This window comes from Oreochromis niloticus, linkage group LG23 (genome assembly GCF_001858045.2).
Source record: "Oreochromis niloticus isolate F11D_XX linkage group LG23, O_niloticus_UMD_NMBU, whole genome shotgun sequence".
Lineage (NCBI taxonomy): Eukaryota > Metazoa > Chordata > Actinopteri > Cichliformes > Cichlidae > Oreochromis > Oreochromis niloticus.
Window position 1 is genome coordinate 31,121,034 of NC_031986.2, and position 125,553 is coordinate 31,246,586.

Consider the following 125,553-nt stretch of genomic DNA (forward strand, 5'->3'; position numbering starts at 1 on the left):
GTTACCCCAAAATGCTCATGAACTTAAAATAGAGGTGCAAATGACTTTAAACTTTGCTGTGATCTGAAACATCATCATCAGTGTGATACTTTATAGACTTCTGCACAATACGGTACTCACTCTTAGATTATTACTAGTTAGAGTTTAACAGTGAATGAAAATATACTTGAATATTAGCTGTGTTGAAACAGACTTAACGGTTAGTGTTAAATGTTTTCAGGTCAGTGTAATTATCTAACAAGCAAAGGGTTCAAAGTTCTGTCCGTCTCCACCTGACCTCATAATGCATTTAGTTAAAATATCAATGCACTACTCGCATACTTAAAAAAAAATACGACCATTATTTTACACCAGTTCAAAAAAATATGTCACTCACTTAATAGCGAGTGCGAGTAAACTAACACTTAGCAAAAGTGATTCCAGGTCTGTGATATGTAATTTAAGGAGAGTTGCATTTTGTTTCTTCCTTGGCTTAAAGGCAATTTGAACGTCTCATTAACGCCCACCTGAGCGTGTAACCTAAATATCAATGCGCGGATGGCGGCACTAACTCACACACTTTCAAAAACATTTTAGTTTAGTTTAGTTTCGTTTTATTTCAATTTGTTTGTTTTGTTTTTTCTTTTTGTTTTTATTTCTATTTTTTAAAAAGCTGTCAAAAAATAAAGTAATAAAAAGAAAAAGAGTCAGCGCTTACTGTTGATAAACTAAAAGTTAATTAAAAGTTAGTCTTTCCAGTTCAAGGATCCAACTTAAGCGAGCAAACTGTTAAAGTTTTCTACAGTTCAACGCAATCTGAAAGTCTCTGATGCAATTACTCAACAAGTCATATGTAAAACGGGTGGCAAGTTCAGTGAGCGGAGAGTAAATTGAGCCCGGCTGTGAAGATATAATTGCTGCTGCTGACTTGCAGGATAGATGCTGACCTACAGAGGCTTGCTGCCAAACTCCGCCCGTTAACGCAACCGGACATCTCTCATAGAGTTATACTGGTACCCGGGCTAGTATATCTCCCTGGCATCTCCGGGATCTGACCTGCTCGCGTGGAGACTGCAGGGTAAGCTGCTCTATAAAATGATTTAATGTGTGAAATTACAAAATAATGAGTTGTTTTTATTTTTATAGTAATATAACGCTGCGGGAACACATAGTGAAGTTCTGGTGTCATATGACGAGCATGCTGCCAGAGCATGTGTGGGATATTTACAAGATACTGGTGCATGCAGCAACAGCAGACTTGCTGCAGAAAGTCTGTGTGGCATCAATTATGTGTAAAAATAAATAAATAATTCAAAACACATTTCTGACAAAATCATGTCATTCTGCAGATGTCTAATGGGACAGACGTTGACAAAAAAAGTAAAAGGAAAAGGAAGGGAAGTGTCACTCATTTTCCCCTGGATGGACACATCTTGAGTAACACTCACAGTGTGGATATAGAGTCTTCATTTGGCAGTAATGGTGTGAGGATGGAGCCGTTCCCAGAGAGTAATGAGACTGGAATCCTTTATCTGAACCCTCAAACACCAAACTGCTCTCTTGTGGAGAGGTTTGCAGGGCTCTCACCAGGAGAAGAAACACCAATCCAGGATGAGCAAGAACACAAAGGGGCATCGCTACGATGCACTACATATACTAAGACCAATGAAATATGTAAACCAAATGATGTGCTCCTGGATGCTGTGACACAGAATGAAAGGATGTTCTTGGAACAATCCAAGAGCCAAAGTGATGTCTCAGACCAACAGAGGACATCTAAGCTAGAGTTAAGTGGCGAGGAATCTTCTCCAAGCGAAGGTGAGAATAAGACCATACATCTGAATGTAAATAGTCCTTCAGTTATGAAATTGCTTAAAAAGTGTAAAGACGACAAAATCCCTCGACTTTTGGTAGCAATGAAAAAACGCAATGGAGTCGACACTGACTCAGAGGAACGTCCATTCAAATGCACGCACTGCCAATGGGCTTTTAAGAAGCTGTGTAACCTGCAGAGTCACTTACAAACACACACAGGCCTCAAGCCGCATGTATGTGATATATGTGGCAAGGCTTACTCTCATCAAGGCACGCTGCAGCAACACAAGCGTCTGCACACGGGTGAAAGACCATATCACTGCCCCTTCTGTGTCAAAACCTATATCTGGTCCTCAGATTACCGTAAGCATATCCGTACACACACTGGTGAAAAGCCGTACATCTGTGACACCTGCGGCAAGGATTTCATCCGCTCTTCAGACCTGCGGAAGCATGAGCGGAACATGCACACCAATGACAAGCCCTTCCCATGCACGCACTGCGGCAAGACCTTCAATAAACCCCTTGCTCTGAAGCGCCACGAGCGTAAGCACCTGGGAGAAAGACCCTTCTCCTGCCCCGACTGTGGGAAGAGGTTTGCCCTGGCCAGCCGCATGGCAGAGCACCAGAAAATCCACAGAGGGGTGCGTCCTTTTGTCTGCTCTGTGTGCTCCAAGTGTTTCACAAAGTCCTCCAACCTGACCGAGCATGAAGCCATTCACAGCGGAGTGCGGCCCCATAAGTGCACAGAATGTGGCGTGGCATTTGCCATGGCTTCCCGTCTTGTTCGTCACCAGTTCATACATAGTAAAGAGAAACCCCACAACTGCGTGGGCTGCAGCAAGAATTTTAGCCACCCAGCAAAACTGAAGCTTCATCAGGAGCAAAACTGTGCTGGGAGGATTTTTGTCTGCACAGAATGTGACAAATCTTTCCAGTGTTCCACAAAACTTGCTCAGCATTTGCAGAAACATGGGGACAAAAGTGTCGCAGCCTGTTAAAGACAAGAACTGTACATATCCATTACTGTGCTACAGCTGTTTCATTTCAGTTATTAAGGTCAAGAAACATTGGACAAAAGGTTATAGGGCACCACTTTACATATGCTAATGTGCAATATTTATTTAGAGTGCCATGAGCTGTAAAATGTTCACTCTGTTTCCCCAGGGTGCTGGGTTCCCACGAGAATGTCTTGGGATAAAAATTACCGCCAGCACAGCACTGAAACTGGAGCTGACAGTTTAATGGTGTGATATGAAACTCATTAAAAGAGCACTGAACCCTTTTTTAAAACTGTGAATACACTGTAAATGTAATTAATGTTACCCACAATATAGCAGTTTTGCATTTAGGAGAGTCAGGCATTTTATCATACGACTTCTTCAATCATGCACTACAGCCCTGAACTTTACAACACATTTCCCAAAGGAAGTGCCTGTGGAAATGCAGATGACCAGTCAGACTGGACATTAAATGTCTTTAGCCTGCCTCATACAAAGTCAGCGTAGTGTTCACCTGTGCTCACTTGACAGTAGTTTAGGTAATAGTTGACAAGTTTCTGTCTTTCCTTTTTGTTCTTTATATGGAAAAAAGGCACATCCGTTCCTCCTCCTTTCTTGTCCTGAATTTACAGACACACATAAATGCACCACCACTCTGTAGCAACAGTGGCAGAAGCCAAACAAAGGATACGGCTCTTGAGTAGATAAGATTTTGCATCACTGATACTAAAAACATTACCGTGACAACATTAATAGACCAGTGCATTTTTAATCATTCAGGGAAGCTGGATTGCCAGTCAGTTACTGCTTACTCTTTTTACTGATTTGGACTTTTTGGATGTGAATTTCATGTACTAGTACTTTGTATTCATAGTGCGCTTTATTTATTCAACTACAGCATTTGTCATGCTTACTTTTGTAGTTTAATTTCTATTTTACCAATAGAAATACATATAGTGAGAAAAATTGAGTTTGCTCGGATACAAAGTGTGATATTTTCTAAACACAGTAACAGCATTTGTGATATTGTACTAGATGTTAGATTCCTATATGTTAGGTTTAAATGTATTTTAATCATGCATGCTGCCGTTTTCTGAGTTTTAGTTCTTTCTAATCATATTGCTACATGTACTAGAAGCGTAGCATGTTTGGAGTTTATCAGTGAATAAAAGTGAACTAGCATTTTACTGTGAATCCGAGTTTCAATAAAGATTTTGTATAAGGTGTCTGCCTGTTGAGGAGTTTTTTTATTTGTTTATTTTCCAACTATCAAAATATGTAACTTTGTTCAAAATATACTAGGTTCTAGTATAGTCTCATCTGGATGCCGTTTTAAGCAGTCTTTCATAAATCCACTCAGATAATTTGTATAGTGACACTTTATTGGCAGGAGGTATGCCGTAGTTCACATGCTGCTTATCTGCATGTGTGTGTTTGTTTGTGCGTGTGTTGAATTCAAGGCCAGCGTGTGCCACTCATTCTTGGCTACTGCAGACTAATCGTAAAAGGAGACGGCACCTGCCGTGTTGTCACTTGCTCTACATTAATTGAGAGGCTCTGTCAGGAATTACAGCTATTTCTTGGCAAGATGTAATTATTCAATATGTCACTATTAACATGACTGCAGATACAGCTTTTAATACTTTTCTCTGTGGCAAGAATCTGCTGAAAAGCTAGAGAGTAAACACATTTCATGTGGTCGTATAGAGGTACAAAAAAACTGACATATACATTGAAACTTAAAGTCAAATGACTTAACATCTCAGTTACATCCAAACATGTTTACAAGGTGACACAGAAATAAAAACGGTCAATCTAAAATCAATTACAAGAGTATATATTACTGTTTTTTTATATACATTTTAAAGAGCAGTGTGTAAACCTTCAACCTTTTATATGCTAAGCTCCATTTCATTACAAATAAGCCATCAGCACATAAACAGTTTGGTCCTGGAAGCGTCTGCTCTCTGGTGGGTGTAGAGGCTGTAAGAGGGTACTGGGTATGATGCCCAGTGTGGTGCCCATAATGTGATATAATAGCTAGCTCTGCAAAGCTGGGCTACAAAATATGCTTAAAAACCTTCTGTGACCACAGCATTTATTAATGTGCGTCTTATTTCTGTTTTAAATCAGTTGTTAGAGCATAGATAATGTAAAACACGATGCAACTGCAGTGGTATATGTGTGTATATCTTTAAGTATTTCCCATGCTTATATTTAGCTGGATATTTAATTGCAGCATATAGCACAGATGATCGTGGCATAGTGATCACAGTTACACCAACATTTTTTGCCACAGTAGAACTTCAGCCGCAGTGTTGCTGGCGTGATTCCTCTGAGTTAAGCTATCCCTTTCCCAAGATATGTACTGCGTCTGCTGGTGATTTCCCCTAAGTCAGCTTTTAGACCATACACCTCAGCTGTTTTTGTCACTGCAATATGAGTTGATATCCAAGTCGATGCAGAGTATTCCTGTAACTAACAAGGAACATGATGGTTTGCAAGCTGTAGGATTTTAAAGGGCATTACTAAAAAAGAACTAGTGAGCAGTATTCGTCTTACAGTACACGACATATGGTGTGACATTGTGATATCCTCACTTTTGGTGCAAGACGCATGATCCTGCAAACAGAACATGTTTAGTTAACGTGAATCTGTAAAGAATCATAAAGAATCGACATGCTTATCTTTAAGTAACTTAATTTACCTGTGACAGAGGTGAGTCTCACGGTTTCTAACCCAGCTGCTGGCCTATAGTGAAGACATGGGTATTTAAAGAAAATGCTCACATTTGTAGAGTTTAATGGAGGTAAAATGTCCTTAGTAACAGCCAAACCTCTGCAATGTTTTAAGTTTCTGCACTAAAAAAAATCCAAGCGGTGTACATCGTGACTGTAAAATATGAAACTGGACACGCTAGCTAAGACACTCACTGACCTCAGAACATACCATAAGAATGTGGAAGCTGACAACATGTTTATGTTGAAATCTATTATTAAAATAGTGATAAGTGACTAACACTGACACAGAGCCAATATTATGTAACTGATCACGTGACCCACCTGCTTTCCTTGAGAATGGATTAATCCCAGCAGTGGAAGACTGTGGTGGAAACATGCCAGGAGGGACACTGGCAGGCGGGGGAGGAGGACAGACGTCAGCAGATGGTGAAAATTCCTGTAACATACACAGCGATTAGTATCATTAAATGAAAACTGAGATCACATCTGAGCTCACAGTAAGCTTGATACTTACTGTGTGAGCTGGGCCTCCCTGCTCTGCAGCCTCCTTTTGGACCACTTTAGGTTTTGACTTGAACCAGCCACTGAACCATCCTTTCTTTGTGTTTTGCTTTTAACACAGAACAAAGTGTGATGCATGTAAACTAATTCTAATGTCACTGAAAGCTATGTGATATATGATAGGCAGCCCACCCACCTGTTTAGGAGGCTCAGTTGTGTCCTCAGAAGCTTTTAATCCCTGAGGGACAATCTGCTCGACTTGTCCCGGCTGACTGAAGTTCGTCTCAATCATCTGACCGTGCATCTTCAAAGGCAAATAAAGGCAAATATTTTAACTTATAAGCAACACTAATCAATGCACAGCACAATGCATTTGAATTTAATCTTTAAAATTATGCTTATGTGATAAAAAAAAAATCAAAGCAAAAAGTTGCCAGCAGAATATTAAAATGCATTTCTCACCATCCCTGCTCCAGAGGATGCTTTGGCCCCTGTAAAAGCAATAAAAACAAAATGTCACACTGACTCACCGCGGGCCATAGTAAATACCCGAACAGAGAAGGGAATGATTGCTGTCTAACATTAGAGTCTCACCCTCTGCTATTGCTGGCAGATTATTTGGAGGACAATGTTGTGAGGCACTTCTGACTTCAGCACTATCTGTGTTATGATAACTGAAATTCTGGCTTGGAGCCACTGTGGGCACTGAGGGAGTATAGGCCACTGTTACCGGTGTAGCCGGGCAGTTGGCCTGTGGCCTAGACAAAGAGGCAGAGAGAGATCAGTGACATAATAGACTCTGTCAGGACTCAGTTTCACATATCAAGTAAGAGTGTTGTCTGTGTGAAGGAAAAAGTAAATGAGGCACACCAGTCCTGAGCTGCTCCCATGCCCCATGACGTCACTGCCACTTCCTCAGTGTCTCCTCCATCTTCATGTAATATGCTTTCTTGGTCCTCAGGGCCTCTATAATAAAGGAGTTCAGGCTCAGGACTCTGAATGTCATGGCTGAAATCATCTAACTCTGATTCTGCATAGGGGAAAAAAGGCATTTTATTAAGGTATACTTCTGCACTACAGTGTGAAAAAAGCTACACAATGCAGAGTTACCTGAGGGCATTTCATGTGACATAACAGTATTCTCAGGAGCTGGCTGGTACGCTTCAGTAGAGTCAAAAGTTCCAGTCTAATAAAGATAACACCATATTAGTTACAGAGTTTAAGTTCCATTACTGCTATGTTAGCAGTGTGAGTTTGTACCGTGTACACTCCACAGATGCTAATATTTCCCAGGTACAAAGTTTACCATGTAATGAAATTAATTTGACAGTCATTTTCTTATAAAGCCAAAATTACAATAGTTAAAAAGAAGTGAAATATTGGTGGTGCTAGATGAAAGGAGCTAGAGCTGTCTTTGCAAAATTCAGAAGCAACCATTCAATATGTTCATCTTATGTCTGAGTCAAACTTGTCATCATAGGCTACAGTACCTAGGATCCCTGCATGTCTGTACCAGATTTCATGGTAATCCATCCAGTAGCTGCTGAGATATTTTAGTTCGCTCTACAGTAGAGGAGCAGCCACCAGATGGGATAACATTACCAACTCTACTGACAGTAACATGACTAAAAAAAGCTTTGCTACACAACTGTTTACAGGCATAACCAATATTCAGTACATTTTTTAATGATTAATAATAATTATTTTTTAGTAGCATAATCACCCCTGAATGTTTACATAAATATGGAAACTGAAGCAATTTAAGGGACCATTTTTATTCCTTTAAAATCTATTAAAGTAGTTTTTTTCTTATTAATGGGTAAGTAAAGGGATTTGAAACATAGAGAAAGATATAATAAAAATATTTAGCAGTCTATCATAAATGGCTGTGAGGCAGGCAGGATATGAACCCAATACGCTGGATTCAGGAGATGGAACATGAACTCAAAAAACAGCTCTAATGGTGAAGTCTTCAATGCAGGGCTGTAACCAGGAATCAAAACCCTACGAATCTAGGGTAAAAATCAGAACAATGGAGCACATAACCAAGAGTAAAGCAGGAACTGCAGGAACCACCGAAAGCATGGAGCAGAGGCGCACATAACACTGAGAAAGGACACAACAAAGGGCAAGAGGAGACCTGAGTTATAAATACACACAAGGTAATTAGCTAGATGGGAAACACCAGGAAACACAGCTGGAACTAATCAGGGAAATTAGACTCAGGGAAGTAAAACTGAACACTAAACATGTAGGGCAAAGGTTAACAAAATGAACCAGGAAATAACTAAGGGAGGCAGGAATATACAGAGACCCAAACCAAACCTAAACATGAAAAAACTATATGTGGAATCAAAACTTTGAAATAAAATATAAAGAAACCAAGAAACACTTTAATTTAAAAAAATAATAATGGTGTCCTAGACCCAGGGACCATGACACAACCATCAGAACAATGATGATTTGCAAGCCTAATTCATGAAACAACTTCCTACTACTTATTTATATATCACAAGAACCCAACAGTAACTTATGTGTGTAAATAATACCACTGATATCTGAAAAAATATGCATCACTTACTGTTTTGATTAAGTACCTCGTATCACTCCTGTTCAAGGTGTGATGAAGGAAAAATGTGCACAATAAAATCACAAGTCACTTGTGAGAAGTTGTGATTGCTGACAGTGCTGAATTGATGCTAAGCTAAATGAGAAACCCTCATATATCATACATTTCCTCCGCAATTTAATTCTTCCTTGTACAGCAGTGAGAAGGGAGACATTTCCTCTCACACACAGGTAAACATAGTATGATGTGAAAAGATTGAAGAACCTGATCACCTGTAAACTGTGGTGCCTAGCACGTAGGTGCTTCAGCCAATCAGGTTCTTGTCCGTCTCCATGGAGCCCTGCTTCACTGAACTGACCCTCTGAGTATCTCAGTCTGTCTGACAGCTGCACAAAAAACATACATACAGTATATCCATTGTGTCGTAATTTAACAGATCACTGATAGTTAGTCAGATGTGTAAGACAGCCTGTAGGTTTACCTTGATGACCTCCCCAGTCAGCACAAAGAAAGGCTCCTGATGCCTGAGGATCGCCTGTCCGACCACCTCACAGTAATGAAAGGCCTGAGATGAAAGCCCACAGTCCAACAGACGATTGGCGTACAGGAACTTATACACCTGACCAAAATACAACAATAACCACAGTCATGCATTTATTGCAGATTTAATGCTAATGATTCCAAATATTTAAGTCTTTGCTAAGGGTTGTTTGATCTAATGCAGTGAGTCTAAAATAGTGTCCAGAGATAAAAAAAGATGGGCATAGTTTTGCTGGCAATCTTTATCCTTCAAGATCAGGTCCTCTATCAGAGGCCTAGTAGTTGAGGGTCCCAAGCAGTATCTTTGCTGTTCCTAGCACTGCGCTATTCTGGACAGAGATCTTGGAAGTCTTGCTGGAGCCACTCAACTAGCTTGGGGGTCACTGCACCAAGTGCTCCAATTACCACTGTTAACCTTCACCTTCCAGATCTTCTCAAGGACCATACATTGCAACAAAAAGTTATTCTGATTCTGAATGAACTGTTTGTTGTATTATTTTCCTGTACTGAATCCAAACTAGAAATCTTTTGTTAAACTGTGTAAAAGTGTCTAATATATTGATATAAATGTATTCTATGTGCTAGTGGAGCTGTGTTATCATGGAAAAATGTTAGATGTTAGATGACACAGAGAATATTCGGTGCCTTTAAACTTGATATTTCCATTTGGTACACCTTTAACACAAAAAAGATTAAGTGGCACTCACCTGAAAGGAGGGTATTGAAAAGTTTTTGTTCCCTAGAGTCTGGCAATATTCATATAGTTCAGTGCACTGGATGGCAGTGTTTGTGGCAAAGCACTCAAACAATTTCCTAGAGGAAATAAAAACAGACAAATTCAAAGCAAAAAGCTGATAGAAATTAAGATCAAAATAAGACATGCACGTGTTTCAGTAGAAAATTAAGCTCGTGCTGTCAGCATAACCAGATGAAAAGCACTTGGACTGATGAATGGCAGCAAAATGGAATCACAGCTCACCTGTGGCTGCTGCCTAGAAGTACCAGTCTCTCAGCCTTCTGTGTAAACACCCCGAAGGGAACACTGGCTGTCAAGTAGCACACATGGGCAGCATGTATGAGGCCTCTGGAGGCTGCACAGGGAAAAGCAACACAACACATCAGTTTGTATGTGTGTGCATGACAACCTGTCAGTCAGTCGGTGTATCAGTACCGAGTGTATCTCCCATGGTGACGATGGCCTTCTGTTGGATGGCTGGATCTCCTGTCTCATTGGAGAGCATAACAGCCAGATGGGGCCTCCAGTCTCCCCATTTTTCATTTCCACAGCACTGAGCACAGAAAATCACTATTAAACCTTAGTAATAAGATACAGGCTATAGCATAAGCTTGTCTTCATATAAGAGTTTTGTTAGGTTCTGGATATTTTACCGTGGCTGCAGCAGGAATTCTCCCAGAGAGCAGCTGGAAGAGAGTCTGGAGGGGATCACTGGGCGTTAGCTGGCCTGTAAACCTGCCAACAGAGCAGCCTGTGTTACTGCACGTCTTAAGCAAGGCTTTACAAAAACAGGAACTATCCCATTTAAAGTGCATCTGTTCTGCTAGTATGCACACAAGTGAAACACCACACTGATAGCTCAAATTCTGCCCCTCTTGTCAATCACAATCTGCCTATCTGCCAGCCTTCTCCCCAGACATTCCTCTACTGACAACCTGCTGCTGGGATGCTGAGACATACCACTTAGTCTGTAAAAACTAGATTGGGTTACATGATAAATAGCTCACGGGAGTTTAATGAGAATATCTGTATTATAGTGATTTCTGTTTATTATTGTTAATGAAAACTAAATAAAAAAGAGAACTAGAAATAAATTATGTTAATTACGAGGCTTTGGTATACCGATTTTTATTGAGAGTGCATGACGGTAAGCCAACTATTATTCTGTAATACGTTTGGTGAACTTTTCAAATGTTTCCACTGACAAACAGCACCTATATTGTCATTAATTAGTTAGTAAGTAAAAATGACAGTGAAACTAAAAAAAAAAAAAAACATTTTGAAAACAATTAAAACCAACCAGCGCGGTTACACACACAAAAAAAGCATTTATGGCAAACTGAGTTTGTACAATTATAATGATCTTCAAAGTTAATATCAGGCATGAATATCTTTATTTTTCAAAACAACCTAAACTCTCTTAGGCAGCTTTGTCATAATTTCTTCAGGTAGTCTTCAGGAATACTTCTCCAGGCTTTTTGAAGGACATTCAAAGCTCTTCTTTGGAAGGTTGATGGCTTCTGCTTCATGACAGAACCTCCACTGTGTTTTCAGAATGGCGGTAGATACTCACTACAAGACTTGTTGCCACTGATTGTCAGTCCATGTTTTGATTAATTTAGCATAGTGGAATTGCTCATCCAGTGAGATCAATTCTAGGGAAGCTTCAGTAGATAGATCAAATGAAGTAATAGATGTAATTCTCAGGTACACTTTCAGCTCTTTGCTGGATTTTTTCCCCTAAAGATAAAGGATATTGCTTTCAGATGCCGTTTCATCTGCTGTAGATAGAGTTTAGGGTTGCTACACCTTATTTTATCCCCCATTTGTCAAGTTTCCCATTTTCATTTTTTAGGATATGTGCCAGGCTTTTGATTAAATGCTCTATAGGAATCACCTTGTTGGGACAAAAATATATTATATGCCTGTGAAACTGTGTTTTCTTCAGTGTTCTTTATAGATTCAGCGACATAAATGGGAATAATTTATACCTTTGCGACAGGCTGCTGGTGACAAAGTGATTAAAGAAATCATTTAAGATTGTTTTTTTGCTAAGTTTTCTGCTATGTGTAGACACAAGACTGGTTCATCTCTTGAGTTCGGTGCCTTGTTATGTTTGAATGAGTCATAGGTCAGTGTTAAGTGTGTTAGCGGACAAAAAGAAACAATCTCAAAAATGGACAGATACCACGACTGGACTGGATATAAAATGAGTGAAAAGCAGTCAATGTCCAACGAAGAAACTTTGCCTGGAGAACTGTTGCTCAAGACCACTCCAAATCTAGTTTCCTATTCTGGAAGCAGAATATGTAACCTCTAACTTTTAAAAAGTAACCTTCACATCACTACTCCTAATCTTAGCTGTCCTTGCGCACAGTGAGTGTGGGTACTCACTGGGATTGCTTTCAGCAAAAACAATCAGATCTCATTTTAAAATATTTCTATCTAGCATATCAGATCACTAAGCTACTGTTGGACAAATGAAAAACCTCTTGGGAGTGCTAGAGGAAGTTACTGGAACATCAAAGTTTCTATGAATCATCCTCTGAGGACTTGAAATTCAAAATTTTGTGGAAATATATCAAATAATTTAAGTCTGGACCAAAATGGACCGACAGGAACTTTGCTCACACTTCCTAGTAACGCTAACGCAAGTGTGAAGGAAGTCATAAGTATCTAAGTTTAGCAATTCTTGACAAATTACCACTCGTACATAGAGCTGTGTGCTGATTTCTCTCAGCTGTCACGTCTCAGAGGCCATGAGTTTTCTCACCTGTTCAGTACAGTCATATAGGACCTGTTGTCCATTTTGCTGGCCAGAAAAAGTGCATGTCCCCACAGGCCACTGGTCATAGCCGACTCCAGGGCCTCCTGAAAACCACATATGAAAGATAGAGACTGAGCTACAGTACACAGTACAGACTGATTAATATTTGATTATTTTATCCTGATTAAATGTGACTGACTAAATTCTTGCATATATATACGCATGAATTTAACTTGATTAGTTTCATTTTATGCTAATTTATTTATTTACTCCAGAGCATCCTAGAGGAAACATTGTAAATTTGCATTCATTATACAATATCATATTACCTGTTGCACTAAAGAGGACTCTATAATGTTTCACACAAAATCAAACATTAGAGAAAAGTGCAAAGGATTAAAACTAAAATCATGTCTCAGGATCACATTAATTTATGTTGGCTCTGTGCAGTGGGCCTGACGTCTTTTGAAACCACTAGAGTTAAATGCTAGACTTGTCAGCAGTAGTTAAAAAGATGATTAAAGGTGAATGTGGAGACCTTCTTTCTTCCAGCCAGCAGTAGTTGAGTGTAGGTCTGCAGGCCTTTCTCAGAGTTCTCTGAACTAAAGCTGCTCCAGTTTCCTGTGAGCAGGTCGTCTCCTTTGCAAGGTGGTGCTCCAGCAGTTGTATCCTCATTGAAGTCAATAAGCGTGGGGGCATCTGATGGGCAGCTTCCATCTGAATGCGAGTCCTGCATCAGCAGCTCTGCGATATCTGACCCGACTATTTGCTGAAATACCAAAATACAGTGACAACTGTATCAAAAATAATCACGATAATTGCCCTGATGTCTCTCTGATGGCAATGTGATCCCTCTACATACTGTGTAATGCCAACACATAATCCACTTACTCCATTCTGTCTGCAGAGCAATATCAGAATATTCCACAAAAGGGCAGCAGAGCTTTTATCTTGCAGTTTGCTGTCTCTCATGCAGGCGCCTGCCATCTGGTGGGCAAACTCTATAGCATCCACTTTGTGCAAATCCTCCCTTCAGTAAAATATACATAACATTCAAACATGGAAGTCTCACAAGTCTAATAATAATCCTAGATCTGGCATACAGCTGAATGCAGTTTGTTATCGTCAGAATTACAAAACCAAAGACAATTACCTGGTTAAAGGCCCTGGGAAGCTTCTCATTTCCTGCTGCTCCTGTGTCTCACTTAGAATAACCTATGTACATTTAAAGACAAAAATAATGTCTTGAAACCTTACTGGAAACATTACTGCTAATGTTTTATTGTAAGGGCCAATTTCCTCTTCTGTAGCTGTAATTTATAAAGATATTTCTAAAACAAAAATTAAAACAAAAATGCCCATTTGTGCAAGATTTACTACTTAGTACAGAAACTTGGATAGTATTAACTACTGTAGTTACTAAGGTACCTAGAGGTTATATTTAAGATTATAAGGTGTCAGTCTGCTGAACCAGAACCCCAATACAGGAAGTCTGGATCAGCCCTCTGTGTAAAAAACACAGAAAAATAGTCCAGCCTCTGACCCTGAGTATAACCCAGCAGGCTAAATTTCAGGGGGAAACGTTTAACTGTTTATAGACTCATATCCACTGTTTTACTATAACTTTTAGTAAAAAAAAAAAAAAAAAAAAAAATTAAAACACTAGAGATACATTCAAAGAGAAAAATCCTCCATCAAGACTTCTTCTCCCATGTGCAGTTTCAAAACATGGATTCATACTGAAACTGACAGCAGACAAAACAGAACTAAAACCACGGTGGAAAAAATGTGCCACATCAAGTAGAAATATAAAAAATATATTTGTAGCTGCTGAGTAGTGGAAAACATTATTACAGTGTATTTCTTTTTTATTGACTTAAAACTAAAAAAAATTGTGCAGCAAAGACTTCATTAAATCAATATTCACCAATTAATAACCCTAACTACTCTGTGACATAAATGCTTTCAAACTCACAGAGTTTTTAGGTTTCCAAGAAACCATTATACATACTGATGTGTGTTACATGTTTCAGGGGAATACAAAGCAACAACAGAAAAAAATAATGTATTCTGTATGTATTTATTGATTTTATTTGTTATGGACCCGTGTGTTTCTTTAATAAAGTGAAACTAAACTAAACAAATGAAAATGCATGAAATAATAATATTAATGGCTTAATTATCCCTGACATGAGCAAAATAATTACTATTGTTCTGTCCTAGTTTGAGGTGTTAGCCTTATATAAGTATTTGAAGACAGATGGCTCTGAAGTGGCTCATATATATTCCCAAAAGAAATACCTCTAAACTTTACAATGACAGGATTCTTACAAGGTGAAAGTCGAGGGGATTTTGTGAAATCCTTTCCAACAGACCCAAATCCATCCTGTTAGTCTGACTATAGTATACCTTTAGGACCCTTAAGGTCCATGAGAGTGCTATAATTTTCATAAGGTAAAAGATTAGTAGTATCCTCCATGAAAATCTGTTGCTTTTTTTAAACAACTTGACTGTGAACCTACCTCCAGACTGTGGATTTCCAGGTGGCTGACATTCTCCTGTGCTGACAAGCCTGTAGTGACCCGAATCAGTTGACCCGCAGGCCCAAAACTGACAACAGCATGAGGGATTGAGTACTTCAGAGGAGCTGGCATCTGATGCACATGTGCTCGGTCTGAGGAAATACAAAGCTTTAAAAAAAAAAAGCAGAGACGATGTGGACGTGAGAGGAACTGCGTGCTCACCTCCATCAGGTTGAGGGGCAGCGTCGCTGTGTTCGGCTCCATTCATGTACTGACTCAGCTCATAGCTGCTGGAAGATAACCCTGAGTTTTTGGAGCTTTCTAATGTCCCAAGGTAAAAAGAGGAAATCTCTTCATTGTCTCTGGAGGGATTGTCCTCAGAGTCATTGAGGTAATGCTGAGAGCTGTCTCTCACCTGGTTGTACCTGAAAGAAATGCATTTTCATGTACATTGCTTCCTTCTTTACTGCAAGAACACATAGCAGTTAAGTCTATGCTGTATTCGTGTAACTTTCTTGCTCACAGAATTTGCAGTGATTATTAGACAGACTGTAATGCAGGAAGTATGTTTGTTTTTTAATAAATATTTAGGCATTAATCGTTTATACTTGCCTGTTTGTTGAATTCTTGTGTACACATTCTCCTCTAGCTTATTTCTACACCCACAATATTGATCAAGAGTGACCATCTATCACCACAACATATTATACTGAAACCTGTAATATCCAACCCCAACATTATAGGTTTTCTTTTGCTTTTTATTATTTTGGGTTTTTTTTGTTTTTATTAAACCCTTCATACAAACTATGTAGTGCTAGAGAACCGTTTAACCTGTCAACATTTCTGGATGTACCTCTCTCTTTTGTGCAGGTATCATTTTCACAGTAACATCAGATAGCAAAGGCATTGGCTTTGATAGAAGTAGAGTGCACTGACCCACCTGTACTCCTCAGTGTTCACGCTTCCTAGTTGTTCTTGGTTGTGTGCCCTGTCATGGTACCGATCTGCTCTCCGTGGTTCTTGAGGACCCCACTGGCCACCATCTTAAAAAACAGCGTTACACATCATCCCATTTCTCTTATACAGAGCGTAGAAGATGACTTTAAAAAAAAAAGCTTGGCTGTTTTGTATCACTACACCTTGTCGTCCATGCTGCCCTCTGTAGTAGTCATAATAACCATAGCTGTCTCTGTAGTCCCAGTGGCTGTAAGGTGGATAGTCATAACCATGCCTGAAAATAAAGGAAAATCTTAATGAAGTTATTACATTTGTGTAATTCCATCATCTGTGATGCACTGCATATCCCAGCATGCACTGTTAGCAAGGACAGAAACCTACACTCAGCTCAGTGTTGGAACCAGGCCTCTTTTACCAACTGTTGTGCAACCTTTATCCCACATTGCATTCATAAAACACACTAATAATACCCAAATAATAACTCCAGTTTCGTAGCCAGTTGGGGTCACTTGCAACTGTACAAACCTGGACAGAGGTCTTTGGTGCTCAGGTCCATACCCATACTGATACTGCTGACTGGTGTATGGATAAAAGTCAGGTCTAGGCAGAGGGAAATGAGCATTGTAATGGGCATCAGGATGGCCCCAGTGCCTGTCCCTCTCTCTGAGGTCCGGAGGTGGATAGAGCTGGTCCCTTTCCTGCTGAGAGTAGCTGGTGTATCCCTCTCTGTCTTTTGTTCTGTGGGAATGACGGCCTGAGTCCAGCCAGTAGTGACCTCTGTGATCCATGATGACCCTTTAACACCTGCGGTAAAAAAAAAAATGGGAAATGTCTGCAATCATTAATTCGCAGTGTAAAGTAAAATCAGCAGAAAGAAAGTTGCAAACGTTTGTTATACTTACAGCTCACACATCCCAGCCGCAGTCAAAGTACATCCACAAATGCCACATCACTCCATGGGAAACTCACAACATGAGCTGATAACAAGAGGATAAAGTTCACAAAATACTGTGACTCATAAAAAATGTTGTCTCGGTGCTCTGGAGGTGAAATCGGAGTAAATCCAAGTGCGAGGAATATATACACACACATATATATGCATAGGATAATTACATATTAAACGGATTAAAAATCACACATAAGTGCACATTCCTTGAGCTCCGTTGTGTTTGCATTGTGTATCTCAGTGATCTGAAGGTAAACAGTGGAGCACGCCCTGAAGAGTTTGACAGCTGCAGTTCCAGGGCGCTGTAAAAGAGGAAATCACGTCCATCCTCGGGATAATCGCAACAAAAACTATACTGACCTTCTGGTCTACGTCAGCACAACATGACAAACCGTGCCTTCGACTGTAGGTTGCATGTGCAGAAAAAAGCGCAACTTTGAAATGTTAGATCTTGCCACGTTGCCGGTAGGCAGGATGCAGATGACGGTCAGCTGGTCTCCGATCAGATTTAGTTTTCGAGACAGCGAAAGCGTCACAGCCCAACGTTTTTTCAGAGTTTTAAAAAAGTACGCCTTACTTACCAGCAAAGGCGCTATATCCCACATTTCCTTTCACTCGAGTCATATATTTACATCTTCTATCACATGGTGCTGCAGATGTGTAGGCTGCACATCCATGACGTGAATCTTGCGCTCTATCACATCCGATCTGTTTGATTGAGATCTGGTGACTGTGGTGGTCATTTAAGTGCGGTGAACTTACTGTCATGTTCAAGAAAACATTGTAAGATTTTTGGACATTTTAATATTGAAGCCAGAAACTACTTTGCACCGTAAAACGAAATCACTAAATGTTAATGTTTTGAATCTGTATTTGTAAAATCACATAAATGCATTTGGGGTCTATTTGTTAAAATGAATATTTACTGGGGATTTTTTTTTTTTTTTTTGGCAAATTTTCATAGAAGCTATGACATGTTACTTTCTTACACTGTGTGGAAGTGAAATAAAATGTTGCTGTAATTCCGAAAATGCCTCGTGATTACTGACGAATTGGTTTTAGTATATTTCCAGAAACTAGTTCTGATTATTCTCATATTAGTCATTGTTCAGTTATGGCCACGGGATGTCGCTTTCTTCTAAGAACAGGTTCAATGTGAATCATGTGACCAGTCATCCACAACTGGGTAGGCTTTATGCAAATGAGTTCTGCGTACACAGGATTTTTACTACTGGAACCCGGACGCTCAGAGCACAGCGAGAGTCTCACTAGACAACAGAGGACGCACAGATTCCGCTCTGGATATTATACCAAGACCCGGTTGGATGTGCAATATGACTTTTGAAGATACCAGTGGAGATAATTCAACAGAAAGGTTAGCTTTGCGTTGAACTCTGCATTTTCCTTTAATTTAATTCTGTTTTTAATACGAATTTAGAAACTTTTTGTTAGAATTATTGGTTTGCAGATATAATTGCACACTGCCCGTTGTGACCGACATTCAGCCCTATTATATTGAGCCCTCTCGCGGTTCTTGCATTTGTATCACACATGCAACGTTACATGAGCTGGCATTCATATATCACGTGAACGGCGGTAGCTGGAAAATTGGGTCATCAAAGCTTAAACTAACAGCCTCACTGATCATGCGTGTTCTGATAAACTTTTGTTTCTTTAGAATGGACTCGGTGGCTACAGCGTTAGAGGAGGTCCTGAGCTCTGCGTTGCCTCAGGGTTGCATCACTGTCGGAGTTTATGAAGCAGCGAAGTCACTTAATGTGTAAGTTAATAGTAAGCTCGCTACTGCCGCACTAGAAAAACTAGCTGGGATGAGCATGAAGTAGTAATGTTTGCTTTACTTTTTCCTCATTGCTTTTAGGGATCCAGACAATGTGGTGTTGTGTCTACTGGCCACAGATGATGAGGAGGATGTGGCTCTGCAGATTCACTTTACCTTGATACAGGCTTTCTGCTGCGAGAATGACATCAACATCCTGCGTGTGAGCAACATGAGGCGTCTGGCAGAGATACTCGGCGGAGTGAAGCCTGGAGGAGAGCCAATGGACTTACACTGTGTTCTAGTTACTGTAAGTACTATTACTCACGTCCGTTTAGTTTAAACCTTGGGAATATTGCTCATTTCCCTTTGAGCAATCAAATGTACCTGGGGTTTATTGCTTCTCGTTTCTGCTGTCAGCACTTAGAGGGAGTTGGCATCAGTTATGCAATCTGAATTATTATTTGCACGTTTCGTAAATGAACAGATGGTAACCGCTTTGCCCTTTCCTGTGCAGAATCCTCAGTCATCCCCGTGGAAGGACCCTGCACTGAGCAAGTTGAACAGATTCTGCAGAGACTGCCGGTGTTTGGATCAGTGGGTGCCTGTTATCAACCTTCCTGACCGATGAAGCTGCTTGGAATATTAATGTATTGTGTGCATTGGGGAAAAAGTAACTGCCTAAGGCCTGTGTTAATGTCTGTGTTGGACTTGATTGGAAAGCGCCCCAGAGAGAGAGAGGTGGAGAGAGAGCGACTGGAGAGTTAGGGGAAGGAAGGGGAAAAAAAGAGCGTTCCAACAAATTTACCAGGTCAGGGTGAACTTGTGGGCCAAGGAAGAGTGACTCAGCTGTCTGGGTTCCCGGATTTTCTAACGTATGACTGCGCCTTTCTCTGCCGAGAAAGAATCCTTTTCGAGGAAACGGAATCATGTGAGCATGGAGCACACGTGGTGCCGAGCACAGGCGCATGGACTGGGGAAAAGCCGACAGAGTGTCTCAGCTGACAAGACTCCAGGAACTGGACCACACCAGAGTGGATCAGTCATCTGTCAGCTTGAGAAACTTCTCATGAAAATTTGACCAAATTGACTCAGCATTTCTTCAAGAGAACATTTAATTAATCTTATTTAAAAACTTGTCACTTTGATAACTCTGATAACTCAAAAGGGAAAGTTTTCACAGTTGATTATCATTATTATTATCATTATTATTATCATTATTATTATTATTATTATTATTATTATGGACAATACAATGTTTGTCCGGTAACTTGTTGTTATGTTATTAATTTAATGAGTTATATTTATTGTGCATAGTTGAAAAGATTGTGCCTTGAAAAGCTGAATAAAATAACATTTAAAAAACAGTTCTCGGATGGGTTTTGCTTTGCCTTGTCAGTAACTACTCCATCAGTGTACTTTTAGAAAATCATGCATGAATTTCCCGACATTCGGAGTTGGAGTTTGTTGTGGCATGTCACAAGGGAGGTGACACGTTTAATTATTTACTTGGCATATGCTTTCGCTTTTAAGGAGCCTGTGTCTTTTGCATTTCAGCATAGAGCCAACCTGTTTAGGAGGGTGTACAAGAAAGACTGAAGTGGAGTAGCTAGCATGTTTTTGGTAATCCACATGGTCTGAGAAGGAACTAGAGTTGTGCACCTCATCTGGGCTTTGTCTCCCAGCTTGAGAAAAAAAAAATCTAGCCTGTGGCAGAAAACTGGGCAATTACAAGTCTTTTCAGACCAGATCAGCTGGCTTTGAAATATGCTGCAGGCATGAGGTTTCTTGAAATAGTTTACTCCTGCATGGGAACCCTAGTAAATATTGACCTTTTGCACATCTTTGAGATCTTATTACACAAAGGGGTGGAGAATTCCCATTGTAGTTGAATCTAAGTGGGATTGGGCTCATTGTGACAGCTCCTTCTTCACACCCCTCTGCATTTACGCAATCACTGCTAAATTTACTGCTGAGAGAATTAAAAATAGCAGTGAGGCATGAAAAAAAAAAAACTGTTGAAGACCCCTTTCAGGCTGTAAAACGAGAAAACCAGAACTTATTGGTGCTTGCACAGAGTGAGAAAGGACAAAGGTTTCCACACAGAGGGTCACGAGACAAAGGATGCATGAGTCAGGGCTATTCAGGTCTATTGCTAGAGCTGTACAGTACTTTAGCTTTATGCCTAAAAATAGCCACATGAATAGAGGCATACCCTCTGACCACCGACAATAATAGTTCTTGTAATTAACATGCAGTGTACGCACAGAGACTGACCCGATGAAGAGATGTCAGTTTGCAGGCAGGGATATCACAAAGACAACATTCCTCTCAAGTGGAGGGATAACAGATGGGGAGGGAAAACTGGGTCAAAAAGGGACTGGAAGACTGAGGAGGAATGTGGGGTATGACAGAAGCTGCATGGTTTGTGGTTGTGTTAAACTGACTGCAATAAACAAGAAAAGTTTGCAAATCTGATAAACTGTATAGAGGTCTGTACATGTAGATAACGTCAACCATAGAATTTTTAGATCTGAAGGGGTTTTTTAGGTTGTGAAACAATATCAGAAATAGTAGAGTCTGATCTGTATGACATGACACCTCCTGAAAATCGGTTTGATCGCTGAAAGGCCTTCCTGACACTGAGGGAGGAGCTTCTAAAAGTAGGTGAGATACTGGAGATAGTGGATTATTGGCTTATCCCAGGGCTTCTTCATTACCAGGTAACACTATCACTGCAAATGATGCTGCTACAAAAGCCAGCCATGTAAGTCATCTGACTCGAGTGGAGATTACATGAATGTGGGCCAACAAATATGGCCTGACCTGATTTTGGATGTAACATCACACCTGAGAAGACTGAGACAGGAGATAAAAGGGTGCTCACCGAAGTAGGGATTATTGCATAACATGGTACTCATGGCTTACGGGCATGTAAACAACTTTGCTGAGAAATTGGAACAAATTAGAACAATCAAAAATGTTTGTGCCTGTGACCCGATTCACTCACCCACTTGTCTAAACACTGTGACTTGTGATTCAGACAAAGGAGTAATATTCATGCTGTTACAATAAGACATTTTCTATATAATTACAGTGGTGGGCGTGCATATAAAACAAGGTCAAACTCTCAATTAATGAGGTCAGCAACCCCTCATAGCCAAAAGCTCAAGCTCCAAATTGCTTTAAATGCTCGATATCAGGACATTTTTCTACTCTCAGCTCTACATAATGTCAGTGAGAGTGGATATCCCTACTATGAATTTTTTAATGTCAGGAACACAGCTACAGCTACAACCACAGCTGTTCAAACCCTTCTGTTTACAAGGGGCAGCCAATCAGAAGATAGCTTGCTTAAAGGTAGGACAGTTTGTTTTAGATGTTGGATTCACTTAAGATCTGCACCAAGGCTCAGTCTAAGAAAAATAAGGATCATCATGAACTTTAAATGATGAAAACCTACTATTGTAAGGTCCAATATCAAACATATGGAGCCGAAAAATGAACACAGTAGACCCTCCATTTGATTATATAAATGATGATTTATGCAATGAAAATGTCTAAAACAGGCTTATGTAAATTTAGTTGAATAATTTAACTTGTTTTCCATATTTATTTGCATTGAATATATGTAACAACAGGCAAAGGTTTGAATATGACAGTAAGCTGTTATTGACACCACGTGTGAGAAACCACAGACTTTTATCAATAAAAACATAAATCCATACAGACTAATCAAAATCAACCAGATGTATCGTTAACACAACAACACGTAACACTTTTTAATCCCAAACACTGAATTCATGAAACAAAATAGAAAGTCAAATGTTAAGGTTTGACTGAAACCTGAAAAGAACATTTACAAGTCAGCACATACTCTGGTACATGGGCACAGTGTTACAAGCCTTTAGTAAGATATACCCCATATATCTCTTAATTCACCTAAAGAATCTTATAATTCACAGTTTTAGACAACAGCACTTATGTGACTTAAAGGTAGTCAAGAGGTTAAAGTAGGATTAACTTCATTATTAAGGCCCTGTCTGGTAAAATTACAAAAGTAGTTGCTCATGTTTTTGCAAGAGTATAGCTCACAAATGACATAAAGTTACAGCTATGTCAACATGATATAATCAAAGGAAGTTTGAGCTGTAAACATGAAATGTTTCAAACTCATAACAGTCATTTGGTGTTCATCGGTTTCACAGTGCCTGAAGTGTACAAACAAGAAGCCTCAGGTCTGCAGACAGAAGCAGCGAAACTAGATCTGATGAGATGGTACTGATTACTGTAAATATTTTTCTTCTACAGTAATGGCTTCATGGCAAGGTTAAGGTTTACTTCATCTAAGAGTGTCATCCTCCAAGTACTTCCATGGTAAGACTTACAGATATCATGTTCGTGTTCTTTTATCGCTTTCCGCTGAATACAACCAAAGTTGCAAAAACAGCTAGATTACAGCAAAATTAAGCATCGATTCATCCTGAAATATTGGCACTGCTCTGTACAAGTGCACCACATCATTTTTTTAAATATCTAAAAAATCAAAATCTGAATAACATTTGAACAAAACTCTTTGCATCTCTGGAAAGGTTATAAAGGGTTAGATATAAGAGACACATATGATCAAGTAATCCCTATGATCTAAGAGCTCAGCCTTCAGACTGCTTTAAGCCCAGCTTCAGGCAGTCCCCCTTGCCCCTGTCTGGTAGTCCCCCCAAGATGGGGGCAGTCAATTTGCTGAGTCAATTTGGACTATGGTGCAGAAGCCCCCCCTACTTGTGAGAGGCAGCCAATCAGATTAAACGTGGCATAAGAGGAGGGGAATAAGAAGTATAATAGCATGCACAAAAACTAAGGAATATTTTAAATTGTAAAATCATATAAAACTACTGTAGTAGAGTCTAAGGATAAAATGCGGAGCTGGAAATGATCATAATGGGTCTCCTTTGATGATTTTAGACCATTTCTTCTGAGTCAAAATACGTGACAATAAAAAGTACATCAGTGGTTATGGACCTCCCTTTCTGTTTATCCTGGAAAAGCAGGTCCATTAGAGTTTGGACAGTTAACTCATCTGACAGGATATCATTATCTTGTTAATTGTCTCTTTCTGAACAGAATACAAACCGTTTCCTGATGAAAGCCTGATGAAAGCAAGAAGTGAAAACCCAAAGCCTAAATCTGATTGGACCAATGACTTGAAGGGGGCTTGTTTATACGTGCTGTCATAATTACAGTCATCAACTCTCCCAACTCTCAGCTCCTTTCAGGCTGAGGTCTGTGGCCTTCCAGATCCTGTCAGATTACAGTGCAGACAAACAAAAGCCACCACTTTTAATCATCTTTGTTAGAGCCGCAGCTTTGATCAGAGGCAACAGCCTTCTGCCCGTTCTTTGGTGTCACAGCTATTTGACTAAAAGACAGAGAGGACTACATTCCTTATCAAACTCAAGCAGGCATGTGAAAAAGTTAAGGAGTATACTGGCCTTAAGGCAAGTTGTGAGCAGAGCTTTTACACATAGGATTCAGCATCAAAAGCAAGAGTTCAGGTGTTTCCCTACAAAACTGTGCAAGGCTTCTTGTCCTTGAAAGGGTTTTCTGAAGCAGGGATACCCATTAGCAGCGGGTCATTCTTGGCGTGCTCTCCACAGTAGCGCATCAGCTCCGATGAAGCCTTGGACACCTGCAAAGCAATCAGTAAATACACCAATCTCCTAAAAAAAAAAAAGTGGAACAGTCATAGTGGTGTGAATATGACTATAGACATACCTTTATCCTCTCGATGCTGGCTTCTATCCTCAGCTGCTGCACCGTCCGTCTGGCCTGAACTATGCTACTGGAGCTCTGCATTTTTGATGACATTGCAGTTTTTAGACAGCTGTGCTTAAACCTGTGTAAGACAAAATATGATCCTTACTGAATGCACGTTAATTAGTGTAGAGATGCATCTGGTATTTAGATAAAGGAAACCAAATAAACCACAGTCTAATTAATTTGTTGATATGCTGACTGGCAACAAGATGTTCCTGCAGGAGATTAAAGAAGTGACACAAAGGCCAAGCTGCTGCTAAAAATACACATGAGGCTATAACAGCAACAAAACAGAATCTAAGTTGATGAACATAGACTTGATGCTATTAGTATATAGAGACTAATGAGCTTAGCATCAAGTCAAATTGCAGTTATTTGGCTTAAAAGCTGTTTTCTATACCTCCCATAACCCAGCTGCACATTACCTTTCTGCTAAGGTTACTGCATTTAAATGCAATATTAAGTTACAAGATTAAATGTTACAAATTATTTTTTTAAATGATACTAATAAGAGGGAAGATGTGAAATAGAGTGGAGCTTTAAAAGTTGAAACTGAGCAAGAAGGAATCTGGCTTGGACTAAAACAAAAGAACATAAAAAAGTGTCTTCTGCAAAAAAATGAATGTTGATGTACTAAGTGGGAAGTGCAATTTTATTTCATGACCCAACGACAAATCATTTTGGGATCCCATACCTGACATCAATTGGCTTGATTTTCCACCACCAGTCATAAGATTCTCACAGTAAAGTAAAAATCCAATCAAATGACAGCTCTCGTGTTGACACTACACGAGGTGGTTCTAGACGAAACATCAAGGACCAATGGGTGACATTCATGGTGGCTTCAACCGTCTTTGAGATACAGTCAATATCACTGTGTATGTCTGCATAAAAATGTTGCAACAATCTATGTAATACTTGAAATTTTTCAGTTATTGGCAGGTCACCCACTCACTAACAAATCAGGCTATAAGAAAAAATACAAAGCTGCATGTTTGCAGCATGTTTATGCATTAGAGGTTTTATGCGAAATGTCCTTAGATATAGGAAATCAAGTTACTAAAATGTGGAAGCTGAAACAAACACTATAACTGTGCAACTTCTCAGAAGCAGCAGTTGACCTAATCTTGAATTCATTCAATATGCGTAAAAGCTGTGACCCAACCCAACAGATTCCTGTTTCACAATTCCCACTTCCAGGATACATTGGTTTGCTTTTACCGACTCATTACGTCATTGCTCGTAGGGGAGGCGACACGCTGGCCATTTTTTACATTTAACTTTAGCCAACTGTCAGGCAGAATTCAAAGGGGAAGCAGTCTTTGAACAAAACCTCAAGTTTCCTTTCTGTTTTCTACACTAAAAGCAATTTCCTTTAAAAAACAGAAACAGTCTCTAATGCGAGAGTAACACAATGTCTTGTACTCAAATTTAGGGTAAAACAGTAAATGCACTGTTGAGCAATTTTATTGAGAACTTCAACTGTGCATAACAATTGTTCAGCTGATAATTTGCAGCTTTTGTTCCTGGAACACATTAAGAAAACACAGCAGAGAGCAGCTCTGTGGGACTGACAAAAATAACCTTTGGCATGTGGTGCAGTAAATGTTTGCTCTGTGCTCTGGTGCAGGATATTACGGAGGAGGGGAACACGCTGAAACGGAAGGGAGATGAAACATGGGCAACTGCAGAACTGACTACAGAAAAAAGACAAGACCATACATCTCTCTAATCCCCCCCCACCCACCCACCCACTCCTTTCCGCTTCCTCCACAGGAAGCAGTATCGCCCGTTACCCTCCAAAGTATAAATGATTAAATATGGGGTGGAGGTGCTAAAAATAGAAGCTACAGACATGGGATAATAACCTAGGATAGAGAAAGTGTAGCTGTTATTGCTGGAGTGCAAGGCTTTTGCAAGGCAGCTGTCAAGGTAGCTTTCCTGAAAACTGCATGCTGACATTAAAACCAAAAGCACGATTGCACATATTTACTGTCAGGCTCGTGTACAACATTCTGGACCTGTGTACTCATTGTACAAAGGAAGTTACCACTTCATGTCATGCATCTCTCGTCAACACAGCTGTGCTGGCCAGGCATGAGCGGACTCTGAAAAGGGTTAGAGCTGCGTCACAGCAGGGTTAGTAACTACCCACTAACGTCTGCACAGACACTGTGTGACGCTGGCCGTTACTATCAAGCCCTGAGACCAGAAACATAAAAGCACTGGGTAACATTGACTGTTTACACTGATCTAAACATTAGATTTTTGAGATGGAAGTCTAGAGACCTTTCATATTGCAACACAAGTCACAGACTAAAAAACATCTAAGGTATTTAGGGCTTCCATACCTATGCTGGTATGGCTGTGTAAGTTCACTTGCAGCTTGCATGTTTATTGTTAGTATAGCAAAGGGCACTATGCACTAAAAAACTGGTTTAAATCAGAAACATGCAAATCATTCATAAATAATTTAAACTATTTTCACCTGAAAATACCAAAGGTGCCTAGTGATTTACATAGGACTGTGACCCCCTGTTGCATATTATTCCCCATACAAACTGCAATAATAAGTACACATTAGAGTCCAAAAAACTCTTTCCCAACTAAGCAGCTTATCCTTCTAAATATTGCAATCCTGCTTAGCACATTTTATGCCTAAATGAAAAGGAATGCTGCACAAACATGCTACAGCTAGCATGAGTAGGCTGTTTGGAATTTCAAATATTATAGCAGATATACTGATCCAAAAGAAAACTTCTATAGGTGTACTACTTTGCTCATGTAAAACTGGGTCAAGAATCAATAAGGGAATTAAAAAATTTAATAGATAAACAAATTCAGTAATGGAATTGCTATCAATTAGACACATATTTAAGAAGATACACTTAAGATTGCGCTAGTTGTATGACAGCTTTGAAAGTGAAGCAGATTGGTGGCTTTCAGGTTGACTCATCAGAAGCTTGTTTAAGTAAAGCAACTTTTAGCTATTGTTCCCTCACTGGCTATGCCTTAAACCATTAGGCAAGAAAGCAAGTAAACCTGGCTATGCCTGACGTTTCCAACAGACCAGGTGTGTCTACCCTGGAGCTGAGTACCTGAACTTAATCGAAACCCCGACCAAAAACAAGCCACACTCCATTCTTCAGAGAGATGCTCCACCCTGCATTTTTCTGGAGAATGATACATACTGCAGCAGGACAATGAGCCCAAACACACCTCAAAGCTTTGAGGGCCTAGTTGAACACCAAAGTAGACCAAGGAGTGTGGACTGCTACCTGACCTCAACATCAAAGAGCATTTATGGGGGTACTTCAAAGACAAGTATTCCTGGCATCTCAAGAAGTTCAGTGGAACACTGTCAGATCATGCCAGTCTGTGTCTCTTCCAACTCAAGTCCATGCTGTTATTAAATCACAAAGAGTCTGAAATAAAAACATTCTGAAATAAATGTACATTTTTTTTCTAGAGATTCAGCTTCTCACTTAAACTGTTAGGCAAGAAAGCAAGCAGAACTTATTTATACAGTACATTTCATTCGAGGTGGATTCACAATGTGCTGCACAAAGCATGAGCTACCACAGAGGCTGCAGGCACAAACCTATACAGATAATATGAAACTAAGTCAACAGACTGACGTGAGCAAGTGAATAAATAAAATAACTGAGAATATACCCATAAGATCCACAACACTTCACCACTTTTGTCCAAGAGATACTGATGTCCCAGAATAAGCAGGACATAAAAAAAATGAAAGTATTAGGGGTTTAGTTATAAAACAAGCAAAAGCCAATACAGTGACCTCAGTACAGGTGCTAAGTGGTCATATTTCCGGTACAGGAGCTGAATTTAGGATGTTTACCTGATAATCCTTTGAGCGGCACATCCAGACAACTAAAAGTAAAAGCATGGACAATTCTTTCTGCACATTAAACAGATAAAAAAGTTTAAAACCTTTGTGGTATTTCCAGATTTATCAAATTGCTTGATTTATTTTGGCTCTGCTGTTGATTTGTGCAAAGATCTGTAACCTATAACACTTTCTATAGAAGGCTGTAAAAAGTTCATAAGAAAAACAAAGTGAAATAATTTGCAATAAAAAATAAGTTTCATATTTAAAAAAAAAAACTCAGGAGAACAGCTAAAAAGTAGCTGCTGGGAGGTGCTCGTCCACCAGTCACAGAGACGTGGAGACCGCAGAGACCAGATGTGGCATACTGTCTTCAGCAGCCAGACTGAAAGAGGTGAATGGGTTTACAGATCCTTCCAGCAGGATTGGTTCATCACACACAGACTCTGCTGTGCAACTTCGTTCAAAGGAACTGTCTGATACAGGGAGGTCCCTCTCCTGAAATGAGCTGGATTCCAAGTAATCCCTTATTACAAGTCAAGGCAGTGGCTAGTGTTACAGTAACCCTGCTGCTTCTGAGGGATCAAAACAAACTAATTACTTCTAAATTTAATGCATGTCAGTAATGTGACTTTTTAAATAAAATGAGTATTTTTATATTGCTTGAAGAAAAAAAAACTTTTCCCGTAATATGTATGTACTGTAGTGAGGCAAACCGGACTGGTTTATAGCATACATACTCAAATACAAGAAACGTTTAACCTGGATTTGCCCCAAAGTCAAAAAACATAAACAAGCTCATTTGCCCCAAATGAGCTTGTTTATGTTTTATACTTCATGAAAAACATGAAGTATTCCTGAGTTAAAACCACCACTGCACTATATGCAAATAGTTCCTACTGCATGGAACACTTTTCATATTTTCCCAAAGCACCATCAGACAAAGTACACTAGAATTTTTATTTTTGAAATAAGACCTCAATTAAACAAATGCGTGGGTAAAAAAAAAAAAAAAAAATTTTAAAAAGTGCACTCATTCCAGTAAAACAAACATAAACAAGTAGTGAACTTTTATCACTGCGGGTGTGTGATTCCAAGTGTGCTTACAGAGTCTTTAAGATCCTGCTAGCCAAAAGAATGTCTGAAATGTCTTCAGCTGTGTTGCGCCTGTCTGCATCTAGCGTGTGTGCTTATGTGTGGCAAATGTAAACATGTGGCACACTGAAAGGATTGATGAAAACATATTTGAAGTCTTACAGCGGAGGGCTTACTTTGATGTGGCTTCAGGGCTTTTGCACAGGTGGGCCCTCACAGTGCCAGCACAGAGGTCCTGCAGAGTTTATGACAGCAGCTTTTGCCCTTTGGTGTGTAACAGTGCACACAGATCTGCTGCCTGACCAAATACTCTAATGACCTACTGACATATCATATGCCCATATGTGTACTGAAATACTCCTTAGCTGTTATTATCATTTCTTTGGTCCACACTGGCTCCTCCCTAACCCCAACAAGCTCAAAGAGGGAGTGATTGCTACAAAAATTTGCAAAACTCATTATGGAAAGCTCAAACTATTCCAATTCAAGAGTTCAAGAATTGGTTGTTGGTGCTGCAAATCCTTCCTTTTTTAAAATTATGTTCTGTATTTAACCTTTCTGAGACTAAATTTTTTTTCAAGAGTTAGATGGTCAAGAGGGTGGCAAAAACATAGGCACACGCAAACATACAACTGAACAAATGAATTTTCGGTGCAACATTCAAAAGCATGGGTGCCGTTTTCTTGATGATTTACAAATGACTTAAATTCCCCCACTGCAGGCTTCTCATGCTCTCTTTTTTTGGCATGTTCCAGTTCCAAAGCCTCACTTGGCATCTCCCTGCCTCACCTACAGTGGCTCCGAGACCCACAGTTTGAGAAGTGAACTTGTTATTTAACTGACATTTTGGTCTGTTTTCTGGTTTTTGACGTGCAAACCTTAGGCTAATTAGAGATTTATTGCGCAATTATATCGATACACCTCGTTCTCATTCCCCAGGCACCATTTAGTGGTATTTTATTAAATTTGTGACTCATTTAGGTACAAAGTGTCCTGCCCTGTGGCACTGGGTAATGGCAGGTTGGGTTACTGAAGTGGCTTTCATTTCCAAACAGAGTTACTGTGATGTGAGAAATTTTAAGCTTTAAAAAAAACATGAGTTATGAGAGTAAACACAAAAGTAAAAGTAAAAGTAAAAAGCTAGTGAAAACAAAACGTAACAGAAAACCAAACTGCAAGAGTTCCCAAGATGATGCACTTCCACCTGCATGTGTGCCCAACCTGCAGTGTCTCCATGCCCCAGAGTTTGAGAAGCACTGCAATAGAATATTGAAGCCTGTTATTTAGCTGGCTTATGTCCCACTTGCTGGTCTTTGATTTGCATGTTTCAGGCTAATTACAGCTCTAGATTTTTATGCATCAATTCAGCTCATTCTCATCCCCAGGCTTTTAGTTCTGTTTTACTAAATAAGCTGATATGGCTCATTTAGGAACAAGGTGTCCTTTGGCTTCTGGACCCTTACGCGCTGGGTGATGACATTAGTGATATGGGGGTGTAACGGAATACTCCTACGAGCAAGGTTACTATTGTGAGGGGACAGATTTTAACTTGAAAAACAGTATTTTCCTAACCCTAATCGGCAGGAAAAGGACCTTGAAAAATAAAACAAATCAGCAAGTGGAGAAAACAAACAAAGTGCAATTTAACCAGCAGGACACGCACCAGGGTATTCATCCTGATAACAGGGTTTGGGTTAGAACTGATGCATAGCCTGTCAACAGTGTGGCAGTGTCATGAAAAAGCACTCCCCCCTTCCTGATTTCTTTTTTTTTTTACATTCATCACACTTACAGATAATCAAACAAATAACAACAATAGACAAAGATAACCGGAATAAAAACAAAATGCAGTTTTTGCATGATGATTCAATTCATTGTTAAATAATAAGTTAACTCTAATTAACCATATTGTTTGGAAAGCTGAGCTCAATTTCAATTGAGACACCGAGGTGTAATTACTTCAAATACTGTTGAATCAAGAAATCCCTTAATCTGAACCTGTCTGATAACATGAAGTAAGCTAAAAGATCTATAAAAGCAACACATCATACCACGATCTAAAGAACAAATGAGAAACAAAGTTATTTATATCTATTAGTGTGGAAAGACTAATAGCCACACTGCAAGCCATTATCCACAAATGGCAAAAACTTGGATCACTGGTGAACCATCCCAGGAGTGGCCAGCCTACCAAAATTACTCCAGGAGCAAGAAAGAACCCAGAACTACAGACATGCAGCACTCACTTGTCTCTGTTAAGGTCAGTGTTCAGAATATTTAAAAAAAAGAGTGGGCAAAAACGGAATCTACCGGAGAGGTCCAAGGTGAAAACCACTGTTGACTAAAAACAACACAAGAAAAACATTTTGATGAATAGATTCTGTGGACTGACGAGACAAAGGTTGAACTTTCTGGAAGGTCTGCGTCCTGTTATATCTGGCATAAAACTAACACTAACACAGAAACAGCTCATGTCCTGAAGCTCAAGTACAAATGATTCTGAAATATTCCAGCAAGTCACCTCTAAATGAATTAATTTAAAAAAAGAAAATTTAAAAGTCAAAGTCTGGACTTAAATCACATTGAGATGCTTTGGCGTGACCTTTTTTAATGCTCAAAAACCCTTCAAAGTGGCTAAATTGGAAAAAAATATATGTCAGCAAAGAAGAGTGGGTCACAGCAATGTGAAAGACTCATTGCCAGCTATCACAAACACGAAGCAAAGGGTGGCACTACCAGTTATTAAGTTTAGGGGGTAATTACTTCTTCACAGAGGACTGGGTTTGGATATTTTTTGGCTTTTAATAAATCAAATCTTCATTTCAAAACTTCATTTTGTATTTACTCGGATTGAGTATGTCAAACATTACAAATTCTTTGATGATCTGAAGGATTTAGTACACATATGATCAGTAAGTCATTATTTGGTCAGGCAGATCTCTGTGCAATGTTACAAGCCAAAGGGGAGCAACTACAGCTTTGGATGGACTATGTAATTTCAATACTCTGCTGCAATATATCACTATTTACAATACTTAATTGCTTCAATAAAAAACAAACGCTTCATTAACTCCTATCTATTGCATACAGAGGTGTTATTCATTGTCTTGCCCAACTAAAGGCAGGCTACAAACCATGTCCTGTATGATTAGTTATTAGCTGCAATTACAAAAGTGTTGCTCCGTGGGACACAGAGCACCTCTGTCATCTGTCCCTTACACTGCAACAATCCCGGCAGGCTCCACAGTCTGCTCCTGGGCCAGGATCTGTGGCAGCCTCTACAATAAGCTCTGAGGCTTAGGCTCATTTGAGAGGCACAGTGACAATGCAGACAGGCTATCAGTATTGTGCCACACTCACAACAGCTATTTTTGCATTGTTCACAACAGAGGCAACTGGGACAGGAGTTCTGAGCTTTTACAAGTTTAACTGCGCCCTCATGAGCACTAATCTCAGACAGCCTGATGTTATCAGGGAACCAGACTGCCCAGTCAGGCGTGCAGAGGAAAGAGACAGAGGCCTCCCAATGAGAGACAAACACACAGTGTCTCTTCTGAGTGTTGGAGGAGGCAAACTGTATGACTAATGCTATAACATTTCAATGTGTGCATGATCATCATCGATTACAAGCTTTGATGGTGACAGACTTTAAAGGCGTCGGCGGTGCTGTCCAAAAAGCTTTGAACACCTAACTGTGTGAAGTCAGCAGACATGAAAAGAATCACAGAAGGTGTCGGTGTTTGCGCTGCAGATTAAAAAGGAGATCGGGGTTCCGAGCCGCTGAGTCACAGGCTGCAAGTTTCTCTCTGAGCTTCTCACTTCAGTTTACATCCATTTCCTGAACTACTGGCATGCAGCACATTTTTTTTTTTTTTTTTTTTTTAACCAAGGGTGAGGTCAGATTTAGGACAACAAATTTTCACTTCAGTTTCCGTCTGCCTGTCCTTTCTTCCCACCTGGGCCCCATGTGCGGAAAAACAGGTTTCTTTTGAGAGCGTTTACATTTTCGGTCACACAGCCTGCAGACAGGCGCAGCCGTTTAAAAGTTCAAAGCTTTGACTAATGTGCTTCTGATTCCCTGAGAAATAAGTTCATCTTGGTCTTTTTCATACACACCCTGTGGAGAGGTACAGTGAATGACATCTATGGATTAGAATGCTCTTTGAAGTTCTGGCAACTTGTCTTTTATGTACTTGGAATTTAGTGAAAGACAAGCAGCTAAAAAGCCCTGAACCAGGTGCTGCTCTCTTTTACTACAATTTATCATGCTGTATTCAGTTTCCTCCTCCCTCTGCTTTGATTATTTTCCAAAGAAATTAGATTTGGCTTTGGGAGATATTGCTTTTATTTGACAAAGACAGAAGAGCAACAGACGGACAAAAGAGGAACTACCCCAACATGTCTGAAGCTAAATCTGGACGGCCAGATGCAAGACAACATGCCAGCCAGCAGCTGTTTCTATTAATATGGAAATTAATGTGGGTGGGGGTTATCATGCAAACCTGTTGCAAAACTCACTTTGAACATGTGTAATAAAAAGAGCTTTGAAACAACACTTATTTAAAAACTTGTTGATTTTTCAGTCCACCCACTTTGACTGCAATCCATCAACAGTTGTTTGATGGCTAACTTCAAAATGTTGTCCATCTAAACCAGGGGTGTCAAACTCATTTTACATTGCGGGCCAAATACAGCCCACTTTGATCTTAAGCGGCCGGACAAGTGAAACTCCCCTTTCTGAAGTCACATATTTAACTGTTTTCTACATGTTAAAGAAAAAGCTGCTGTGGCAAAGAAAGAAATCTGTCAGAAAGTTGAAATTTCTTTAGTACTGAATAGGAGAAATTAGGCTCTCTTGTCAGATGTCCTTTTTTGGAGGAAAAAAAAAAAAGGAGGCCAACAACACTGTACACAATGATAAACTGGTGCATAATGAGCAAGCAAATAAGGCAGAAAATCGAGATTTTTGATGGGAAACTGGTCTCTGTGTGAGGGAAGACAGCCAAAGTAAGTGGGAATTCATTACAATGTTTTTCAAACGTGAAGTGTAAAGTAGCCGTCTCCTTTTGCTGCTGGTTCAGTGAATTTTGGTTGGAGAGTGACAAAATCTGTAGTTTCGGAATCTGGGAGATGTTGGCTTTCCGCACCCAATGGGCATGTCCTATAAGTGGGATCCGCGCTTTGTCTTTACCTGTTCGTTAATCGTTTGACGTTTTAGCTTTTTGGTGGTTGTTGAAATGGTTTTATGAGCTTTTAACTGAGATTCTGATGTTTCTGTTGTCTATATTTAAACAACAGATCTGGCGGTACATCACGAGATGTTGCCCCCGATTGTTTGAACCGATGTTGCAAATGCATTGTGGGAAATGTAGTTTATAGCCAACATACGCTTTTAAGCAGCATACAGTAAATTTATTTGAAGACAATAATGCACAAGCTCTCGCGGGCCTTGAGCTTGACATATGTGATCTAAATGATCATTTGAATCTCGTTACTAGCATCTGAAACAATGAACTTTCCTGAAATAGCACACACGAGTTTCCACTTCAAAATTAGTGACAAACTCCGAGTCATCAGAAAGACATGTTATAGAGTGTGCACTCACATTTTTTCCCACCTATTTGGTCATTTTGAAGTTAGAAGGCAACTATCTACTGATCCCAAGTAGTGCAAAGAAATGTATTCAGTATCTTTGTTTGACAGTAGTGAAAAGTTTAACGCCCAACCCTCCCTGACACCACGTTATTAGCGCCCTCCAGACAAGCCAGACATCCAGATTGAAGGGGACGGGGCGTCTGCAGGGATATTTCTGTGTTTATCCAGACTTTATTATCGTCACTTAGATTTTGGAAATGGCTAATAAGTCTGCTGTCAACACCAAATCCTCCAGACAAGAATCTGTCTTGGCTCCAGGAAAGAGCCCTCAAGGCATGGCTGAGTGTAAGAGTTAATGAACCCTTAGTTAGTTCTGTCTGCTCACTGACAGTCATGCTCCCCGTCTTTGACTTATCTTGCTGCAAACAGCCACTCAGAGACAACTGAGCCACACAAAGGATGTGAATAACCAGAAAGCTAAAGACCCGTTTTACTTGTAAAAAGTTCTAACTGTGATGGTTACTACACAAAGTGGCTGAGTGTGTATGCATCTGTAAATGTGAGTATTCAGGATGTTATTTCCTGGTGAGTGTGAGACATGAAAGCAGTGGGATTTTTATGCCACTGATATCACTGCACAAATGCACCAAGCTGTCTCCACCCGATCATGGGAGAAAAACTCCCACCACCACCAACAAAACAAAAAACCCCACTCTCAGCAATAGGCTGCATTTGCTGAAATCCCCAAAGGAAAGAAAAGTGAGCAGGATGGAGGAAAAAAATAACAGCCTACTCTCCCCCACCAATACTTCCTGGAGCCTGGGGCAGTCCTGGATCTGCATGGGTCTCCCCGACAACTGAGCTTTGTCTAGACAGAAACCAATGCACCGCTCACCAGATAGGAATTCAGTAAACCCACAACCCCTCAGTCTCGCACCACCTTTAGCTCTCACATGGCACCCAACGTACAAGTCACAGCTCTCATTGTTTAAATAATCCAGCATTTACACTTCTAACCAACAGCACCACCCTGTTATTCATGAACACAAATGGATGCATTTAGCTCCAAAGGGTTCTTTCTGCAAGAAGACCAACCCGTTTTACTCCCTACTTTGTGGGAAAATAAACAGGGAGAAAAAAATTCCTCTCATTCCACATTAAACTGCAGCATCACATCACAAGACGCTTCGCATTTAGCTTCAAAAACAGCAATACTGAACGCAGACAGGGGTGTGAATGAACAGTTGAATAACGTGTCAAACCAAGTAATCTACAACTTGTTATTTTTTTACATGCTCTGTTGCTCAAGGATAAACGTCAGCGGGTCGTCCTCCCTTGTATCACCATTACACATTCAGCTGACACTTCCATGCCATTCCTCCAAGGTTACCAACACACAGTGCTCTCACCTTTTCCCCACTTCCCCACACTCAACGTGCCTAACCATCACACATACACTTATCAGCTTACATGCATGCTAAGGTTGTTCTTTCTTCACTGGTTCTGTCAAAGTGGAAGGCTAACTCGCTATACCTTTACTACTGGGTGGCGGGTTTAAACATTTTATATAAATTCTATTGTTAAATAAACTTTTGAGTACATTTACTAACAGGTAGTACTTCACAGTTCATTCAAACAGTCAAAAAAAATGCAAAATAAGAAACCACATTTTGTGGCAACTCATTAGCGTAGATTTTATCAATGCTCAGTGCACACGTTCTACAAAGAAAGCATACGATTAAAAGGGTAAGAACGTGTAGGAAATTATGGAGCATCCTGAGTCTAATTCTGAGTCTAATGATGGTAAAATCTAATCTAGAAAAGTTAACGGAACACCCAACATATATTTTTTAGAAATTTGTATTTATATTGTCGAGTACCTCCAGGGTACAAAAGACAAATCAGCTACATGCCAGTATCTCATGGCTTCACTGCAGTCCATTACTTTTATAGATGATTTTTGTGTCCATGTTTTCAGATATTACTCTCCCCTCTTTTCCACTGCAATGCAAAGCAGGTCAGTGGAAAGTAGCTTCAATTACCCAGGATTAAAAAGGGAAAGTTTATCTGAAGCTACTACTCTTTTTTTTTTTTAATGTTATTTCTTTAATGATTTGTTGCTTTTAAATATAATTTTAGTCACTTTCACTTTAAAAAAAATGAAAAGATGATTATTCTGTAACTTACATCAGCAAACATTCATTCATTTGATCGGCTACTGTGCTCGCAATTGCTACCAAGGTCAAAATGACTTTGAAGTTTGGTGAACCACCCCTTCCTCCTGAGGTTTGGCAGGACATTTCAATGAGACCCAGTTTATCTTCGTGTAAGAACCCCATCCTGCAATTTAAAATGCAGGGATGATAACTGATCTACAACTAAAATCAGTCAAGGACTTTAAATGTGCTTGATTTCAGCACATAGACTTTGCAGACTATGTTTTGGTGTTATCAGTGGTGTAGCACTAAAGTCTGAGCCCTATACATGTGCAGGCGCAGTGCCACCCCGCTTCTTTTGATGCCTCCACTATCACACCTCCTACATAAAACTAAATCAAGCTAAATCTATGTGTCTGAAGTATTTATGCAGATTGTCAGTAAATGTTAAACGGCATTTAAATACATTCTTTCAGCATACTTCAAGTACTGTGTGAATTTTTTAAACAAGAACTGTACATGAACATAGCCACTGCGGCATCATCTATTGGTTAGTTTGTTCTAGACTTCGCATCATGAAGTGTTTTCAAAGTGGGCATCATGAACCGGATCAGGTGGATCTCAATGAGAAACCGTCGGTAACTATATGCTCTTAAGGTAGCAATTTCTCAGCCGACTCAAAGAATGCGATTGCACAAGATGCAACGCAGAATGTTTCATAAGCATCCGAGAAGCAGCACTTCCCTTCCCGAAACATATGTCGTGTCTGTGACGGAATCAGACTCAAGCAAGACAGATCTGAGTCAGAAACATGAACTGCATATTGAATCTGTAGTTCACGTATCTGACTCCGTGCAGGGTATATGCTCTACTTTAAAAATGGCCCATGGAACAAAACCTGATGCACTCACAGGTCACATTTAAGTGATGGGAGCAATGTAAACGCAGAGTGATTAAATGTTTTAATTTAACTATGCAAGTGTGGGTTATTTAATGAGCCATTTTTTAAAAAATTATAATTTTTATTAACAAATTTAAGCGCTAATTAGACAGTTACATGAGGAAATTGTATAAGACTGCACATGTTTATTGCATTACATTGTTTGACTACATCGCATGACTTACTGAGCAAGCTGAGCTTTGAAAGCTGGACCTGAAGACCTGCTAAATTTAACACAATGCCGCCATGTTTATTAGAAAAATACTGTAACTGTATCTCCATACCAATATCAAACAAAAACAGGTCTAGCAGCTTATATCTTTTATGGGTGTTTTTGAAATCTAAACCAAATACTTGAAGTTTGAAAAACTCTTCTCTTTATTACGCTAAGCTGATGTTTTTGTTTTTCGGTTTTGGTTTTTCATTAACTGGAAAAAATGTGTTATCAATAATCACAGTGATTCTAACATGCATTGGATGCATGCTAGGTTTTGAGGCAACCAAAAAATTAATTCTGGTATGGCATACCATGTTGCATGGCAGATTATCACCTGCAAATATAATACTGTCTGCAAAAAAAAAAAAATGAGAGTCTGGTTTTTAGTCAAATGAGAGCTTCCTGTGGTTTTTGTAGAGAAGTTGATATAATCACATGATGTAATCAAACATGCCCACTAGTGAGAGAAGATGGTGGTGTTAAGTGATAGTGGCTGAGAGGGAGACTACTTCTGCTGCCACCTGACTGCTTATCGTGACGAACAAAAGACAGAGAGGCATAAAAAGAGGCTAGGGATGAGAAAGAAAAACACAGCCTTCTGACCTCACACTAACAAGAATTACTCTCCCACCTCCCTCTTCTTCTCCCTCTGGTGAACTCTAGAGCACCCCAGAGCTGAGTGAGCACTAAACTGCACACAATGAACAGCCGTGGGAGAGGCAGAAGACAAGGCTGCAGACGTAAGAGCAGCTAGGGTGGACGCCGTGCAAAAGTGTCCTAATAGGGACACTACACAAGTGCTTGCAGCTTATGTCTCGTGACACCTGATTGTAAACCTGCAGTCCTAACCCATTACTAATCTGCCCTTTGGACTAACACAGTGTTTGCATACACTGAGTTGAGAGCAATGAAACGGGTATTATTAACTGAGAAAGAATTCGAAACATCCACCTCGCCCATCTCCACACAAGGAGGCAAAGTACATTTGGGAAAGTTTCAGGATGACAAAACCCTATACAGCACATCACTGTGGATTTAGCTTTCAAGGAAATGCAAGTTTAACTGGTCTGAATGCAACTGCAATCTCAGTGGACATTTTGAGTGAACCAAAATAATAATAATAAGAAGAAGAATAACAAAATTACTATTTGAAAGTACATTAGTTTATTTAGTTAAGCATTTGTCTTTAACTTGTCCATTTATAACGTGTTACCTTAAACTTTCACACTTTCAACCATAAATATTTTAAATTTATTTTACAGGTGCAATTATGAAGCGCAGTTAAGGGATTACACTTGTTCACCAGATTTCCTGAAAAAGAAATTAAAAATAATGATCATATATTTATACCTTTTTAAGTTTGTATGCGAGTTACTCTGTCAGCTCTGTTTTTGTTTTCTATCAACTTACAAAAGTTGTTTTGTTATAGACACCAGATGTTTACCAGCTACATTTATAACATACTTACAGCTAAAATGAAAATAAAAGCATGTCTTGACTAGTTAGGGCACATATCTTTGACTGGGCAAAGGACAGAGAGGCCTTCAGACTTCACATTAACTGGCGCAATTAAACATGGCGTCATTGTGCAGTAATCTCATAATAACCATTAAGAATATCGTCATTCCAGTTCTGTAAGATATAAGAAGAATTCTGCAACTCCTCCTGCCTTCATCTCCAAAAAAAGAAACAATTAAGTCTGTAGTACGTCTTTCCAAAGAGAAGGCACTGAAGGGAGGGATTATAAGACTTTTTCAGATTTCCATGCACTGGAGCTTTAACAAGGTTTTACAATGTAGTGTAGGTTTTGTGTTGTAGTCATGCATACCATGTTTGGCTCACGTCAGAAGCATGCTGAGCAATAGATCAGAACGCCTTTGACAGTCAGTGATACTGCTCATTTCCAGTCATGACAGTTAAAATACCAAATAAACAGGATTTACTGCCTCCACCAACCAGTCAAGCTGCAGTTCACATTTTCCCCTCTAGTTCCTAAACAATGCACAACGGATAGAAAATCATTTTTGCAGAATATTATAAAGTGAGGTTGACCTTTTGCATTTAAAAATTAATTACTTTATCATTTCATTCTTTCTTTTTTCCACTCTTTATACATTTAGTAAGATTAAAGCAACTTTTGAACAGCAAATTTGAATAATTTCATTACTGACTTGCATTTCACTCTCAGCATCTTCAGCAACCTTAAAACTTCAACGTCAGTTTGTCTGCCACATGTTCTGACCTGCTGTGTCACTGTCGAGAAGTGAATCACAGCTGCTTCTCTGCTGAGAAGGACAGCTGATCGATTTTAACAGTGAAAGCTAAACAAAGCGCTTTTGAATATATAATCTCTTGGCAGTTACGCATTTACATCAGTAAGAGCATTTATGCTGTCATTAGGTTACAAAGACCTAGACAGGTCTGCGATTTCAAAAGTGCAGAAATCTGTAGTTTTGTGCAATAGCGACCTGCTTATTATCCAAAATAAGCAATTTAACTTCCCAACGGATTACCTCAGTCTGTCTACATGACCTACATGATATGATAGTCAAACCCAGTCCAGTGCAGAGAGTTCAGATGGTGACTGAGCCGTTTTCAGTCATGCATTTTGGAGCATTATAATGCTGTATTCATTCAAAGCACCGACCAGGATCTCACAGGGAAAGTATGTGCGCACCAGTTGGAGCGGTTTGTTTTGAGAACAGTGCAACTGCAATGGAACGTGGCTGCAGCGCTGAGCTGCATACCACCCTGTTTCATCTCTAATGAATGTCAATCAAAGGCACATTTTTACAGCAGCACAGACCACCAAGTGTATACTTGTAAGGCAATGCAATTAAAAGCAACTTATTTCTGGACTGGAAAATATTTCACTGTGCCACTGTCTGGTAGAGGAAAATGTTTTAGGAAAAAAAATCAAAGCAGGAAAGAGCAGCTTGTACAAAAGAATCCCAGGCATGTAACCAGTGGCTGGGCAAAGTTTCTGGGCAGGATGACATCCTGACGGCTGCTTGGCCTCCCTCTCTTAACTGCCAAACCCTTATGTTTGTTAACTGGACGCCAACACTCCCTGAACGGCTTCCGCAGCAAAGATCAGGGTGGCTGGAATTCTCGTCTGGCAGACATGTGGCACAGGAGCGTCTCAAAGTGGACGCCACAGCACACGAACAGATAAAGCAGCCTGTGTGCACTGTTTATTGTCAGGGCCCTGAAACCATGATTAGAGGGTTGGTTTTTTTTAAACAGGGCACATTTGTTGCTATGCAGAAGCACTTTCTAATACCTTCTATACAATAGCATGTACAATGACAGATACGTATGAAAACAAGCAGCTGCTGCTTTGTCTCTACAAGGGAAGTCACCCATGCTTTGTGTGAACTATAGCTGGAGTGGACAGGTACTGTAGTTGCATGCTCAAAAAACAAAAAAAACAACAACAAAAAAACAGGAACACAGGTTTGCAGGATAAAATATACCTTTAGTTGCATTTATATGTGTACCAAGGATAGAAATGGAGCTAAGCAATGCATGGAGCCTGTGTAGACAGCTGCATGCACTGATTAATGAAGATCATTACTACATCATCAGATATGCAGTACAGGGACAACTGAACGCTTCCTGTGTGGACACAGCTTAACTGCCTACTGCCGTGTTAGTGCCTCCATGAGGATGTACACAGTCCACAACTGGGGTAATTACAAAAATCTTGCTAACCTTCCCACATAATGTTAATGTTGTAATGTTGAAACGGATCATGTTTACCGTGTTAACCATTATTTACAATTATTTTTCTATAAAGAAATGGCAGTGGATCATCTTTCAGTTCATCTTTAGAAAACAACTATCTGTTGTTGCAGACTGGAGAATGTATTCTGTTCTAGAACCATGCATGCACACAGACAGAGAAGTTGGCAGTTGTATGAAAATTCTATTGATGGAAACTGGATATGCAGTGACCTAGTTGTTGACTAAGCTAATATGTCATCGGGAGCAACAACAGGGCGGCATTGTAATTACACATCTGAAACTGTAGCAATAATTCATTTGTGGCTTTATGTCTACATAATGATGGGTAGACTGGACATTCTGTTTTATTCCCACAAAGCATGCCATGGGAAAGGTTCCTGTGCTAACAATAAACTACATAGTAGATTTATAGTATTAGTCTAATGCATATGGTTCCCACTGAAAAGGGTTTTACAGGTAAACAAGGAGCAAGTAGAATCAGTGGCTGAAGTAGCCCCAGCTGCACACTTCTGAGACTTTATGTTCTCTGACTTGCAAACTTGATGAATCTATTTGTCCTACTTCAAAGCCAACATGTGTCTACATTATAGCTCTGCAGATAGGAGAGCTAATCTCAAGTGGCATCTGCAAGCCTTCAGGGCAATCAAAGGCCAACCAGTGAACGCCAGTCCATGTTAGAGGTACATAAATAACACTGGAACTTAAATCTCTGTTAGAATATGATTTATTTTTACAGGAAATACTGTGTACACTGCAGTTTCTGGGAACACGAGACCAGTGCAAAGGACAGTCCAGATGAAAAAGAAATGCTATCGAATGCATTCACTTCAAATACATTTTCCAAGAAACAACCTGAAGCATGGAATGTGCGACATGAGAGGGAAAAAAAACTTCGCAAAGCAAAGTGCAAAATAAGTGCTACCCGGCATGAGAACTGGTGAGCAAACTACTTCCTGCAGAGGGGCCGGCCACTCCTGCCTCAGCCCATTGCAAACCGGCATGAGTAGGAGTGTGTGTACATGTTTGCGTGTACAGTAAGTGATCGTGGGGTGAGAGGCAGATTCGAAGGGAGGGGTGGGGGCTGTTGTTCAGGAAGTAGACACAGTGCAACAGAGGAGAAGGAAGGAAGATGCCCATATATGAGCAGGCGCTTACGAAACAGGATGGAGGACATGACTGAAGAGGCCTGGGATCTCCCGTGGGTGCAGAAATAATTAAGTAAATGTGAAAAACCTCCTACACATATAAAAACACACACACTGTCAATCAAAAAACACCAAGCCCCAATTTTCATGCATCCTGACGCTTGCACAGTGAACTGCTGTGTTCAGTTAAGATCTCACATTAAACCTGCTCTATAAGAAAAAAAAGGTGTTAGAAATTGAAGCAGTTAATGAGGAACCAAGATAGTCCCACCAAATGCAGACATTGCCCCACAAGGTTTCTGTTAGCACAGTGGACAGACTATAGACAGAGGCCCTGCAGCCAATTAATAACACCCCTGCACACAGGAAAAAAAGAGCCTTTGTTCAACACCTGCATGTAGACTGGGTCACCTTTTTTCACTTGCTATGTTTGATTTAAATTCAGGTGAATGCACTCTGATATATTTTTAAAAGTACTTACTTTGGACCTAAAACTGATTTAAAAGCTTTTATTTCCTGAGGGGCTGCCCCCAAAAATTGCATGGCAATTTACATTACACACACCAAAGGTTTGTGTTGTGCCCCTACACAAACATGTAAAAAACCTACACATGTTACTAACACATGCAAAGTTCTTAACAGGGTCACTCTGCACAACACATGAGCATTCACACACAAGAGTCCCAACACAGCTGCAAAAAATGAGCAGATGTGCATGCTTATGGAGGTCCTAGTGTGGGACACTGCAGATCCTCAGTGTTTCAATGGCATAAGCGAAAAGGAACAAACAAAGAGGTTTCTACATCAGTTATTAATTTAACTGGCCTTCATTATGCTGCAGTGATGAAAGGGTTATCTCACGCCTAGCATAAGGACAAACCTATAGACTGTATAATACTGCCACCATGTGGGGGAAATTCATAGAAAAGATTCATACAACTATCTGTAAGAAGGTATCCACAGAGAAACTAATCTGAAACAAGCTTTTTTTCTTTCATTTCCTAGATTGATATTGTGTTAGCAGCAGATCTCTTAATTAAAACAGATACAAGGAACAAAGAACAAAGTGTTTCCTTATAAGTCCATGTGTATTGATTGGCGAACCTGGGACTTTTATTATGTGTAATATACTTTTAACTGAGTTATTAGCCAAGATATTTTTTTATTATATTTAGGTGCATATTTTCCTGACCAAGAAAATAAACATTAGCTCAAGTATCCAATGCACCTAAATCATAGGTAATTATTTAGAGAAATTCACAAAAATATCAGTTAACATCAATGCTATCAAAACAGCTTCTATTTCTAGTTAGAGAAGATTCTTTGGATCTAAATCCCGATTTTGTTTTAAGTACTGATATTATTTGGAGCCAAAACGTGTACAGACTTTTCTTCCTTTCTTTTTTCTGGCCTGAATCTAGAAAAGTTTCCCATTTTTCCCTCTAATATTAAATGAAGAACCACTCAGAAAATAGACCATTTAAGGCTCTCACAGTAAATTCATATTAAAGGGGTTATCCAGTATAAAGTTGGATGCTTGAAAACAGGGGCAGGGGTGAGTAAGATCCAATTTCATACAGTTAAGTGAAACGAATTACAAATGTTATGTTTCACTGTGTTTGAAGCATACATTACCAGTAATGCAATCAGTAGCATGTATTTGCATCTTACAAATTCCACACCTGTGATGCCTTTTTGTAAATGTAGGACCCAAGTCATAATCCTAAAGAGCAATCCACTATGATTTAAGAATATAAGAAGAAACAGTGTAGACTCTTTCTAAACACAAGAGGGCAGCACCTCACAGATGGTCCTTAAGTCTGAAGATTTGAAATACTTAAACAGGCTGTGCGTAATTAATAATGAATAGGCTGGCGAAACAATGTTTGCAACCTGAGCCACCTTGCAATTACAGAAAAGGCTGGTGGCAATAGTTGTTTTAAAGATGGGAGGCAGCCTGGAAACAAGGACACAGACCTGTATGCGAAATGTTCTCAGAGAGCATGTATTTGGTGTTTCTGTCTGAGTGGGCAGCATAAATCTGGAAAGAAAAAGCAAGGAAAATATTATTTTTCACAAATTAGCCAATTGTGGATTCATGTTTACCATTTCTTCCAGATGAGGCCAAACAAAGAGCTGTGAGCTCCCACAGTGTAATTAATGAATGCTAGCCCTCTGACACTAGTTTCCACATCATTTAGGACAAAATGTGAAGCAGTGGTGGGTGGGGTATACCCAACCCACTGCTCTACTTGCATTCATTACCACATTCCAGTGAGACCAGTTAGATGGCCAGTCCTTTAGTCAGAGAACTTTCTGTGTCTGGGCAGTTTGTCCCAACAACAGAGAGGAGGCAGGACAGATATCCTCAAATATTTTTAATACTTTCCACTGTTTATTATTTTCTTTCCACAGTAGTAATTCATCATACACTCGTTCTTCAAGCCTGAGCAATACTCAGGAAGAGTTGGTATATAAGCATTAATATATAAATAATATTCTTAACTGAAACAAATGCAACAATTAAATACAACATAAAAAGTTTTTGCACAGCATCTATCTGAAGTGACACTTCTCTCTGGTAGCACACGCATGCCGAGATTGGTGTAATGCTTTTTCACTGTGTTTATGAGTGATTTAATTCATTCACATCTTTCTTTTAATTTACTTCACATGTAGAGTTTTTGGGGACAAACCTTCATACTGAAGGTACCATTTATTCAAAAGCACAAATTCTCTTAACTTGGATTCACTTTAAATGTGTAACTGTTAGTTACACATGTTCAATATCAAATCAAAGCACACACACACAGTCCTGGAGTTGGTTTATGTAATTGTGTCAGTTGAGCTGTACATCATGTAGAACTGCACAACGAAGCACGTGTCTATAAATAACCCACTGCAGCAATATGACAAGTCCCAAAATGTCACTGAGATCAGACACAGGGTGACACTAACAAGTGACCTGGCTACTGTCACACAGGGTCTGTGTGTCGCTCTGCGGGTCAGGGGGGAGACGCGGCAGATGAGATGTTAATCCTTCCACAAGGATGGGAAAAACAACAATGAGGCTGCAATTTGTGCTCCCGCTAAAGGAGTTTACAAAAGATGTTCCGTGGAAATCATTTTGAAAATTAAAGGAATCTTTGATGAGAGTGCAGAAGTAATAACATTTCAACACGCAATGTTCTAAGATGCTAAAATTGGGATAAACAAGAAAAGCGACAAGTAAGGCGAAGTAAAAGCGTGAGTTGGTTTGGATAAAACAGCAACCTCCTGGGCCAATACAACAAAGAAAAAAGCCAAGACTGAGGTTTCAACAATCCCGAAAACAGATGACGTCATGGTGGCTACATCCATCTTCTACATACCATCTATGGTTTGTAGACAGATAAATGAACTGAAGTGGCACAGCAGTTATAGTCAAATATTCAGACTTTTATTTGACTACACTATCATCGTGTTCGATCAAACCACCTAAATGTTGTGCATGCATTTCAGTCTGAAATGTTCCATTATAGGGCACTCATTTCAAAATTGCTTTCCAAGTACACAAATAGTAAAAGAATACACAATCCCAAGTGACGTCTTTGTTCATTTATTTATCCGAATATTGACATAAATCCTATATGAAGTATTTTTATAAAGGTTTAAACTGGGAAAAAAAGGGAATCCTTACACTTACAGAACCTTTATGAATTGCTGCTTGATGAATACCTGCATCAATTAACTTGTAGCTGACTAGTTCCCTGCATTAAAATATCTGTTAAATGTACATGCTTCTAACTGTCTCCATGACATCTGGAGGAAACAGCTGCTGTGTGAACAACGGTCTGATTTTGATTAACTGATTAAGAACTACACTGGTTTTATTGTAGAAGGTCAGAATATTACAATATTAATAACAAAAGCCCTTCTCTAATCTAATAACTTTAAATAGAACAGTACACTGCCTGGTGGCCATCACACAGTTTTCAGAAATGCTGCATCTTGCTTGAAGACAGAGAGAGAGTCAACACTGTGATTACAGGGTGCATGTAACTAACTATCGGTTTAAAAATGGAAAGTATTTGTGAGGTAAAGTCATCAAAGCTCATTGTGAAAGCCTTTCATCACTTGCTGATAAGCAGTTAATGCGTCGTGCACTAAGCAGCCCTCCTACGTGCGACATATTCTCCTCGGTGAGGGTATAATACCTTCATCACTGCGACACGCTCCAGTAAGGAGGCTGAGAGAGCTCGGACATACGTCAAAGCAGGAGGACATTTTTCACATATTGCTGTGGACTAACAGCTCGAGGGTGCCGGCGGCGACTGCTGTGTTGACTGGAACTTCTCTCTAAAGGTCTTTGTGACCAGAGCTGTGACGCACAGACGAGTTCCCCAGAGGCTGAGCGTGGAATTTGAGTCAAGGGATAGAAGGGGGGTAGGGGGGACCTTCTCACGAGATTAAACCACGCTAAGGTCTGCACCAGTAAGTGTGGGGTAACCAGGCAACATGGCCATACCCACGTCAGCACCACAAATGCACTCAGGTGGAGTCACACTGGACTGCCAGAAGCCATGACAAGATAATTCTCCCAAAAGATGAAAATCATTTTTCATGGACACACAGAGTTACGCTGCATGCTCTCCCCAAACATGCTCACAGGTTCAATAATAATAACAGCCATACGTAGCTCTTATAAAATATGTAGCATCTGTTTATGCAGTGTAAAAGACAGCTGTTTTGAGCAGACAGTTTAACTGAGATGTGACTGAGATGTACTCAAATGTTGGGCCAGGCCTTGTTTACTTATTCTTTGATGAAACTTATTTAAATCAAAATTTTGCCAGTTTTACACTCAATTTTTATATTACATTTTGGCATGCTGCACTTTCCTGTAGGGCTGAACCGAACATTTGCTCAACAAAAAAGATTCAGCTGAATGCCTCCCTAAATGCAAAATTTTCAAATGCATCCCTTTATTCATTTAAAAAGTCTGACAGACTAACACTAAAACACTGCTGAATACTGCAGATGGATTTCCAGGTACTAAAAATCTTGATCAATATGTATTTAAAATCATCATCATTACCTGTCTCATTAGCTACAAAAACAAACAAAAAATCTATTAACTGACAGTTAATAGATTACTAGCTCAGTTAGTAAACTGAGACTAGTTTTGCCAATTTTCTGTAGTAATTGGGGATGGGAATCCAGAAGTGGTTCCAAATTATTCAATACATGGGAATTATGTGCCTCAAACTTCCTTTTATCATTGCTGGCATGTTTGTTTTCCTGACAGTTGGATGTTGCAAAATGTCAGAAGCTTTTGCACAACTCAGTCATATGCAATTCTTTGTCTTCTACTCTGTTTCTGCAGTCTTCAGAAAAAAGACTAAAGGACTAGTGCAGGTCTTCATTATCCACAAAACAGATATTGTGTGGAGTAAACGGATCAGAAATCAGAAAGGGATTAATACAAAATAAATGTAAGTACTAAAAATACTCTTAAACACTTATTAACATTTAAAAAGCTCAAATTTATAGTTATTTTTTTAAATGTATCTCCTACCTCATTGGAAAATCAAAAATCAGTCTATCATCTACATTACTAAAAGTCCAGTCCAAGAGTTTGTGCAATGCATAGGCTTTAAGAATGCGACTTCACAGATGATACACATCTTAAATTCAGATTTTAGCTGAGCACATTCACCTGAGAAATACACCGCTTGGAACGTCAGATATTATAATCAAGTGTTGCTACTCTTATAAGACCAGCAACTCCTCCCGAAACACATGTCTGAGTTAAAGAGAAGTTTAAACATTTAAGGCAGACTACGTTAATCCACCCCGCTCTGACCCTGATAGCCTACAGTATGATAACTTTCCACAACACGCTGTAGTGTTTTCACACTGTTGTAATACTGGCGCTGTTAAATTCAAAGAAAGCCCTGCTGCAGGTAGGCTTTCCAAGAAGTGTAATATTCCATCATACTTGTAAATCTCTCAAATATTCGCTGACCTTCACAGAGATTTATCCAGCATGTTTTCTCAGAAATATCGCCATGACATCACGTCTCCTCTTGAAAAAAAAAAAAGAAGAATCCTAACCGCTGATTGAAACACCTGTTTACCAACCATGTATTTGCACAATAAATTTTGCCAACCATTTAAAGCTGCAAAGTGTTCTTTCCCATACTCTTACCTCGTGTTTACACTGGTTGTTGCCGTTCAGGTTAATGGACTGGAAGTCACAGTCTACCATCTGGCGTTTATTAAAAGCAGCAGCAGTGTGGACACAGCAGAATGAAGAAAGATTATTTATGTAATCTCTGTACTGATACTCACCTGGCCTCTCGGATCCAAAAACGGGTTTGTTCCTTTGTTTTGTTTATGTTGTGGTTGTTTTGTTTGTTTGTTTTGGGGGGGTGGTTTCAAAGTCGAGCCATGAAATAATCCCACACGAAGCTCCCGCAACTCGATAAAAATGTCGACTGAAAAGTTTCAGCTCGGATTAAACAAACATTCAGCCGCGTGGAGGTGAAAGCGCAGTGACGGGAGACGCGCTCAGTCATCTGCTGTTGGCTGCTGCTGGGCAGGACTACACGCCGTTTCCTAATGTTTTGACAAGGCAACAGCGCCCCCTGTCGGCGGCTTATACAGATGGTAATTCATAAGATCCTTATTGTGATATACCTGCACCTGGGATATTCAAAATGTAGAAATACATTATCCTGTATTTGCTATAAATATATGTTCAGTATGAAGTGCGGTTTTGTTTGTTTTTTGTAATGTTGATAAATAATAAATGGCTTTAAAAATATATATAAATAATTTTCATTAGTCAGAAGTAGGGTTTTTTTCCCTTTAATTTTGTCTCCCGATTGTCAATACCCAGAGAAAAAATTTCAAAAGCCAAAAATTACACATTCTAGTATAGCTAGAGGCTAGTGGTTAGGTTATTTCTCAGACCTCACAGGAGTAATTTGAAATAATATTAAGGATATAAGGATATCTGCATCATGCTGCATCGGTAAACTATAAAATTATCAGTAATATACATATATATATATACCCAAGACATACCTGAAGCACTGGTAAACAAATCAACTAATTTTACTTAGTTATCTAGCTCGGTGGTGTCAAATTTAATTCATGGACTTCACAGAGCTTCATCTACTGACTTGACCAGTAAAACAACTGCATAATAATCTAAAAATAAATAAACCAAATAAACATTTTTAAAACTCAAAATTCTTCCCATTTCTTCTAGTATAGGTTTTAGCACATTCTGAAAACATTTACATTCCATAAACCATCTTGCAGATGAACAGTCTGAGATGATGAAGAAAATTACATGCCATTCCAACAAAAGGCCTCAGGTTTATTTTTTTTTTCCACATTACTGTAAAGAAATGCTGCTATCGTAGATAAAGAGAGCTGTTAGCTGGACTCCTCGGGTTTTAACCACAACAAGGAAGTAAATGTCTAAAGTTACAGATACAGTATTAGTAGTCTTTTCCCCCAGAAGGGCTCCATAAATAAAAACAAACAGGACAGTGGATGTACTGTAACACAAGCAGGAAATTTTCTGTGATATAATCAAATATTTGCTGGAAAAAAACACCTAATTTTTATTTTTTTGGTTTATCTCTTATCAACTTATTTTGTTGTGCTATGGCAGGCCATGGGTAATATTTTAGATGTCTATAAAATGAACACTTCAGACTAATTTTCAGACTTTTCATCTGGTGGCTACGTGGGTCTGTTCTGGCACTTTGGCCACATGTTTGAGACCCCTGGTCTAGATGTATGATTTAATTCATTTGTTTGTTACCACCTTACGCTGCACCTCAGTCATGAAAGCTCGTTCTTGCATAAAGTAATAAACTCTAGAAACATTCAGTAGCAAAGTAAATTAAAATAAGCAATTTGAGCACTGTTTTATTAATAGAAAGTATATATATAACACTTTCACACATAATGCTTTTTTCACTATTTACATTAAAAAAATTTTTTATTAAAGCTGTATTTTGTATCTTGATATTTATGTGTTTTAGACTGAATGTGCACAAAACCTGAAAAATTGTGAAGAAATGTTTAACTGTCCATGCACTTCATTGAGCCATATACTGTATATATATAAAGTATTCAACCAAGTATTTAACAAAGGATTTAGATTTATTTTGGCATTTTGCAAAGATACAAAGATTGAAAAGATTGGCCACTTTTTCTTTTCATTACAAGTTTAAGGAAGCAAATCTACATTATAGGAGGTTGTAACAACATAGTCACATAGGGGGAGTCACAAGTTAACAAATTTCCTGTCATACCACGTAGAAGATGTCTGTTAGATAACAATAACAACTTCAATTTATAGCATGCTTTAATTATTTTTCCCATGGTCACAAAGTTTAAAATAAGCAGCTTTTGGAGGCTTCTAAGGTCTGACCTTCCAGTGAATCTAACTTTGAATATTCAATCTTTCCTCGCTTCTACTTATACTGTAGCTTCCTGTAGCTTTTGTTTTCCCCAGTCTGTTCATTTTCATTGTTAAAGGGTACAGTATTGTACAATGGCTCACTTGTACATTCAACAGTGTAGAAGACTCTGGCAAGTAACATCAAATTAAAAGATAACACACCACAAATGTCCCGAAACTAAACCGAGCCCAGCAGCTATTCCTCAGCCACCTTCCCGGTGATCCTGTAGACCTCTGTTGGCCCCTGCTCTCCACAGGTCAGCTGTGTCTCTTGGCTCTCGGACTTGTCTGTCATATCTGCAACATAATCTCAGACAAACACCTCCAGCATATTTACAAAGCAAATATCTCTTGCTATCGGTTTGCTAAACTGGATTCTGACTAAACAACAGAACTGTTACGCACCTGTGTGTTGAGTGTCTCCTGACTTCTTCCTGTTGTGCTTGTGTGAGGGGGCATAGAGGAAGATAATGGTAAAAACGTACAGGTTCCACATGCCGTAGATTCCTGTAAGAAAAGCACTGTGGACTTGCAGAGTGTAGTCCCCCCAGTGCCAATGACCTTCGCTGACCTATTTGAAAAAATAAGAATATTTGAAATAATTTTTAAGAAACCCAAACATGTCCAAATAACAAATCATAAACATATTTTAAAGAAGAACAAACTGCAATTAAAACTGCCGCTCCTTAGAAGGTTAAAACTTACTTGATTTAAGATGAAGAAGATGATGGTGAGAGCAGCACATGTGAGTGTTGCCAGCATTAAAAATTTAAACCTGAAAATAATACCCTGGGGGGGGAAAGCACACCTACAGTCAGTAAAGCAAGTAGAATTTCTGCAAAATCTGGAGTATGAAAAGCTTTTTCTTTTTGTCAAATTCACTACTTTTTCTTTTGTGATTTTGATATAAAATCAAACCTTATAGCGCAGTCTCCGAGCCTCTGGCATTGTAGGAAGCTGTTGCATTTTCCCACCAATGGTTCTGAACACACAGTACACCATGCGACACAGGGAGAAGAAATAAAGGCAAACAGAAATCCCTGCCACACTAATGAAGGTAATATGTGGTTTCAGATAAGAAAAAAAAGCTTGGATGTTAATGGTAACCTGACTGCTAAATTACTTTTTATAATAAAGAATAGATATTTGAAGGATACTGCAACCTTACTCCTGGATTCTGACGCCCACACACTGTAGAATGGATTGTTCAAATGAACTCCCCTTCGGTAAGAGAGAAAACAACTTAATTTTTTTTTAAATCCACACTAATAACACAAAAAATGAAAAACATTTACCGGTACCTTTCACTCAGGTCAAATATGAGAAGAACAGAAGATCCAAACACCACAAGCCCAACTTGCCACCAATAAGCTGAGAGGCGATTCCTCTGACGTTGGTCCTGGTGATTTAATAAGAAAGAATAAGTAACAACTGGCAGGAAAGTGCAGAGAAATGCGCAACAGCAAACAAGAAAGACCTGCTAACCATGAGGTGTTCACCACAGAAGATGATCCAGAAACAGAAAAGTATAGAGTATAAGGCGCCCTGCTGGGCATCTTCAAACAGCAGCATCCATGTCCACTCAAAGCCCGTGGACAGCCACTCCACCGGCATGTCCAGGAAGGCCATTGAGAGGCCCAGAGCAAAAATCACCCTGAGCAGGACAAATACATCAGTGAAAGAAACACTTACATCCACTCTAACAGACAAATAACTCCTTCTGCTCTATTGCAAATGGAGCAATGACCTAGCTCGAGGCAATCATGCACTTTAGATCAAGCACTTTTCATTTCCTCTGCTTGGAAATGCTACACAGAAGTATGTTGGACTTCTGAAAAACAAGCTCTTAAAAGTATGCCAGAAGGTTTACTCGCAGTTTTAAGTTCTCATTGAGTATAAAAGAGCCAAGAGCTCCTTACAAGTAGCTGTATTGTATAACTTCACTCTACCTTTTAAATAAGATGATTTTGTTTCAGTCTGCAATAAAATTCAATGAAATCAATCCGCAGAGGCAGCAATCGCAACCTAAAGTGCTCAAAATTAAATATTCTTATTCTTATTCTTATTAGTGGTAGTAATAGCAGTAGTAGTAATAATATTATTAGTATTATTACATTGTTTTGTATCATTTGAGAAATGATTAAAATTCAACTCAGTATTATGACATAAAATTCATAAATATACTTAAATGTTAAAATGTCACTCTTAATCTCTCTTTCCACATGTATGCTAGCCAAAACATACTTTTCCAAAAGGACCGGAGGTCTCGCCAAGAGCCTAATCCTGTACCAGTACCAAACTGTAGCCACTGATATCCAGGGACTGAACACAGTCTTCATGCTGATCCACACTTTGGTGAAGCCTCCATTCTGGTGGATACCCTGAGAAAGAGGAGGGTCATCAGATGTTAGAGTGCAAAATTTTTAGCCTTTGGAGATTAATTCAAACACAACATGCCGTATAACAGAAGTTAACGTGTAAATACTCACCACTACATGGATGTCCTTTATTTCCCCGATGCCAACATTCATTGTGTCATTCACTGGCAAACGCAGGTTCATTAAAAAATATTTGTGGGCTACGCTTCCCAGCTCCATGAATGGTATGGGGTCACAGTGATAAAAGCGCCCTTCGTTTTCATACGTCTGAAACAACACTGAGTTTTTCCTCACTAAGCAAAGAAAAATGTAACAATTTTTCATTTCTGTGTATAACATGGAGTCATGCAGGTTTACCTTGGATACTGCAAATGTGCACCTGAGTGGCCTTTGCTCCACCGAGTGAAATTTTGTGGTCCACTCAGACGTCATGTCGTCCCTGTATGCCAGACGGGCATCGATAGTGATGACCACATCATCTTCTACACAGGCAGGAAAATTGCTCATTTTATTAGAAACCCACTGCAACTAGGAAACTACACTATTTACATTTCTGACAAAGACAAGACACGTCTTACCAATCTGATTTATCATTTTGAATGCAATGTCAAACTGCAGAACAGCCAGCATGTATTGAAACCACGGACTCATTTCAGTGTTGGGTAGGGGTACATGCACAGCAAAAACAATGTCGTTAGCATCGAGCGTTTTTGCCAAAGGGTCGTCAAAACTGTGGACCTGCTGGCATCGATTTGAGCCCCATGGCATGAGCCAAGCACGTGTCCTGTGGAAATTGATGCATTTGGTGGCCAAGTAGCGGATTGCAGTGGTAGGACTGGGAGCTATCGTAAAAGAAATCAGAGATATATTATGAAAAAAGACAGACTAAAGCTTAATCATTAAGAGCATTGGGAAAATTTGTTTTTCAGAGCGCTTCCAACACAAAAATATCGTGAATTAGACTTAATTTTCCTAAAATTGAATTCATTGAGGGCTATCCTGCATTTACAATCAAGCTGAGTAGCTCAAAAGCACACAAACAATAAAAAATATACAGTATGTGCAAAGAAACTCCATGCGAAAACTATAAATATAATTAAATAAGGAAACTCTAAATACAAGATGCAAAACTGTTCACCCAGGTGTAGAAACAAGCTAAACTGCTTGCAATCAAGAATTTAAATTTAATAAATGTTTAATTTTTAGAATACATTGTAAATTTATTATAAACAATTCATGCAGATCTTCCAGTCTCAGTAAAAATTTGAATATAGAGCCCACGACCTATGCTGTAACATCTAGCATGTAGTTCTTCTGATTTCGGGGTGTAATTACCAGTACTTAAAATTACTTATTGGTTCCTAAAGATAATTAAAATATAAGTAAATGAAAGTGAAAAAAGTGAGACAAATTATACTGTAATCATTTTTAGACAGAAACATGCCTGTACACCACAACACCAAACCCAGCTTGAATTTTTTTTTCTATAAAAGAATGGTACTTTAGTTCAATTTCTAAAAATTAAAAGACACTTTGAACAAACAATAAAAATAAGAAACTTGGTACAAATTTGAAAACAGTGAGGAAATCATTGAGAACATTAAAGGAATGTTGCCAGCTTTCATTGGCTGGCTGAGTAGAATCTGCAGTGCTGTAACATATAAGCCCATCTAAATGCACATAACAAAGATTAAATAAGATAAATTACCCCAAATAATTATTAGAAAACATTATTTGCAAATAAATTTAAAAATGTTTAAAAAAAAATCATCTACTTACATATCAATGCTCCAACCAAGATGGAAAATATTTGGAATAATAAAATGAAGAAAACAAATAAAACCAACTTTTTAGTGCTCATCTTCTCTATGATCGCTCCTGCCATTTGTGAGATATTTTGGGGTAAAAAAAATATATATAAAAAGAAAGTGTTGTCCAGACAAGCCAAGTGCTCCACTGAAGCTCATCTACCTGCTCACACACATCTGATTCTCATATGGGATGCGCCAGACATGAGGCTCAAACAGAGCATGTGCAAAAGGGACAGGTGGAGGAATCATTAGGCATTAAAAAGATCAGAGAACACTGGTCTATAAAACATGATTCCTTTATTGCTTAAAGAATACAACTTTGTAGTATAGGCAAGTGAATGTGTATCACAACTAGGTTACTTATCTTTACACTGAGGATTGACCACAGTCACAATGCAAATGTTTGATACTGCACCCAAGGAAAGGGGAAATAACAAATCTGGCCTCGATATCAAAGCGTCTTACAAAGTTATAGGTTAATAATATTTAACATTATTCACACTGATCTGGAGTCAGCAATGAGAATCACAGTAGCACCTACACCTTAAAAAGAAAACAAAACACGAACTCTGGGCTGTTAGTCTATCTTTGGTTCTATCAGACAAAAATATTCAGTTTTTCAAAGGTGCAGCTAAGAACCAATACTGTGTGTAGTTCAAGGTAGAAAGGAAACAACATAACGTTTCTGAATAAGCTAAAACAAAAATGTATTTTTCATTATTTAATAGTACAATTTCAATATTCACGGCCCCTCAATCCTTCCACTGTCGAACAAATAACTCCACAGAGGGGTAAAGAAAACCCTTTTTGACAAAATGGCAAAGACCAAGAGAAGAGGAATTAGATGCTCTGGAGTCGTCAGGAGCGATTCGCCTACACCACTGATTGTTATCTAGCACTATGGTTGACATAAACAAGCTAGTTGGTGCAGTACCTGAAAGAGCAAACACCTGCTGCACCATCACCAAACTTCAGTGAAATGTGCCTTCAGTGCATCCACAGTACATCCAGAAATCTACAAATTACTCACAACATAACATCAAGACTTAATTAAACGGAAGTAACTTAAAAAAGGGGGGGGGGGGGGGCAGGGGGATAATCAAAATTTTATTAACAGCTTTTCAAACCAAACAAATTTCAGGTTCTGGTATCATCATGTTGACATTCCCCTCCAACTCCATCTCCACTGTCAATACCAAATGTGCATTTTCCTTGTGTCACTGATGTGCACCAGCGGTCAAACACATCTCAAGTCTCTGTCAACAACAGCACTGGGAGGTTTGCCCGCCAACACTGTCCCAGGAAGGGATTCGGACAAGCTGAACAGTATCCTGGGATCATATGTCATCCTCTTCGTCTTCATCCTGAGAGGAACCGGCCTGTTGGGCAGCAGTGGCAGATGCTGCCGCCATCTGTGCCTGCTGGGCGGCCTGCTGCATCTGCAACCATTCCTGCTGAGCGAGTTCTGCCTGCTGCTGTCGCGCCTTCACAAACACAAGAGAGACACGAGACAGGCGAAGGTGAATGAGGATTATATCAGGCAATTAGAGAAGCTCATGGTGGTTGATATCTGATGTTTAATTAGAACTTGAATATTTTAAGACATTTTCGTGGTATGTCATTATAAGCACTGAACATTGGAAAAAAAAATTAAAATAAAGTGTCTGCAACATATTACTATCGCTGAATTATACTTGCTTATACTTGTTTCTAGAAAGGGATTGAGTTAATAATTAGCAAAGTACTGCTGAAAGTTAACTAAATGGATCTGTCATGCATTAGTGAACAGTATAGTGCAAATAATGTGCCTCAAGTGGTTATGTGTAACAGCCACTCAGCACACAGATGATTTAAATCGGACATGGCTTTGTTGTATTTCTCTCTAAAGGCTTACTCATTTCCTAAGGAACTTAGCACAAAACAAAAGACCAATCGCAAAAGACCTACTTCATCAAAACTCAGATCCCTACATAATGTGAAGTTCTGGTCCAATAATTTTGTTTATTATAACATTTCTGAGCAATCATATTTGTGCTGGTTTGTTTAATTATTTTTAGAACACAGTTTGGCAGCAATAAATTCACATTTTCAATTCCACTGTTTTCGTGGGCTCTGAAAGCAGCACAAAATGATTTCCTCTAGTCATAACTTCAAAAACAGCTATGCTCAGTTCAGTGGCTGTTGGAAGCACCTGGACATTTTCTAACAGTTGCTTTTTATCATTTTATTATGTCTTTGCTGTTTTTTAAACTTAATTATTAAAAGGCCCCTCAGGGTTAGACTAAATGACCTGGTATGGAAGTTAGTTCCCTGAGCTACTGTTTCTTGTGACGCCTCTCTCAAAATCATACCTTTGCAAACAATTCCTGTTGTTGCCTAAGGAGCTCTTCTTCAGGGATGCCCAGGTTCTCCAGTCTCGAACTGGCCTTCCTCCTCTTCAGGGCAACAGTTTTACACTCCTGCAGCACGTCTTTCACCTCCGTGATGTACGATGCGAAACCGAGGCTCTCGAGCGCTGCGGTGCGAAAGCAAGAGGCGAAAGTGTTTTAATTACTCTCTGTGGTTTAAGGCTCATTACATGGTGCTGCACACATACACACACCTTTCAGGGTACAGGGAAAACAAAGCTGGACTCACCGTTGATGACATGCTCTGGGGAAATGGTTTTCTTGTCCGACTTGTTGCATATTTCATTGGCTTCTGAGGATATGAGGTGGATGAACTCTGTGCAGCAGTTAACTACAAGCTCCCTGGCATCGTTGGCCACCCGTACGTTGGGGAGAGTTTCTTTAATCATTTTGTTGATAGCTGCTCTCGGGATGGTGAGGTCATCGTCATTTCCAGAGGAAGAAGCCATCGTGGCAGACGACGGGACAGAAACCAGAAAAAAAAAGAAACAGCAACTCCGATTCTCGACGGAAGGAAACTGTTAGGAGGCCTTCTCGTGTCGGCAGAATTAAAATATAACGGTCAGGTCAAGACAACGTCAACACAGAGTTAAATGTCATGTAGGAGAGTGACGCTTCCTCCAAGTTAGCCGGCTAGCTTAGCTATTAGCTAATAGTTGAAACAATTTCCGCAGAGTAGAGCCTTTGTAAGGAATGTGGTAGAAAAGAAACCGTTAGAAAACGCTAAAGCACATACACCAAAAAAGAAGACAAAAGGTTAATACTGTGTGAAAAGTGCTTAGCTAGCTAGCAGCCAGGCTAGCTAGTAGCTGTGGTCCCTGTCGCCAGAAAGCCGCAACGCAAAAAACAAGTGAAAGCGGAGAGCATGGCTACCGCTAAGCTAACAATGAAGTGCCTCCCGCATGGCTAAACAGTTAGCTGCATAGACACAGAAACAGGACACACGTGCCACAACACTGCCTGTTGTTCTATCCTGCATCGAGAGATGATTCGGACATTTCAGATAAGCAGAAACATGGTATCGATTCTTTTATACGTTTGAAATGTGGGCAACATTAGCTTGATTCAGTCCGGATGCAACGTCAAACAAAGAGCCGGATACCATTCTTCTTCTTTGGTGTTTAAAGCCTGTCTGAATCCCCTCGAGTCGCATTGCTGTGGCCTTGTGGTAGTTGTCGTCCATTACTGCCCTTAAAACATATGCTTGGGGAATTAATACACATGCTGGAAAAACAAAACAAAACAAATAAACTGAATATGTACTTTCTTACATTATCTATATATTTTGATGGTAGCTACAGTAATATTTCGTATACAGTCAGAGGACCACATCCCATATGCACCTCGCCTCCAAAATATAAAAGATGAGGCCAATCCATAGATGATTGTGTGAGTTTTATATCCAGGTATGTTTTTACTACATTATCTTTAAAATATGAAGCTGTTGCCAATCAGGTGCTTTCCAGATGGTATTGTGTGGAAGATCAAAATCCGACTCTAATTCTATCAATTTTGAAGAAATCCTGTACACCACTGGCTGAAAGGCAAACTCAAATCATGACAGAGTCTTCACTATAGTTTACAGATTACTCTAGACACTCATGGTTGTACCTATCTCCTGAATTTCACTTTTTTTGTTTGTTTTTCATATTCACCACTCCATAAGACCTGTTTCCACTGATCTTCAGTCCAGTTCAGCCATTTCTCCCTGTTTCCATAGTTCCAGTGAAACCTTTTCTAATGAAGCTTCTGTTCATGGATCAACTGATAGTCTTTGCTGGATTTTTTTGGACGGTATTACTTAAGGACATGACTTCCAGAGACTTTTCATCTGCTGTACACAGTTTTTCAGACCTTCCACTTCTTCTTTTGTCCTCCACTTGTCCAGTTTTATCACCAAAAAAAACTGCACACAGTGCCGCAATATGCCAGGTTTTCGCCCAATAGTTCACTGGGAATCACATTGTTGGTGCAACAACACTATTTTATGTCTGTCAAATTGTGTTATCTTTGGTATTTTCTGTAGATTCAGCTAAAGAAATGGAAACAAATTATGTGCTTTGGCGACAGGCTGCTAGTAACAAAGTGCCTAAAGACACAGTTTAGAATGGGTTCTTTGCTAAGCTGTCTGTTATGTGTTTACACAACACTGGTTCGTGTAGTGAACCAGTATCTTTGTACAGTACTGTATGTTACCCTCCTATGGTAAACATAATTATCAAGAGCATCTCTTTTAACCCTGTGATCTCCTCCCCGGAAGGGTACGTCTGATAACATGTCTACTAATGCTTTTTTATGTATATTTTCTCAGCACAAGCACAGATCTTGCTGAAACAAATTCGAGCCACAGTAATTTATGGCCCTGTTTCTGCAATTTTATTTTTAGACTTATCAATATTCAGCAGCATCCAGACTGGTTTCACAGGTGTTTGAATTTCCTAATAATTGTTTACTGCCATCTAGTGTCCACCAAGAGAATACCAGCTTTTATTTTGTTATTTTCTTTTTATATTCTAACATGCTTAATTTTCTGACCAAATCCTGTCAATATCATACAAAAAATAAATACATAAAAGTTTTCTCACATTAAAGTCCACGTGGTGCGAGACTCAGAATTCAACGGCTATATTCCAGATTAAGCCATGAGTAATTATGTTATGTAATCCAGCAGCTTAAGATAAGATAAGATAACCTTTATTAGTCACACACGTGGGAAATTTGTTAAGATTATGTAAGATATACATAATCTTCTGACACTGTAACAGAACCCATTAACAAAACAATGCTTTTAAAAAGACAAAAAAAGTTCATAAATTAGTCGTTATAACTCCGAACTACCTGATTTACTTTGATTTAATCTTGCTGTTCGTATAACTTTGCTTGCTTCCCATATGACACAAGGCTCAAGGGCTTGTCAACTTAAGACAGTTATGCTACTTGAATGCACCAGGGTGTGGTTTAAACCTGCAGGAGCTTACTGCCACGTATGAAAAGAGACTGCATTGTCATGGCATTTCATAGCTTTATTTATTTCAGGGAGGTAACACTGCTAGACAATAACAGCCAAATATGCCCATGTCACAAAAATAACAAAGATATGACATGATTCAGTTGCTCTTCTCTAACTTAAAACTCTTTCGGCTTCTCCAGTGCAAAAGCTTGATGAAGTTCAGGCTGGCAGTGAAGACCTTGTCGTGTTCAAACACCATTTTGTAAAACGTTTCAATCGGGAGGTCACCATTTGGGTCAGCGTACTTGAGTGTGGTCATAGGGGTATAGAGAGTGTTTGTCTGGTGCCGGAAAGGGGGATTGTCCATGATGATGATCTTGAGGGTGTGCTACGAAGAAAGATCATTCATAATATAGTTTATTGCTCTTGTAGTGCATTAAAGGTTAAAGGTGAAGTATTTGCTGAACGATACCTCTGCCACGTCCTCAGGAGTCTGTCCGAGGGTTTCAAAGATCTGTTTGTAGTTCTTTAAGTAGACATTTGTGAACATGTCAGCAGTCACTTTGTCTGCTTTGCTGAGATCAATCTTTAGGCCCTCGTCATAAACCTTACGCTCAAACTCGGTTATCACTGGACCTGGCTCTATCAGGCTGATGCTGAGGAAGAAATAGAAGAGAAGAACATTAAAAAACATGGAAAAATCTCTTGAAATAGGAAACTTGAGTTCAGTGCACAACTGTGAAAGGTAATTAAATATTACTTTCATTATACAGGAAACTTTAGAAACCACACTAAAATTCAGTTACCATTTGATACTGTGTTAGAACATGCCTAAACATCACAGTGTGCTGTGGTTTGCATATTTTCCTCCTAATGGTGCAGAAAGGGGTAGGTGTTGTTGTGCAATATGACTACACAAATATACCAGATGCAAGGGCTGGTTTTCAGGTAGTTTAGTTTTTGTTGCACTTTTTTTCTCACAAAAATGCCAGTAAAAGATGAACAGGAATAAAACATTATAGACTTAGTATCTTACTTCAGACCAAACCTCAGGGCTTGTATCGCTAGGCTTTCACAAAAGCCTTCCAATGCAAACTTAGATGCTGCGTAGATATCGTTGAATAAAATCCCTGAAACAGGGAAAGAAGTTGTGAAGCAACTGTCTTAAAAAATGTTCTCGTGATCAGCAGGTGAAGCAGCTCTTACCCTGAATCCCCATGACGCTGCTAATGACCACAATATGACCTTTTTTCCTTCTCTTCATGTCGGGCAGGATTTCCTTTAGTAATCGCACAAGTCCAAAGAAGTTGGTGTCCATGACACTTTTCATCTCTTCAATAGACTGACACTCAATGGGTCCAATCAGACCCATCCCAGCATTACTTACTGTGAAATAAGGTCACATACACACATATCATTTAAATTTCCATAGACAGTCGAAAAGCCAAATTAATACTGTTTTGAAGCAAATGGTAGGAGCTTACTGAGAATGTCTACCCTGCGCTCAGGCAGACTGTCCACGCAGGCTTTGATGGAAGCCTCGTCACATACGTCCAGCTGCTTGATCTCCAAGGTCCGGCCCAGGGTCCGACCTGCTGCCTCAACCAGAGGCTCAGCCTTACTCAGATTTCTCATGGTGGCATAGACTACAACAACAAAAACTCGTCTGAAGCTGTTGTGTTTTTATTGAATTCAGAACTGAAATTAAAATTTTACATTACATTTGAGAAACTATCACAATTTATCTCCACCAGGAGCGGCAAATGTGGATTTTTCTCAGATTTCATCTTTCAGGTGTTGCCTGTTACATCAGTACGACATGGTTAATAGTTACTCAGGGTAATCCACAGACCAGGAGGACCATTTCTTCCATAAAACACGTTTAAGATAAAAACTGTTGATGGTGAGCTGTGTGGATTGTTTCTGGAACCAGAGTTTTAAAAAAAGAACTTACCAATATTTTGTTTGTAGAAGAAACCCATTACATATTGATAATGTAAATAATGTGAATTTGATCAAGTAAATATCTTTCTAGTGAATGGTTTCAAAATGGTATTACATTTACACAGTTAACTTTAATGAATAGTCTGCAAAGTGTTCATAGTAGAAATTATTGAGCCAGACACAGCAGCCATGTAAAGTTCAAGTAAAGTTCAAGTACATGTGAGATGGTAATATTTTAAAACATCCTACACACTTCCAAAAAATTCAAAAAGAAAAACACCATTATGTTTTACACCCTTATGTGCTAGTTTTTTTTTCCACATATTTCCTCTAATTTCTGTCATTTGAAGCATTTTCAATCACAATTTGAATACATTATATTTTTCTTTGATTCCCTTTGATCCCTCCTGACACAGGGTTTTGAAATGTAGTCAACAACCCCAGCTATCTTAGAAAAAGTCTGTTAAAAAGTTACCCATGAACCTCTTCTTCTCATCTTTTGCAATATGGACAGCCAATGCGAGGCCAATCCCAGAGGAGCAGCCGGTGATGAGTACCACCTTCTGGTTCATCGTGCCTGGTTAGTGCTTTTCTTGCAGCTCCAGCAGTAGAGAATAAAACGAGAACAAAAGAGGAGAGGCAGCAGGCCACATACGGGCACTTTTAAAGCCCCTTCCTTAATCAGAGGTTTACAACTCAGCAAAAAGCTGTGTGCATATGGTCTGAAGATTAGTATCATTCGTGGCATTCACATGGTGCTGTTGCATGGTGAGGATTTAGGCTAATGATAAGTCCAGATGTAATATGAAGAAAATATCAGACCTATAAGCATCATCTTATTTAAATAAAATAAAATACAATCAGACAATGGTGAAATATTTTATTTAAATTTGGAATTTCCCACAAATTTTTTTGCAATGAAGACAGCAAAAAGTATATTTTTTGTAAAAATGTGGAGAAGTTCATTTGTGATTTTTAAAAGAATCTATTTAAAACACATTTTCAAAATAATTTTGAGTACATTTTAAGGCCACACTTAACCTAGACAATGTAGTGGGCTGTTTTGTTTTTTTGGTTTTTCAAAGTAGATGTAAAAAAAAAAAAACATTCATTGCTGTAGCAAATAAAACTTTCTCAACATAGTTTTTTTTTTTTTTTTTTTTTTTTACTGTGGGCTGTGAATTATTAAATTCAGTTTTTTTAATATGTACCCTACTGCTCAAAGTTTTGAGATAAAAAAGAATTTTTGAAAATCAAAGTCAAGTTGATGAGAAATGCTATTAATATTTAACATGAACAATGTTTTTTTAATATCTATGCTGACACACACAGGCCCGTTTTAACCAACTGCCACTCATCTGTTGTAATAGCACACTGAGTCACCTAAAGCAAGTCTATCCCATTAAATTTCATTAATCATTCAGTTACAATCATCTCGTCTGAAGTTTGTGAAGCTGAGTTAAGCATTATTGTCAGTAAGTTTGGTTATAGTCTCAAGAAAACAAAACAAAAAAATAACGTGTACTACTTTCACAAAACAGGAATAAGTGGCTCTGACTGGAAACTAGAGAGCACAACTGAGTAGGACAGCTAAATCAGAACCTTTTGGTTCCAAAACAGACGCCTCACGGGTCATTAAATGGTATCTCTAAGAGCCAAATTTTGTTGGTTTGTCATGAGAATACCTAAAGCTGCTGTATGAAAATTTCAGTTATCTGGTCATTTTCTCCTATAGCCTCAAACAGCCTTCATTTATTAGAAAAGGAAAAACTTACACATGTTGCTGGAACACAGCACTGACAGCTGCTGAAAAGGGCCTGAATGCACTTACATAGATATTGCCTTAAAAATCAGTAATTAATCATTACTTCTCTTCTATAACACTTATGAAAATTTTAATGTTATTTTCTGTAAAAGCCAATGCACTTTTTCTTTCAAAGAGATGTGACTCCAAACCTTTAAGCAGTAGCTTAAATATGATTATTTTTTGTTTTACTCTGAAAAAATGGGTTGGAAATCGGATGGGTAACGTTTTAACCTGCACCACAGCTTTAAGCACATATTTGCATCTGCACTTTACCTGCAGAGAAGTTCCATCTTACGTGTCAATTTATGCTTTAAGGTCAACAAAACGTCAAACATCAAAACTATCCTGATTTTTCAGAGATGCTTAAAATGTGTGTTTTTTCCTATTAAATTCTACTGGGCATAAAGATTTTGGGACCACATCTTTGGGTCCCAAGCTTGGAACCATCCAGTGAAGGACGGGATCTCTTCCCCCTGCTTCAGGATGGTGATGGGGGTACCACGGCGGCCAGAGGGGTCTGAATCCACATATTGTTTGGCTGAAAGGAAAACAGGATATATTTGTGAACTGAGGTCTCTTCTGTACAGTAGCCTTAAAGGGCCATTCACTATAGTTTAATTCAAATTGGAGCTAAAATTATAAGAAGGGTGGTAAATTTAGAAATAAATGTAAAATAATATTATTTAATATTCTTTACAATTATTCAGTCATAAATTTGCAAGATTACAATTTTAAATGTCCAACAAAAATATTTTATTCTCTGAGAGTAAATCAAGAAATTTACAAACAACATAATATGAGAAAAAAAGTCTTAAATTTCTGAGATTATAGTCAAATTTTTGAGAAAATAAATTTGTAAATTTGTAACTCAATCTCAAAAATTAATCTCAAGAAATTGTTTTTTAGGTAAATTTGGTCATTTCCTTACTCATAAAATTACAATAGTTATCTCAAATAAAATATATTTGCTCTCAGAATGAATATCTATAATTCATGCCTTATTTTCTGGGAAAATGATTCCCTCTATATAATTTTTTATTCTCCCTGAATTGACCCTGTTGCTGTATTTCTGTAATTCCTTCTCATGTCTAATAGTTTTCTCTTACCCATCTTTGGTGATTCAAGTTTCTCCGTTTCATTTGCTTCGTTTCCAATCCAAACAAAGATCTGATGGGAACAGTAACCAAAGAGCTCAAGGATCAAAAGGAGGAAAACATAAACTAGCCACAACTCGAGTGTTTCATCAAAAGTGCTTTTATACCTGATCCCATGTGTCCAGAATCATGACATCATCAGTTGCCAGATCGATCTGTGAGAAGTCCCCGGGAACTTCTTCAACCTGAAAATTGATCAGCACACAGTTACAAAGTGGCCATTTAAAAATTGTTTAACTAGTTGGTAAGAAAACAATATATCTGTTTATATAAATATAACTACTTACATTAAAAAAAATCTGATTGATGAACACTTGAATACTCACTGTTAGCCTGCCAGTTTTGTTTGAACATCCAAACAGTCGTGGTTGTCGGACCACTCCCTGAAGGGCCTTGGACGTCTGGTATTCTTTCTTACCACCCAGAGCAGCCCAGAAAACAGCTGGAAACAAGGAGAAAAGGACAGTTTTCTACTGGGGACATCTCACAAGTACTACTTTGTGGAAATCAAAGCTCTTCCGGCTCTTACCAGGCTCCTGTGTCTCCTCCACCCCAGTAGCAGTTCCTCCAAGGAGGCTGGCAACATAGTTAGCTGCAGCCATCTCATCTGAACTTGCACCCTTTCCCTTCCACAGGAAAAGGCAATCAGGAGTCTTCAGCACAAACACATCATTGGTGTTCAGAGAGGATGCAGTGGGCTCCACCTGTGTAGGTGCGACACCAAGATAGGGAGGAGTGGTGGCATCTGTTCATTATAAAGAACCAGTTTATTAACGTTCAGTGTAATAAATGAGGCTGACCTCAACAGCTCGTGTGGTATTGTTGCCGCTCTTGCGGATATGAAAGAGCCGTGTGCTGCTTGGCTTAGTCTCGCCACACTTGCGGGATGTCCCACCCTGATGGATGACCATGGGCTTGTCCTTAAACAAGCTCACAAGATGGGGGGGTTCTTTACCTTGAGTGACCCGAACCTGTGGAGATACAGCCACACAGTCATTAAATTTGATGAGGAGACTGATCCCAGACTTATCTCTAAGTACAGCTGGGAGCTGGTTAATAGGAGCTCAGGGTAAAGACTGAAAACAGGCGACAGCAGTTCCTCTGTATGAAGGTTAAAAACATCCACCTACCTCTTGTTCTCCAATTTCTATACTAAGCTAACAGCTGCAAGATGCCAAGGAGGTCATGTTTTGGGTAGCGTCTGCATGCATGTCATTTTGTCAGTTTGTAAACACAATAGCTTAAACATTTTTGAATGAATTCTGAAAAAACTTTGTAGGTGTGTTGAATGGGGTCATGTTAACACTCCATTAAAATCTGGTTTAAATCCACCAAAGTCTTCAAGGTCAACTTAATGATTTGTTGGTTGAAAATGGAAAAAAAAAAAGCCTGTTAATGTGAATGATTTTGCAAGTGTGTTGTGTATTTTATTGCTTCTTGTTCATAATATAAAAGATGGACCTGAGAGTTGCATCATTCCTTTCACTAACTGTTGCCAGGTACTTTTATTTCTTAACATTTTAACTCTTACCTGTGTTGCTACTCCACCCATGGAATCATCCAGCTTGACGGTGAGGAAGGCCGAAGCAGTCAGTTCATCCTGAGTGCATTTCTGCCCTTGCCTACAGCAAGCAAAATTAAGCACAATTAAATATGATATTCACAATTAAGGTATAAAAGTAATGTTTCAAAAACTCTTGATTCTCTCAGCACCCTCACACAGCTTACAAAAACACTAAATACATAAACTGACTACCCACAATTATATTTTATTATTTTACCACAAGTTTAAGAAATCATTAATGTTGTTTTCTTATCAGAATGTCATGAAATTTCAGCAGTACTCTAACTGTTAACTGTTTTCATTCTGTGGCATCATCATATGACCCAGACTGAAAAGCCTTTCTAACTAATAGATGAATGAAAATAGATAAATGTCCACACGCGAGTGCTCTCTCATGCCATCAGACAGACAGAATGGATGTGATGAAATTTGTTACATTTGCATTCCACTCTCAGATTATATTAATATTGGCAATCATTTAATTCTAAAAACATTAAAACTGCTTTAGGCTGATTCAGAAGGGGTCGCCACAGCAACCTCAAAGGGGATTTTTGTCTCCTCCCAGGATTTTAGAGTCATTAATGGGTCAATGTGTATAAACCCTGCCTAACATGCCTGCAACTCAAACAATCCCACCAGCTTTGATCAACTTGCATTTATTGGTTCATCTACGAATTCTGCATCATATTAAAGAGTGCTTGAAGATTAAGCAAAATTTCTCTATATCGAACCCAAACCCTTCATGAATAAAAATCTTGTTACAAAGACCAGTATGCTCTACAACTCAGTGGCTTTACTTCTGTGTGTGTTGTGTGACAAGTTTATATCATGCTTACAATTTTCATTCACCTAAACAGAGAAAGTGAGTACCAAGCCAGGAATCTTTGCCTTGTACCCCTTAAAAGACCAATTCTGCCACATTGAGCATGTTTTACGCACCAGGTGTAAATGATGTGCTTCTCTCTGCCTCCACTGTTGTAAGAGTACAGCACCAAGTAACAGTCACCTCCAAAGAACTGTCCATAGGTGGATTTGTCCACTGCTACCTTATCGCCTCCTTCCACACGCCAAATCTGCAGACATCCACCAATGTTGCATTTATTTATTAATTTTTAAGGAAAATAAAACACTGTCAAGTTGGTTACTGTACCTGAACTTTCCCAGAGCCATCATCAACCACGCCATACTGGGCAGCCATGGCGGGGTTGTTGTGGAGTTTGGATGGGTCGAAGGGAATCTGCTCCACCTTGGCAATACGACCTACTGTGTGGGTCTGCCCTGGGCCTGTGATATTCCCTTCAAGCCATTTGAAGAAGAACTGCTTAAACATGGTGGGCTCACTCCCTGCTGGCACTATCAGGACCTGCACATGACATAAAATACAAAGAAGAACACATTAAGTCATAAACACGATGAGGCAGCAGAAGTATGAAGTTGTGGCAGCAAATGATCACTACATGCTAACATTACCTGAGTTTTACTGGAGTAATTTTTGTCCGCGATAAACTTGTCAGCAGCAGCCTTCGCTGCTTTGCGCTCCTCTTTGTTTGCTTTCTGTCCTGCAGATTAAAGTTTGGTACAGAGATCAGAGAGGTTAAACTGGTAAAATCAAAGTCAATGACTCATGTATGTTTAACAGTAGAAACCGTCAAAGGGTTCATTATGATTCTTTTAAAAATTGTGTAACTCTGTTAAAATGAATCCACATCATCACATATTTCATGATTTTTTTCCTAAAAAGGGCTTGTTTATCAAACAGGAAATTTGGGGGTTTGTGGGAAAAAGATTTATGACCACATGTACCTAGAACCGATGAGGACATCATTTTGACCTTACAGAAATGAATGTAATATAACAAAGGGTTCACACTGGGTTGCCTACACACATTTTCATATGAAAGCTACTCAATGACAGAGGGGGTATAGCTCAGTGGTAGAGCGTTTGACTGCAGATCAACCGGTCCCCAGTTCAAATCTGGGTGCTCCCTGTTCATTTAAAAGTCATTATCGCAATATGATAACTTCGAGTGTTATACATTTATAGTAATGAATATATTTAAAATGTATGTTTTTTTGTAGACAGCTGTGAGGTCGGTTTTGAAATATCACCAATGAGTTGTTTGATCTGTTTCACAGGGAGCTCAAATTCAGTTTTTGCTTTTCCTAATAACAGTCTTATTCTATAATTATTTGTTGTACCTTTTTGTTTATTAGTTTATTCTAATACACATTTTATCTGTACAATCCATACTGATCCACATGTAAAAATTAATATTAATAATATTTGTTATTTGATGACAACTAATCTTCAAAAAATTTGATTTTTTTCTTTCCCAATATTGCTGTTGCAGGATGGGGTGAAACTGACATCCACTGACAGTACTTGGGGTTTAAAATTCTTCTAGGTTCTAGCGTTAAACAAAGAGTTTAACGCTAAAGAGAGTTAGCAACAACTTACTCCAATGAGCAGAGACTTGATTAATATAGTAGACAAGAAGTTGTAGAAATAAACAGATGTAAAAGCTTAATACCTTTCCAGACAAATATGTTATTATCCACTCCATTGTCCAAGATGTAGCAATCATTCTGGTTGAGCATATCTTGTTTGAATGGGTTTTTATCAGCCACCAAAGATGTCTTCATGGCGCCAGCAGCATCAGAAATCTAGTAAGCAGAGAGATCAGAGCATCTGTATTTGTCATCTGAATGTCTTATTTACAAGAATCACGTCAAGGGACCATACACTATGGTGGAAAGTATGACAGAGTCTTAAAAAATCTTTCAAATTTTCATCTAAACCTTGAAATGATCCCAAAGTGTTAAATTACAGAAACCTATACACAATACACGCAGGAAGGAATGAAGAAAATCAAACATTTAAGTTTTTCCTCTATTGTTAGCTAGATCAGATTCATTAGAAGCAGATGGTATAGTGGCTTTAACTATGCTTGACTGCCTTGTGTACAAGGCAGGTAGGATTTCCACTGAAGCAGCATTCAGATAAAACTGTATTACAAAGAACAGATGAAACGTTTTAATTTTTTTATTAGAGGCTTGCTGAGGGAAATCAACTTGCAGCCACTGCACATCTTTTCAGCACAGTGAAATCAAACTCAGCATCAACTCTGCACTTGAATGAAGGCTTCAGTTTTAATGGGCTTTTGCATGGCAATATGAAGAATCTGTGGAAATTGTAGCATCAACCACAATCGCGCAGACTACAGATAAGAGAGAATGCAATCAGCAGAAGTCTTGCCAGCAGAAAGCTGTGCAGGGGAGATCTCAGTGCATGGCTGGATACCATCGGGGTAATAAGAAACCCACCATCATTTATTAACCTATACTGTGCCAAACACTTAAGATGGGCTAAGACCCTTCACAGCATTTCTTCCTCAATCACCTGATCTCGACTCCACTGAATGTATTTTGAGGAAATGAAGACTGAGAAACCCCTGAGGCTCTTTAAAACACAATGGCAGGATAACATGGATAATTAGGAGTTGCAAAGATTGCAAAGAAGAGAGTCCATGGAGCTTGAGGGCTGCAAAACTGGAGCAAATCAAATTCGTGGGCATTTTTTTTTTAGAAATAGAACTTCTGATTTAAGTTATTCAGCCAACATGAAATTTTGCAATAGAAATGCCTTTTACTAGACTAAAAATTAATACAAGTAGAAGTTTTTTCACTGCTGCTCTTTGACTTTTTGGGCTTCTGTGTATGTGTCTATTTACCAGATAAAGTGACGCCTTGTTCCTGTTTGTCTTTTCAACATCTGTATCACTGCTTCCTGGTGGGAGATCAGGCTTGGGTCCAAGTACCTATAATGAATACAACATTGTACTTAACATCCTCTCTAGCCACCAAGTGAGACAAATAACTTCTTTGTTACAGTAACAATGATTCTAAACAAGGAGGAAGTCAATAAAACTTACCTTTGTCACATCTTCTGGCTCTTTACCTTCATCAATTGTATGGACTTCACCGCGGCCATTTCGCTCATTGTCACGAATATCTCGGGCCATCTGAGCGGTTTTGAGCTTCTCAAAGTGATTTGCTTCACTGCCAAACCAGCAGTAAATGTTCTATTAATTCACAGAGAACATCCAAAGAAAAGAAGAAGTAAATAAGGTTGAGATGACAAAACGCAACATCTTAACTCTGTACTATCTCTGTAAAACATTTTAAATTGTAGATCACCTTTCCCAGATCAATGATGAAGCAGTCTCCTTTGTTGAAGCTTTGCCAGGACAGATCCTCTTCAGTGGCTCTGACTGGTCGACGACCTTTCAAGTGCAGCAGGCGTTTGACATCTACATTATTGGTTACCACATGCTTAAAGCCTGAGGCAACTCCACCTTTCTGTGTTTAAAAAAAAAAAAATCAGAATTATGCTCTGTGTAAGTGATCTAAGCGCATACGTTATGTGTTTGGTAGCGTACCTTATAAAGTACCATATAAAGATTTAAAATATTGTGTCACATTTGACCCCTGACCTCTCCTGCAAGGCCAATAGATTGATAGGAAGCCAAAGTGATACTTTGTCCTTTAAAGGACAGCTTTTTAAAACTATTTCTTACTGACATTTTTTGTCCCTCCTGGACCTCTGACCTGTTCTTCAAGGTCAAACTTCATGCATCCATTACCCACCCCTGTATAATCTTTTAGTAATCACGGGTCCCTTAACCAATATACAAAATACAGCAGAGTGAGCTGCTTATGGAGGAGGTCTGCGCTTTCGGAGTGCTTTTTATATGAACGTTTTAGAAAGCTGACACCGCTGTTATGTCTGCAGTTGCTCTAGTTGCAAGAATTCAGTCAACATAATCTCTAAAGATCACGCCTACTCATTTGTTTAAACAGTGCACAAACTGTCAGCAAATCCTACCTCTGACTGGAAAAATACATAAATAAAAGGCTAGAGCAGGTATGTCAAACCTGACAGACAACTAGCTTTGTTTCTAGGAAGTCAATTCCTAGAAACAGTCCAGCACATAAATACACAGTATGCTAAACATAAAAAAGGATGTAGTCTTTGATTCTGAAAAGGGAAGCAAATGCAGGTGCTCTGAATTGTCATGATGATCGAAAACACACATTTTCACTCCAATAAGCACTGTTCTTATTCATATCTCAAAAGTTCAAGTAGAACAATAGTTAGACCTTTTTTCACTCTCTGTTTTTATTTTATATACTAATCCTTTAGTTCTTAACTCAGGTTCATAACCCAGTGCTAAGAGGAAGAAAAACTAGTTCGTAACCATGATTTCCCCTCTTTGAATGAACAGGTGATGTAACAATGTAGGGAATCTTCTTTACTGAATTCCACTACCCATTTAGTTCTGGTGCTCTAGCTATCATACTTATACAGGATGAACATCAATATGCAATAAAGTAATAATTTCTTAAAAATAGTTCTAAACCCAGTATTAGTTCTTGTGACACCTTTGGCTGTGGTAGAAGGGGTTTAGCTGCATAAACATGTGGCTGACAAATATGCACGAATGATATGAAGCAATCACGATAACATCGACCATTATCTCAAACAGATGTTTTCAGGTCGTAGCAGGTCGTAGCAGTTACTCAGGCAGTTCTAATGCTGGAGATTGATCAGTGAGTCTAAGGACCCTGTTAAAACTGTGATCACGTAAAAAAGAAGTAAATACAGAATTAAAAGATGGTGCCTCAATTATTTAAATGGTTCATCCTCATATATTACATCTTCAAGGAAACCCAGGTGTTCACCAAAATTCTCAAAGCTTAGGCTTTTATATATAATATTCAACATAATATTCAAGCTCAAGTTTTTAGACTCAAATTCTTGTAAACTAAGGAATGATTTTAGACTCATGTATGTCGCCATGTTTTGCCACTCCTTTTCCAGGAACTGTGAAAGGGAAAAATTCTTTTGGGCCAGTGTGTATCACATGATAAACAGAGAAGGTGTTATAACATGCCTTGAATCCTGCACACAGTGACTATACTCCTCTTGGTGTCCTGAAAAGACCTGCTCATGTCTAACAGGGGGAAAAAACCCAGTTTAAAGGACAAATTCAAGGAAGAATGATCATTCCTTTTCCTATGACAAACAAGAGCAGGGTCCCAGTCAGACTAGTCACTCATTTTGGAGTTGCGTGGGTGGTAAACAATGACTTTTTAGAGCTGTTTCTGTGCCCGAAGCTGTAACAGTATATTTACAGAGTTGACAGACATGCAATGAACTGTCACAAAGTCACAGTCATGGTTTGGTAGCTTAGACTCACAACTTTTACCTTTCTGAGGCAAACAAATTCAAATGATTTAGACCACTATGAGTATGCATGCAAATTTCACCTTGTATTTGATGCCAGACTTGAAGTAGCCCAGGAAGGTGGTTGACTCTCGGTTTTGAAATTCATTGTACTGGATTGCAGCTCCATGCAGGTGGTCATCCAGCTGAGTTATGAAAATGGCAGCTGCCCCACTCTCATCCTGGGAAGCTTCATCGCCTAAGATAAAAAGGATGAATGGTGAGAAAACAGTGTGGAAAATAAAACAGAACATTGACAGGGAGGGAATTTAGCTATTAGGTTGTCAGCAAAGAATCCAATACCAATCCATGAATGAACATTGTATGAAGGAGCCTTGGTGGTGTAAAGCAAGATGTAAGCATCTCCGGTGAAGAAGTCTCCATAGAGTGCAGGGGGCACAGGTTTCAGATCCATGTTCTCCACCCGCCACACCTGCAGGCCAGGCTTCTTCCCTGCAGTCTCAAACTCTTTGTGTACCATCGTGATGATGAGGACCTGAAAGGTGATTTGTCTTCATTAAACTCCTCAGGTCACAGCAAGGCCAACAGCTACCATGATATGACTTTTGGTTGGCAAAAACAAGCAATGTTCTCATCATTCTCTGACAATTTAGAGACTCAGCGATGAAAATAATCGATTGTTGGAGCCCCAGTTTTATACAGATATAAAATCTGCCTTCCTACTGAAAGCTGCTGATCCCCACTTTCTTTTAAAGCCATCTGTAGTTCACATCACGACATTTTACAGAGTTTCAATAAGCAGTTATATTACTATTTCAGTTACTTTTGATTGAATCCATGTTTATTAAGAATGCAGTTTTTCAAGAACTTTTCTGCAGCATCTGTTGCTTAACCTGTAACGCAGGTGCTTGCACTGCTTAATTAAGCTGCGGTCGGTACGCATGTCACAGGGTGTGTCTGCTCTCAGTGGCAAACTCTAGATATGTTGTGGGGAACTAAGAGCCGCTCCCAACAAGCAACCACAAAACCAGGCATTTTGTAGGTTATCTTCTGCCTGTATAATACGCTACTACTACCTTGTGCAGTTTTCTACCCAACCATGTAAAATATGCACACATGGAAAAATGCAATAAACAACAGTTCGACGAAATTTATATTAAAAGCTTAACCGGTAAAAAGATAAGCACGTTTATTCACGCATTCCCTCGTTATCCTCAACGTAACTAGTTACAGACACTGAAAATACTTTTTAGTTTCATTTCCTTAATGCAAAATGAGGAAGAGCTTTTCTAGAGTAACATACTTCAGCCTTGTAAGCATCGCTTTATAAATGCCGTGTGAAAGGCTAACTGCCAGCGAGCTTTATTAGCATTTCACACAGCTGCAGCACATAAGAAAACTTTATATTACCTGGTATAGACCGTAGACAGATGTTGGATGTGAAGAAGATGCGCTGCTGCTCTTCCAGTTCTCCGCCCTGGTTTCCTGAGTTCTCCTCTGCTATATAGGCTGGACAAACATCCGCGTTGAGAGAGGCGTGCCCAGTTCGCCCATCCCAGAACAGCGGGTGATGGAAAACAACAAACACCCTTCAGTTGGTTTAGTTGTTTGGAAAGTTTTTTTTTTCTTTCGTTTTTCTTCTTTTTATTGGGGGGTTGGGTGTTGCTTGGAATAAAGTATTTGAAAATGAAAGCCCAGTATACAGGTCAGTTTCTTATTCCCCCTTCCCCATTTCGATTAAATTGGAGCGGTGGATTTCTACCAAATTCTGCCAAATTTCATTTTTTATGTTATTATTTATGTATTATTTATGTATCTTACAGCTTTAGATGCTGAGTACTATAAAGTTTGTAAAGTGTAAAGTTGTCTCTGATTATAGCCCTGTTTTGGGCAGTGCTAACAAAGCTCCACCTTTTCCAACATTCGTGTCTGAATGTTCATGTACCAGCAATACTGGTTGTACAACACAACAAAAAGAACTCACACAGAGTCTCTCATTTTAATGGGAGTGTTTGTTTTTGGTTTTTTGGAAAGTATTTATTTTCAATGCAACACTTGAATGAGTGATATTTAATTTTATGGAAGAGGATGGTTTGAATGGAGCCACCTTTGATGAAATCCATCCATTCATCCATAAACTGTGTGCATTATGTGTGGAAAAACTTTTATTTAAGCCAACATTTTCTTTTTCATTGAGAAATTCATAAAAGTCATACTGAAGAAATACTTGGAGTGACAATTAAATCCTTATCTCATATTACAAAAACGTTTCAAATTCCAACAAAGAGCTCCAGAAAAATATAATACAATACAATAAATACAATAACGTATCAAAAGGATCAAAAACAGGATGCTGAATCATCTCCTTCCGAAATCCTAACTGGACCTGTAATGGCGAGAACAGCTGGCCTTCTTCTGGAAGCAAATGGATTGTATGACCAGTGATTAAAAAAAAATTTAGTTGATGTAGCAATCACATAGTTGGTTGGGGATGCATTTGAGTTTGGGGTGTGATTGCGTGTCACTTGTCTGTCAGCAGCTTGAGTTAGCGACCACTCTGACTCCCATGTGGCAGCTTGACAGAAAGCAAAGGCACAAATCTCTCCTCTGAGCTCCGCCAGTCCCCTCAGGTTAGGGCTGGCTCCATCACTCCCACTGCCAGAGCTGCATCAGCACATTCTGCCCCATTTAACAGTGTACACAAAACGCACACAGTCGGTGTCTGGGACATACCACCATGCCTCCACAAGTAAAAGCATACACAATCCTATCATAGTGACTGAGCACAAAGGCTGCCGATTGCATTCTACTTGTTTTAACTTGAGCGGGGCTAAAACATCCTTGCATTTCATGTTCTATAATTGTTAACTAGTTCCCAGCAGCATTTTACTGAAACAATGTACTGAAGCATATGGCACAGTCAGATACCAGGGCTTCTCCCTGGTATGCATGTGGCTACATGAATCAGTGAGTCAAAACTGACTGTAGGTGTGTCTCAGAATCGTTCAGCACTTTTTCATATAGAAAATCCTTCAGAGCCATCAAAGAGAGGTCCGTGGTATTAGTATAACTGATTAGTATAACCGAGTGTTTATCACTAATTTTAATCTAAAGGTAGATAGAGCGGATTTTTTTAGATATTGTTAAACTAATTGTTTTAAACCAAAGTAAAAATGCATAAATAAATAAAATACAATAATGTAATAATTATCTGTAGTGTTTCTGTTTACAAGTCGGAAGGTTACTAGGGTTGAATTCTCTCACCTGTTGTGGCCTGTCTGTGTGAGTTCCCTCTCGCACTTGAGCTTCCTCCCACACTACAATGATTTGGATTCTCTTGTCTCATCCTTTAATAACCAGCGTAATTCTATTTTAGACATAGTGGCACCTCTAAAAAAAAGTACTGTCCTATGTTTGAAATCTCATCCTTGGTTAAATGAAAACATTCGTAATTTCAGGAGATACTGTCGCAAGCTAGAACGTTTGTGGAAGGCTTCCAAGCTTGAGGTTTATAAGTTACACCTTAAAGAATCTATCTTCTTGCTAAATGACATGTGGAAAAATGCCAGAACAGAGTATTTTTCACACCTCATAGCTTCAAAAAAGAAAGATCCTAAATTCTTGTTTAAAACAATTAAGAGTATTGTTTCTCCTGATGCTCCTTGTGCACCAGTTCATTCAACGTCCGAATGCAATGAGTTTATGAACTATTTCAGAAATAAGGTCATTGCCATCAGGTCTAATATCTCTCCATCATCTTCTCAATATCAAACTTTCAACTTGCTCTCCTCTGATACTTGGTCCTCTTTTACTCCTGTTACATTACAAGACATCAGAGGCCTGCTTTGTCATATGATGATGTCCTTCCATCTTCACTTTTCACTAGTGTGTTTGATTCCATTGGCCCCTGTATTGTGGAAATGATAAATACTTCTCTTCATACTGGCTCAGTCCCCAGCTTCTTTAAACAAGCTATTGTTGAGCCAATATTAAAGAAACCTCACCTGGATCCATCTCTTCCTAACAGTTATAGGCCAATATCCAAATTGCCTTTTATATCGAAAATTTTAGAAAAAGTAGTACTAGAACAACTTAACTATTTCCTGGATAAAAATGCTGTTATGGACACTTTCCAATCTGGTTTTCGTAAATTGCATTCCACTGAAACGGCCTTACTTAGAGTATCTAGTGATATCTTGATGGCAGCAGACTCTGGAGAATACACAGTACTGGTCCTGTTGGATCTGAGCTCTGCTTTTGACACTGTAGATCACAGTATCATGATAAACAGACTCGAGAACTTGTTTGGGATTACTGGTGTTGTTTTAAAATGGTTTATATCATATCTGTCTGAGAGATCTTTTACTGTTTGCATGAATCATGTCACATCAGAATCAACAGTTTTGCTGTGTGGGGTACCTCAGGGATCTGTCCTGGGTCCAATTCTCTTTTTACTTTATGTATTTCCCCTAGGCCAAATTATTAAGCGCTATAAATATATCTCCTATCATCTCTATGCTGACGACATCCAACTATACTGTTCCTTCAAAATGTCTGAGTTTTATAAATTGTCTAATTTAAGTAATTGCCTGACAGAAATTAACAAATGGTTATATGACAATTTTCTCCAACTAAACTCTGATAAAACAGAAACTCTAATTATTGCTCCAGACCACATGGTCCCAGAAATTAGGCAGCATATCAGCTTCTTAGACCCTAATGTAAAATCAAGCCTTAGAAACCTCGGTGTCATATTTGACAGCTCGATGTCGCTTGAGCAACATTCTAAGCAGCTGGTCCGAAACTGTTTTTATCATTTACGGAATATTTCTAAACTCAGACTAATGGTATCAAAGCTTGAACTTGAGATGATTATTCATGCTTTTATTTCTTCTCGTTTAGACTATTGTAATGGCCTTTTTACTTGTTTTAACAAATCAGCCTTAAATTGTCTTCAGACTGTGCAGAATGCTGCAGCACGTCTCTTAACAGGCACCAAGAGAAGGTCGCATATCACTCCAATCTTGGCCTCCCTTCACTGGTTGCCTGTAAATTTTAGGTTTCATTTTAAAATTTTAGTTCTAACCTTTAGGGCCCTATGGTCAGGCTCCCCAATATTTATCTGACCTGCTGAAACCACATACATCTTCTCGGGCTTTAAGGTCATTAGATCAGAGACTGCTGGTGGTACCGCGCACTCGTTTTAAAACTCGTGGTGATCGGGCGTTTCAGACTGTGGCACCACGGTTGTGGAATTCTCTCCCACTGTCTCTTCGCTGCACGGACTCCATTGATTCTTTTAAGAAACAGCTGAAGACATTTTTATTTAGAAAAGCATTTGATTAATTTCCTCTTATGCTGTTTTTATAGTTTTATTGTTTTACATTGTTTTATTTACTGTTATATTGTTTTTATATTCCCATTTCCTGTGTTGTAAAGCACTTTGTGATTTTTATCTGTGAAAAGCGCTATATAAATAAATTTTACTTACTTACTTTTACTTACAAACGCATGGATGTTAAGTTAACTGGTGATTTTAAATTGGGCGTAGGTGTGCATGTGAGCATGAATGTCTGTCTCTCAGTGTTAGCCCTGTAATAGGCTGGTGCAGAGAATCTTTCACCATGGCTGTACAAAACCATGCAAAAAGATAAATAATACAAATTCTTACAATATTTTCATACCTTATTTGCAATATTGACACAATATCAGCATTTCAGTATGTTAACATGACACTCCTAAACATCCAGTTAGATTAGTTTTGAATGCAGCCTGAGGACAAAAGGACACAGCTAATGGATGAACCATTGTACATAACCACAGCAGCTGTTTACTCTTTGCTATAGTGGTAGGCAGTTACTCTTTTTATCTAATTCTTGGAAAAAAGCAAGTGTGTGTTTTCCCCGAATAGCTCTTTAAAGCAATACATATTTTCTATAACAAAGCCTCAGCTGTTAGTGCAGTCACTGAACTCCTACTTCCAACTTATTTGAAAGAGCAATAAAGCAAGGCAGCAAGTTTTCTTTTTATTATATTTAGATGAACTTTGCAAAGCAATATTTCTGGATTAGGCAAAATCTCCATGAGGCCCATCATAACACCCTTCCCTTTATTTAACAAGGTTTACTTTAGATGTATATGGGATTCATACGGGATACAGAGAAGGAGAACAATAACCCAGCTGGAATACTGCATAATGCTGCAAAGGACGAGGTATTCAGTCTTTGGTGTATGAGTTCACCTAAAGTGTGCAGTTGAACAGGAGGTGAGGGTCAGGACTGTACAAGCTGAATTTGTGCTCCACAGTGTGTTTATGAACATATTCATAGCTACGAAAACACAGCACTGAAACATAGTTAAAGGGGAACTTGCATACATTTGTAAAATAAATGGAATTGATCAAATCAGGAGTTTTAAAACTGAGCCAGGCTGAATACACAGACTTCTCAAGGCCCTGAAGAGGTACTCATTTCATTTTATATAAAATGTACTAATCATAAGAAGCTCTAGTGAGTGAACTGTGTAAACTGAATTTTAGACAGTTGTAGGGGAGCGTTGCGAAGTTTTACTGAAAACTATATCATACATATGATTACATTTTCATGGAATGCAAATTTTTAACAGAATTTCTATGTTCCCAACAACAAGGAGGGTTGAATAAAAACAAGACAAGTGATGATTTTTTAATAGCTTAATTAATTTAAAAAAAAATTAATAAAAAAATAAATTAATGGTATCTGAACCCTTCCTTTGGTTAAAAGGGTTAAAACAATGCCAGAAGCCTATTTATATACACTTAAGCATTAATAGGTCTACCTACTGTTACCTCAGAATAAAACTGGTACAGAGATGGTGACACGGTGGTTATGACTATAGTTTCACAGCAATAGCCCTAGTTCAGATCGCTGTGTGGGTTCCCTCTAGGTGATGTATTCCTTGCACAGTCCAAAGACATACAGATTGCAGGGTTAGGTTAATTCGTGATTCCAAATTGGCTGTAGGTGTTAATTGTTGTCTACCTCTCTGTGTTAGTCCTATGACAGACTGGCAGCCTGTCCAGGGTCTACCCCACCCATCAGCCTAACTTTGTGCTGAACATTGGGGGGGTCAAGATCTCTGTCTAAATAAATAAACAAATCTGGGTAAACTCCCAGATGATTAAACATGCAACTATTTTGCTGGTAATAACTGAAATGAGTAAAGAAAATCAACAGCCTATTTATGCAAGATAATTCATAATTTTATAGGGGGGGTATATATTGGGTGGGTCTGATTATTGGGGGGGTCATAACCCCCTAACCCCCCTGGAAATTACACCCCTGACCCCACCTACACAAAGTACCCACTAATGGTCTACTAGAAGATGCGAATGCAGCATTATCTACAATCCCTACTGCAACAATTACGAACACCAACCCTTGCGGCACAGCAGTGAGATGCTTGGCTGCAAGGAACAGTACACTCCATGGAGAAGGAGACTAGAGGCCAAGATCAAGGCAGCATGGAGTGTTTTTGGCAGCACCGTCAGTACTATCTGCAGGCGAAGAAAGGGATGCCTAAGGACTACAGCAAGTTGCCCATACCTGAGGCCAAGCAAAGGCTCACAACCTTGGCCAGCCACTTGAAGAGGTATACCAAAGAGACAGAAGCCAGGAGAATAAATCTGCCAAGAAGGCAGGATACAGTTCAGAGTATCTATGCTCATGTGGACAACAACAGTGAGACCTGGAGAGGCATGATTGGGAGAAACAGCCTGCCTGATCTGAACCTGAGTGGTGTTCTGTTATTCGACCTCAGTGCAAACCACACCATGTTTGAACACAAGGGTATCTATAAGTGCATATGGCACCAGGACACCCTATGCTGCATGTCGATGACCAATTTTTTAATCGTATCATCAAAGGAATGCCTGACAGAGGCTCCCGTCTGCGAGATCTTCAATTCCCACCTCAAGCAGAGCTTCAACAGTATTCTGATGGAAACTGGAGACACTGAGTCAGAATGGACCATGTTCACCACATCCATTGCTTTCTGCACTCCGCTGTGGCCACAGGGTGGTTGGGTCCTGTTGTGGTGGTAACTTACTAACCAGATGGTGGACACTGGAGGTAAAGGGAGCCATCAGGCTGGAAAAGGAGTTCTGTTTGGTTTGGTTAGCATGTGGGACTTTGGAGGCAGCTGATATGTACCGACAGGCCAAGCGGAATGCAACCCAGGCAGTAGCTGAAGCAAAAACTGAGGTGTTAAAGGTTTGGGAGGAGTTCAGTGAGGCTCTGGAAAAAGGCTTTCAGACTGCCTCAAAGAAATTCTGGCAAACTGTCAGGCAACTCAGGGGGGAAAGCAGTGCTCTACCTCCTTTTACCCTCTCGAGGATATTTTAAAGTGCATGGGAGTTTGCCCAACCAGTCTACATGTGTTTTATGGACTTGGAGAAGGCATTTGACCGTGTCCCTCTGAGTAGTCTGTGGGAGGTGCTTCAGAACTCTGAGGTGTCTGGCCCATGGCTACGAGCCATTTAGTCATCATACAACTTTTGCAAGACCTTGGTCCGCATTTCTGGCAATAAGTCGAACTCGTTTCCACTGGGTGTTTGACTCCACCAGGGCTGCCCTTTGTTACAGATTCTATTAATAATTTTTATGGACAGAATTTCTAGGTGTAGCCATGCGGCAAAAGGCTTTTACATGGGTGGTCTCAGAATCTCGTCTCTGCTTTTTGGAGGTGATGTGGTTCTATTGGCTTCATCGAGTTGTGGCCTCCAGGCCACACTTAAGGCATTAGCAGCTGAGTCTGAAGTGACAGGAATGACTATCAGCACCTCCAAGTCTGAGGCTATGGTCCTTAGTCGGAGTGGCGTGCCCACTCTGGGTCAAGAACGAGTTGCAGCCTCCAGTGGAGGAGTTTAAGTATCTCAGGGTCTTGTTCACAAGTGAGGTTAGAGGGGAGCAGGAGATCGACAGATCAGAGGCCCTGGATAAGTGGGAAAAAATGGATGGATGGATGGATCTGGATTAGCTTGTGATATTTTCATGAAAACACCAATAAGATGTCTATCAATTTTTCTCTTTTAGTTTGTGTAAACATCACACGGCAGACCAGTCCACAATTCAATGCTTTTCAGCATACTTTATTGGCTTTTTTTCCTTACGGTTGCCGTTCACACACACAGCTGCAGCTTTCCAGCCGCCAGCCAATCACACATCACTGCCAACAACAACATCATCCTTCAGGACCCAGTTCACTCTTATTGGCAGTGGTGGTGTGACGAGCTGATGCAGCTCAGGTGTGTCAGCCTCCCCGCAGCTGTGCCATGAACCACGCCCGCCACAGTTTGATATGTATTTGTGAAGCTATAATGCAAATGTGTAATCTTACTATGCCAATGAGTCCCTACAAAATTCCTGAATCCAAATGTGGATCAACTTCCTCATTATGTCGAACTAGGAACTGCTTTGCTAAGGATGACTGAAATAAGATTATCTCAAACCTCAACTTATGACACTACAACTGTTTGTAGGAGTTGGTTTAAAAAAACTGGGCTGTGATCACCACACTCATTGTCGTGGTGCCTGTTTTACAATTTTTTGGTTTGAGTAAATATTTTAAAGCTGTCATAACAAGAACATTTGTCATGGCTCAGGCAGACAATATGTTTTTCTGCGCATACAGTAAACTTAGCATCAGCAGTTCACACAAACAATTCCAAACCATTCATCAGGCTGGTGTTTCACCAGTGTTTGCTCAATCATTTAGTGGGTTCATGATGCAACACAGTCAGACTACTATGGCAGTGGTGTGCAAATAATATCACTGAGTTCATAATGCTTGTGGCTAATGCACAGGTGGTGCTTTCAGAAATGTTCAGAGAGATAATTAGACTTTAACAAAGACTATTGTTGGCAAGTGGGCTAACCTGTTCTTTCGCTGTCCTCCTTTTAATGAAAATGTCTTACAGTTAGGTAAGACCTTAAACATTTAAGCATTAAACTGAATCAAAGGTGTCACACCAGTGCTTCTGAAGGTTTTTCTGGTATGCTCATTTTTATGAGTTCAAAAACCCAGCAATACAAATCCCACTAATAGCATCAACAAACACTAATTACACTTTACTTTCATTTTACTTTCACTTCATTAATTATAATGATATTTAACCATGGTCACAGCCCTCCTGCAGTGCCTCTATGACCCACCAGGGGGCATAACGGTACAATTCCAGTACTACTGTGCTGGCTGGTGGAAAACAGGTGAAAAATACTTGATTATTGTTTTCTTTCTAACAACTTCTTTTAATATAAATTCAAAAAAATCAAAGGTCAAACAACGGTTGAAAAAATATAAACAAAATTTCAAGGAAAACATGGAATTTTTTAACATCAAAAGCATCTGCTTTACATTTCCTATCTAAGTGCAGAATGTATGTACCAAAATCATTAATTTCACTATTAGGTGTTTTAGCACCTGTTTATGTATTCCAAAATGGTTGCAGTGGTAAACTCAAGAAATATACAAATGCAGTTTGCACTCTGATAAAAATGTGTGATAAATGTTACCAATTAACAGCTGATTGCAGTCTGTGACATCGGTGGGGTTGTGTTGGGGGTAACTGCAGTTCATCCACCATTTGAAACAATCTGGTTTTGCTCCCTTCTCTTCCAATTTAAGACAATATAGAAAAATCTGTTACACACGTTACCATGTTAAGAAGATTTATTCTCACTGACATCATACAGAGCCAACAGTATAAAGGACATGTCTTATTCTGCATGTTTAATGCATTCTGAAACCTGAGGTTTTGAGTGACTCATGGGTAGTGACGTCTGATGTTGACATCATTATTTGAACCTCTGACCCTGCTCAGTATGAGCATCCACAATTCTAACAATGTTTACTAAAAGTCAATTCAATGTTATATATATAGTGCCAATTTTACAACAGTTGCCTCACTTTATATTGTAAGGTATAGACCCTCCAAAATGAAAACGAAGAATCAGACAGCCCCCTGTGAGCACTAGGTAACAGTGGGAAAGAGAAACTCTGTTTAAACAGGAAGAAACTTCTGGCAAAACCAGGCTTAATGGGGGGCAGCCATCTGCCATGACCAACTGAGGATGAGGGAAAAGAGAAGAAAGCAGAGAGAGGCAGGACAAAATTCACACTGTGGAAGAGAATGATTAACTAAAGATTAAAAGGAGAGTGGTTTATAAACACACAGACAGTGACAAGAGGTGAGTGGAGCACAAACTCTGGGAGCATCATGGGAAGCTCTCTCAATAGGCTAAGTCTATTGCAGCATGGCAGGGTTCAGGGTTTCATTTGGATATGCTTTTCTAACAGTATGAACTTAGCATGTATAAAAATAATAATATTTATCCCAGCACAAAACCCTGTGGAACACTGTTAAAAAATTTAAATCTATCAGATATAGTGATGGGAATCGAGAACCGGTTCCCAGCATTTGAATTCCTTGAACTGTCAGTTAGCTTGTCTATTGTTACGAAATCAGTTTTTACCCCGGTTCTTTATTCGTCGAGGGATCCAGAAACGGCACCGGAACTCAGTAATTATTTTTACAAAATCTTTATTCATCTTTATTCATCTTCATTTAAGCATGCACTTCTAGAAGGGAAGACGAGGCCGGTGTCCCTCTGAAACAATCTTCACCCCTTTGTTAGTTCCAGGCAGCTTTATAGAGGCGACCCCATCATAAATCCCCCACAGTGTGCTGCAAACTCTGTGTCTGTGTCTATGTACACGAGCACGTGAGTGCCTGTGTGTGCGCGTACCCACGTGTCTATGTGAGTGCTCGTGAGTGACTGTGTGTGCATACCTGGTATGTGCGTGCACGTGAGTGAGTGTGCATATAGGTGTGGGAGTATATCAGTTAAAACACTGTGGGTATGTGTCTCTTCCTAGGGGCCATAAATACCATCACCCCTCCAGACCACAGTTATCCAGTTACAAATCTACTTCTAAGCTCATGACACAATCAGGCCTTTATTTATATCCAGGGCAGTTTCAGTGTCTCTACCATAATTCTACATTCTATCTTAACACATTTCTAAACTCTAAAACAAACTAAACATTCCTACATGTCTAAACTCTAAAATAAGCTAAACATTTCTACACTATCTATCCCGCTTATCTGTTCCACTTGCACTTGTGGTACAGTCAGCTGATTTAGGTTCATAGTGGCATAGTCTGCAGTGTGGATATGGACATTACTTTTATTTTTATTGCACAAAAGGATGAGACTGTGATGGTAGATCGGAAACGGCATCCACGGCAGAAACAACTGCTGCAAAAACAACTTCAGTTCTTTGCAAGCATCTGTATAGACAGCACGCTAATGCTAAGCTAGCCAAGAACCCAGAGTGACGTAAAAGCTGAGTGAATGCTGACCCCAGTCCAGCTGCCAGATCCTGAACTTCAACAGGTAACACACTGATGAGCAGTTAAGCTTCATTTCTACCTGTTGCTGATGTTTCTAAAGTAGAATCACTGTAGCAATAAGTCTCTTTGTGCTGGTTTTCATTTTGCTTTGTGCTGTCGGTTTTGTGTTCATACCTAAATACTAAGAGAAAGATCAAATGTGTATCCTCTTGAGGACATGTATTTGGATAGGTGTGTTAACTGGTCATTTTACAGTGACATGAAAGAATGTAACAAGTAGTGTGATGCTATGAGTAATACTGTAACGTATTGCATTACTTTTAAGAGAAATATTCTCTGTGTTATACATTACTTTTTGAGTAATCACCCCAACACTGACACAGAACAAATAGAAGAAATACCTCCAACCTGCACAAACATTTGACCACACAGCATGCAACTGATTTGCAGAAATGTGATGTGATATGCTGCTTAGAGATGGTGATGACTCTGGAGCCAGTGAGAATGAGTTGAATGAGGTCTACAGGACAAGAACAGAGATACGCTCACTGTCAGAAGCCAACAGAAGATTGTTACCTTAGAACTATTTTCTTTGCTATGATGTAATATATAGAAACCACAATAAATCTACTTCAAGGATACTTCAACATATGGATGGAGGAAATGAATGTTGTGCCACAGGCTGAGAAGAATATTTATAAAGCAGTTTATTATTTTGTTTTGGACAAAAGCTTATCTAGACATTTCTGAATGCGTCAAACTGATTACAATACAAGCAATCAAATCCTAATGTGTGGTCTAAAGCAGGAGAGGAAGAACGATGCAGCTTGCTTTTTTCCAGAGATGTCTCCAGTGTCCCCTGTGGGCTCATTGCTATATCTGTCTCAAACAGACTTCTGCACCAGTTGAAAGGGAGAAATAACAGAAAACAGTCCAATTCTTTGTAATTCAGTTTGAAAAATTAATCTGTCAGGAACATTGTGTGATGATCTGTGAATATGTTATGGCCTCATATGGGTTTGTTTACTTTCCAGGTCATCATAAATCACCTTCAGTGTTCTACTTTTAGCACTTTTTTACCTAAAGACTCATTCATATGTATTTGTGCAATGTTCATAATATCGAAATCATACTTTACATGGGACAAAAGTATGAAGGAAGTTACGATCAAGCAGAAAGCATCAACAACAGAAAAGTAAAACCAGCAGATGAAATCCCCTCTCGGCTTCACAGCATGTGATGCTTTGTGAAACAAGCTGTACTAAATTAGCAAACATCCCAGCCACAGGGAAGGCACAAATACAGCTTTCAGATGACTCACCACAGGAAACAGACAGAAACAGCCTATTGATCCCAGAGGGAGTTGAAACACTGGAAACTTCGGCTTTGCACTGAACATAGTGAGTGCAGTGCAGTTGATAAGGGTCACTGTTAACAAAAGGGTCATTCCTATAATTCTTCAGACCATCGGTGGCAAAATGTTTAAAGTTAAATTGCATAATTCTATACTTGTGTGCAATAAATCATCAACAAACATTTTTTTCTCTACTATTCAGACAAAGATATAAATCTATGTGCTGTTGATCATTTTAATATGTAGCAGCAATTCATAATAGTTTGAGTAAGAACTCTCATTCGAATAAGTTATGAATAATGGTAGTAACAATAATACTACCTTCAGTAATGTCTTGACTGACTTACTAATAAATTCAAATTCTGATTTCAGTAAAAACCTAAATATTATTAATTAACAGGGATATATTCATTAAATGTGATTTAAAGAAATGTAAGATAAATATAAGGTTTACTGTATATCAGTGACAGTTTTTCTTCTCATACAAAGAGGAACATATGACTGTGGAAGAGTTCAGGACATCTTTCTAGGAGATAATATGACTCATCGTTGCCTCTGAAATGAGGGATCTAATGCAAGCCTAAGTTCCATATATCAGGCTTAAAAGGTACTTCTTAGTAATGTGAAGAACTACATGTATAATTTAATATCTATGAAGACATGTGTAATGTGTTTTTCCCAGTCGCATAAACACTGTTGGTTAATCATCTTTCAAATACTTTCAGAAGGTACAAAGAATCAGATGCTTTAAATTTACTATATTACTATGAGACTTACTGAGATTAATGAAAAAGTGAAGGAAGAGCAGCTGAATCATATTCATGATTCAAGTCCAAATGATGAAGATTTACAGCCTCACTGCTGAGATGGAAAAAAAACAGTGAAAGCACTTTCTTCCTCTATCATTTCACCGGTGACTGGGTGCCATCTCGTTAGATGTGAATTCTGCACAGCCTTTCTGACAGGATGTAGGATTTCAGGTTTATTGCGGTCAAAGGTTCTTCACCTGAGCCCTGCAGCCAGCTTCTCCATTGCAGCCTTGCGTTCTTCTGCCTTCTGCTGTGAACGCCGTAGGACGTTCCTCAGCTCCTGAAGGTGGTCCAGGGTGCCCACCAGCTCACCTTTCACAGTTTTCATCTGGCTCTCCAGCATCTGCGTGTGATGGAGGGAGTTTCTCCTGTATCGTCTGGTGGAGCGCACCTTTTCCTCCAGGTCCTCCACTGAGGCAAGGAACATAAAACGATGTCACTGACTGCGATCAGCAGCGAGAATTTTTGAAAGTGAAAATATGAAGTTAGAAAGCCTTGTTTGTAACACTCACCCATGTTCTCCTGGTATCCCATGCTCTTCGAACCAGACTCTGTCTTCTTGTCCAGCAGGTTCTTGGTCTGCTGGAGCATCCTCTCCATCTTGACAAGTTCGGCCGCCTTTGTGTCGCTGTCCCGCCGAATTTTCAGCATCTCCTGCTCCTTCTGAGTCAGTTCACTGTGACACTTACTCATGTTGAGGGCTAAAAGTCTAAATGGCAAGACCCAAAACTGAACACAGAAAAAATGAAGACAACTGAACGGCCAGAAACCTTAGTGAAGACAAGACGCAAGGATGATGGCTATAAAACTGTTTTGATCATCCAATGAAGCACTACTCTTAAAGCCTCTGAAAAGCATGAACTTCTCTTTCTGCTGTGGAAGCACATAAAAGACTGCTTTGTTTGCAGTTTAAAGGCGCTGCTGGTAACATTGGGCTTTTTATAGGCCCAAACCTCAGTACATACCCAGAAGTCATCTGAAAACAGCATCTCTCAGTACACACCATTACAAACTGCAAGTCATGAGACCGGCTCCAAACAATCGTAAAGAAAAAAAGAATAATTTCACAGCCAGTCATTGCTTGCTTAAAACCCTGCAGTTTTTAATGAGATTAAACAACTGAAACATCTTTCTTTACTAAAGAATAATTGTTGTACTGTTATTAGGTGACAGAAAAATGCAGTTAATAATATATCATGTAAGCCTAGTGTTTGGTAGTACGCAGCTTGGCAAAACACCATGTAGAAAGAAGCTCATACAGAAGCTGCAAGTCTTGTTTTATTATTAACTCTAAACATTAGTGTCTTAACAAAGTCAGTCAGAGCAACAAGTTCATGTAATTTAATTACATTCTCAAAAAAGAATGACTGTTGGTTAGTTACTGTTGGTACCATTTGTTTCTTTCTTTCTTTATTCATTTATTTGATTATATTTATTTTTGACCTTCAGAGGAAACTGGGGCATCCAGAGAAAACTAAACAGGTCCAAGAACAGAGAACAAAGTCTCCAAAAAGTTCCAACCAAAGCCGTGCTCACCAGTGCCTTAATAATAATGAACATACTAAATGTTTTTCATTTGACTTAAATAAATAATGAAATGGAAAAATTCTAAAATCTAAACGGTAAATTTAATATTTAACCTAATTAAATTTCTTCCTGTTAAAAGTTAGTTTTTCCTTCCCACTGTCACCAAAGCACTTGCTCATAGGGGGTCATATGATTGTTGGGCTTTTCTCTTTTACCTTACAATATAAAGCACCTTGAGGCAACTGTTGTTGTGATTTGGCGCTATATAAAAACAACTGAATTGAACTGAAGTGAATTAAATACAAGCTGTCTCCTGATCTTAAAGTCTAGAAGAAACAGGGCAAGTATGTACAGCCCTCGGAAAAGTACTCGTAATTCTCTTTCCTTAGAGAGTATATGTTATTAGACTCTACCTGTAGAGAAAGAAATAGGCTTTTACTTTACATATAATTCTAAGCACGCACAAACCAAATCAACCAGTCAGTCATAGAACAAGTCTCATACACTCCCTTGTTTCACCTTCTTTCAATAGCTCTATTAAAAAAACCTCACGTTGTATACGAGGCTTCTTGTATAACATCATATTTTTGTGAACCTGTGACAGGGCCGTGCTAGTGGTTTCCCATTGTGCCTTGATTCTGTGCCAAATTAGGCTTGCTGTCTTCTGTATTTAATGGAAAGACATGGTTTTAGTATTGATCTTGTCATCTAACTCTCTGTAGGAAAGTGAATAAGAGGATTTGCCAGAATGTCAGCTGGTAAAAATGTTAGTAAATGGTGATGCTTTGCACGTCTAATCCGTAAAAGTGATGGATTTGTTCATTTTACCCATTAGGTTTAAAATAACGACTTTTAGAGCCAGTGTAAAAAACTAATTGCAGTGCAGTTACTGATCAATTCTAATTATTTATCTCTTTATTGTTCTTTACTGTATCTTAACTTTAGAATATGGATTTTGATGGTTGCAGCATTATTAGTTTAGTTTCTCTGGCAGATTAACTGTCCTTCACCAACAGTAATTCCTACAATAACACACTGTGAAGTGTTTCTGAATTTTCCTCGTGCCCTGAGTATTTTTATCATTTGGGTTACTGACACTGTATTGGGAGAAAGGAACAGTGTAGTATTAAAGGTATTGTACAAACACTACAAACATCTTTCTCTGGAACCAAGCAGAAGTGATCAGTAGCTACTGATTGCAGTGATTAGAAATGAATGCAGGTTACTTCTTAATCAATATAAAATGTAAAATTTGTTTCATCCTGGGCTTTTATTACTTTGCCACATGTCTCTGCATGGATTCTCCTACCTCACAAGCTTTACATGGCTTCTTTTCTCGTTCTGTAGTGTGACTTTCTCTAAAGTCAACGATTTCCTCCAGGGTGGCTACATGCATAAATACTAACAAAAGATTTATTTTTAAACACAAACCCTGAGCCTTATGAAACACCAGTGCTGTAATGCAGTGGTCCCCAACCCCCGGTCCTCGGACCGGTACCGGTCCGTGAGTCGTTTGGTACCGGGCCGCGAGAGTTTTGGCTCAGGTGTGAAATGTATGGTTTTCAGGGTTTTTATCGGTTTTCAGCGTTATTTTGTTATCGTTTGTATCGTTAACTCGGTTTTTCTGGGTCTTTTCACGTGTGTTATGAATAAATCTTCTTTTTTTCGGTACCGGTACTAGTTTTATCCGCGACACCTTAAAGGCCGGTCCGTGAAAATATTCTCGGGCATAAACCGGTCCGTGAGGCAAAAAAGGTTGGGGACCGCTGCTGTAATGTACAGCCAGCATCTTTTGAGAATTAGGATCAGACATGCAGTTTGATAACAGTGTTTAAATGAATAAATCTCCATTAGATGTGAAGTAATCAAACATTGTGACTGGGTTTCAGCTGTGTGCTTGTTTATTTTTAAATTTTTTCTTCACATTTAACAAGCCTTAATTTATTACCTGTGTGACTCAGTTACAAAGTAATAAAACAAGAGACACCATTAAATTAGTCACGTTTATATTTATTATAACAAGAACACAATCCCACTCTGAAAAAATATAAACTCTTGGATGTTTTTCAAGTAAAAAACTTCTTCCCTCAGGCCAACCGAGTTAGACAAGTGACTCATAATAGGTCACTGTGTTAAAATGTCAGTGAATAAACTGGTGCACTTTGATCAACAATGAACCCTTGTGCTCCTGAAAGCGTTCAAAAAATGCACACAGAATCACAGCCTGCTCAACATGAACATGAACTGGGTAAAGGGAAGCAAATGGATGGATAAGCCAAATCTGTCTTTGCAGATTTGCTGTTATATCTGAAAGCGAGACAGAGACAATGTCAGAATTGATCAGATGAGTGCATGATAATTATTAATATTCATTTTTATAAAGAATTGTGAACACAGCGAGGACATTTTAAATAATAGTTTTATTAATTAAAATAGAGATATTGTTTATTTACTTTCTAGTTACTGTTTAGAATCCCATAATTACGGGTCTGCATTTCATAATCTAATTTTAGTCTAGTAATTGTGACTTAATTTGTGACTCTGAACAGAAATGGCTAATCCTGCCATATTTATCCACCTAAATCTGCTCTTAACGATCCCATTTGTCAGAAGTTGCTTCTAAAAAAATCCACACCAGAGACTGAGACATAGAAGGGCCACTGTGTTTCACCACCTCATTTCACATGCAGGGACAACTTGAAAACATTAGTCATCACATTTACATAAAACTCACTTGCAGTGATGCACACCATCTGTTATGTAATTTTAAGCTATACCAGCATATCACTATAAATGCTGCTCCAGAAATAATTCCCCATATGGCGTGTATAAAATAATCTCAGGAAATCCTCAAGCACTTCAAAGCACAAAATACTGAATGATTAAACCATCTGGGAGGTTTTATGAAGGGAAGTGCATGGTGGTTTTATTGTAAGTTCAGTGCTTAAATGTACCCAAACACATCCCACAATATGTGCTGGATTTCATTGTGCCAATGAAGATAAACACTCGCAGCCCTTTCATACAATCTGCTTCTTCAGTAGAAGCACTCTGAGCTTCGGCAAACGGTATATCCATTTAAAGCAGTGGTTCTCAAACTCCCAGGTGGGGTCTGAAGGCATGGACAACAAAGCAAATATCATGGATTAAAAATAGGCTGAACTGGCAGCACTTAATAAAATTTGGGTAGGGATACTGACTCTATAATACAACCTGCACTCTTACTGTTTAGTGTAATTATATTTCAAGAATGTCAGGTTAAGATACTTTATATTGCAGCCTCCACCTCTAATAATACATTTGCCTAACATGAAAAAGATCCCTGGTTTGAGAGCAGGAGGAGAACGGGTCAAAAGCTTGTGTACTCCTAGTGCTGATCCCAAGCCCAGGTAAATCAAAGGGTTGCATCAGGAGATGCATCCAGTGTAAAATCTGTGCCAAATCAAACGTGCAGATTCACCTGCTGTGGCGACCCCTTAGAAAATAAGGCACCAGCTGAAAGTAGTTATTTGTGTTATTAACATATCAAAGTTTCACATTCATACAAGGATGGAGAAGATGGAGTCGAAGGAAGAAAAGCTCAAGACCACATGGAAAATTTATGGATGCTGTGATGGAGGACATGGAGAGAGTTTGTGTGACAGACGAGGATGTTAATAATGAGATGGAGGCTGATGATCCACTGTTGGGATCCCTGCTGGTGTAGCTGCTGCGTGTTACTTATTACTTACTTATTTATTTATTTTTTAAATACAGTAAATGCTGTTCAACTTACACCATGAAGTGATACAATGAATGCATGAATATGATTCATGAATGGAAGCAAAAAATAGTGCTAAGCTTGTTTGTTGAAATTCATCCCAAAGCTTTCTTTTACTCTTGGTGATTTCTATATGTGGGTGGGCCAGAAAAAGTTTAAACACCACTGAAAGGCAGAGTGTGTCAGAAATAAAGATGGGCAAAGGTTCACCAATCTACAAAAAACTGCATGACAAGTTGTGGAATAATTTCAGAATAATATTGCTCAGTGTAAAAATTCAAACCTTTTTTAATATGTCATTCATGTTATCATCTAAAAAAATATCTGTGGATTTCTCCACAGATCTCAAGAAATCTCTGTGTGCAAGGAATTAGGCCAGAAATCAGTATTGAATTCCTGTGATTTTCAGACCATCAGGTGGCATGGCATTAAAACAGGCATAATTATATTGTATTTATTGCACATTTGAAAAGACACCATTAATCCTGTAAAGTATGTATGGGTTTTTATAGCAACATATGCTCCCATGTAGACAATGTCTTTCTCAAGTCCTTGCATTTTTCGGCAGTTCATTGCTAAACTGCAAACTGCATCTGTTACAGTACAACAGCATGGCTTTGTAGTGGAAGAGCCCAGGTGCTAACTGGTCTCCCTGCAGTCCAGCTCTTGTAGCATCATGCAGTTCATACTGTTTCACATCAGAATGGGACAAAATTTCTCTCCCAAAGGTTCAGCAGCTGGTGTCTTCAGTTCCCATCTTTTTACCTACTATTGCAAACCCCTTTGTTTTTATTTATAGTTTACACAGTGTCACAAAATTTTTGTAATTGGAGTTAAAGAATAACTTAAGGCTTAACTCGCTGTATTTGTTCTAAATATCATAAGGTCTAACAAAAGGGGCAAAAGAAATATCTTTTAAACGCTATACAAATACAAAAACAGCTTGGTATAGAAGTAGGGCATATTTTGTATGTTGATTGTAATGGGAGAACAAGTCTCCCAGAGCATCAATGTATCTCATTCAAATGTAGGATCTTCTTTCTTTTTTTTTAATCTTCTAAATCAAGAACAATGAAGTGCAGAGGGAACTGGATCTGAAATATTGTGTTTGTGCCACTGAAAAACAGTTATGTTATGATTAGAGAGCTTTATATTTTTTTTCTAAAAAGTGTAAACTAGTTACCTCAAATAAATTGCCTAATGTCAGCTTATGAGGTGCAGGCTATAGATGTTTGCATAGAAAATAGCATAGGTCTGTCTACGCTGGCATCTCTTCCCAGTTGCAAAACCTTTAAAGTCAGGTGACCAGCCTTGAACAACAGCCCAAGAAAGAGCAGCCCACAGGCCAGTTGTACCACATACTTTGATTTTTCGCAACCAAACAGAACACTGAATTGAGCCCATGAGAGAGAAGATACTTAGACATTACATTAATATTATGGTGTACATCAAGAGCCTGAGATTGCAGTTATTTTTCATTTTTGTGCCCAGTAAACTGCACAGTTGCAGAAACATTGATTTTATTAACATTTGAAACCCAGCACTGAATGGCAATCTTTAAATGCTACAGCAGTCTCAGTCATGATGTCCTTTTATTGGTCAAATCTAGAAACCACATTACACACATCTAGAAAAGTCCAAATAAACTGTCTATCTAATGTCTAACTATGTTGTTACATATATTTCTGTGATCGTTACATACAATCACAGAAATATAGGAGTATTAAGAGCAGTCTGTCTTTATGGATGAGGATGGCTGTGTTTTTTTTAAATGAATAGTATTTTCCTACATCCATTATCCCCTCCTAATGGTGGTAGCAGACAAAGAAGAGTATTCCAAATGTTGTTCTCCCCAGCAACAATTTCAAGTTCTTCCTGGGGGGGAATCCTCACATTCCCAGGCCAGATGAGTCATAACATATCTCCAGCAGACTACAGGACTACATTGGCATCTCCTCCCAACCTTTAAAGTAAGGCGACCAGTCTTCAACCACCTCAGCAGGCTCTTTTTGACAGCGGTTCTACTCTGAGCACATTCTTAATTGTTCACCTTTCATTGTTTTACATGCTCTAATTCATTTTAGCTCTTTGTATGTTATAACTTTGCTGCCGTCCATTTCTGGCTAATGGACCAACAGCCCAAGCAAAAGTAGCCCACAGGCTGGTTGTATCACATACTTTGAAATCCTCCATCTGGCAACAGACAATCTCTGCATGTAGACGAGCAGTCCTTAGCTACCTATAGTCCACGCTGGTGAAACAAATTGAGCCCAGGAGAGATAAGTACACTTCTACACTACATTAACATTATGGTGTACTTTAAATAGACAGAGATTTCGGTAACGGTTCATTTTTGTGCCCAGTAAACTGCAGTTACAGAAAAACATGTTTTATTAACATTTTAACACCAGCACTGAATGGGAGTCGTTAAATGCTAAAACAGTCTTTCATTGGTCAAACCTGGAAACCACATTACATAAACATTTTTGCAATCCATCTACTACTGCTCGGCAACACTTCTACTTTCATGAAAAACAATCACAGAAATATAAGACGGCTTTCTGTTTTGATGGATGATGATGCCTGTGCTGCACCTGCTAATGTGCCATATAACTGAGTGCCCATTACCTTTTGCTGGTGCACTCTCTTGACATCCAGATTTACTGTATCTCTTTATTAGATACCAGAAACAGAACTCTCATCTCAAAGCAAAATACAGTAAAGAGGAGTCTTTGTAATCTTAGGACATAAAAAGATGAAAAAAAATAATTAAAAGAAAATGCAGGTATGTGCCAAAACTTCTTAAAATATACATCAAATCAGGAATGTCTTTATACATGATCCTACTCTGGCATTATAGCTGACTGCTTTTGGCTCTCCACTTTCCTCTGCTGATACAAGCCTCCCTCTGAGCTCTGAGACTTATCCTTAAGGAACACCACCAGGGAACTGTCTCTTTCTCCAGGGAGACTGTGAAAGTCTGCCAGGAATTACTCTGCTTTAGTGCACTGTGTGTTTCTGTTGTTTTTACCCAACAAATGATTTAAATTCTCCCCTGAAGCTCCTGATTTTTTTTCTCAGGACCCAAGATAACTTGTATAGGTCATCTTCTTTTCAAGGGGAAAATTTTAAAGGTCTCCATAGCTCATGTAAGAAAAGTTGTGGGTCATGTTATCAATGAAAGAATTCAGAATTATCTGTTTGCTTTATACACAACCTGTAAAATACTGCAAACCCAAGTCAGGCCTGAGTCAAATGAACTCAGCATCACTAGTGTTTGTGCAAAGACTGCATGTAAAAGATGTAACGTAGCCACCATGATGTTATGTGCTGGTTAAGTCAGTCACACCACTGATGGTTAAAATAAAGGTTAACTGCAGGAGGATTTGCAAGGTTTAGGAGAGCTATCTTAAGTTAGTAGGACATTAGCAAGGTATTTTTCACCTTGGGTCTTTACTTTACAATATAAAGAGCCTTGAGGTGACTGTTGCTATATAAAAAATTGAACTGAGTTCAACTGATTTAAGATAACATGACATGTACTGACAGAAATATTTCTAACAGAACTTAAAAGGATAAGCTCTGCTATAACTTTGGAAGTAAACAATGACAGAAAACAAAATAGAAATGACATTTGGAGGGTTGGTGAAGTTGGGCTAGCTGACATAATGATGTCTGGCGATGGAGCTGGTGTTAGGCTAATATAAATACATTATCACTGGGAAAAATGAGGGTGAGGATCAGATTGTTCTCAATAAAAGTTCATGTTGAAAGACACCAGTGGGCAGACACAAACACCATCATGTGGCAGGAAGAACGTGTTAAACAGACCAAACTACATCCAAGAGAACATATAAGATATATCCCAGAGCATTATCATTCCCAAAGTGTAAAATACCGACAATTCGTCACGCCCCCAGGCGTCTCATAGTGAGGCAAAAGGTACCCTTTCACGTCCTCATTAAATGCTCCGGGTTCTCAATCGACTCCAATATAAACCCGCTCGCCGTGGTAAGAGACGCTTAGAGCAGAGGCTCCAGCCATCCATTCCAACACAAACACATGAAAGTATCACTGATCATTCAACAATAAAATAGTTTCATGTTGTGGCCATCACATAGTGTTTTCCAAAGAGATCAGGATAATGCTTTTTTAGGTTTATTATTTTCAACACATTTATACATTTATTCCAACCCATTCCCAAAGCGTAAAATACAGATGACTTGTCACAATCGTCGGTATTTTAGCGTTTGTCATGGTCTCCATGCCTGCCCGGCCAGCCCCACAAGGCTACATGTTCTGTTTTGGTTCTCTCTCTCTCTCTCTCTCCCTCTCTGCCTGGGCGGAGCTCACTGCGGGCTCCCGCCCTTGGCCCACACACCTGTCATCAATCACCAGTCATCACCAGGAGCACTACTTGAGGCTGGGACACAGATCCTCATCGCTGGATGATTGTGCTTAACACGTTAGTGACCCTCTCAGCTCTTGTGACGTTAGCTTGTGTGAGATTAGTGACTTGGTGTAACTTGCCTTTTCCCTGTGTGTTAGTTTTTCTCCCTGGACCTGTGACCTCCCCACTGTGTGGTTGTGTGTGAGTTGGAGTAAGAGGAGGAGACGAGTGCACGAGCGTTTTCCCCTGGATCTTCCCTGGGACCCTTCTCCTACCCAGATTTCCCCCACTGTACATATTCTGCACTTGGTGTTGGAAATAAAACTCTGTGTTGGAACTGACTACCCGCTCTGCGCTTGAGTCCCTGCACCAGTTGTGACAGCGTTGGGATGAGAACGCATTGTCCATCCACAACCAGTGTTGGGAAGGTTACTTTTAAAATGTATTGCACTACAGATTACAGAATACATGCCCCAAAATGTATTTTGTAACGTATTCCATTACGTTACTCAATGAGAGTAACATATTCTGAATACTTTGGATTACTTCATATATTATCAAGCCTTTTACAACTACATGAATGTACTGTTGCTGTGTGATTTATTACTATTACTGAAGGCTACTCGCCATACCAATACCAACTAGATTTTTAAGTATTAATACAAAACGAGTAACAGTAGGGTGGACATTAGGTAAGGCTGCACTTTTTGCAGCGATCTCGTATAGAAAACTATTCCGCGCGTTTATAAAACAGCAGCTCTATTAAAGGGACATTTGGCTAATACTTCGGGTTCCATTTCGGGCTCGTAGCTGAAAACTAGCTTTACTTTGTTGTCTGGGTCAACTTTGCTAGTGAGAGAAGGAGAGAGGCTTTGAAAGGCTGCTCCAATGGAACTTATTGTTTCGGAGAAAAACACGAACACAGTGTACAGTCGAGTCTTAATAGCTTACTTACAACTGGGCTACACTGCCCATAAGGCTACATTGTATACATGGGCTGTGAGATTGAGACACAGGCATTAGAGCCTTGTTTGGGTTTCCACCAGCGTGGAATTACCAGAAATAGAGAGGGCACAGCCTAACATATGAAACAGGAAAAGACCGCCGTGTAATCCCTTTATTTCAACAAAGTAACTGTATTCTGAATACCACCTTTTTAAACGGTAACTGTAATGGAATACAGTTACTCATATTTTGTATTTTAAATACGTAACGCCGGTACATGTATTCCGTTACTCCCCAACACTGTCCACAACACAAGGTTAGTCATTAAAATACTCCATGGTTTGGATTGATTGCTACGAAAATGTCGTGATCTTAAACTTAAAGTTCACACTAAAATCTGAGAGGGTGCTTTTCTGAAGGTTTCTAAAAACTTTGCTTAAAAACATGCTGCACATAAATGGCACAAAAGGCTGGAAACTGATCAGTTTTAGGGTTCAGAACTCTAATTTAAAGAAAAGAGACACAAAGCATTACAAGTAAAAAAAAAAGATGACGGCCTCAATCAACACAGTAGAAAACTGGAAACAGAAATAGGGTTGATATGTCGTCACTTGCTTTTGTTTTTACCTTAAATGGGACCACAATTTACAAACTCAAAACCATTCCGTATTGAATAGGACTTAAAGAATGCTTCAGCACTAGCTTCACCTTTCAGATTTGGAAGCGACATACGTCCTTCTTTTATATACAGTCTATGACCTTACACAATATTTTCCCACTTGCAGGCAGGAATCATTTGGTTTATCTTCATTTCCATGTTCAACTTTCAAAATTTGTTTGAATTAAGTATACCGAAATAAATAAACTTTCTTTACAACACTGATAATAAATATTAAGTTTTATTACTAGTAATGTAAGCAAGTATTTCACATTATACATAATTTTGAACAAAAGAAAACGAAACTATCACAAATTACCAATACCTGATTGACTGATTTATTTATATTTCAAGTCCTAAAGTTGAGCTTTACACCTTTACACAGAAATGGAAAGATACCTACAGAGCTTTCGATTTCCGCCTGCCCATAGACAAATATATATATCCTTTTTTCAAAATTATTGTTCGATGTAGGTATTTTTGTTTCTGTTTCGTAGTGCTCTACGAATAACAGGAAAAAACAGCCTGTATTTCTGACTCATCTGAATGTTTTTGTTCTATTTAATGACTTAAAGGAGAACATGGCAGAATTGGAAAATCAATATTCAGTAGACGAGGGCTTGCCAGTGGTATGAAATGATTTACCCGTTAAAATAATTTATATCCGAAGCGTTCGCATGAACAAAAAAAATACTGAATGAACTGCCTTATGGCCTAATTTGCAAAAACAGAACCAAAACGTAACCAAATCGCTAGCATTTGTTAAGGAAACGCAGGAAGGTTAGGAAACCGGTGCGCATCCTCTTTCTGTAATTGGCCAAAACGCCTCCAGAAGTGATCATAAACCAATATGAGTCTGACTGCGCTGCAGCAAGCGGTGCAGCTCAGTCCGCTGCCTCTCGGCGCCTAAACGCACATCCACGGTGCTGCCGACACTAATAATGATGATTTATATGTGGAAATTTTCCAGGGTCACTCCAACAGGCGTTGCCTGATACGAATGTGAAGTGCACACCGAATTTATTGCTTCAGCAGCTGCTGTGAGATGTTCGGCATTTGCAATGGCAAGAGGTCTGTTTCCATGGGGGTTCTTCAGAAAGCCTCTGTACATCCAGGTAAGCAAATCCATCTTCACTCTGGTGTGAAGTCCATTTAAAAATCTGTCGATGTATGTTTGCATGCGCTCGGATGTTACAGCGAGCCTAAATGAGCGACGGTGCGTTTGATTACTGTTATTTTTTTTTATTTTTTTTTTTAATTTAACCTTCAGATATCTCACATGGATTTCGAGGTAATTTGCAGAATACTGTGTAGGCTTCTTACAGTGAGTCATAAAGTCACTTGATGCTCGACGGCTCGACAGGACTCAACCATCCTCCTGATCCCCGTTACTGTAGCAACCACTTCCATGATGCATTTAGCTGGTTGTCATCCATTCAAAAGAGGCTTTTTATGCTGCAAAAGTTTAAGATCTCCTTTGATTATGTAAGCCATTCAGATATGTCACATAGATCTAGTGTGACATATCTGAAAGAGTCGCCAGATATTAATGGCTGTTCTACCTTCACTCAGCTGGATTATGCACTGCAAACGTTTCATGTTTTGATGTAAGTTAATATAAAGTTCTAGATTTCTGTTTGATATGATACTGCTCCTCATTTGAGAATCTTTGAAAGAATATTGTGTAATAATTTTCTGTGAGTGAAATTAGGTGAAGTCCACAGAGGAATTGTTCATAAGTAAAATTAAACTGGGGAAGTCCCTCAAGGACAGGTGGAGGTCTCAGGAAACGAAATGCACAGACGAGCAGAAAGTCAACTTCAGCATGTTTTCCACTTGGCTAAAGAGGGTTAAATGCTTCACTTCTCTGTCAAACTATTGTTATTGCATTTTGTTTCGTTTGCGTTACCTAATTTAACAAATTTCCTTATCTAATCTGCACCGTTTTCTTCACTGTTTTATCTCGGCAGCTGCTCTTGTTTGCTTCCTGTCCATACTCATGCATGTTAGAAACAAAACTGTCAAATGCAGTGAAAAAAAGAAGAGACAGCCAGTCTCAAGGCACAGCCACCAGTATCGCTCAGTTTTCTAGGCCACCCTAGCCTTCCAGTGACGACTTAAGAAGTGTCATTCAGTCATCCTTTGAGAGAAGCTATTTCCACTGAAATAGTGAAATACTGATCAGCCCAGGGAGCGGGAAATGTTGGTCTTGTTCAGATGCAAATAAAATGTGCATCAGATATTATGTCTTTATTTCACATTCAAGTGGTGCTTCAAAGACAGAGTTTTAGGAAAAATTGCTAAAACATCATGTATCAAGTGATAATCTAAAACTTGACACGCTCCTAATACTAACATCATGACCTTTCAAATTTCCATTTCCTTTTTTATCTTATTGGTTTTGGGTGGTGGTGGGGAGGGGTGGTGGGGGGAATATAAATAGTATTTTTTGCAACAGCCCTAAACACTGCACTAAAATGACTCAAATTTCATGAGTAGTTCAATTGTATATATGTTTTAACTGAAATCAGAAAAAAATTAATGTTGTCTCCAAATGGAGCTGCACATGAAGCATTTCGTCACAGGTAATATTATGACCACCTGCCTAATATTGTGTTGGGCCCCTTTTGCTGCCAAAACAGCCCTGACCTATCAAGACATGGACTCCACTAAACCCCTGAAGGTGAGCTGTAGTATCGGGCACCAAGATGTTAGCAACAGATCCTTTAAGTGGTGATGTGGGGCCTCCATGGATTGGACTTGTTTGTCCAGCACATCCAACAGATGCGTGATTGGAGGCTTCCTAGCAGAACATTGCCCAAACTGTTGTACTGCCTCTTCTGGCTTGCCTTATTCCCATAGTACACCCTGGTCCCAGGTGTTTCCCAGGCAAACAAGCCACATGCACTCAGCCATCCACATGGTTTAAAAGAAATGTGTCATCACCTTCTTTCACTGCTCTGTGGTCCACCTTTGATGCTCTGGTGTCTGTGGCTGACTGGTCTGTGGCTATGCAGCCCCATGCACAACAAAGTGTGATGGACTGTGAATTCTGACAGCTTTCTATCAGAACCAGCGTAAGCTTTTTTCTCAGTTTGAGTTACAGAAGCTCATCTTGGCTGTATTACAGCGCATTATGTATATTATTTAAATACTGCAAAGATATCAGTAAAAGAGAAAAGATGCTTAAGATTTGTTGTTTTAGAACAATGGGAAGTGAATGGCAGAGTTTGCAAGTTATTATTGCATGCATCGCTGCAAAGGAAATGGCCATGATGTCAAAGAGCTAGATGTCTAACTTCAGAACAGAGAGAACAACTGGTGATAAAGTTCACATGTGTTAACGTTGCTGTATTACTCAGGAGGATATTACAGGGGGAGGGGTTGTCTGCTGTCTGTACAGTGATGAGTCAGATCTTCATAATGTCTGTTCCAACAATGTGGCCTCCTTTCTCTCTTCAGAGACTTCGAAGAGAGAAGAAGCGGAGAAGCGTGGCTGGGCTGTTTCTGATGCATCTTTCTATCAGTCCTTTAGCTGCATCTCTCTTTATGTTGGCCTGCTTTTCTATTTGTCAGTGATATTAAGCCACCTCTCTGCAAATGAATCCTCCTGGCCTCTCCATCTTTTGTTTCTCTGTTCTCATGTCTTTCTCATCCCTCCACAAGAGCCCATTAAACAGCAACCTCTGAGGGATAGCTTTATAATCATACATAATGGATGAATGGTGTGCACGCTGCAAAAACCAAGTGTCAGAACAGTGATGTGGTGCTCGTGATCAGCTTAAATCTCCTCTCTGCTTCAACAGATCAACAGCAGGTGATCCTTTGTAATAGTACAGCACGTCCTCGATTTTTTCAATGTTATTTCACGAAACCTTCAGGGCTAAATACAGAGCCGTGGGTTGGTTTAGAGGAGAGTTCAACCAGATGAAGACAGACTGTTTCTTTCCACCCACCTCAGCATATGGCCACAGTTCCCAGTCAGTCTCTAATTAATAGCTGTCACAGCAGCCACAATCAATATGGGCTCATTAGCCATGTTTGTGTAACTCTCTCAACTCACAAAGGGTCAATACATGATGCAGCAGATAGAAAAGCATAGGCCAGACTTGAAACGAAAGCCACAAACTATCGATTAGAAAAAGGCCAACCATACATTTGTTTTCCCCATAGAGCACCATTTCCATAATGTTTTTGCTGTTGATGTATTTCAACTGCAATACAATAGATGGGAGGTACACACAGCACTTACTTGTGCGGTTACTGCTGTTAAATTTGCTGTGGATCTGCACGGTCAGATTTGTAAGTACATCAATCAATAGACAAAGCAACAACAATGATATTTTAATAGCAAGACTTAAATAGATTTCCTGTTTTTTTGCAGGGCGCTTGCACAGTGATTGTGCATCATTTTTTTAAACATTATCAGTAAGACACATTGGAAAAGTGTAGAATTTGGAATAATATGCGTGAGGGCCAGCAGATCTCAGCGCCAGTCAGAATGAACGATTGTTTTAAAATGTCAAAAAAGGAATGAACCTGCACTCCCAGTGATATCAGTGTTATAGTTAAATGAGAATTCGGTGCAGAAGATTCATGCGTCAATATTTTCATGTTAACAATGGCTCAAATGGCTGTGCATTATAAAAGCAATCAGTTTTGATAATGAGTACACATCAAATTATCACCCAACTCAGTTGGTTCAGTATATACAGCTGTGAAAAACACAGTTTTAATGTCTTCCAGCTTGATAACTTTTCAAAAGGTGACAACTTTAATGTTCAGGTTTAGTCCCAATGCTCCCACCAGTGTTTTCCAGCCACAGCCTAAGAATTTTGCTCTTAGACTACAGGCGGAGTTGTGTTTCCTCCAGTCTCAAAAGGTAGGATGGAAGGCTTCTTTCCTATGAACCAGCTCCCAGTTTAAATTCAGGAGACAGACAGTCACTACTTTTAAGATTAGACTTCAAACGTTTCTTTTTGATAAAGCTTAATGTCAGGGCTGAATCGGGTATCTTAATTTTCATTCTTCCTTTGTTTATATGTCACTACCAAATGTCATTAACTTTTGTCATTTCCAGTTTGTGATTTGTCCTTGTCTCTCTGTGCTCCTGTTTTTTCTCTACTCTTTCTCCTCACAGTTCAACCAATAGCAGTAGATGATTGGCTGGTTCTACTGGAGGTCTCTTCCTGTTAAAAGGGGTTTTCTCCTTCCCACTGCTGCCAAGTGTTGCTCATAGGGTGTCACCTTATCATTAAGGTTCTTTCTCTAATAATTAAGGGTCTTTACCTTATGGTATAAATGAAGCTGTTGTTGTAAATTGTCACTACATAAATAAAATGTAAGAGAAAATGGAGTTTTACTAATAGCATCATGAATCTTTAAGTGTCTGTCTGTCTATCTGTTCTTCGTCTGTTTCAACAATCTAAGCCGGTGTTTATTCCAATTAAAACACTAAACCTAAGCCTTAAATCTCAAATAATCCTGTGGAGATGTGGAAAAAGTGGCATGCAGCCCAAGGTGCTAACCTTTACAAAATGTCACTCTGATGGTGTAAAACTCAAATTGGGGCCGACAAAATGTTTTATCAAATTTTATTTATTCTGTCTCTATGGTTTATTGTTACAAATACTCAGCCATTCTATAACGCTGAGCGATGTTTGGTTGCGAAAGCGACAGCCCACAATCTGCCCGTTTTGCACAGCTACGTTTTTAACAGTCACGATCATTGTCACACTCACACATCCACACTCAGTTGATGCAGCCTTACAGCTGTCCTCTTTTCAGAACAGTAACTTTATGAACAAAAAGTTTAGAGGACGTTTTTAAACTGTAGCTGCAAAAACATGAACAAGCACTGCACCAGGGTTTGATTTTCTTTCCAAAATAGGTTTCATTGCTACATAAATTATCTGTTTCTCTTCTTCCTCACTCTTCGCTGGGAGTGAATAACTGATAACTGACATGCTTCAGTGGTTTTAAATCTTACTTCCTTTACTGTTGTTCTGCATCATTGACCAACAGGACACAAGCCTTTCTAAACACCATAGAGACAGAATAAATAAAATTTCATAAGAACATTTTGTATGTGATGTCATCCCCCCCCAATTCCCTACCCCCTATCCCCATTGTGAAAAGATCACCGAGAAGCCAAATTATATCAGCACTGATCTCAGATGCAAGGTAAAAACTTCAGTTCAATTTCCTGTGAACTATCGCTTCAGATACTGACTTTGTGTGTGTTGCTTTTTCAGTGCCCTTAGTTAAAAAAAAAAAGTAAAATAAAAACAATGTACTCGAACTTCACAGTCCCAAATGGTAGAGAGCCACTGTCAGATGTCACAACAGCAGTCATCTCATGGTGCTTTATACTGTAAGGTAGAGACCCTACAGCAATGCAGAGAAAACCCCGAGTGGGAACGAAAAACTCCCTTTTCACAGGAAGAAACCTCTGACACAACCAGGCTCAGGGAGGGGCTGCCATCTGCCACGACCGGTTGGGGGTGATGGGAGAGAGACAGGACCAAAAAAACACACCGTGGAACAAAGCCAGAGATGAATAATAACTAATAATTAAATGCAAAGAGGTGTGCAAATACACAGGGAGTGAAAAAGGTAGAGTGAACAATAAACTAAGGGAGAACAACCTTAACTATAAGCTTTATCAAAAAGGAAGGTTTTAAGCCTGATCTTAAAAGCAGAGCGCATGTCTGCAAATGCAAACTGGAAGCTGGTTCCACAGAAAAGGAGACTAAAAGCTGAAGGCTTCTTCTCCTATTCTACTTTTAAATATCCCAACCACAAGTAAGTCAGCAGTCTGAGTGCCAAGTGCTCTATTGGGGTGATAAGGTATTATGGGGTCTTTAACTTTACAACAAAATAATGGTTCAATAGTGTGTTTTTGGCATGATACACAGCCAACAAGTGGCTCAAAATTAATCTAATTTTGCTTTTAAATGTTAATTTATTCCCTCCTCCTTTTATCCTAATAACACCAGGACTGAGTACCGTGAGATCTGAGGTCACTGCGTGGCAAAAAATTAGATTAGACAGTGACATATGGAGGCTGTCTGAAAGCAGAATTTCTGCATTATCTATGGCGTTGAAAGCAGAAAATGGTTGACAAAACCATTTGGAAAGAGATACGAATGACAAATACTGCGTAATCTACTTTCCAGTACTGAAAAAATCAGATATTTGACTTTTATTACATTGTCTTACAACTGTTATTAAACTATCATTGATGGGAGAAAAGAAGAAGATGGATTGTAGAGTGCTACAGAGAGGAAAAAGATGAGGGGGACAGAGATAGAGTGACTTATGCCAATAAATAAATTGGATCTGAAAGGGGCAGAGGTGGGAAGCAGGGGGTGTCCATCACTGTCAAGCACTAAGTGCAAGAACCATTAATAGAGAAGGAAGTGGGACTGCTAAAAAGTCTGTTTTTGTTCACTAATGTTCTCCAGTTGGAAAAATGCCATTATAGATCTAAGTGGAGTGTATATTTTATCGGGCAGGGAATTAGAAAGAAAATCAAAAGACACAGTAATGAGTCTGGAGTCACTCTAAATGTTTCACACAGCAGGCCGCAAACACCATTTACTGTTAATTACTGAGCACCTATTTAGAAGCAATTGCTTTAATGATGTACTCAGTGATACAACTCAGTTTAGAGCGTATTTGCATTCCTTTTACAGGCTTGTTCCCTTACTAATAGACCAAATGACTACTGAAAACATAAATTAAAAGGTCTCTTTATTCACTTACATCAGACCATTACAACTGTAAACACAATTTTTTATACTCATTTTCCAAATTGATTGTGCTTTCCATAATTATTTTCTTCAAAAAGTGAAACAGTAATGTTAATGATGGTACTGAGGTGCACTCTACGGCTCGTAAGTGACCTGCTTGAGCCATTTATTCAGCCATAAATAAAAGCCATAGATAATGCTGTATTAAAGCAGTGCTGAGTTTGAATTTAGCATTTTCTCAGCAGCTGTGTAGCAACAAATTCATTCATCTTTTAGCCCTTAAACTTGTGTTAATTACTATAATGACTTTGAGTCTGAATATTGTAAAAGGGAGACATCCATTAGTGGTACTGTGGTAGTACAGTTCTGTGAAAAAGTATTTGAATACTTCCTGATTTCTCTGTTTTTGGCATATTTGTAAATGTTTCATATCCTTGGACAGATTTTACTTGGATTATTCTTAAAAAAGTAATAATAACTTTCATTGACCACATTTTTTAGAAAGCTGAGTTAAATGTCACTAACCATACCCACACCTGTTGAATCAAAAAATACTTTAAATAGAACATGTCTAGCAAAGTTAAATGGGCTAAAACATCTGAAAAAGCAACACATATGCCACGGTCAGCAGAGGTTTCAGGTGAAAGCATTGTGAGACCCTGCCTCACCCTGTCACGTGACTTACTGAGATCAACTGACACAAGTGACAGATGTGAGTGGGCCTTGGGACTTTTGGGTCTCACAATGGTTGCACCCAAAACCTCTGCTGATAATGACCGACAGCCTTTTTCACACTTTGACTCATGTGATGAGGCACATGTTTTTGTTTTTTTTGTTTGTTTGTTTGTTTTTTTCGCCTGTCCCGTTTGGTTCTTTTGCCATCAGAATTATTGTCTAAAGGCCAAGAAAGATGCCCAACGGATTTACTTTACCAAATGGACCATCCCAGCCTTGCCGTATTGGTCCATTTGATTGACCTTTGTTTTTATTGTTTATTTTATTTTCACTTGCTACACACGGGACAGACATAACTGGGGGAAAGAAAAGGGAGAAAGAAAGAGAGGTAGGGAAAGAAAAACAGCGGGGAAGAGGAACGGTGATAAAGGGCAAAAAACAAAAACAAACAAAACAAACAGACAAACAATACATATATCAATGACCTGGATCACCTGTTGAGAAAGAAGAAAGAGAAAACCATCAAAAAAAGAGAGCAATATAATTAGCAACATCATCGCGATAATCTATGTGAATATAACAGTAAATACTAAATATTGAATATTATTGTGCAGCACGTAAGATTGACAGCACACAGTGTGCTTTGAGGTAGGAGCCAAAAAAGGTGTAGTTTGTGTGTGTGAGCACCCGTGTGTACACCTGTGAGCATGAGCGCACTTGTATTCAAAAGGTTCCTTCATGTAACGATCTGATAGAGGGTGTGGGGAGCCATAGCCCCATCCTCCAGGGCATGAAGCAGGTATGGAGGAGATCCAGACTCCAGACATCCAGAGACCCTCAGAGCACAAGAGACCAAGGAAGACCAACGGAGGGGCAACCGTGCCACTGTCCCGGAAAGAGCTGAGGAGAGCCCCAGATGAGGGGTCACTCAGCAGCCGCGGAGCAGAAGCCAGAGGGGGCTGCAGTGACGTGCCCGTGAGCTCCGCCGGCAGCCAGCTGTGCCAGAGTGGACCGAGCCCCAGACCCAGAGGCCAAGGGCACCCCACCCCCCGAAGGGGCCCGAGCGAGCCCCAGGCTCCAGGCCCTGACAAGCAGCCACCAGGAGTGAGCCGGTGGGTACCTGAACGCCCATCCCTGGACATCAAGAATCACCAATGCACCGATGTCTGAGGGCGTCTGCCACCGGCAGGGGAGTGGTGGGGGGAGATAGGCCTCCATACCATGGAGGGCCTGAGATGTCCCTAGAGAGGTGGCGTCTGATACCCGACCTGACATATAGACACAGACAAACAGGCTCACACAGATACGAACATCCATTCCCACCCTCATGCTCTCATATGCAATTACTCAGCACTCACCAACGTGGAGACAGACATAAATAGACACTGTACACACAATCACACTCCCCAAGCGTACTCTATACCCCAGGTCTAGGTACCCTTGCCCCTAGAGGGTGAAACTGCACCCAGACCCAGGTAGTGTTACCCTTTTCCCTGGGGTGGAGAGAAGCAGACAGCCCGACTCGGCAGCAGCAGGGAGGCCCCACATTCCAGACCCCAATCGGATGGCCAACTCCCAGCCCCCCCGCCCCAACAGGCAACAGAGAACGGGAATGTGTGAAGACTCCAAACCTCCCTCCTCCCGCTCATATGTAGTGTTGATGCATGTGTGTTCTAAGGTGCATTTAAAACCCAGGAGGGCATGGAGCTACCTGCCAGAGAGCAGCAGGTAAGCGCATAGCCCCTCCCAATAGCCCTCAATGTATACGTGTATTTAAAATTGAGAGGTGGGCAACAGCACCAGAGGTGAGGTTGTACACCCTGACGGTCTTCTGGATGCCGTGTAGCGTGCCCACCCCCAAGGTCCTATATGTATGTGTTATGAGAGTGTGAGTAATGTGAATGTCTAAGTTGTGGGATAAAACTGAGGCACAGGCAGCCAGAAGGGGACAGAGGGGGGGGGGGGGATGCCTCCCCTGCACCCTGGTGACACACCTTCACCCCAAGGCCCTGCATGTGTGGGTAATTGTGGTGGAGGAGGAAGAGGGAGGCAGCTAGACATGGGGAGGGAAGGAAGGGAGGGGCAAGTGGCCCTTCCCTGGGGCCAGCTCCCCCGCTGACCCCAGTAGGCACCCCCATACTCTGGAACCCACCAAGGCAAGGGGGCCCAGGCCAATCTGGAACGGGGCAAAGTTCAGCAGCGCCGCCCGGCCCCACAGAGCCCGGGGGAAGCCCACCTGACCCCACCACAGAGAAAACTGCAGCCACCCCATCATCCACTCATCTCCCAGACTACACAAGACAATAGACACCCAGGTTGAGTTCTTCCTCCACTTCTCCTATATCTCTCCCCCACCTGCAGTTTGAGTTCCTGGAGAGAGGAGACCTTCTGCAAAGATGTAACAGCCTCCCCACCAGTCGAAGAGCCCCTCAGGTGGCTTGATGCACCGGCGGCACCCTGCGCCAGGGCTGAGCCCCATATACCCACCCACCCACAACCCCGGCGACACACCAACCAGGACCCAAGCCCCCAAGGCCCAGCCAGAGCCCCAGCCCGGAGACAGAGCACCCCCAGAACCCCATGCCCGCCCCGGATCCACCCAGGGGCAGCCAGGCTACCAGGTCAGTAACCCACGTCCGTCAGCACAGACCCTCCCCTAGCCCCGCTGCACGCAGCCATGAGGAAACCATCACCTAAGAGCCAACAGAGCCCTTAACAGGCCATGACCGCAACCCCGGGTTGAGCCCTCCAAGGAAGACGCTCATGGGGAATTCCCCGATGCCCCAAGCCTGTCCCTACCCCCACACCAATCACAACAGGAAAGGTGGGACCAAACTATGACCCCCCACCCCCACTAGGTGATGGAGCTGATCAAAGGAGCCCAGAGCAATTGATCTGATGTGGTGGCAGAGGCTGTATCAAGACTAATGTAATCTATTAGATAATTTCTATATTGGTTAGAATTAAGATTATTTTTATTTTTCCAGTTCGTGAGGACTGTTTTCTTGGCAATGCATAGTGCAGTGAAAACCATATGGGCTATATTCTTTTCTGTAGTGACATAATCTAAGCTGCCCAACAAGCACACTAAAGGGGAAGTTGGAATGTTACATTTCAGACACTTTGATAAGTCTTCACATATCTCGCGCCAAAACTTCTGAACTGGTGGACAGAACCAAAGAGCGTGGATGTAATTGTCCGGTGTATTGGCTTGACGGTGTGAGCAGTTGTTGGAAGACGTAAAGCCCATCTTGAACATCCGATGACCTGTATAGTGCACTCTATGTAGTATTTTGTATTGAATTAATTGAAGACTGGGATTTCTAATTAAATGAATGGTTTTTATGCATATCTGAGACCAGAAGTTTTGGTCTAAGTTAACTGATAAATCCGCTTCTCATTTTGAAATAGGAAGTGATATTGATTCATCTGTTTTAGAAAGCATTCTGTGTATTTTGGAAAGTAATTTGGGGGTTTTAAGAGTAAGAAATTGTACCACACTTGATGGTGTTTGTAGTTCAACTTGACTGGGTTTAAATTTCTTTTTTACTATGGATTTAATTTGTTGATATTCTAAAAATCTTTTCTTGTTGATCCCATATTGTGTAACTAGTCTGTCAAATGGAATAAATTCTGTTCCTTCTAATATATGTTCTAAGTATTTGATTCCTTTACAACTCCAATCTGGAAAGTTGATCATATTATTGTTTTGTAATATGTGAGGGTTGTTCCAGATAGGTGTACGTTTGCATAGGATTAATGAAGACTCCATCAATTTTATAAACTACCACCATGCTGTCAGAGTAGAGCTGATGTTGACGCTTTTAAAGCATTCATGTCGTTTGATGTTTGAGCTGATAAATGATAGGTCTGAAATCTCTAGATTATTGCAAAGTGCTTGTTCTACATCTAGCCAAGGTTCATCTAAGAAGGTATATTTTAGCCATCCTGAGATAAATTGAAGCTTGTTGGCTAAAAAGTAGTGTTGAAAGTTAGGTAGATCTAATCCTCCTTTATCCTTGTTCTTTTGTAGTGTTTTTAAGCTTATACGTGGGGGTTTATCCTTCGAAAAGAATTTAGACATATACAAATCTAGAGATCTGAACCAATCTTGTGGTGGTTTAGTTGGGATCATTGAGAATAAATAATTTATTTTTGGTAAGACCATCATTTTTATAGCGGCAACCCTTCCCATGAGTGATATGGGTAGACATTTCCATCTAGCCAGATCGCCTTCTACTTTCTTTAAAAGTGGGATATGGTTTAATTTAGTTAAATCTGCAAGCTTGGGAGAAACATTAATACCTAAATCTTTTATATTTCCAGATTGCAGTGGTGTAGAAGAAGAATTATGGAAGGAGCAATTAATCGGAAGGACTGTAGATTTTGACCAGTTAATTGAGTAATCTGATATTCTTGCAAAAGAGTTTATCAATGCAATTACCCCAGAGAGATTGGTTTGTGAGTTTTGGAAAAAAGGTAACACATCATCCGCATAAAGACTGATTTTATGTTCCACGTTCTTGCATTTTATGCCCTTAATTACTGTATTCTGTCTAATTGCTGCTGCTGAGGCACATGATCAATAGTAGTCAATGACCCTCTTAGGCAACTTCAAATCAGGGACTATCCACCATTTGGGCTTAAACTGAAGGCGCTTCTCGGATGAGGGGTGAAACGTCTTAAAGAAACTTAAAGAATTCTATTCGCTTGTCTTTCCAAGCTCCTTAGAGATGCGTTCAAATACCTGGGATCAACCATCCAAAGCAATGCACAATGCACAAGAGAGGTGAATAAGAGAGTGCAGGCATGGTGGAATGGGTGGAGAGACGAGTGTCAAGGGTGACTTGTGACAGAAAGATAGTGCAAGAGTGAAAGGGAAGGCTTCCAGGATGGAAGTGGGACCTGCTATGATGTATGGTTTGGAGATGTTGGCACTGATAGGAGGTGGCAGAGTTGAAGATGCTAAGATTTCATACACGATTAGAATTGAGTACATCAGAGAGACAGCTTAAGTTAAGCAGTTTGGAGAGGCAAGGTAAAATAGTTTGTACGTGTGCAGAGGAGGGATAAGTGGCTGTTGAATATGGACTTGCTAGGTATGAGAAAAAAAAGAGGAAGACCTCAGAGGAGGTGAGATGGAGGCAGAGGCAGTAACATGCATGTGCTTGGACTGTAGGGGTCACTGTGGTGCCCCTAAAGGGAGAAGCCAAAATAAAGAAGTAAAAGAAGAGTAACATTACCGCTGGTAGCAATTTTATTTATTAGCTAAAAACAAACAAACTCTTTTTTCTTCACTTTTTTTTTCTGAGGATGAAAGCACTAACACCATTAACTTGTTATTTAATATAATAATAATAATCATACAGCTTCAAATAACCGAATGGCAGTACAACAAAACAAACCATCACTGTGTACAGGATGCCAGCAAGGAAACATTTTAACAGAAAAAAGCTAAATCACTAAATTGACAAAAACATAATGGAATCAGACGAAGCTTTCCAATATTAGTATGTCTTAGAAAGAGATTTTAAAGAGGCCGCTGACTCTGCTGCCCTCATTTCTTCAGGCAGCCTGTTACTCAGTTTTGGATTTCTGCCTCAATGCCATCACTAGTTTGCAGCTTTTCCTCTGGAACAAATAAAAGCCCTCTGCCTGAGAGTCTCAGGCTATATACAGATCATATGCAAGAAAGAGGACAGACATACAAGATGGTGAGAGGGCACGAAGAGCCTTATATGTCAACAGTCATTTGCTCTGTGTCAGCTGTCATCGAGCGAAAGGGGTACATCCTGTCACCAGTCCACCACACACACTCCCCCACACATGCCTACAGATAATTAAGAGTCACCAGTTAGTCTAACATCCATGTGTAGGAGGAAGCCAGAGCATTTAGAGCATTTAACATTAACTAAATAAGGTGGAATTCTAAGTGCTTTTTGTCAGCAAGTGGTGGAGAACAAAAACGGCGCTAAAACAAAGCAACAGAGCAGAATAAATGAATATTCTTAATGAATGCTAATCTTTCTTTTTCTATGTCTGCTGGGTATATAAACTGATAATCTCAATGAGGACATAACGTGCAATGAAAGTGTTTGGTTTAAAGATTGTTCTGCTGCCCTCAAGTGGTAAAAAGTAAAATAAATTATTGCCATCTTTTGTTTGTTTGTTTTTTGCCCCCCGCCCCCAACACCGTTAGCATACTGTTGTACAAGGCACAAAACTAACCATTGAGAACAATGTGCAGTTCAGTCAAGGACATTGGAATCAACTCCTGAGCCACTTCTCCAAATGAATGATGTCAGTGTTCATTTGAAAATGGTGTATACTGGCCTTAAATTTGTTTTGTTTTTTTTAGAAGATAAACCCATTAAAGTTAACCATGTCAGACACACTCATCCATTTTGTTACTCTCTTATCTAAATCAGAATTGCTGTGGGCCTGGAGCCTGTCCCCGCTGTGTTAGGTTGAGAAGTGGGGTACTCCCTGGACAGGTCACAAGTCTATTGAAGGGCTTGAATTAAGTTTTTAAAGAAGCAGTGTGAAAAACAACTCGGCAAACTTCAGCCTTTGCAAAAGACAAAACTGTGTTAAGAATCCTGAATGCTGATTTGCGTGAAAACACTGTTTCCCCAAAGTTTAACTTGTAGTTTTATTTCTTTTTGTTACAAGGCCTCCAATGTTTTATGCATATTTGTGTTCCTGCACAATGCAAGTGATGTCACTGTACCGTTGCTGCTGTTTTCAAGTTAGTGACTTTTGATCATAACAAGCGAGCTGGCTTTCACATATAAAATATGTGGAGCGATGCTTCAGTCAACATTAGCAGCAGGGTCCTGATTTTATCTTATAAATGTGCATTAGAAAAAGTGAAGAAAAATTACAAAGTAACACACAGTGTGTGCTCATCAAATGAAGGAAGAGCAATGAACTGGCCTCAAGTAACAAATATGACTCTTATTCTCTCATTAATCTCCATTATGTGTCAAATCTCCAGTATAACAGATCTGACAGTTTAATGCACTGCAATATCCAGATATCTGTATGTGTTGCATATACAGTACTGAAACATAATAGAGTGCAGATTGTTTTTTTTAAAGCCTGATATCACTGATGTGTATGAATTTAAAACAATGAACTCCCACAATACAGTTTTAAAGCTACAATTCACTCCAAAAGTAACGTAAATATTTGAAACATGTTGCCAACAGGCGAGGTTCTCGTACCTGCACATGAAGTACCTGTTCTTCTCATGGCTGGCAGTGTTCGTGGGGAGCTGGATAGTCTATGTGGAGTACTCATCCTACACAGAGCTGTGTCGTGGGCACGAGTGCAAAAACTCAATAGTGAGCATTTCATATTCCCATTATGTACCCGCCCAATCCCATCAGGTCCGACAAAATGTTTACAGTTCTGTGCCAATTTTTTTTTTATTTTTCAGTGTGACAAATACAAAAAAGGAGTCATTGATGGCTCAGCCTGCAGCAGCTTGTGTGAGAAACAGACTCTTTACCTGGGAAAGTGCCTCACTGCCAACCCCAACAGCCAGGTCAGTTTTTTTTTTTTTCTTAATGCAAACGTTACTCGACAGTCTTTTTATTAATTTGGCTGCATCTTTATTTCAGGTTTACTCGGGGAGCTGGGGAGACCTAGAGGGTGTTATTAAGTGCCAGATGGAGGAGGCTCCTCATTATGATTTGGGAGGTGAGCCCAGGAAAGAGACTTCTGCAGCCTTCAACAAACCAACCAAGGGAACCTCAGTGGAAAAGTTCAGAGAGATGATCACTGACCACCTAAAGGTTAGAAAGCCAAACACTAAATACTGTCAGATCCAATTTCAAAGCTTCAGTTTGGATTTAAACCTCATTTAAACTACATTTCTTTACAGGCCAAAGTGGGGGATCAGGCAAACCTCGCTGACCTGGCAACTCAAGTATTGTCCATTGCAGATGGCAATAAGGACAGCCATATCTCACTGCCAGAGGCTCGCTCCACATGGGCTTTGTTGCAGCTCAATGAATTCCTATTGGCTTTAGTCCTGCATGACAGAGAGCACACACCCAAGCTACTGGGCTTCTGTGGAGATCTATATGTCACGGAGAAAGTACCACACTCTCCCTTGTATGGGATTAGTCTACCCTGGATTATCGAAATGTGGATCCCTGCCGGTCTGCGGCGCAGCATGGACCAGTGGTTCACTCCATCCTGGCCACACAAGGCCAAGATCTCCATTGGACTGCTGGAGCTGGTCGAGGATATTTTCCACGGCACTTTTGGAAGCTTCCTCATGTGCGACGTGAGCGCCACCACTTTCGGTTACAACGACCGCCACGACTTGAAGGTGATGGATGCACGCCACATCGTGCCTGAAGCCATCTTCCAAGAAGTCATCAGGCAGCAGCGCTGCGACGTGGACGAGGACTGTCTGTATGGAGCCGACTGCCTAACTTCCTGTGACCTCACCAAGCATCGCTGCACAACAGAGGTCACCAGGCCAAACTTAGCCAAAGCCTGTGACACACTCAAGGACTACATTCTGAGGGGAGCGCCATCTGATATGAGCGAGGAGCTCGAGAAGCAGCTGTACGCTTGCATCGCACTGAAAGGTTCAGCAGAACAGATGGAAATTGAACACTCACTCATTCTAAACAACCTCAAGACTTTGCTGTGGAAGAAAATCTCTCACACGAAAGATTCCTAATAAGGATTGCACAACGGCACAATGACTGACGCTTGCCCTTTAAGTTTCTTAATAAAGCGGACAATCATTTTCACCGTGGAAACTAATAATCCTGTGGTATTCAATGTTTAACAGATGTATTTTAAGTTGGCACTATAGGTGTCAGCAATGTCACCAATATTAAATCATGTACACAAACGGACTCCGTTAGGATTAACTGCAGTAAACAGTGCAATTTTTTTGAAACCAGGATGAAGGTGAATAATAAATTTGATGTAAGATCCTGCATGTTCTTTTGGGTAGCTTGTGTACAATATGCTGACTGAGCCTATGGGTGTAATGAACAGTTTTTCAAGGCTTCCAGTGGATATCCAGTTCAACACTATTTTTGGCAAATCCCTGTTTTGCTCTTTTTGACCCACTTAGAGAGATTAACTACACTCTTTACGAAAACAAAAGCTATTTTTAATATTAAAATAGTTTCAAGAGCCACGCATTATGGCAAATGCCGTAGGAAAAAACCTCACAAGATGACCAATTCCTTTTCAATAGCTTTATTAGAACAAATTTCTGCATTTGGAACGGAGCAGACCAACGCCTTAATCTGCATCCTCCTGTTCCTGAGCCCGGAGGAAGCTGGCCTTCTTCTGGGCGACACGGTCTTTCCTCTGGGCCAGAGAGAGCTTGGCACGGTTCCACCTACGCAGAAACACACATACACACAATTAGAATTTAGTTTAAATTAATTGCGTCAGAGCCGCTGTGGCAAAACTCGTTCAAAAAGGCACTGGAGTCGTGGTATTCCCTATGAATTAGCCTAGATCTCAAACCGATATTTCCCTCCCAATTTTACTCTTTCTCAGAACTGAAATTTAAAGTAAAACCAAAGTATCACTTCTCACCTCTTCTTCTTGACTTCTTTGGGAGGCTTCTTTTCATGGACTGGGTTCTCACGAATGGCAGCATGAGCCTTTTTGTACATTTCCTCAATCTGAAAAATGGATAACGACTCAATCTTGTGTCCTAAAAAAATACCGATTTTGGATTTTACAATGTACACACACACAAAAATAGATGTGATTATTATCATTTAGCTGATTTTTCAGCCCTAAACTACTCTAAGAACCAAACTGTTCAAATAGTGGCAACTACATCAATGATGAAATGCTTCATTCATGCACTGCATCACTCATTCCCCACACCCGAATCCTGCTCTCTCATTTTACCAGCTGAAGCAGCTCCACTAAAATCGCTCAACACACAAAACTAATCTGGCAAATATGTTGTGCAAATGTTCTATGTTGAGACGTACAAAGGCACAAATTTGCTGTGACTGATCTAAGATTTGTAAGTCAACAGCTTGGCCTCAGGAAGTGACATGAGATCTCTTTAGAACTGAATCTCAAACCATTATCACACATTTTGAAAAACGTCAATACACCTGTCACTGGGATTAGAATGTTCTAGTTAATTACTTTGTGGACGGCAAAGGGCTATTGCTTAGTAAAGCCCATGTTTAACCTAGATTAACTACAGTTACAGTGCACAAGGTTCAATTAAACAAACAAACAAAAAAACCAATATACTCCAACACTAAATAAAACTAAAGAGCCCCCTGCCACCTGAAATTTGAATAAATCTATGAATCCACACAAAACTCAAACATCACAATAAAAACGCCAGCTCCCTGCCATTTCTGTACGATGCAGAACAGACCAAAGGTAATTTTATAAAGTGAACTTGCTGAATCAGGGGTGACTCCATTCTTGATGAAGCGAGAGAACTGTTTCTTGTAAGCATCCTCATCCTCCTCCATCAGATAGCTCATGTACTCAGACACGTTGATGCCCATGATGTGCTTGCGGTGGACCTCAGCGTTGAACTCTTTGCTCTCTGTATCATACCCAGGGAAGCGCTTGGTGCTGCAGACAAAAAAGAGAAGGCACTGTTGATATACATTGCAGATTCCATACACTTGGTCTTCTCTGTGTCTATTTAAATTATTCTTTGAATACAAAAATGGTTTAGTTAAGCAAGTTGTCAGATTTTCACTTCGGTTTCCAATAAGTTCATTTAGCCAAGACCAAAACTGCCTACCTTACTCCACTCTCCAGTGATTGGGTATTGTTTTTAAAGATTTGGACATTCTAGTTTTCTCAGTTCTCACTGGACCCAGCTCTCACTGAGAATGCGGTTTCAGTCTCTTTGGCTTTTTGCAGAGGAGCATCTAATCTCTCCCTGCCACACACAGCTAACACTTCTAGTAAATGAGGTAAACAAACTGCCCCTAGGTGCATTACTGCCATCTTCAGGGAGCATAGGTGCATTACAAGATATCAAGTGCAGACTAAGAAGTAAAAGAAATTATTTTAAGAATTAATTGCATAAACCATTTTATTTCTAATAAAAAAAAATGCTCTTTTTAAAATAGTGGCCTCCCCAGAACAAACTAAATTTTTTTTTTTTCAAGCAAATGACAGCGGGTAAGATGAACTAGTGAAATAAATCTACTTAACAACATGCTTTTAAAAGAAAAGAAAGGCATCGAAATCAAAATACAACCTGAAGTTATTTTTGCCTACAATGTTTGAACCCAACACATTTACTCACATTTGTGCAATGCAGTGTAAAGTATTCTAAATGTCATTAGACTGGTTGTATAAAAAGAATCAACGATCTCAAAAGGCTATCTATTTATATATTTTTTTTAAACTAATGGACAATTTTACATACAAAACCTACAATGTTCACAAGTGAAATATGCCGTGCCGTCCACAGTCAACCTTTGCCGTTACTTTTGCAAGTCTGGACTCACTGCTACTGTTAGGCTAGCTACCAGCAATCATCTGAAACTCCTTTTTCCGCCCCAACATTGATCATCACCGATGAATAGCAGCGAAATTAAAGGACTCTGATATGAGATGATTCTTTTTGATCCACCCAGTATGACTAGAGACTTAAAGACATACCACTAATTGCTGCTCTCTTGTCTCACAGGCTTCACATATTGCAAAACTCTGTTTCAATTACAAAAATAATAAATAAAATTCCACACAGAACAGCTGCAGGATCAAGCATTATCCACCTGCAATTAGGCATACTGTTTGTGTAGCTTGAGAGTTCAGAGACACTGATGGTAGTGAGTAATACAGTCAACCGAAAGCGGAGGATATCAGCCGCCTCGTTTTACACTTAATCTTCAGATCCATCAATTACTTCCACATGTTTGCGTTTGTAAGACGAGTAACAGTAGGATAACATTTAGTAGTTTAACGTTTGTAGCTTGTATATGAAAAAATAAATAAAAATCCTGATGCTTATTTTATTATTGCTTTCCTGCTCGGTCTAACGCAATAACTGTGCAGTGATTAACTCCGTAAAATGGCGGATCCTTAACTGTGCCAACAGAATAATAAACAGGCTAGGGGGAACCTGATCGTTTTATCTTTTACTTTTCATGCTGAGGAAAAGATAACTGTCCCACGTGTTCACCGCAGCACTTAAAGCGGAAATACAAAGTCAAGTTTCTTTTCTTTGTTTTTTGTTTTAAGTAACACAAGTTTGGACGTTTCTGACAGCACTGGGACGAACGCTTTGCTGTTCTTTTTATAAGTCCATCTTCTACAAAGACTCGTCTGACACGATGCACTGGCTGTCTCATTCAAAATTCGCAACACTGACAGGCTAATGGGTAATTTGAAAGAAAAAGGGGCCAGGTGGTGGGTGTATTACGAGATGCACACATTTGCAAAGCAATGTTCTCTCTGACAACAGACTATTACATGTAATCATTCCCACACCTAATAGCACTACTTACTCTTTGCTGAAGAGAGGTAAGTAACACATTCTCCCACTCAAAACACCTGTGGTTCTGATTGAGGTGCTGTGATTGAAACCAACCACTTTCACCGAGCTGCTTCTGCAGTCTTCAAATAATTCAAAGCACTGTCACACGATACGATTCAATTTACAAACAACTGCTTTTCTACCCCCAGCCAAACCAACTGAGGTACTTCAGTAATAACTTTATGACACGGTAGTAACAGCCTTCAATTTAAAGGCGCTTCAGTAAAAATTTGGTGGAAAACTCAAAGAAAACAAGCTCAACATAAAAGGTTTTTTTCTCAGCAGGCGAGGTGCAGGCAACACTAATAACGGTAACGATAAATATTTTCTGTTAAGTTTCCTCAGTTAGCACACGCAATAACAAGACCGAAACTCTAACAGTTGCACGTAAACCAACTTCTAATTGCTGAGACTTGGCCAAATGCTTTCCATGAAGGTCTGTGGTTCAAACTCAACACGAGATCGTAGCACCAAGATGTTTGAACGTTTAATTTTCTGCATGCATCTATGGCATTTACAGAGGTTTTAGACTTTAACTAGACCTAATGATTTACTCCTTAGGACATCCATACAAAACATTACAGTACGTAAGACCGTGGCTTAAGCAACTTCTCAAAAGTATAAATATTTTAAGAACTAAACTGCTGGAGCATTTTTTGCAACACGAGCTAGAAAAACATGTTTGCTGCCCAGCACCAAAATGTGATATGCCAAGCAGCACACCTCACACCTGGGTATGTTTTGTTTTTTTTGTGTATGTAGAAGTTACCTGTGTGGAATGGACAGGCCTCCATCCACAGCCCCCTTCAGGGCACCGAACACCTTGTTGCCTGTGGTGGTTCTAGCAAGCCCAGCATCCAGGTAGCAGGTGAAAGCGCCTGGCTGACCATCAATGCTCTCCACGTTGAACTCGTCACCTGTCACCTCAACCTGGCCTTCGTACACCTTATCCAGGCCAAACTTGTTCAGGAGCTGTGCACAGAAAATGTCATTTAAGAGATTTAACAGTTGGATATTTCTGGATCAGCAGTCAAGAAGCTTTATTCTGGTTTCCAAGAGTTTATCTATACAAATCTGCGCCGATTTCAGCAAATCTTTAGGAGGCTGACATCTGCTTAAACATTCTCTAAAATTTCAGGTCAATTTAAATCTCCTGGAACAGGTTTAATACATACTCTGCGGGCCAGCAGCAGACCAGTGCAGTAGGCTGCGGCGTAGTTTGTCAAGCCCACAGTGACTCCATACTTTGGCAGCTCGTGTGAGTAGGCAGCACACACGATCATATCACCCTCAATCTTGGCATAGGCGATCTGCAACACAAGCGCAAGGAAATGAATTCACAGGAGGAGAAAAAACTTGGTGTATTTATACTCTGGACTTTAAAGCAGCTCAGAATGATGCTGCTGCACATCACAATGATTTAATGGCAACTAATTTTAAACGTTTTATAGATTTAGCTAGATTTGGTTATTAGACTATTGCAGCTAACAAAAGAGAAACCGACTTGGTAATAAAATAAACCTGATCTCTAGAGATGAAAGTAAGTGAATTTCGGGGTGTGTGCTTTTTTTTTTTTTTTTTTCTTGTGACATTTAATTTTGATCTGCTTGAGCAAGCCAGACTTACTGCTGTCATAGTTATACCAGCACCAACTTGAATTAGCTTAAGTCTGCAATGCTCTGTTCATCAAAAACTACTGTGCTGTACTTGTGAAGTACGCATATGCACAGCTTTTTACCCTTGAATTAAGATGGGCATGAAGGATATGAGCTGTCTGAAAGCTTGTTAAAATGATCTGCAAGCTGGCTACTACCAAGCAAACATGGCTGAAACAGTAGAACCATTTTCCCAATCAAAACTTCCTGCATTATGAAGGCAAGGATGTTAAGGTTCTTAACAGCAACCCAGCTGTTTCTGACAAATTAAGCAATTCTAATCATTGATGCAATGAAGAAACGAAATTGATGTGTCATTCTGTAAAAATACATTTGACTGACACAACATTTTTAACGTATTTAACCTATCTGGAGTGCTGAATGGACAAACTTTGGACAAACAGAGACATTTCAGGGATTTTGAGTCATTCTGCGCTCCAAATGGGTTAATAGCGTTAAAAATTTTAATCGCGTTAATCGTGATGACGGATTAATCCGCGTTAACACATCAACTTTGACAGCCCGGCAAATTATTAAAGTCAACGTCACAAACACCTACTACCATTAAGATGTTATTAAAAATATAAACATCACTTCTCTGCCCCCGATATCAGCATTATAAATGATTAACAAGTGGTTTGGTGGATCTGTCAGCTGATTTGGGTAAAAAGTGGATCTCAGAGTGAGGTACAGAGGAACACCAACAGCATATACTTTGAGATTCTTACTCTCCTCTTCATTGGAACATTTTGCTCAAACAGATAAAATTATAAAAATTCTTGAATCCAAATTTTATCTGGCTAGAAAGCCTAACTATTATACATGACAACTTTAATTCTCGGACCCTTTTTCAGCCAAATGTTGTAGTGTCTGACAGATATCTTGACCTCCTGCAGTTATAATTGTGCACATGCAACAAACGCTTACCTGGCAGATGATGTCCCTGTTGGAGAAGCGGACGATCATCCGGTACTTGGGTGTGTTGTACTTATTCTTGTCTTGAACGACCAGGCGCTTGCGAGCAAAGAAGTCAGTCTTGCCCTCTGTCAGACACAGAAATCATCAGTTACTAACAGAATGATAGCCACAATATGCCAAACATGAGATGACTGGGAGCGTCACGGGTATGGGTTACCTCTCCTCCTCCTGAATTTGACCTGGTACCTCTTAAAGTAGGCCTTGTTCTTCACCACTTTAACAAAACCCTGAAAAACAGAAGTACCAACTTAACAGCAAGTTCAAAAACTAAGACACATCTCAACTCCTCAGTGAGACACTTGGAGATTGGTTTATAATGCTGCTAGGAGCTGGACTGTCACTGTCAGACAGAAAAATTACAGTCTGTTAACATCAGCTAGCCGACCCAATGAAAATCAACGGGAGGAGTTAGCATAACTGCTAAGTAGGGCAGTGGCTGAGCTAAAGGACCAAACGTAGTTATAAAAACAGAAATTAAGAGGACGTGATCTTAAGGACCTACTGGTCACACATCAATGTAAACAATTAAACATTTTACAGACAACAGGAAGCGGTAACTTTGTGAAGGCAGCAGGTAGGCCACGTTTAAGCAGACCAGGGTAGGCATTGGCAAGACTGAATCTATCTTCATCTGAACACCAGCAATGTGTTTTCAAACATCTGACACCACACAGCACAAGATGTACGTCTAATGTATACATATAGGCACATATGTGGACAGATTACAAACCATTTTGCAGTCTTTTTGTCTCCTTATGAAGGAGCCCGGAGCCAAAGACTGGGGCTTGACTCCGCTGCACTGGAAAAAGGAAGATCATCGTGCGCACGCTCAGTAAGTACCGCGTCACAGGATGAGCCATGCCGCTTTGAAGCCTTGGATTCACAACACTGCCTCCTAGAGAGCTGGGGAAGCTATTTACCCGATTATGTGCTTGGTTTTGTGTGTGTGTGTGTGTGTGTGTGTGTGTGTGTGTGTGTGTTTAGTTTTTTTGTTTTTCTTGTTTTGGTGTTTTAACATTCCCGTGTAAAATCATTTAGATTACATCAAATTTCCAACCTCATCCCCTCAGAATCAGCTGGTCTTTTCCGCTCCTATCTCAGCCTGTTGTAGGCAGAAAGCGGTGGGTAAGTCTCGACAAACGCTTGTTTCATGAAACACGTCACCAAAGTTGAGGTGTATGTCAAGTTTGCAGCTGCATTCCACTTAGCTCCTCCAGTTTCAGACTCTTTGTGCATAGCCACTGACACACCCTGTCATGGATAATGAATAGAGTCCTTTTCAAGTGTAGTTAACCTGCAAGATGTAATCTCTGCTGTGGAAAAGCTCTGTTGCTTAAAGTTTAATTTATCTACTTAGGGAAACTTCACACACCTGTGTTAAACTATAAATGCATTTTCTCTTATATTATTTCTCCATCTTCAGCAGGACATAATTCGGTTCCTAAGGTTTAATTAACTACAATATAATTTAGTTTGGTGTTGTTGTTACACGCTAAAAAAGAAAACTAAAAATACATTTTTATTGTGTTGAGTCTACAGTAGCAGACTTAAATATAAAGCTCATATTTAGGTTGAAGGAGCTTTAGAACTTTAACTCTTTCCCCTGCGGACTACAGGTCTGCTTCCAGAACAAAACAAAAACGTTATCAGCTTATCAGTGATACCTTTGAAAACCCCAGAACTCATTCTATAATATATATACATATAGTATATTTACTACAAACCACTTAGCTCTTGTTTTACCTTCTGTACAAGTGTGAAGAATCCAATTTGGACAAGCGATTCATTTTTTAATATATGTAAAGAAACAGTTATGACTGGTTAGTCAGAATAATCCACAGACACAAACGTGACCCCTTTTTCAACCTGTTGCAAATAAAGTGAAAGTGGAGTGTCTCAGTAATGTTCCCAGACAGGAAACACACTGTTGAAACTTAGTGTCAGTTTTCAGTTCACAGATGCACCTAAAAACAGTAAGTGGTGTTTTATATTA

At 39.5% G+C, this 125,553-nt stretch overlaps 11 protein-coding genes and 1 non-coding gene across 19 annotated transcripts; 4 read left to right on the forward strand and 8 right to left on the reverse strand.

Moving 5' to 3' along the window:
* Window positions 1-680: 680 nt before the first annotated feature.
* On the forward strand, window positions 681-4,887 carry znf648 (zinc finger protein 648). Its single transcript, XM_005451137.4, has 2 exons — window positions 681-1,057; window positions 1,329-4,887. Exon 2 carries the CDS (start codon window positions 1,329-1,331, stop codon window positions 2,793-2,795), a length of 1,467 nt encoding a protein of 488 aa, XP_005451194.1. The 5' UTR covers window positions 681-1,057; the 3' UTR covers window positions 2,796-4,887.
* Window positions 4,888-4,900: 13 nt separating this feature from the next.
* On the reverse strand, window positions 4,901-17,583 carry sec16b (SEC16 homolog B, endoplasmic reticulum export factor). Of its 4 annotated transcripts, none has more exons than XR_002058411.2 (26): window positions 17,031-17,583; window positions 16,654-16,932; window positions 16,311-16,402; window positions 16,112-16,214; window positions 15,394-15,596; window positions 15,172-15,323; window positions 13,803-13,864; window positions 13,541-13,679; window positions 13,188-13,418; window positions 12,656-12,753; window positions 10,536-10,617; window positions 10,318-10,435; window positions 10,126-10,237; window positions 9,854-9,959; window positions 9,088-9,225; window positions 8,879-8,992; window positions 7,148-7,223; window positions 6,908-7,067; window positions 6,632-6,795; window positions 6,500-6,528; window positions 6,234-6,341; window positions 6,051-6,146; window positions 5,858-5,972; window positions 5,503-5,546; window positions 5,358-5,417; window positions 4,901-5,273 (listed from the first exon to the last, which is right to left on the reverse strand). XR_002058411.2 is itself a non-coding variant. In XM_019352239.2 (26 exons), the coding sequence occupies exons 2-24, from the start codon at window positions 16,914-16,916 to the stop codon at window positions 5,530-5,532; spliced, it is 2,778 nt and encodes a 925-aa protein (XP_019207784.1). In that variant the 5' UTR covers window positions 16,917-16,932; window positions 17,031-17,583; the 3' UTR covers window positions 4,940-5,273; window positions 5,396-5,417; window positions 5,503-5,529. The 4 variants fall into 4 exon arrangements, 3 of the variants coding, with proteins under 3 accessions (XP_019207784.1, XP_019207782.1, XP_019207783.1); XM_019352239.2 differs by having other exon boundaries at window positions 4,940-5,273; window positions 5,396-5,417; XM_019352237.2 differs by having other exon boundaries at window positions 4,940-5,417.
* Window positions 17,584-18,288: 705 nt separating this feature from the next.
* Window positions 18,289-19,834, forward strand: gadd45ab (growth arrest and DNA-damage-inducible, alpha, b). The gene is made up of 4 exons (XM_003444305.5): window positions 18,289-18,449; window positions 18,753-18,854; window positions 18,954-19,161; window positions 19,369-19,834. The coding sequence occupies exons 1-4, from the start codon at window positions 18,400-18,402 to the stop codon at window positions 19,480-19,482; spliced, it is 474 nt and encodes a 157-aa protein (XP_003444353.1). The 5' UTR covers window positions 18,289-18,399; the 3' UTR covers window positions 19,483-19,834.
* Window positions 19,835-22,679: 2,845 nt separating this feature from the next.
* gng12b (guanine nucleotide binding protein (G protein), gamma 12b) lies at window positions 22,680-50,017 on the reverse strand. Of its 4 annotated transcripts, XM_013270711.2 has the most exons (4): window positions 49,744-50,017; window positions 45,388-45,451; window positions 24,624-24,744; window positions 22,680-24,537 (listed from the first exon to the last, which is right to left on the reverse strand). In XM_013270711.2, the coding sequence occupies exons 3-4, from the start codon at window positions 24,714-24,716 to the stop codon at window positions 24,412-24,414; spliced, it is 219 nt and encodes a 72-aa protein (XP_013126165.1). In that variant the 5' UTR covers window positions 24,717-24,744; window positions 45,388-45,451; window positions 49,744-50,017; the 3' UTR covers window positions 22,680-24,411. The 4 variants fall into 4 exon arrangements, with proteins under 4 accessions (XP_013126165.1, XP_005451197.1, XP_005451199.1 ...); XM_005451140.3 differs by lacking the exon at window positions 45,388-45,451 and having other exon boundaries at window positions 49,744-50,015; XM_005451142.4 differs by lacking the exons at window positions 45,388-45,451; window positions 49,744-50,017 and adding an exon at window positions 49,601-49,704.
* A 1,570-nt stretch (window positions 50,018-51,587) lies between these two features.
* LOC112841744 (protein wntless homolog) lies at window positions 51,588-52,933 on the reverse strand. The gene is made up of 4 exons (XM_025902908.1): window positions 52,796-52,933; window positions 52,583-52,666; window positions 52,283-52,448; window positions 51,588-52,174 (listed from the first exon to the last, which is right to left on the reverse strand). Exons 1-4 carry the CDS (start codon window positions 52,877-52,879, stop codon window positions 52,074-52,076), a joined length of 435 nt encoding a protein of 144 aa, XP_025758693.1. The 5' UTR covers window positions 52,880-52,933; the 3' UTR covers window positions 51,588-52,073.
* A 3-nt stretch (window positions 52,934-52,936) lies between these two features.
* On the reverse strand, window positions 52,937-56,208 carry LOC100700999 (protein wntless homolog). The gene is made up of 8 exons (XM_025902907.1): window positions 56,035-56,208; window positions 54,834-55,097; window positions 54,613-54,737; window positions 54,367-54,522; window positions 54,122-54,258; window positions 53,363-53,531; window positions 53,179-53,276; window positions 52,937-53,098 (listed from the first exon to the last, which is right to left on the reverse strand). Exons 1-8 carry the CDS (start codon window positions 56,138-56,140, stop codon window positions 52,948-52,950), a joined length of 1,206 nt encoding a protein of 401 aa, XP_025758692.1. The 5' UTR covers window positions 56,141-56,208; the 3' UTR covers window positions 52,937-52,947.
* Window positions 56,209-56,346: 138 nt separating this feature from the next.
* On the reverse strand, window positions 56,347-59,613 carry dr1 (down-regulator of transcription 1). Its single transcript, XM_003444198.5, has 3 exons — window positions 58,704-59,613; window positions 58,418-58,581; window positions 56,347-57,550 (listed from the first exon to the last, which is right to left on the reverse strand). Exons 1-3 carry the CDS (start codon window positions 58,921-58,923, stop codon window positions 57,404-57,406), a joined length of 531 nt encoding a protein of 176 aa, XP_003444246.1. The 5' UTR covers window positions 58,924-59,613; the 3' UTR covers window positions 56,347-57,403.
* A 1,863-nt stretch (window positions 59,614-61,476) lies between these two features.
* On the reverse strand, window positions 61,477-64,209 carry zgc:109982 (retinol dehydrogenase 8). The gene is made up of 6 exons (XM_003444199.5): window positions 63,844-64,209; window positions 62,909-63,070; window positions 62,631-62,810; window positions 62,461-62,554; window positions 61,897-62,080; window positions 61,477-61,812 (listed from the first exon to the last, which is right to left on the reverse strand). The coding sequence occupies exons 1-6, from the start codon at window positions 63,938-63,940 to the stop codon at window positions 61,582-61,584; spliced, it is 948 nt and encodes a 315-aa protein (XP_003444247.1). The 5' UTR covers window positions 63,941-64,209; the 3' UTR covers window positions 61,477-61,581.
* A 234-nt stretch (window positions 64,210-64,443) lies between these two features.
* On the reverse strand, window positions 64,444-75,675 carry scinla (scinderin like a). Its single transcript, XM_003444200.5, has 17 exons — window positions 75,550-75,675; window positions 74,482-74,674; window positions 74,223-74,377; window positions 72,090-72,251; window positions 71,825-71,974; window positions 71,624-71,710; window positions 70,424-70,556; window positions 69,364-69,452; window positions 69,044-69,256; window positions 68,833-68,966; window positions 67,861-67,951; window positions 67,130-67,300; window positions 66,859-67,033; window positions 66,656-66,771; window positions 66,437-66,514; window positions 66,282-66,342; window positions 64,444-65,713 (listed from the first exon to the last, which is right to left on the reverse strand). The coding sequence occupies exons 2-17, from the start codon at window positions 74,657-74,659 to the stop codon at window positions 65,568-65,570; spliced, it is 2,139 nt and encodes a 712-aa protein (XP_003444248.1). The 5' UTR covers window positions 74,660-74,674; window positions 75,550-75,675; the 3' UTR covers window positions 64,444-65,567.
* On the forward strand, window positions 69,809-69,880 carry trnac-gca (transfer RNA cysteine (anticodon GCA)). The gene has a single exon. It is a non-coding gene; the product is annotated as a tRNA-Cys (tRNA).
* A 24,932-nt stretch (window positions 75,676-100,607) lies between the features above and the next one.
* On the forward strand, window positions 100,608-117,759 carry dipk1ab (divergent protein kinase domain 1Ab). Of its 2 annotated transcripts, XM_019351991.2 has the most exons (6): window positions 100,608-101,087; window positions 103,639-103,789; window positions 115,613-115,747; window positions 115,843-115,950; window positions 116,027-116,200; window positions 116,290-117,759. In XM_019351991.2, exons 2-6 carry the CDS (start codon window positions 103,691-103,693, stop codon window positions 117,100-117,102), a joined length of 1,329 nt encoding a protein of 442 aa, XP_019207536.1. In that variant the 5' UTR covers window positions 100,608-101,087; window positions 103,639-103,690; the 3' UTR covers window positions 117,103-117,759. The 2 variants fall into 2 exon arrangements, with proteins under 2 accessions (XP_019207536.1, XP_025758854.1); XM_025903069.1 differs by lacking the exon at window positions 103,639-103,789 and having other exon boundaries at window positions 100,612-101,087.
* rpl5b (ribosomal protein L5b) lies at window positions 117,620-124,439 on the reverse strand. The gene is made up of 8 exons (XM_005451147.3): window positions 124,291-124,439; window positions 123,718-123,787; window positions 123,510-123,625; window positions 122,103-122,237; window positions 121,697-121,899; window positions 118,826-119,003; window positions 117,984-118,072; window positions 117,620-117,780 (listed from the first exon to the last, which is right to left on the reverse strand). The coding sequence occupies exons 1-8, from the start codon at window positions 124,291-124,293 to the stop codon at window positions 117,681-117,683; spliced, it is 894 nt and encodes a 297-aa protein (XP_005451204.1). The 5' UTR covers window positions 124,294-124,439; the 3' UTR covers window positions 117,620-117,680.
* Window positions 124,440-125,553: the final 1,114 nt, after the last annotated feature.

Excerpts from the sequence above, each read along its gene's own strand:
- znf648 (XM_005451137.4), top strand. The coding sequence starts at position 1,329 with ATGTCTAATGGGACAGACGTTGACAAAAAAAGTAAAAGGAAAAGGAAG.
- sec16b (XM_019352239.2), bottom strand. The coding sequence starts at position 16,916 with ATGGATCACAGAGGTCACTACTGGCTGGACTCAGGCCGTCATTCCCAC. Across the intron at positions 6,796-6,907 it reads ATGGGAGCAGCTCAGGACTG|GCCACAGGCCAACTGCCCGG; the intron begins GTGTGCCTCATT and ends CTCTTTGTCTAG. Across the intron at positions 6,529-6,631 it reads TCTGCCAGCAATAGCAGAGG|GGGCCAAAGCATCCTCTGGA; the intron begins GTGAGACTCTAA and ends TTGCTTTTACAG.
- gadd45ab (XM_003444305.5), top strand. The coding sequence starts at position 18,400 with ATGTGCAATATGACTTTTGAAGATACCAGTGGAGATAATTCAACAGAA. Across the intron at positions 18,855-18,953 it reads GCAGCGAAGTCACTTAATGT|GGATCCAGACAATGTGGTGT; the intron begins GTAAGTTAATAG and ends CATTGCTTTTAG. Across the intron at positions 19,162-19,368 it reads TACACTGTGTTCTAGTTACT|AATCCTCAGTCATCCCCGTG; the intron begins GTAAGTACTATT and ends TTTCCTGTGCAG.
- gng12b (XM_013270711.2), bottom strand. The coding sequence starts at position 24,716 with ATGTCATCAAAAATGCAGAGCTCCAGTAGCATAGTTCAGGCCAGACGG. Across the intron at positions 24,538-24,623 it reads CCAGCATCGAGAGGATAAAG|GTGTCCAAGGCTTCATCGGA; the intron begins GTATGTCTATAG and ends ATTGCTTTGCAG.
- LOC112841744 (XM_025902908.1), bottom strand. The coding sequence starts at position 52,879 with ATGGTGTACTGTGTGTTCAGAACCATTGGTGGGAAAATGCAACAGCTT. Across the intron at positions 52,449-52,582 it reads TCTTCTTCATCTTAAATCAA|GTCAGCGAAGGTCATTGGCA; the intron begins GTAAGTTTTAAC and ends TTTTTCAAATAG. Across the intron at positions 52,175-52,282 it reads AGGAGACACTCAACACACAG|ATATGACAGACAAGTCCGAG; the intron begins GTGCGTAACAGT and ends ATTATGTTGCAG.
- LOC100700999 (XM_025902907.1), bottom strand. The coding sequence starts at position 56,140 with ATGGCAGGAGCGATCATAGAGAAGATGAGCACTAAAAAGTTGGTTTTA. Across the intron at positions 54,738-54,833 it reads CAAAATGATAAATCAGATTG|AAGATGATGTGGTCATCACT; the intron begins GTAAGACGTGTC and ends CTGCCTGTGTAG. Across the intron at positions 53,532-54,121 it reads CCTCCGGTCCTTTTGGAAAA|GGTGATTTTTGCTCTGGGCC; the intron begins GTATGTTTTGGC and ends TGTCCTGCTCAG.
- dr1 (XM_003444198.5), bottom strand. The coding sequence starts at position 58,923 with ATGGCTTCTTCCTCTGGAAATGACGATGACCTCACCATCCCGAGAGCA. Across the intron at positions 58,582-58,703 it reads CCCAGAGCATGTCATCAACG|CGCTCGAGAGCCTCGGTTTC; the intron begins GTGAGTCCAGCT and ends TTCGCACCGCAG. Across the intron at positions 57,551-58,417 it reads AACAGGAATTGTTTGCAAAG|GCGCGACAGCAGCAGGCAGA; the intron begins GTATGATTTTGA and ends GTGTTTGTGAAG.
- zgc:109982 (XM_003444199.5), bottom strand. The coding sequence starts at position 63,940 with ATGAACCAGAAGGTGGTACTCATCACCGGCTGCTCCTCTGGGATTGGC. Across the intron at positions 62,811-62,908 it reads GCGCAGGGTAGACATTCTCA|TAAGTAATGCTGGGATGGGT; the intron begins GTAAGCTCCTAC and ends CTTATTTCACAG. Across the intron at positions 61,813-61,896 it reads CTCCTGAGGACGTGGCAGAG|CACACCCTCAAGATCATCAT; the intron begins GTATCGTTCAGC and ends CTTTCTTCGTAG.
- scinla (XM_003444200.5), bottom strand. The coding sequence starts at position 74,659 with ATGGTACACAAAGAGTTTGAGACTGCAGGGAAGAAGCCTGGCCTGCAG. Across the intron at positions 71,711-71,824 it reads AGCCAGAAGATGTGACAAAG|GTACTTGGACCCAAGCCTGA; the intron begins GTAAGTTTTATT and ends TATTCATTATAG. Across the intron at positions 67,952-68,832 it reads AAGCACATCATTTACACCTG|GCAAGGGCAGAAATGCACTC; the intron begins GTGCGTAAAACA and ends TGCTTGCTGTAG.
- dipk1ab (XM_019351991.2), top strand. The coding sequence starts at position 103,691 with ATGAATGGTGTGCACGCTGCAAAAACCAAGTGTCAGAACAGTGATGTG. Across the intron at positions 103,790-115,612 it reads CTTCAACAGATCAACAGCAG|GCGAGGTTCTCGTACCTGCA; the intron begins GTGATCCTTTGT and ends TGTTGCCAACAG. Across the intron at positions 115,951-116,026 it reads CTGCCAACCCCAACAGCCAG|GTTTACTCGGGGAGCTGGGG; the intron begins GTCAGTTTTTTT and ends TCTTTATTTCAG.
- rpl5b (XM_005451147.3), bottom strand. Across the intron at positions 119,004-121,696 it reads GGCCTGTCCATTCCACACAG|CACCAAGCGCTTCCCTGGGT; the intron begins GTAACTTCTACA and ends TTTTGTCTGCAG. Across the intron at positions 117,781-117,983 it reads AAAGAAGTCAAGAAGAAGAG|GTGGAACCGTGCCAAGCTCT; the intron begins GTGAGAAGTGAT and ends GTTTCTGCGTAG.